Raw genomic sequence first — 140,013 nt, forward strand, 5'->3', positions numbered from 1 at the left:
TGGATCAAAGGATCTATGGTTTTCCCTCGAGTCTTTCCCACGAGGCTTTCCCACGAGGCTTTCCCACAGGGCTGTCCCACGTGCACACGTGGTGGGAGTCGATCCTCGGCTTGAACGTCAAGGCAGTGCAGGAAAAACAGGTTCCTCTGGAATGGACTGAAACATCTGGGGGTCTCTTGGAATGGTGCCACGACCCTGGAGTTCCTCTCGCCTTTCCTGTGGAGAGCGCCTCCTCTTGAGATGCGACGGGAACGCCGGGAATTCTTTCCCTACGAAACAGGGAAAGGATCCCTCATCTCGAGCTAGGAGGCGGAAACGGGGCTCCCCTGGATGTGTGCGGGACCCCACGTGCTTCCTCTCGAGTGGAGACGGGTATGTCGGGGAACTTCTTGATTTGCAGCAAGGGTGTGAAGCACCCTTTGGAAGTTCCAGTGGTTAGACGTGATTAGCCTCGAGAAGCCTCAGCGGAAATGGGCCTCATCTCGCCTGGAGGGCAAAACCTCCTGGATTTTCTCGAGTTGCGGCAGGTGCTCTCGACTTACGACGGGGACCTCAGGGACCCGCTCTGGTGGCCTCAAGAAAGGCCAGTCCCCATGCGAGTTCCTCGGGGGCCTCTCGGGATTCCTCTCCCGTCGATGCCGGGGCCTAAGACCTTGTGTGGAGTCGGGGCCGGAACCTGAGGATTCCTCTCCAGTGCTGACATGGATCTTGGGGTACTTCTGGAGTCTCCCCAGGGGAGTCAGTCCTCGTCTCGAATGCGGGCATGCATTTGCGCTTTCCTCCATAGCGGTAGCAGCAGTGTCACGCAGTCTGCCGCGTGGATCAAAGGATCTATGGTTTTCCCTCGAGTCTTTCCCACGAGGCTTTCCCACGAGGCTTTCCCACAGGGCTGTCCCACGTGCACACGTGGTGGGAGTCGATCCTCGGCTTGAACGTCAAGGCAGTGCAGGGAAAACAGGTTCCTCTGGAATGGACTGACACATCTGGGGGACTCTTGGAATGGTGGCACGACCCTGGAGTTCCTCTCGCCTTTCCTGTGGAGAGCGCCTCCTCTTGAGTTGCGACGGGAACGCCGGGAATTCTTTCCCTACGAAACAGGGAAAGGATCCCTAATCTCGAGCTAGGAGGCGGAAACGGGGCTCCCCTGGATGTGTGCGGGACCCCACGTGCTTCCTCTCGAGTGGAGACTGGTATGTCGGGGAACTTCTTGATTTGCAGCAAGGGTGTGAAGCACCCTTTGGAAGTTCCAGTGGTTAGACGTGATTAGCCTCGAGAAGCCTCAGCGGAAATGGGCCTCATCTCGCCTGGAGGGCAAAACCTCCTGGATTTTCTCGAGTTGCGGCAGGTGCTCTCGACTTACGACGGGGACCACAGGGACCCGCTCTGGTGGCCTCAAGAAAGGCCAGTCCCCATGCGAGTTCCTCGGGGGCCTCTCGGGATTCCTCTCCCGTCGATGCCGGGGCCTAAGACCTTGTGTGGATTCGGGGCCGGAACCTGAGGATTCCTCTCCAGTGCTGACATGGATCTTGGGGTACTTCTGGAGTCTCCCCAGGGGAGTCAGTCCTCGTCTCGAATGCGGGCATGCACTTGCGCTTTCCTCCAGAGCGGTAGCAGCAGTGTCACGCAGTCCGCCGCGTGGATCAAAGGATCTATGGTTGTCCCTCGAGTCTTTCCCACGAGGCTTTCCCACGAGGCTTTCCCACAGGGCTGTCCCACGTGCACAGGTGGTGGGAGTCGATCCTCGGCTTGAACGTCAAGGCAGTGCAGGGAAAACAGGTTCCTCTGTAATGGACTGACATATCTGGGTGTCTCTTGGAATGGTGGCACGACCCTGGAGTTCCTCTCGCCTCTCCTGTGGAGAGCCCCTCCTCTTGAGATGCGACGGGAACGCCGGGAATTCTTTCCCTAAGAAACAGGGAAAGGATCCCTCATCTCGAGCTAGGAGGCGGAAAAGGGGCTCCCCTGGATATGTGCGGGACCCCACGTGATTCCTCTCGAGTGGAGACGGGTATGTCGGGGAACTTCTTGAGTTGCAGCAAGGGTGTGAAAGACTCTTTGGAAGTTGCAGTGGTTAGATGTGATTAGCCTCGAGAAGCCTCAGCGGAAATGGGCCTCATCTCGCCTGGAGGGCAAAACCTCCTGGATTTTCTCGAGTTGCGGCCTGTGCTCTCGACTTACGACGGGGACCTCGGGGACCCGCTCTGGTGACCTCAGGAAATGCCAGTCCCCATGCGAGTTCCTCGGGGGCCTCTCGGCATTCCTCTCCCATCGATGCCGGGGCCTAAGACCTTGTGTGGAGTCGGGGCCGGAACCTGAGGATTCCTCTCCAGTGCTGACATGGATCTTGGGGTACTTCTGGAGTCTCCCCAGGGGAGTCAGTCCTCGTCTCGAATGCGGGCATGCATTTGCGCTTTCCTCCATAGCGGTAGCAGCAGTGTCACGCAGTCTGCCGCGTGGATCAAAGGATCTATGATTTTCCCTCGAGTCTTTCCCACGAGGCTTTCCCACGAGGCTTTCCCACAGGGCTGTCCCACGTGCACACGTGGTGGGAGTGGATCCTCGGCTTGAACGTCAAGGCAGTTCAGGGAAAACAGGTTCCTCTGGAATGGACTGACACATCTGGGGGACTCTTGTCATGGTGGCACGACCCTGGAGTTCCTCTCGCCTTTCTTGTGGAGAGCGCCTCCTCTTGAGATGCGACGGGAACGCCGGGAATTATTTCCCTACGAAACAGGGAAAGGATCCCTCATCTCGAGCTAGGAGGCGGAAACGGGGCTCCCCTGGATGTGTGCGGGACACCACGTGCTTCCTCTCGAGTGGAGACGGGTATGTCGGGGAACTTCTTGAGTTGCAGCAAGGGTGTGAAGGACCCTTTGGAAGTTCCAGTGGTTAGACGTGATTCGCCTCGAGAAGCCTCAGCGGAAATGGGCCTCATCTCGCCTGGAGGGCAAAACCTCCTGGATTTTCTCGAGTTGCGGCAGGTGCTCTCGACTTACGACGGGGACCTCAGGGACCCGCTCTGGTGGCCTCAGGAAAGGCCAGTCCCCATGCGAATTCCTCGGGGGCCTCTCGGGATTCCTCTCCCGTCGATGCCGGGGCCTAAGTCCTTGTGTGGATTCGGGGCCGGAACCTGAGGATTCCTCTCCAGTGCTGACATGGATCTTGGGGTACTTCTAGAGTCTCCCCAGGGGAGTCAGTCCTCGTCTCGAATGCGGGCATGCACTTGCGCTTTCCTCCAGAGCGGTAGCAGCAGTGTCACGCAGTCCGCCGCGTGGATCAAAGGATCTATGGTTTTCCCTCGAGTCTTTCCCACGAGGCTTTCCCACGAGGCTTTCCCACAGGGCTGTCCCACGTGCACAGGTGGTGGGAGTCGATCCTCGGCTTGAACGTCAAGGCAGTGCAGGGAAAACAGGTTCCTCTGTAATGGACTGACACATCTGGGTGTCTCTTGGAATGGTGGCACGACCCTGGAGTTCCTCTCGCCTCTCCTGTGGAGAGCCCCTCATCTTGAGATGCGACGGGAACGCCGGGAATTCTTTCCCTACGAAACAGGGAAAGGATCCCTCATCTCGAGCTAGCAGGCGGAAACGGGGCTCCCCTGGATGTATGCGGGACACCACGTGCTTCCTATCAAGTGGAGACGGGTATGTCGGGGAACTTCTTGAGTAGCAGCAAGGGTGTGAAGGACCCTTTGGAAGTTCCAGTGTTTAGATGTGATTGGACTCGAGAAGCCTCAGCGGAAATGGGCCTCATCTCGCCTGGAGGGCAAAACCTCCTGGATTTTCTCGAGTTACGGCAGGTGTTCTCGACTTACGACGGGGACCTCAGGGACCCGCTCTGGTGGCCTCAGGAAAGGCCAGTCCCCATGCGAGTTCCTCGGGGGCCTCTCGGGATTCCTCTCCCGTCGATGCCGGGGCCTAAGACCTTGTGTGGAGTCGGGGCCGGAACCTGAGGATTCCTCTCCAGTGCTGACATGGATCTTGGGGTACTTCTGGAGTCTCCCCAGGGGAGTCAGTGCTCGTCTCGAATGCGGGCATGCACTTGCGCTTTCCTCCAGAGCGGTAGCAGCAGTGTCACGCGGTCCGCCGCGTGGATCAAAGGATCTATGGTTTTCCCTCGAGTCTTTCCCACGAGGCTTTCCCACGAGGCTTTCCCACAGGGCTGTCCCACGTGCACACGTGGTGGGAGTCGATCCTCGGCTTGAACGTCAGGCAGTGCAGGGAAAACAGGTTCCTCTGGAATGGACTGACACATCTGGGGGTCTCTTGGAATGGTGCCACGACCCTGGAGTTCCTCTCGCCTTTCCTGTGGAGAGCGCCACCTCTTGAGATGCGACGGGAACGCCGGGAATTCTTTCCCTACGAAACAGGGAAAGGATCCCTCATCTCGAGCTAGGAGGCGGAAACGGGGCTCCCCTGGATGGGTGCGGGACCCCACGTGCTTCCTCTCGAGTGGAGACGGGTATGTCGGGGAACTTCTTGAGTTGCAGCAATGGTGTGAACGACCCTTTGGAAGTTCCAGCGGTTACATGTGATTAGCCTCGAGAAGCCTCAGCGGAAATGGGCCTCATCTCGCCTGGAGGGCAAAACCTCCTGGATTTTCTCGAGTTGCGGCAGGTGCTCTCGACTTACGATGGGGACCTCAGGGACCCGCTCTGGTGGCCTCAGGAAAGGCCAGTCCCCATGCGAGTTCCTCGGGGGCCTCTCGGCATTCCTCTCCCGTCGATGCAGGGGCCTAAGACCTTGTGTGGAGTCGGGGCCGGAACCTGAGGATTCCTCTCCAGTGCTGACATGGATCTTGGGGTACTTCTGGAGTCTCCCCAGGGGAGTCAGTCCTCGTCTCGAATGCGGGCATGCACTTGCGCTTTCCTCCAGAGCGGTAGCAGCAGTGTCACTCAGTCCGCCGCGTGGATCAAAGGATCTATGGTTTTCCCTCGAGTCTTTCCCACGAGGCTTTCTCACGAGGCTTTCCCACAGGGCTGTCCCACGTGCACACGTGGTGGTAGTGGATCCTCGGCTTGAACGTCAAGGCAGTGCAGGGAAAACAGGTTCCTCTGGAATGGACTGACACATCTGGGGGACTCTTGGAATGGTGTCACGACCCTGGAGTTCCTCTCGCCTTTCCTGTGGAGAGCGCCTCCTCTTGAGATGCGACGGGAACGCCGGGAATTCTTTCCCTACGAAACAGGGAAAGGATCCCTCATCTCGAGCTAGGAGGCGGAAACGGGGCTCCCCTGGATGTGTGCGGGACCCCAGGTGCTTCCTCTCGAGTGGAGACGGGTATGTCGGGGAATTCTTGAGTTGCAGCAAGGGTGTGAAGGACCCTTCGGAAGTTCCAGTGGTTAGACGTGATTCGCCTCGAGAAGCCTCAGCGGAAATGGGCCTCATCTCGCCTGGAGGGCAAAACCTGCTGGATTTTCTCGATTTGCGGCAGGTGCTCTCGACTTACGACGGGGACCTCAGGGACCCGCTCTGGTGGCCTCAGGAAAGGCCAGTCCCCATGCGAATTCCTCGGGGGCCTCTCGGGATTACTCTCCCGTCGATGCCGGGGCCTAAGACCTTGTGTGGAGTCGGGTCCGGAACCTGAGGATTCCTCTCCGGTGCTGACATGGATCTTGGGGTACTTCTGGAGTCTCCCCAGGGGAGTCAGTCCTCGTCTCGAATGCGGGCATGCACTTGCGCTTTCCTCCAGAGCGGTAACAGCAGTGTCACGCGGTCCGCCGCGTGGATCAAAGGATCTATGGTTTTCCCTCGAGTCTTTCCCACGAGGCTTTCCCACGAGGCTTTCCCACAGGGCTGTCCCACGTGCACACGTGGTGGGAGTCGATCCTCGGCTTGAACGTCAAGGCAGTGCAGGGAAAACAGGTTCCTCTGGAATGGACTGAAACATCTGGGGGTCTCTTGGAATGGTGCCACGACCCTGGAGTTCCTCTCGCCTTTCCTGTGGAGAGCGCCTCCTCTTGAGATGCGACGGGAACGCCGGGAATTCTTTCCCTACGAAACAGGGAAAGGATCCCTCATCTCGAGCTAGGAGGCGGAAACGGGGCTCCCCTGGATGTGTGCGGGACCCCACGTGCTTCCTCTCGAGTGGAGACGGGTATGTCGGGGAACTTCTTGATTTGCAGCAAGGGTGTGAAGCACCCTTTGGAAGTTCCAGTGGTTAGACGTGATTAGCCTCGAGAAGCCTCAGCGGAAATGGGCCTCATCTCGCCTGGAGGGCAAAACCTCCTGGATTTTCTCGAGTTGCGGCAGGTGCTCTCGACTTACGACGGGGACCTCAGGGACCCGCTCTGGTGGCCTCAAGAAAGGCCAGTCCCCATGCGAGTTCCTCGGGGGCCTCTCGGGATTCCTCTCCCGTCGATGCCGGGGCCTAAGACCTTGTGTGGAGTCGGGGCCGGAACCTGAGGATTCCTCTCCAGTGCTGACATGGATCTTGGGGTACTTCTGGAGTCTCCCCAGGGGAGTCAGTCCTCGTCTCGAATGCGGGCATGCATTTGCGCTTTCCTCCATAGCGGTAGCAGCAGTGTCACGCAGTCTGCCGCGTGGATCAAAGGATCTATGGTTTTCCCTCGAGTCTTTCCCACGAGGCTTTCCCACGAGGCTTTCCCACAGGGCTGTCCCACGTGCACACGTGGTGGGAGTCGATCCTCGGCTTGAACGTCAAGGCAGTGCAGGGAAAACAGGTTCCTCTGGAATGGACTGACACATCTGGGGGACTCTTGGAATGGTGGCACGACCCTGGAGTTCCTCTCGCCTTTCCTGTGGAGAGCGCCTCCTCTTGAGTTGCGACGGGAACGCCGGGAATTCTTTCCCTACGAAACAGGGAAAGGATCCCTAATCTCGAGCTAGGAGGCGGAAACGGGGCTCCCCTGGATGTGTGCGGGACCCCACGTGCTTCCTCTCGAGTGGAGACTGGTATGTCGGGGAACTTCTTGATTTGCAGCAAGGGTGTGAAGCACCCTTTGGAAGTTCCAGTGGTTAGACGTGATTAGCCTCGAGAAGCCTCAGAGAAATGGGCCTCATCTCGCCTGGAGGGCAAAACCTCCTGGATTTTCTCGAGTTGCGGCAGGTGCTCTCGACTTACGACGGGGACCACAGGGACCCGCTCTGGTGGCCTCAAGAAAGGCCAGTCCCCATGCGAGTTCCTCGGGGGCCTCTCGGGATTCCTCTCCCGTCGATGCCGGGGCCTAAGACCTTGTGTGGATTCGGGGCCGGAACCTGAGGATTCCTCTCCAGTGCTGACATGGATCTTGGGGTACTTCTGGAGTCTCCCCAGGGGAGTCAGTCCTCGTCTCGAATGCGGGCATGCACTTGCGCTTTCCTCCAGAGCGGTAGCAGCAGTGTCACGCAGTCCGCCGCGTGGATCAAAGGATCTATGGTTGTCCCTCGAGTCTTTCCCACGAGGCTTTCCCACGAGGCTTTCCCACAGGGCTGTCCCACGTGCACAGGTGGTGGGAGTCGATCCTCGGCTTGAACGTCAAGGCAGTGCAGGGAAAACAGGTTCCTCTGTAATGGACTGACACATCTGGGTGTCTCTTGGAATGGTGGCACGACCCTGGAGTTCCTCTCGCCTCTCCTGTGGAGAGTCCCTCCTCTTGAGATGCGACGGGAACGCCGGGAATTCTTTCCCTAAGAAACAGGGAAAGGATCCCTCATCTCGAGCTAGGAGGCGGAAAAGGGGCTCCCCTGGATATGTGCGGGACCCCACGTGATTCCTCTCGAGTGGAGACGGGTATGTCGGGGAACTTCTTGAGTTGCAGCAAGGGTGTGAAAGACTCTTTGGAAGTTGCAGTGGTTAGATGTGATTAGCCTCGAGAAGCCTCAGCGGAAATGGGCCTCATCTCGCCTGGAGGGCAAAACCTCCTGGATTTTCTCGAGTTGCGGCCTGTGCTCTCGACTTACGACGGGGACCTCGGGGACCCGCTCTGGTGACCTCAGGAAATGCCAGTCCCCATGCGAGTTCCTCGGGGGCCTCTCGGCATTCCTCTCCCATCGATGCCGGGGCCTAAGACCTTGTGTGGAGTCGGGGCCGGAACCTGAGGATTCCTCTCCAGTGCTGACATGGATCTTGGGGTACTTCTGGAGTCTCCCCAGGGGAGTCAGTCCTTGTCTCGAATGCGGGCATGCACTTGCGCTTTCCTCCAGAGCGGTAGCAGCAGTGTCACGCATTCCGCCGCGTGGATCAAAGGATCTATGGTTTTCCCTCGAGTCTTTCCCACGAGGCTTTCCCACGAGGCTTTCCCACAGGGCTGTCCCACGTGCACACGTGGTGGGAGTGGATCCTCGGCTTGAACGTCAAGGCAGTGCAGGGAAAACAGGTTCCTCTGGAATGGACTGACACATCTGGGGGACTCTTGGAATGGTGGCACGACCCTGGAGTTCCTCTCCCCTTTCCTGTGGAGAGCGCCTCCTCTTGAGATGCGGCGGGAACGCCGGGAATTCTTTCCCTACGAAACAGGGAAAGGATCCCTCATCTCGAGCTAGGAGGCGGAAACGGGGCTCCCCTGGATGTGTGCGGGACCCCACGTGCTTCCTCTCGAGTGGAGACGGGTATGTCGGGGAACTTCTTGAGTTGCAGCAAGGGTGTGAAGGACCCTTTGGAAGTTCCAGTGGTTAGACGTGATTAGCCTCGAGAAGCCTCAGCGGAAATGGGCCTCATCTCGCCTGGAGGGCAAAACCTCCTGGATTTTCTCGAGTTGCGGCAGGTGCTCTCGACTTACGATGGGGACCTCAGGGACCCGCTCTGGTGGCCTCAGGAAAGGCCAGTCCCCATGCGAGTTCCTCGGGGGCCTCTCGGGATTCCTCTCCCGTCGATGCCGGGGCCTAAGACCTTGTGTGGAGTCGGGGCCGGAACCTGAGGATTCCTCTCCAGTGCTGACATGGATCTTGGGGTACTTCTGGAGTCTCCCCAGGGGAGTCAGTCCTCGTCTCGAATGCGGGCATGCACTTGCGCTTTCTTCCAGAGCGGTAGCAGCAGTGTCACGCAGTCCGCCGCGTGGATCAAAGGATCTATGGTTTTCCCTCGAGTCTTTCCCACGAGGCTTTCCCACGAGGCTTTCCCACAGGGCTGTCCCACGTGCACACGTGGTGGGAGTGGATCCTCGGCTTGAACGTCAAGGCAGTGCAGGGAGAACAGGTTCCTCTGGAATGGACTGACACATCTGGGGGACTCTTGGAATGGTGGCACGACCCTGGAGTTCCTCTCGCCTTTCCTGTGGAGAGCGCCTCCTCTTGAGATGCGACGGGAACGCCGGGAATTCTTTCCCTACGAAACAGGGAAAGGATCCCTCATCTCGAGTTAGGAGGCGGAAACGGGGCTCCCCTGGATGTGTGCAGGACCCCACGTGCTTCCTCTCGAGTGGAGACGGGTATGTCGGGGAACTTCTTGAGTTGCAGCAAGGGTATGAAGGACCCTTTGGAAGTTCCAGTGGTTAGACGTGATTAGCCTCGAGAAGCCTAAGCGGAAATGGGCCTCATCTCGCCTGGAGGGCAAAACCTCCTGGATTTTCTCGAGTTGCGGCAGGCGCTCTCGACTTACGACGGGGACGTCAGGGACCCGCTCTGGTGGCCTCAGGAAAGGCCAGTCCCCATGCGAGTTCCTCGGGGGCCTCTCGGGATTCCTCTCCCGTCGATGCCGGGGCCTAAGACCTTGTGTGGAGTCGGGGCCGGAACCTGAGGATTCCTCTCCAGTGCTGACATGGATCTTGGGGTACTTCTGGAGTCTCCCCAGGGGAGTCAGTCCTCGTCTCGAATGCGGGCATGCACTTGCGCTTTCCTCCAGAGCGGTAGCAGCAGTGTCACGCAGTCCGCCGCGTGGATCAAAGGATCTATGGTTTTCCCTCGAGTCTTTCCCACGAGGCTTTCCCACGAGGCTTTCCACAGGGCTGTCCCACGTGCACACGTGGTGGGACTCGATTCTCGGCTTGAACGTCAAGGCAGTGCAGGGAAAACAGGTTCCTCTGGAATGGACTGACACATCTGGGGGACTCTTGGAATGCTGTCACGACCCTGGAGTTCCTCTCGCCTTTCCTGTGGAGAGCGCCTCCTCTTGAGATGCGACGGGAATGCCGGGAATTCTTTCCCTACGAAACAGGGAAAGGATCCCTCATCTCGAGCTAGGAGGCGGAAATGGGGCTCCCCTGGATGTTTGCGGGACCCCACGTGCTTCCTATCGAGTGGAGACGGGTATGTCGGGGAACTTCTTGAGTTGCAGCAAGGGTGTGAAGGACCCTTTGGAAGTTCCAGTGGTTAGATGTGATTGGCCTCGAGAAGCCTCAGCGGAAATGGGCCTCATCTCGCCTGGAGGGCAAAACCTCCTGGATTTTCTCGAGTTGCGTCATGTGCTCTCGACTTACGACGGGGACCTCGGGGACCCGCTCTGGTGACCTCAGGAAAGGCCAGTCCCCATGCGAGTTCCACGGGGGCCTCTCGGGATTCCTCTCTAGTCGATGCTGGGGCCTAAGACCTTGTGTGGAGTCGGGGCCGGAACCTGAGGATTCCTCTGCAGTGCTGACATGGATCTGGGGTACTTCTGGAGTCTCCCCAGGGGAGTCAGTCCTCGTCTCGAATGCGGGCATGCACTTGCGCTTTCCTCCAGAGCGGTAGCAGCAGTGTCACGCATTCCGCCGCGTGGATCAAAGGATCTATGGTTTTCCCTCGAGTCTTTCCCACGAGGCTTTCCCACGAGGCTTTCCCACAGGGCTGTCCCACGTGCACACGTGGTGGGAGTCGATCCTCGGCTTGAACGTCAAGGCAGTGCAGGGAAAACAGGTTCCTCTGGAATGGACTGACACATCTGGGGGACTCTTGGAATGGTGGCACGACCCTGGAGTTCCTCTCGCCTTTCCTGTGGAGAGCGCCTCCTCTTGAGATGCGACGGGAACGCCGGGAATTCTTTCCCTACGAAACAGGGAAAGGATCCCTCATCTCGAGCTAGGAGGCGGAAACGGGGCTCCCCTGGATGTGTGCGGGACCCCACGTGCTTCCTCTCGAGTGGAGACGGGTATGTCGGGGAACTTCTTGAGTTGCAGCAAGGGTGTGAAGGACCCTTTGGAAGTTCCAGTGGTTAGACGTGATTAGCCTCGAGAAGCCTCAGCGGAAATGGGCCTCATCTCGCCTGGAGGGCAAAACCTCCTGGATTTTCTCGAGTTGCGGCAGGTGCTCTCGACTTACGTCGTGGACCTCAGGGACCCGCTCTGGTGGCCTCAGGAAAGGCCAGTCCCCATGCGAGTTCCTCGGGGGCCTCTCGGGATTCCTCTCCCGTCGATGCCGGGGCCTAAGACCTTGTGTGGAGTCTGGGCCGGAACCTGAGGATTCCTCTCCAGTGCTGACATGGATCTTGGGGTACTTCTGGAGTCTCCCCAGGGGAGTCAGTCCTCGTCTCGAATGCGGGCATGCACTTGCGCTTTCCTCCAGAGCGGTAGCAGCAGTGTCACGCAGTCCGCCGCGTGGATCAAAGGATCTATGGTTTTCCCTCGAGTCTTTCCCACGAGGCTTTCCCACGAGGCTTTCCACAGGGCTGTCCCACCTGCACACGTGGTGGGAGTCGATCCTCGGCTTGAACGTCAAGGCAGTGCAGGGAATACAGGTTCCTCTGAAATGGACTGACACATCTGGGGGACTCTTGGAATGGTGGCACGACCCTGGAGTTCCTCTCGCCTTTCCTGTGGAGAGCGCCTCCTCTTGAGATGCGACGGGAACGCCGGGAATTCTTTCCCTACGAAACAGGGAAAGGATCCCTCATCTCGAGCTAGGAGGCGGAAACGGGGTTCCCCTGGATGTGTGCGGGACCCCATGTGCTTCCTCTCGAGTGGAGACGGGTATGTCTGGGAACTTCTTGAGTTGCAGCAAGGGTGTGAAGGACCCTTTGGAAGTTCCTGTGGTTAGACGTGATTAGCCTCGAGAAGCCTCAGCGGAAATGGGCCTCATCTCGCCTGGAGGGCAAAACCTCCTGGATTTTCTCGAGTTGCGGCAGGTGCTCTCGACTTACGACGGGGACCTCAGGGACCCGCTCTGGTGGCCTCAGGAAAGGGCAGTCCCCATGCGACTTCCTCGGGGGCCTCTCGGGACTCCTCTCCCGTAGATGCCGGGGCCGAAGACCTTGTGTGGAGTCGGGGCCGGAACCAGAAGATTCCTCTCCAGTGCTGACATGGATCTTGGGGTACTTCTGGAGTCTCCCCAGGGGAGTCAGTCCTCGTTTCGAATGCGGGCATGCACTTGCGCTTTCCTCCAGAGCGGTAGCAGCAGTGTCACGCAGTCCGCCCAATGGATCAAAGGATCTATGGTTTTCCCTCGAGTCTTTCCCACGAGGCTTTCCCACGAGGCTTTCCCACAGGGCTGTCCCACGTGCACACGTGGTGGGAGTCGATCCTCGGCTTGAACGTCAAGGCAGTGCAGGGAAAACAGGTTCCTCTGGAATGGACTGACACATATGGGGTCTCTTGGAATGGTGGCACGACCCTGGAGTTCCTCTCGCCTTTCCTGTGGGAGTGCCTCCTCTTGAGATGCGACGGGAACGCCGGGAATTCTTTCCCTACGAAACAGGGAAAGGATCCCTCATCTCGAGCTAGGAGGTGGAAACGGGGCTACCCTGGATGTGTGCGGGACCCCACGTGCTTCCTCTCGAGTGGAGACGGGTATGTCGGGGAACTTCTAGAGTTGCAGCAAGGGTGTGAAGGACCCTTTGGAAGTTCCAGTTGTTAGATGTGATTAGCCTCGAGAAGCCTCAACGGAAATGGGCTTCATCTCGCCTGGAGGGCAAAACCTCCTGGATTTTCTCGAGTTGCGGCAGGTGCTCTCGACTTACGACGGGGACCTCAGGGCCCCGCTCTGGTGACCTCAGGAAAGGCCAGTCCCCATGCGAGTTCCTCGGGGGCCTCTCGGGATTTCTCTCCCGTCGATGCCGGGACCTAAGACCTTGTGTGGAGTCGGGGCCGGAACCTGAGGATTCCTCTCCAGTGCTGACATGGATCTTGGGGTACTTCTGGAGACTCCGCAGGGGAGTCAGTCCTCGTCTCGAATGCGGGCATGCACTTGCGCTTTCCTCCAGAGCGGTAGCAGCAGTGTCACGCAGTCCGCCGCGTGGATCAAAGGATCTATGGTTTTCCCTCGAGTCTTTCCCACGAGGCTTTCCCACGAGGCTTTCCACAGGGCTGTCCCACGTGCACACGTGGTGGGACTCGATTCTCGGCATGAACGTCAAGGCAGTGCAGGGAAAACAGGTTCCTCTGGAATGGACTGACACATCTGGGGGACTCTTGGAATGGTGGCACGACCCTGGAGTTCCTCTTGCCTTTCCTGTGGAGAGCGCCTCCTCTTGAGATGCGACGGGAATGCCGGGAATTCTTTCCCTACGAAACAGGGAAAGGATCCCTCATCTCGAGCTAGGAGGCGGAAATGGGGCTCCCCTGGATGTTTGCGGGACCCCACGTGCTTCCTCTCGAGTGGAGACGGGTATGTCGGGGAACTTCTTGAGTTGCAGCAAGGGTGTGAAGGACCCTTTGGAAGTTCCAGTGGTTAGATATGATTGGCCTCGAGAAGCCTCATCGGAAATGGGCCTCATCTCGCCTGGAGGGCAAAACCTCCTGGATTTTCTCGAGTTGCGTCATGTGCTCTCGACTTACGACGGGGACCTCGGGGACCCGCTCTGGTGACCTCAGGAAAGGCCAGTCCCCATGCGAGTTCCACGGGGGCCTCTCGGGATTCCTCTCTCGTCGATGCTGGGGCCTAAGACCTTGTGTGGAGTCGGGGCCGGAACCTGAGGATTCCTCTCCAGTGCTGACATGGATCTTGGGGTACTTCTGGAGTCTCCCCAGGGGAGTCAGTCCTCGTCTCGAATGCGGGCATGCACTTGCGCTTTCCTCCAGAGCGGTAGCAGCAGTGTCACGCAGTCCGCCGCGTGGATCAAAGGATCTATGGTTTTCCCTCGAGTCTTTCCCACGAGGCTTTCCCACGAGGCTTTCCCACAGGGCTGTCCCACGTGCACACGTGGTGGGATTCGATCCTCGGCTTGAACGTCAAGGCAGTGCAGGGAAAACAGGTTCCTCTGGAATGGACTGACACATCTGGGGGAGTCTTGGAATGGTGGCACGACCCTGGAGTTCCTCTCGCCTTTCCTGTGGAGAGCGCCTCCTCTTGAGATGCGACGGGAACGCCGGGAATTCTTTCCCTACGAAACAGGGAAAGGATCCCTCATCTCGAGCTAGGAGGCGGAAACGGTGCTCCCCTGGATGTGTGCGGGACCCCACGTGCTTCCTCTCGAGTGGAGACGGGTATGTCGGGGAACTTCTTGAGTTGCAGCAAGGGTGTGAAGGACCCTTTGGAAGTTCCAGTGGTTAGACGAGATTAGCCTCGAGAAGCCTCAGCGGAAATGGGCCTCATCTCGCCTGGAGGGCAAAACCTCCTGGATTTTCTCGAGTTGCGGCAGGTGCTCTCGACTTACGACGGGGACCTCAGGGACCGCTCTGGTGGCCTCAGGAAAGGCCAGTCCCCATGCGAGTTCCTCGGGGGCCTCTCGGGATTCCTCTCCCGTCGATGCCGGGGCCTAAGACCTTGTGTGGAGTCTGGGCCGGAACCTGAGGATTCCTCTCCAGTGCTGACATGGATCTTGGGGTACTTCTGGAGTCTCCCCAGGGGAGTCAGTCCTCGTCTCGAATGCGGGCATGCACTTGCACTTTCCTCCAGAGCGGTAGCAGCAGTGTCACGCAGTCCGCCGCGTGGATCAAAGGATCTATGGTTTTCCCTCGAGTCTTTCCCACGAGGCTTTCCCACGAGGCTTTCCCGCAGGGCTGTCCCACGTGCACACGTGGTGGGAGTGGATCCTCGGCTTGAACGTCAAGGCAGTGCAGGGAAAACAGGTTCCTCTGGAATGGACTGACACATCTGGGGGACTCTTGGAATGGTGGCACGACCCTGGAGTTCCTCTCGCCTTTCCTGTGGATAGCGCCTCCTCTTGAGATGCGACGGGAACACCGGGAATTCTTTCCCTACGAAACAGGGAAAGGATCCCTCATCTCGAGCTAGGAGGCGGAAACGGGGCTCCCCTGGATGTGTGCGGGACCCCACGTGCTTCCTCTCGAGTGGAGACGGGTATGTCGGGGAACTTCTTGAGTTGCAGCAAGGGTGTGAAGGACCCTTTGGAAGTTCCAGTGGTTAGACGTGATTAGCCTCGAGAAGCCTCAACGGAAATGGGCCTCATCTCGCCTGGAGGGCAAAACCTCCTGGATTTTCTCGAGTTGCGGCAGGTGCTCTCGACTTACGACGGGGACCTCAGGGACCCGCTCTGGTGGCCTCAGGAAAGGCCAGTCCCCATGCGAGTTCCTCGGGGGCCTCTCGGGATTCCTCTCCCGTCGTTGCCGGGGCCTAAGACCTTGTGTGGAGTCGGGGCCGGAACCTGAGGATTCCTCTCCAGTGCTGACATGGATCTTGGGGTACTTCTGGAGTCTCCCCAGGGGAGTCAGTCCTCGTCTCGAATGCGGGCATGCACTTGCGCTTTCCTCCAGAGCGGTAGCAGCAGTGTCACGCAGTCCGCCGCGTGGATCAAAGGATCTATGGTTTTCCCTCGAGTCTTTCCCACGAGGCTTTCCCACGAGGCTTTCCCACAGGGCTGTCCCACGTGCACACGTGGTGGGAGTGGATCCTCGGCTTGAACGTCAAGGCAGTGCAGGGAAAACAGGTTCCTCTGGAATGGACTGACACATCTGGGGGACTCTTGGAATGGTGGCACGACCCTGGAGTTCCTCTCGCCTTTCCTGTGGAGAGCGCCTCCTCTTGAGATGCGACAGGAACGCCGGGAATTCTTTCCCTACGAAACAGGGAAAGGATCCCTCATCTCGAGCTAGGAGGCGGAAACGGGGCTCCCCTGGATGTGTGCAGGACCCCACGTGCTTCCTCTCGAGTGGAGACGGGTATGTCGGGGAACTTCTTGAGTTGCAACAAGGGTGTGAAGGACCCTTTGGAAGTTCCAGTGTTTAGACGTGATTAGCCTCGAGAAGCCTCAGCGGAAATGGGCCTCATCTCGCCTGGAGGGCAAAACCTCCTGGATTTTCTCGAGTTGTGGCAGGTGCTCTCGACTTACGACGGGGACCTCAGGGACCCGCTCTGGTGGCCTCAGGAAAGGCCAGTCCCCATGCGAGTTCCTCGGGGGCCTCTCGGGATTCCTCTCCCGTCGATGCCGGGGCCTAAGACCTTGTGTGGAGTCGGGGCCGCAACCTGAGGATTCCTCTCCAGTGCTGACATGGATCTTGGGGTACTTCTGGAGTCTCCCCAGGGGAGTCAGTCCTCGTCTCGAATGCGGGCATGCACTTGCGCTTTCCTCCAGAGCGGTAGCAGCAGTGTCACGCAGTCCGCCGCGTGGATCAAAGGATCTATGGTTTTCCCTCGAGTCTTTCCCACGATGCTTTCCCACGAGGCTTTCCCACAGGGCTGTCCCACGTGCACACGTGGTGGGAGTCGATCCTCGGCTTGAACGTCAAGGCAGTGCAGGGAAAACAGGTTCCTCTGGAATGGACTGACACATCTGGGGGACTCTTGGAATGGTGGCACGACCCTGGAGTTCCTCTCGCCTCTCCTGTGGAGAGCGCCTCCTCTTGAGATGCGACGGGAACGCCGGGAATTCTTTCCCTAAGAAACAGGGAAAGGATCCCTCATCTCGAGCTAGGAGGCGGAAACGGGGCTCCCCTGGATGTGTGCGGGACCCCACGTGCTTCCTCTCGAGTGGAGACGGGTATGTCGGGGAACTTCTTGAGTTGCAACAAGGGTGTGAAGGACCCTTTGGAAGTTCCAGTGGTTAGACGTGATTAGCCTCGAGAAGCCTCAGCGGAAAAGGGCCTCATCTCGCCTGGAGGGCAAAACCTCCTGAATTTTCTCGAGTTGCGGCAGGTGCTCTCGACTTACGACGGGGACCTCAGGGACCCGCTCTGGTGGCTTCAGGAAGGGCCAGTCCCCATGCGAGTTCCTCGGGGGCCTCTCGGGATTCCTCTCCCGTCGATGCCGGGGCCTAAGACCTTGTGTGGAGTCGGGGCCGGAACCTGAGGATTCCTCTCCAGTGCTGACATGGATCTTGGGGTACTTCTGGAGTCTCCCCAGGGGAGTCAGTCCTCGTCTCGAATGCGGGCATGCACTTGCGCTTTCCTCCAGAGCGGTAGCAGCAGTGTCACGCAGTCCGCCGCGTGGATCAAAGGATCTATGGTTTTCCCTCGAGTCTTTCCCACGAGGCTTTCCCACGAGGCTTTCCCACTGGACTGTCCCACGTGCACACGTGGTGGGAGTCGATCCTCGGCTTGAACGTCAAGGCAGTGCAGGGAAAACAGGTTCCTCTGGAATGGACTGACACATCTGGGGGACTCTTGGAATGGTGGCACGACCCTGGAGTTCCTCTCGCCTTTCCTGTGGAGAGCGCCTCCTCTTGAGATGGGACGGGAACACCGGGAATTTTTTACCTACGAAACAGGGAAAGGATCCCTCATCTCGAGCTAGGAGGCGGAAACGGGGCTCCCCTGGATGTGTGCGGGACCCCACGTGCTTCCTCTCGAGTGGAGACGGGTATGTCGGGGAACTTCTTGAGTTGCAGCAAGGGTGTGAAGGACCCTTTGGAAGTTCCAGTGGTTAGACGTGATTAGCCTCGAGAAGCCTCAGCGGAAATGGGCCTCATCTCGCCAGGAGGGCAAAACCTCCTGGATTTTCTCGAGTTGCGGCAGGTGCTCTCGACTTACGACGGGGACCTCAGGGACCCGCTCTGGTGGCCTCAGGAAAGGCCAGTCCCCATGCGAGTTCCTCTGGGGATTCCTCTCCCGTCGATGCCGGGGCCTAAGACCTTGTGTGGAGTCGGGGCCGGAACCTGAGGATTCCTCTCCAGTGCTGACATGGATCTCGGGGTACTTCTGGAGTCTCCCCAGGGGAGTCAGTCCTCGTCTCGAATGCGGGCATGCACTTGCGCTTTCCTCCAGAGCGGTAGCAGCAGTGTCACGCAGTCCGCCGCGTGGATCAAAGGATCTTTGGTTTTCCCTCGAGTCTTTCCCACGAGGCTTTCCCACGAGGCTTTCCCACAGGGCTGTCCCACGTGCACAGGTGGTGGGAGTCGATCCTCGGCTTGAACGTCAAGGCAGTGCAGGGAAAACAGGTTCCTCTGGAATGGACTGACACATCTGGGCGTCTCTTGGAATGGTGGCACGACCCTGGAGTTCCTCTCGCCTCTCCTGTGGAGAGCGCCTCCTCTTGAGATGCGACGGGAACCCCGGGAATTCTTTCCCTAAGAAACAGGGAAAGGATCCCTCATCTCGAGCTAGGAGGCGGAAACGGGGCTCCCCTGGATGTGTGCGGGACCCCACGTGCTTCCTCTCGAGTGGAGACGGGTATGTCGGGGAACTTCTTGAGTTGCAGCAAGGGTGTGAAGGACCCTTTGGAAGTTCCAGTGGTTAGATGTGATTAGCCTCGAGAAGCCTCAGCGGAAATGGGCCTCATCTCTCCTGGAGGGCAAAACCTCCTGGATTTTCTGGAGTTGCGGCATGTGCTCTCGACTTACGACGGGGACCTCAGGGACCCGCTCTGGTGACCTCAGGAAAGGCCAGTCCCCATGCGAGTTCCTCGGGGGCCTCTCGGGATTCCTCTCCCGTCGTTGCCGGGGCCTAAGACCTTGTGTGGAGTCGGGGCCGGAACCTGAGGATTCCTCTCCAGTGCTGACATGGATCTTGGGGTACTTCTGGAGTCTCCCCAGGGGAGTCAATCCTCGTCTCGAATGCGGGCATGCACTTGCGCTTTCCTCCAGAGCGGTAGCAGCAGTGTCACGCAGTCCGCCGCGTGGATCAAAGGATCTATGGTTTTCCCTCGAGTCTTTCCCACGAGGCTTTCCCACGAGGCTTTCCCACAGGGCTGTCCCACGTGCACACGTGGTGGGAGTCGATCCTCGGCTTGAACGTCAAGGCAGTGCAGGGAAAACAGGTTCCTCTGGAATGGACTGACACATCTGGGGGTCTCTTGGAATGGTGGCACGACCCTGGAGTTCCTCTCGCCTTTCCTGTGGAGAGCGCCTCCTCTTGAGATGCGACGGGAACGCCGGGAATTCTTTCCCTACGAAACAGGGAAAGGATCCCTCATCTCGAGCTAGGAGGCGGAAACTGGGCTCCCCTGGATGTGTGCGGGACCCCACGTGCTTCCTCTCGAGTGGAGACGGGTATGTCGGGGAACTTCTTGAGTTGCAACAAGGGTGTGAAGGACCCTTTGGAAGTTCCAGTGGTTAGACGTGATTAGCCTCGAGAAGCCTCAGCGGAAATGGGCCTCATCTCGCCTGGAGGGCAAAACCTCCTGAATTTTCTCGAGTTGCGGCAGGTGCTCTCGACTTACGACGGGGACCTCAGGGACCCGCTCTGGTGGCTTCAGGAAAGGCCAGTCCCCATGCGAGTTCCTCGGGGGCCTCTCGGGATTCCTCTCCCGTCGATGCCGGGGCCTAAGACCTTGTGTGGAGTCGTGGCCGGAACCTGAGGATTCCTCTCCAGTGCTGACATGGATCTTGGGGTACTTCTGGAGTCTCCCCAGGGGAGTCAGTCCTCGTCTCGAATGCGGGCATGCACTTGCGCTTTCCTCCAGAGCGGTAGCAGCAGTGTCACGCAGTCCGCCGCGTGGATCAAAGGATCTATGGTTTTCCCTCGAGTCTTTCCCACGAGGCTTTCCCACGAGGCTTTCCCACAGGGCTGTCCCACGTGCACACGTGGTGGGAGTCGATCCTCGGCTTGAACGTCAAGGCAGTGCAGGGAAAACAGGTTCCTCTGGAATGGACTGACACATCTGGGGGACTCTTGGAATGGTGGCACGACCCTGGAGTTCCTCTCGCCTTTCCTGTGGAGAGCGCGTCCTCTTGAGATGCGACGGGAACACCGGGAATTTTTTACCTACGAAACAGGGAAAGGATCCCTCATCTCGAGCTAGGAGGCGGAAACGGGGCTCCCCTGGATGTGTGCGGGACCCCACGTGCTTCCTCTCGAGTGGAGACGGGTATGTCGGGGAACTTCTTGAGTTGCAGCAAGGGTGTGAAGGACCCTTTGGAAGTTCCAGTGGTTAGACGTGATTAGCCTCGAGAAGCCTCAGCGGAAATGGGCCTCATCTCGCCTGGAGGGCAAAACCTAATGGATTTTCTCGAGTTGCGGCAGGTGCTCTCGACTTACGATGGGGACCTCAGGGACCCGCTCTGGTGGCCTCAGGAAAGGCCAGTCCCCATGCGAGTTCCTCTGGGGATTCCTCTCCCGTCGATGCCGGGGCCTAAGACCTTGTGTGGAGTCGGGGCCGGAACCTGAGGATTCCTCTCCAGTGCTGACATGGATCTTGGGGTACTTCTGGAGTCTCCCCAGGGGAGTCAGTCCTCGTCTCGAATGCGGGCATGCACTGGCGCTTTCCTCCAGAGCGGTAGCAGCAGTGTCACGCAGTCCGCCGCGTGGATCAAAGGATCTATGGTTTTCCCTCGAGTCTTTCCCACGAGGCTTTCCCACGAGGCTTTCCCACAGGGCTGTCCCACCTGCACACGTGGTGGGAGTCGATCCTCGGCTTGAACGTCAAGGCAGTGCAGGGAAAACAGCTTCCTCTGGAATGGACTGACCCATCTGGGCGTCTCTTGGAATGGTGGCACGACCCTGGAGTTCCTCTCGCCTCTCCTGTGGAGAGCGCCTCCTCTTGAGATGCGACGGGAACGCCGGGAATTCTTTCCCTAAGAAACAGGGAAAGGATCCCTCATCTCGAGCTAGGAGGCGGAAACGGGGCTCCCCTGGATGTGTGCGGGACCCCACGTGCTTCCTCTCGAGTGGAGACGGGTATGTCGGGGAACTTCTTGAGTTGCAACAAGGGTGTGAAGGACCCTTTGGAAGTTCCAGTGGTTAGACGTGATTAGCCTCGAGAAGCCTCAGCGGAAATGGGCCTCATCTCGCATGGAGGGCAAAACCTCCTGAATTTTATCGAGTTGCGGCAGGTGCTCTCGACTTACGACGGGGACCTCAGGGACCCGCTCTGGTGGCATCAGGAAAGGCCAGTCCCCATGCGAGTTCCTCTGGGGATTCCTCTCCCGTCGATGCCGGGGCCTAAGACCTTGTGTGGAGTCGGGGCCGGAACCTGAGGATTCCTCTCCAGTGCTGCCATGGATCTTGGGGTACTTCTGGAGTCTCCCCAGGGGAGTCAGTCCTCGTCTCGAATGCGGGCATGCACTTGCGCTTTCCTCCAGAGCGGTAGCAGCAGTGTCACGCAGTCCGCCGCGTGGATCAAAGGATCTATGGTTTTCCCTCGAGTCTTTCCCACGAGGCTTTCCCACGAGGCTTTCCCACAGGGCTGTCCCACCTGCACACGTGGTGGGAGTCGATCCTCGGCGTGAACGTCAAGGCAGTGCAGGGAAAACAGGTTCCTCTGGAATGGACTGACCCATCTGGGCGTCTCTTGGAATGGTGGCAGGACCCTGGAGTTCCTCTCGCCTCTCCTGTGGAGAGCGCCTCCTCTTGAGATGCGACGGGAACGCCGGGAATTCTTTCCCTAAGAAACAGGGAAAGGATCCCTCATCTCGAGCTAGGAGGCGGAAACGGGGCTCCCCTGGATGTGTGCGGGACCCCACGTGCTTCCTCTCGAGTGGAGACGGGTATGTCGGGGAACTTCTTGAGTAGCAGCAAGGGTGTGAAGGACCCTTTGGAAGTTCCAGTGGTTAGATGTGATTGGCCTCGAGAAGCCTCAGCGGAAATGGGCCTCATCTCGCCTGGAGGGCAAAACCTCCTGGATTTTCTCGAGTTATGGCAGGTGCTCTCGACTTACGACGGGGACCTCAGGGACCCGCTCTGGTGGCCTCAGGAAAGGCCAGTCCCCATGCGAGTTCCTCGGGGGCCTCTCGGGATTCCTCTCCCGTCGATGCCGGGGCCTAAGACCTTGTGTGGAGTCGGGGCCGGAACCTGAGGATTCCTCTCCAGTGCTGACATGGATCTTGGGGTACTTCTGGAGTCTCCCCAGGGGAGTCAGTCCTCGTCTCGAATGCGGGCATGCACTTGCGCTTTCCTCCAGAGCGGTAGCAGCAGTGTCACGCAGTCCGCCGCGTGGATCAAAGGATCTATGGTTTTCCCTCGAGTCTTTCCCACGAGGCTTTCCCACGAGGCTTTCCCACAGGGCTGTCCCACCTGCACACGTGGTGGGAGTCGATCCTCGGCTTGAACGTCAAGGCAGTGCAGGGAAAACAGGTTCCTCTGGAATGGACTGACACATCTGGGGGACTCTTGGAACGGTGGCACGACCCTGGAGTTCCTCTTGCCTTTCCTGTGGAGAGCGCCTCCTCTTGAGATGCGACGGGAACGCCGGGAATTCTTTCCCTACGAAACAGGGAAAGGATCCCTCATCTCGAGCTAGGAGGCGGAAACGGGGCTCCCCTGGATGTGTGCGGGACCCCACGTGCTTCCTCTCGAGTGGAGACTGGTATGTCGGGGAACTTCTTGAGTTGCAGCAAGGGTGTGAAGGACCCTTTGGAAGTTCCAGTGGTTAGACGTGATTAGCCTCGAGAAACCTCAGCGGAAATGGGCCTCATCTCGCCTGGAGGGCAAAACCTCCTGGATTTTCTCGAGTTGCGGCAGGTGCTCTCGACTTACGACGGGGACCTCAGGGACCCGCTCTGGTGGCCTCAGGAAAGGCCAGTCCCCATGCGAGTTCCTCTGGGGATTCCTCTCCCGTCGATGCCGGGGCCTAAGACCTTGTGTGGAGTCGGGGCCGGAACCTGAGGATTCCTCTCCAGTGCTGACATGGATCTTGGGGTACTTCTGGAGTCTCCCCAGGGGAGTCAGTCCTCGTCTCGAATGCGGGCATGCACTTGCGCTTTCCTCCAGAGCGGTAGCAGCAGTGTCACGCATTCCGCCGCGTGGATCAAAGGATCTATGGTTTTCCCTCGAGTCTTTCCCACGAGGCTTTCCCACGAGGCTTTCCCACAGGGCTGTCCCACGTGCACACGTGGTGGGAGTGGATCCTCGGCTTGAACGTCAAGGCAGTGCAGGGAAAACAGGTTCCTCTGGAATGGACTGACACATCTGGGGGACTCTTGGAATGGTGGCACGACCCTGGACTTCCTCTCGCCTTTCCTGTGGAGAGCGCCTCCTCTTGAGATGCGATGGGAACGCCGGGAATTCTTTCCCTACGAAACAGGGAAAGGATCCCTCATCTCGAGCTAGGAGGCGGAAACGGGGCTCCCCTGGATGTGTGCGGGACCCCACGTGCTTCCTCTCGAGTGGAGACGGGTATGTCGGGGAACTTCTTGAGTTGCAGCAAGGGTGTGAAGGACCCTTTGGAAGTTCCAGTGGTTAGACGTGATTAGCCTCGAGAAGCCTCAGCGGAAATGGGCCTCATCTCGCCTGGAGGGCAAAACCTCCTGGATTTTCTCGAGTTGTGGCAGGTGCTCTCGACTTACGACGGGGACCTCAGGGACCCGCTCTGGTGGCCTCAGGAAAGGCCAGTCCCCATGCGAATTCCTCGGGGGCCTCTCGGGATTCCTCTCCCGTCGATGCCGGGGCCTAAGTCCTTGTGCGGATTCGGGGCCGGAACCTGAGGATTCCTCTCCAGTGCTGACATGGATCTTGGGGTACTTCTGGAGTCTCCCCAGGGGAGTCAGTCCTCGTCTCGAATGCGGGCATGCACTTGCGCTTCCCTCCAGAGCGGTAGCAGCAGTGTCACGCAGTCCGCCGCGTGGATCAAAGGATCTATGGTTTTCCCTCGAGTCTTTCCCACGAGGCTTTCCCACGAGGCTTTCCCACAGTGCTCTCCCACGTGCACAGGTGGTGGGAGTCGATCCTCGGCTTGAACGTCAAGGCAGTGCAGGGAAAACAGGTTCCTCTGTAATGGACTGACACATCTGGGTGTCTCTTGGAATGGTGGCACGACCCTGGAGTTCCTCTCGCCTCTCCTGTGGAGAGCCCCTCATCTTGAGATGCGACGGGAACGCCGGGAATTCTTTCCCTACGAAACAGGGAAAGGATCCCTCATCTCGAGCTAGGAGGCGGAAACGGGGCTCCCCTGGATGTGTGCGGGACACCACGTGCTTCCTATCGAGTGGAGACGGGTATGTCTGGGAACTTCTTGAGTAGCAGCAAGGGTGTGAAGGACCCTTTGGAAGTTCCAGTGTTTAGATGTGATTGGCCTCGAGAAGCCTCAGCGGAAATGGGCCTCATCTCGCCTGGAGGGCAAAACCTCCTGGATTTTCTCGAGTTACGGCAGGTGTTCTCGACTTACAACGGGGACCTCAGGGACCCGCTCTGGTGGCCTCAGGAAAGGCCAGTCCCCATGCGAGTTCCTCGGGGGCCTCTGGGGATTCCTCTCCCGTCGATGCCGGGGCCTAAGACCTTGTGTGGAGTCGGGGCCGGAACCTGAGGATTCCTCTCCAGTGCTGACATGGATCTTTTTGGTACTTCTGGAGTCTCCCCAGGGGAGTCAGTGCACGTCTCGAATGCGGGCATGCACTTGCACTTTCCTCCAGAGCGGTAGCAGCAGTGTCACGCGGTCCGCCGCGTGGATCAAAGGATCTATGGTTTTCCCTAGAGTCTTTCCCACGAGGCTTTCCCACGAGGCTTTCCCACAGGGCTGTCCCACGTGCACACGTGGTGGGAGTCGATCCTCGGCTTGAACGTCAGGCAGTGCAGGGAAAACAGGTTCCTCTGGAATAGACTGACACATCTGGGGGTCTCTTGGAATGGTGCCACGACCCTGGAGTTCCTCTCGCCTTTCCTGTGGAGAGCGCCACCTCTTGAGATGCGACGGGAAAGCCGGGAATTCTTTCCCTACGAAACAGGGAAAGGATCCCTCATCTCGAGCTAGGAGGCGGAAACGGGGCTCCCGTGGATGGGTGCGGGACCCCACGTGCTTCCTCTCGAGTGGAGACGGGTATGTCGGGGAACTTCATGAGTTGCAGCAATGGTGTGAACGACCCTTTGGAAGTTCCAGCGGTTACATGTGATTAGCCTCGAGAAGCCTCAGCGGAAATGGGCCTCATCTCGCCTGGAGGGCAAAACCTCCTGGATTTTCTCGAGTTGCGGCAGGTGCTCTCGACTTACGATGTGGACCTCAGGGACCCGCTCTGGTGGCCTCAGGAAAGGCCAGGCCCCATGCGAGTTCCTCGGGGGCCTATCGGCATTCCTCTCCCGTCGATGCAGGGGCCTAAGACCTTGTGTGGAGTCGGGGCCGGAACCTGAGGATTCCTCTCCAGTGCTGACATGGATCATGGGGTACTTCTGGAGTCTCCCCAGGGGAGTCAGTCCTCGTCTCGAATGCGGACATGCACTTGCGCTTTCCTCCAGAGCGGTAGCAGCAGTGTCACGCAGTCCGCCGCGTGGATCAAAGGATCTATGGTTTTCCCTCGAGTCTTTCCCACGAGGCTTTCCCACGAGGCTTTCCCACAGGGCTGTCCCACGTGCACACGTGGTGGGAGTCGATCCTCGGCTTGAACGTCAAGGCAGTGCAGGGAGAACAGGTTCCTCTGGAATGGACTGACACATCTGGGGGACTCTTGGAATGGTGGCACGACCCTGGAGTTCCTCTCGCCTTTCCTGTGGAGAGCGCCTCCTCTTGAGATGCGACGGGAACGCCGGGAATTCTTTCCCTACGAAACAGGGAAAGGATCCCTCATCTCGAGTTAGGAGGCGGAAACGGGGCTCCCCTGGATGTGTGCAGGACCCCACGTGCTTCCTCTCGAGTGGAGACGGGTATGTCGGGGAACTTCTTGAGTTGCAGCAAGGGTGTGAAGGACCCTTTGGAAGTTCCAGTGGTTAGACGTGATTAGCCTCGAGAAGCCTCAGCGGAAATGGGCCTCATCTCGCCTGGAGGGCAAAACCTCCTGGATTTTCTCGAGTTGCGGCAGGTGCTCTCGACTTACGACGGGGACCTCAGGGACCCGCTCTGGTGGCCTCAGGAAAGGCCAGTCCCCATGCGAGTTCCTCGGGGGCCTCTCGGGATTCCTCTCCCTTCGATGCCGGGGCCTAAGACCTTGTGTGGAGTCAGGGCCGGAACCTGAGGATTCCTCTCCAGTGCTGACATGGATCTTGGGGTACTTCTGGAGTCTTTCCAGGGGAGTCAGTCCTCGTCTCGAATGCGGGCATGCACTTGCGCTTTCCTCCAGAGCGGTAGCAGCAGTGTCACGCAGTCCGCCGCGTGGATCAAAGGATCTATGGTTTTCCCTCGAGTCTTTCCCACGAGTCTTTCCCACGAAGCTTTCCCACAGGGCTGTCCCACGTGCACACGTGGTGGGAGTCGATCCTCGGCTTGAACGTCAAGGCAGTGCAGGGAAAACAGGTTCCTCTGGAATGGACTGACACATCTGGGGGACTATTGGAATGGTGGCACGACCCTGGAGTTCCTCTCGCCTCTCCTGTGGAGAGCCCCTCCTCTTGAGATGCGACGGGAACGCCGGGAATTCTTTCCCTAAAAAACAGGGAAAGGATCCCTCATCTCGAGCTAGGAGGCGGAAACGGGGCTCCCCTGGATGTGTGCGGGACCCCACGTGCTTCCTCTCGAGTGGAGACGGGTATGTCGGGGACCTTCTTGAGTTGCAGCAAGGGTGTGAAGGACCCTTTGGAAGTTCCAGTGGTCAGACGTGATTAGCCTCGAGAAGCCTCAGCGGAAATGGGCCTCATCTCGCCTGGAGGGCAAAACCTCCTGGATTTTCTCGAGTTGCGGCAGGTGCTCTCGACTTACGATGGGGACCTCAGGGACCCGCTCTGGTGGCCTCAGGAAAGGCCAGTCCCGATGCGAGTTCCTCGGGGGCCTCTCGGCATTCCTCCCCCGTCGATGCCGGAGCCTAAGACCTTGTGTGGATTCGGGGCCGGAACCTGAGGATTCCTCTCCAGTGCTGACATGGATCTTGGGGTACTTCTGGAGTCTCCCCAGGGGAGTCAGTCCTCGTCTCGAATGCGGGCATGCACTTGCGCTTTCTTCCAGAGCGGTAGCAGCAGTGTCACGCAGTCCGCCGCGTGGATCAAAGGATCTATGGTTTTCCCTCGAGTCTTTCCCACGAGGCTTTCCCACGAGGCTTTCCCACAGGGCTGTCCCACGTGCACACGTGGTGGGAGTCGATCCTCGGCTTGAACGTCAAGGCAGTGCAGGGAGAACAGGTTCCTCTGGAATGGACTGACACATCTGGGGGACTCTTGGAATGGTGGCACGACCCTGGAGTTCCTCTCGCCTTTCCTGTGGAGAGCGCCTCCTCTTGAGATGCGACGGGAACGCCGGGAATTCTTTCCCTACGAAACAGGGAAAGGATCCCTCATCTCGAGCTAGGAGGCGGAAACGGGGCTCCCCTGGATGTGTGCAGGACCCCACGTGCTTCCTCTTGAGTGGAGACGGGTATGTCGGGGACCTTCTTGAGTTGCAGCAAGGGTGTGAAGGACCCTTTGGAAGTTCCAGTGGTTAGACGTGATTAGCCTCGAGAAGCCTCACCGGAAATGGGCCTCATCTCGCCTGGAGGGCAAAACCTCCTGGATTTTCTCCAGTTGCGGCAGGCGCTCTCGACTTACGACGGGGACGTCAGGGACCCGCTCTGGTGGCCTCAGGAAAGGCCAGTCCCCATACGAGTTCCTCGGGGGCCTGTCGGGATTCCTCTCCCGTCGATGCCGGGGCCTAAGACCTTGTGTGGAGTCGGGGCCGGAACCTGAGGATTCTTCTCCAGTGCTGACATGGATCTTGGGGTACTTCTGGAGTCTCCCCAGGGGAGTCAGTCCTCGTCTCGAATGCGGGCATGCGCTTGCGCTTTCCTCCAGAGCGGTAGCAGCAGTGTCACGCAGTCCGCCGCGTGGATCAAAGGATCTATGGTTTTCCCTCGAGTCTTTCCCACGAGGCTTTCCCACGAGGCTTTCCCACAGGGCTGTCCCACGTGCACACGTGGTGGGAGTCGATCCTCGGCTTGAACGTCAAGGCAGTGCAGGGAAAACAGGTTCCTCTGGAATGGACTGACACATCTGGGGGACTCTTGGAATGGTGGCACGACCCTTCAGTTCCTCTCGCCTTTCCTGTGGAGAGCGCCTCCTCTTGAGATGCGACGGGAACGCCGGGAATTCTTTCCCTACGAAACAGGGAAAGGATCCCTCATCTCGAGCTAGGAGGCGGAAACGGGGCACCCCTGGATGTGTGCGGGACCCCACGTGCTTCCTCTCGAGTGGAGACGGGTATGTCGGGGAACTTCTTGAGTTGCAGCAAGGGTGTGAAGGACCCTTTGGAAGTTCCAGTGGTTAGACGTGATTCGCCTCGAGAAGCCTCAGCGGAAATGGGCCTCATCTCGCCTGGAGGTCAAAACCTCCTGGATTTTCTCGAGTTACGGCAGGTGCTCTCGACTTACGACGGGGACCTCAGGGACCCGCTCTGGTGGCCTCAGGAAAGGCCAGTCCCCATGCGAGTTCCTCGGGGGCCTCTCGGGATTCCTCTCCCGTCGATGCCGGGGCCTAAGACCTTGTGTGGAGTCGGGGCCGGAACCTGAGGATTCCTCTCCAGTGCTGACATGGATCATGGGGTACTTCTGGAGTCTCCCCAGGGGAGTCAGTCCTCGTCTCGAATGCGGACATGCACTTGCGCTTTCCTCCAGAGCGGTAGCAGCAGTGTCACGCAGTCCGCCGCGTGGATCAAAGGATCTATGGTTTTCCCTCGAGTCTTTCCAACGAGGCTTTCCCAAGAGGCTTTCCCACAGGGCTGTCCCACGTGCACACGTGGTGGGAGTCGATCCTCGGCTTGAACGTCAAGGCAGTGCAGGGAGAACAGGTTCCTCTGGAATGGACTGACACATCTGGGGGACTCTTGGAATGGTGGCACGACCCTGGAGTTCCTCTCGCCTTTCCTGTGGAGAGCGCCTCCTCTTGAGATGCGACGGGAACGCCGGGAATTCTTTCCCTATGAAACAGGGAAAGGATCCCTCATCTCGAGTTAGGAGGCGGAAACGGGGCTCCCCTGGATGTGTGCAGGACCCCACGTGCTTCCTCTCGAGTGGAGACGGGTATGTCGGGGAACTTCTTGAGTTGCAGCAAGGGTGTGAAGGACCCTTTGGAAGTTCCAGTGGTTAGACGTGATTAGCCTCGAGAAGCCTCAGCGGAAATGGGCCTCATCTCGCCTGGAGGGCAAAACCTCCTGGATTTTCTCGAGTTGCGGCAGGTGCTCTCGACTTACGACGGGGACCTCAGGGACCCGCTCTGGTGGCCTCAGGAAAGGCCAGTCCCCATGCGAGTTCCTCGGGGGCCTCTCGGGATTCCTCTCCCTTCGATGCCGGGGCCTAAGACCTTGTGTGGAGTCGGGGCCGGAACCTGAGGATTCCTCTCCAGTGCTGACATGGATCTTGGGGTACTTCTGGAGTCTTTCCAGGGGAGTCAGTCCTCGTCTCGAACGCGGGCATGCACTTGCGCTTTCCTCCAGAGCGGTAGCAGCAGTGTCACGCAGTCCGCCGCGTGGATCAAAGGATCTATGGTTTTCCCTCGAGTCTTTCCCACGAGTCTTTCCCACGAAGCTTTCCCACAGGGCTGTCCCACGTGCACACGTGGTGGGAGTCGATCCTCGGCTTGAACGTCAAGGCAGTGCAGGGAAAACAGGTTCCTCTGGAATGGACTGACACATCTGGGGGACTCTTGGAATGGTGGCACGACCCTGGAGTTCCTCTCGCCTCTCCTGTGGAGAGCCCCTCCTCTTGAGATGCGACGGGAACGCCGGGAATTCTTTCCCTAAGAAACAGGGAAAGGATCCCTCATCTCGAGCTAGGAGGCGGAAACGGGGCTCCCCTGGATGTGTGCGGGACCCCACGTGCTTCCTCTCGAGTGGAGACGGGTATGTCGGGGAACTTCTTGAGTTGCAGCAAGGGTGTGAAGGACCCTTTGGAAGTTCCAGTGGTTAGACGTGATTAGCCTCGAGAAGCCTCAGCGGAAATGGGCCTCATCTCGCCTGGAGGGCAAAACCTCCTGGATTTTCTCGAGTTGCGGCAGGTGCTCTCGACTTACGATGGGGACCTCAGGGACCCGCTCTGGTGGCCTCAGGAAAGGCCAGTCCCCATGCGAGTTCCTCGGGGGCCTCTCGGCATTCCTCCCCCGTCGATGCCGGAGCCTAAGACCTTGTGTGGAGTCGGGGCCGGAACCTGAGGATTCCTCTCCAGTGCTGACATGGATCTTGGGGTACTTCTGGAGTCTCCCCAGGGGAGTCAGTCCTCGTCTCGAATGCGGGCATTCACTTGCGCTTTCTTCCAGAGCGGTAGCAGCAGTGTCACGCAGTCCGCCGCGTGGATCAAAGGATCTATGGTTTTCCCTCGAGTCTTTCCCACGAGGCTTTCCCACGAGGCTTTCCCACAGGGCTGTCCCACGTGCACACGTGGTGGGAGTCGATCCTCGGCTTGAACGTCAAGGCAGTGCAGGGAGAACAGGTTCCTCTGGAATGGACTGACACATCTGGGGGACTCTTGGAATGGTGGCACGACCCTGGAGTTCCTCTCGCCTTTCCTGTGGAGAGCGCCTCCTCTTGAGATGCGACGGGAACGCCGGGAAATCTTTCCCTACGAAACAGGGAAAGGATCCCTCATCTCGAGCTAGGAGGCGGAAACGGGGCTCCCCTGGATGTGTGCAGGACCCCACGTGCTTCCTCTCGAGTGGAGACGGGTATGTCGGGGACCTTCTTGAGTTGCAGCAAGGGTGTGAAGGACCCTTTGGAAGTTCCAGTGGTTAGACGTGATTAGCCTCGAGAAGCCTCACCGGAAATGGGCCTCATCTCGCCTGGAGGGTAAAACCTCCTGGATTTTCTCGAGTTGCGGCAGGCGCTCTCGACTTACGACGGGGACCTCAGGGACCCGCTCTGGTGGCCTCAGGAAAGGCCAGTCCCCATGCGAGTTCCTCGGGGGCCTCTCGGGATTCCTCTCCCGTCGATGCCGGGGCCTAAGACCTTGTGTGGTGTCGGGGCCGGAACCAGAAGATTCCTCTCCAGTGCTGACATGGATCTTGGGGTACTTCTGGAGTCTCCCCAGGGGAGTCAGTCCTCGTCTCGAATGCGGGCAGGCACTTGCCCTTTCCTCCAGAGCGGTAGCAGCAGTGTCACGCAGTCCGCCGCGTGGATCAAAGGATCTATGGTTTTCCCTCGAGTCTTTCCCACGAGGCTTTCCCACGAGTCTTTCCCACAGGGCTGTCCCACGTGCACACGTGGTGGGTGTCGATCCTCCGCTTGAACGTCAAGGCAGTGCAGGGAAAACAGGTTCCTCTGGAATGGACTGACACATCTGGGGGACTCTTGGAATGGTGGCACGACCCTTCAGTTCCTCTCGCCTTTCCTGTGGAGAGCGCCACCTCTTGAGATGCGACGGGAATGCCGGGAATTCTTTCCCTATGAAACAGGGAAAAGATCCCTCATCTCGAGCTAGGAGGCGGAAACGGGGCTCCCCTGGATGTGTGCGGGACCCCACGTGCTTCCTCTCGAGTGGAGAAGGGTATGTCCCGGAACTGCTTGAGTTGCAGCAATGGTTGAAGGACCCTTTGGAAGTTCCAGCGGTTAGACGTGATTAGCCTTGAGAAGCCACAGCGGAAATGGGCCTCATCTCGCCTGGAGGGCAAAACCTCCTGGATTTTCTCGAGTTGCGGCAGGTGCTCTCGACTTACGCTGGGGACCTCAGGGACCCGCTCTGGTGGCCTCAGGAAAGGCCAGTCCCCATGCGAGTTCCTCGGGGGCCTCTCGGCATTCCTCTCCCGTCGATGCCGGTGCCTAAGACCTTGTGTGGAGACGGGGCCGGAACCTGAGGATTCCTCTCCAGTGCTGACATGGATCTTGGGGTACATCTGGAGTCTCCCCAGGGGAGTCAGTCCTCGTCTCGAATGCGGGCATGCACTTGCGCTTTCCTCCAGAGCGGTAGCAGCAGTGTCACGCAGTCCGCCGCGTGGATCAAAGGATCTATGGTTTTCCCTCGAGTCTTTCCCACGAGGCTTTCCCACGAGGCTTTCCCACAGGGCTGTCCCACGTGCACACGTGGTGGGAGTCGATCCTCGGCTTGAACGTCAAGGCAGTGCAGGGAAAACATGTTCCTCTGAAATGGACTGACACATCTGGGGGACTCTTGGAATGCTGGCACCACCAAGGAGTTCCTCTCGCCTTTCCTGTGGAGAGCGCCTCCTCTTGAGATGCGACGGGAACGCCGGGAATTCTTTCCCTACGAAACAGGGAAAGGATCCCTCATCTCGAGCTAGGAGGCGGAAACGGGGCTCCCCTGGATGTGTGCGGGACACCACGTGCTTCCTCTCGAGTGGAGACGGGTATGTCGGGGAACTTCTTGAGTTGCAGCAAGGGTGTGAAGCACCCTTTGGAAGTTCCAGTGGTTAGACGTGATTAGCCTCGAGAAGCCTCAGCGGAAATGGGCCTCATCTCGCCTGGAGGGCAAAACCTCCTGGATTTTCTCGAGTTGCGGCAGGTGCTCTCGACTTACGACGGGGACCTCAGGGACCCGCTCTGGTGGCCTCAGGAAAGGCCAGTCACCATGCGAGTTCCTCGGGGGCCTCTCGGGATTCCTCTCCCTTCGATGCCGGGGCCTAAGACCTTGTGTGGAGTCGGGGCCGGAACCTGAGGATTCCTCTCCAGTGCTGACATGGATCTTGGGGTACTTCTGGAGTCTTTCCAGGGGAGTCAGTCCTCGTCTCGAATGCCGGCATGCACTTGCGCTTTCCTCCAGAGCGGTAGCAGCAGTGTCACGCAGTCCGCCGCGTGGATCAAAGGATCTATGGTTTTCCCTCGAGTCTTTCCCACGAGTCTTTCCCACGAAGCTTTCCCACAGGGCTGTCCCACGTGCACACGTGGTGGGAGTCTATCCTCGGCTTGAACGTCAAGGCAGTGCAGGAAAAACAGGTTCCTCTGGAATGGACTGACACATCTGGGGGACTCTTGGAATGGTGGCACGACCCTGGAGTTCCTCTCGCCTCTCCTGTGGAGAGCCCCTCCTCTTGAGATGCGACGGGAACGCCGGGAATTCTTTCCCTAAGAAACAGGGAAAGGATCCCTCATCTCGAGCTAGGAGGCGGAAACGGCTCTCCCCTGGATGTGTGCGGGACCCCACGTGCTTCCTCTCGAGTGGAGACGGGTATGTCGGGGAACTTCTTGAGTTGCAGCAAGGGTGTGAAGGACCCTTTGGAAGCTCCAGTGGTTAGACGTGATTAGCCTCGAGAAGCCTCAGCGGAAATGGGCCTCATCTCGCCTGGAGGGCAAAACCTCCTGGATTTTCTCGAGTTGCGGCAGGTGCTCTCGACTTACGATGGGGACCTCAGGGACCCGCTCTGGTGGCCTCAGGAAAGGCCAGTCCCCATGCGAGTTCCTCGGGGGCCTCTCGGCATTCCTCTCCCGTCGATGCCGGGGCCGAAGACCTTGTGTGGAGTCGGGGCCGGAACCAGAAGATTCCTCTCCAGTGCTGACATGGATCTTGGGGTACTTCTGGAGTCTCCCCAGGGGAGTCAGTCCTCGTCTCGAATGCGGGCATGCACTTGCGCTTTCTTCCAGAGCGGTAGCAGCAGTGTCACGCAGTCCGCCGCGTGGATCAAAGGATCTATGGTTTTCCCTCGAGTCTTTCCCACGAGGCTTTCCCACGAGGCTTTCCCACAGGGCTGTCCCACGTGCACACGTGGTGGGAGTGGATCCTCGGCTTGAACGTCAAGGCAGTGCAGGGAGAACAGGTTCCTCTGGAATGGACTGACACATCTGGGGGACTCTTGGAATGGTGGCACGACCCTGGAGTTCCTCTCGCCTTTCCTGTGGAGAGCGCCTCCTCTTGAGATGCGACGGGAACGCCGGGAATTCTTTCCCTACGAAACAGGGAAAGGATCCCTCATCTCGAGTTAGGAGGCGGAAACGGGGCTCCCCTGGATGTGTGCAGGACCCCACGTGCTTCCTCTCGAGTGGAGACGGGTATGTCGGGGAACTTCTTGAGTTGCAGCAAGGGTGTGAAGGACCCTTTGGAAGTTCCAGTGGTTAGACGTGATTAGCCTCGAGAAGCCTCAGCGGAAATGGGCCTCATCTCGCCTGGAGGGCAAAACCTCCTGGATTTTCTCGAGTTGCGGCAGGCGCTCTCGACTTACGACGGGGACGTCAGGGACCCGCTCTGGTGGCCTCAGGAAAGGCCAGTCCCCATGCGAGTTCCTCGGGGGCCTCTCGGGATTCCTCTCCCGTCGATGCCGGGGCCTAAGACCTTGTGTGGAGTCGGGGCCGGAACCTGAGGATTCCTCTCCAGTGCTGACATGGATCTTGGGGTACTTCTGGAGTCTCCCCAGGGGAGTCAGTCCTCGTCTCGAATGCGGGCATGCGCTTGCGCTTTCCTCCAGAGCGGTAGCAGCAGTGTCACCCAGTCCGCCACGTGGATCAAAGGATCTATGGTTTTCCCTCGAGTCTTTCCCACGAGGCTTTCCCACGAGGCTTTCCCACAGGGCTGTCCCACGTGCACACGTGGTGGGAGTCGATCCTCGGCTTGAACGTCAAGGCAGTGCAGGGAAAACAGGTTCCTCTGGAATGGACTGACACATCTGGGGGACTCTTGGAATGGTGGCACGACCCTTCAGTTCCTCTCGCCTTTCCTGTGGAGAGTGCCTCCTCTTGAGATGCGACGGGAACGCCGGGAATTCTTTCCCTACGAAACAGGGAAAGGATCCCTCATCTCGAGCTAGGAGGCGGAAACGGGGCACCCCTGGATGTGTGCGGGACCCCACGTGCTTCCTCTCGAGTGGAGACGGGTATGTCGGGGAACTTCTTGAGTTGCAGCTAGGGTGTGAAGGACCCTTTGGAAGTTCCAGTGGTTAGACGTGATTCGCCTCGAGAAGCCTCAGCGGAAATGGGCCTCATCTCGCCTGGAGGGCAAAACCTCCTGGATTTTCTCGAGTTACGGCAGGTGCTCTCGACTTACGACGGGGACCTCAGGGACCCGCTCTGGTGGCCTCAGGAAAGGCCAGTCCCCATGCGAGTTCCTCGGGGGCCTCTCGGGATTCCTCTCCCGTCGATGCCGGGGCCTAAGACCTTGTGTGGAGTCGGGGCCGGAACCTGAGGATTCCTCTCCAGTGCTGACATGGATCTTGGGGTACTTCTGGAGTCTCCCCAGGGGAGTCAGTCCTCGTCTCGAATGCGGACATGCACTTGCGCTTTCCTCCAGAGCGGTAGCAGCAGTGTCACGCAGTCCGCCGCGTGGATCAAAGGATCTATGGTTTTCCTTCGAGTCTTTCCCACGAGGCTTTCCCACGAGGCTTTCCCACAGGGCTGTCCCACGTGCACACGTGGTGGGAGTCGATCCTCGGCTTGAACGTCAAGGCAGTGCAGGGAAAACAGGTTCCTCTGGAATGGACTGACACATATGGGGTCTCTTGGAATGGTGGCACGACCCTGGAGTTCCTCTCGCCTTTCCTGTGGGAGTGCCTCCTCTTGAGATGCGACGGGAACGCCGGGAATTCTTTCCCTACGAAACAGGGAAAGGATCCCTCATCTCGAGCTAGGAGGTGGAAACGGGGCTACCCTGGATGTGTGCGGGACCCCACGTGCTTCCTCTCGAGTGGAGACGGGTATGTCGGGGAACTTCTAGAGTTGCAGCAAGGGTGTGAAGGACCCTTTGGAAGTTCCAGTTGTTAGATGTGATTAGCCTCGAGAAGCCTCAGCGGAAATGGGCTTCATCTCGCCTGGAGGGCAAAGTCTCCTGGATTTTCTCGATTTGTGGCAGGTGCTCTCGACTTACGACGGGGAACTCAGGGACCCGCTCTGGTGACCTCAGGAAAGGCCAGTCCCCATGCGAGTTCCTCGGGGGCCTCTCGGGATTTCTCTGCCGTCGATGCCGGGGCCTAAGACCTTGTGTGGAGTCGAGGCCGGAACCTGAGGATTCCTCTCCAGTGCTGACATGGATCTTGGGGTACTTCTGGAGTCTCCCCAGGGGAGTCAGTCCTCGTCTCGAATGCGGGCATGCACTTGCGCTTTCCTCCAGAGCGGTAGCAGCAGTGTCACGCAGTCCGCCGCGTGGATCAAAGGATCTATGGTTTTCCCTCGAGTCTTTCCCACGAGGCTTTCCCACGAGGCTTTCCACAGGGCTGTCAAACGTGCACACGTGGTGGGACTCGATTCTCGGCTTGAACGTCAAGGCAGTGCAGGGAAAACAGGTTCCTCTGGAATGGACTGACACATCTGGGGGACTCTTGGAATGGTGGCACGACCCTGGAGTTCCTCTCGCCTTTCCTGTGGAGAGCGCCTCCTCTTGAGATGCGACGGGAACGCCGGGAATTCTTTCCCTACGAAACAGGGAAAGGATCCCTCATCTCGAGCTAGGAGGCGGAAATGGGGCTCCCCTGGATGTTTGCGGGACCCCACGTGCTTCCTCTCGAGTGGAGACGGGTATGTCGGGGAACTTCTTGAGTTGCAGCAAGGGTGTGAAGGACCCTTTGGATTTTCCAGTGGTTAGACGTGATTAGCCTTGAGAAGCCTCAGCGGAAATGGGCCTCATCTCTCCTGGAGGGCAAAACCTCCTGGATTTTCTCGAGTTGCGGCAGGTGCTCTCGACTTACGTCGTGGACCTCAGGGACCCGCTCTGGTGGCCCCAGGAAAGGCCAGTCCCCATGCGAGTTCATCGGGGGCCTCTCGGGATTCCTCTCCCGTCGATGCCGGGGCCTAAGACCTTGTGTGGAGTCGGGGCCGGAACCTGAGGATTCCTCTCCAGTGCTGACATGGATCTTGGGGTACTTCTGGAGTCTCCCCAGGGGAGTCAGTCCTCGTCTCGAATGCGGGCATGCACTTGCGCTTTCCTCCAGAGCGGTAGCAGCAGTGTCACGCAGTCCGCCGCGTGGATCAAAGGATCTATGTTTTTCCCTCGAGTCTTTCCCACGAGGCTTTCCCACGAGGCTTTCCCACAGGGCTGTCCCACGTGCACAGGTGGTGGGAGTCGATCCTCGGCTTGAACGTCAAGGCAGTGCAGGGAAAACAGGTTCCTCTGTAATGGACTGACACATCTGGGTGTCTCTTGGAATGGTGGCACGACCCTGGAGTTCCTCTCGCCTCTCCTGTTGAGAGCCCCTCATCTTGAGATGCGACGGGAACGCCGGGAATTCTTTCCCTACGAAACAGGGAAAGGATCCCTCATCTCGAGCTAGGAGGCGGAAACGGGGCTCCCCTGGATGTGTGCGGGACACCACGTGCTTCCTCTCGAGTGGAGACGGGTATGTCGGGGAACTTCTTGAGTAGCAGCAAGGGTGTGAAGGACCCTTTGGAAGTTCCAGTGTTTAGATGTGATTGGCCTCGAGAAGCCTCAGCGGAAATGGGCCTCATCTCGCCTGGAGGGCAAAACCTCCTGGATTTTCTCGAGTTACGGCAGGTGTTCTCGACTTACGACGGGGACCTCAGGGACCCGCTCTGGTGGCCTCAGGAATTCCAGTCCCCATGCGAGTTCCTCGGGGGCCTCTCGGGATTCCTCTCCCGTCGATGCCGGGGCCTAAGACCTTGTGTGGAGTCGGGGCCGGAACCTGAGGATTCCTCTCCAGTGCTGACATGGATCTTGGGGTACTTCTGGAGTCTCCCCAGGGGAGTCAGTGCTCGTCTCGAATGCGGGCATGCACTTGCGCTTTCCTCCAGAGCGGTAGCAGCAGTGTCACGCGGTCCGCCGCGTGGATCAAAGGATCTATGGTTTTCCCTCGAGTCTTTCCCACGAGGCTTTCCCACGAGGCTTTCCCACAGGGCTGTCCCACGTGCACACGTGGTGGGAGTCGATCCTCGGCTTGAACGTCAGGCAGTGCAGGGAAAACAGGTTCCTCTGGAATGGACTGACACATCTGGGGGTCTCTTGGAATGGTGCCACGACCCTGGAGTTCCTCTCGCCTTTCCTGTGGAGAGCGCCTCCTCTTGAGATGCGACGGGAACGCCGGGAATTCTTTCCCTACGAAACAGGGAAAGGATCCCTCATCTCGAGCTAGGAGGCGGAAACGGGGCTCCCCTGGATGGGTGCGGGACCCCACGTGCTTCCTCTCGAGTGGAGACGGGTATGTCGGGGAACTTCTTGAGTTGCAGCAATGGTGTGAACGACCCTTTGGAAGTTCCAGCGGTTACATGTGATTAGCCTCGAGAAGCCTCAGCGGAAATGGGCCTCATCTCGCCTGGAGGGCAAAACCTCCTGGATTTTCTCGAGTTGCGGCAGGTGCTCTCGACTTACGATGGGGACCTCAGGGAGCCGCTCTGGTGGCCTCAGGAAAGGCCAGTCCCCATGCGAGTTCCTCGGGGGCCTCTCGGCATTCCTCCCCCGTCGATGCCGGAGCCTAAGACCTTGTGTGGAGTCGGGGCCGGAACCTGAGGATTCCTCTCCAGTGCTGACATGGATCTTGGGGTACTTCTGGAGTCTCCCCAGGGGAGTCAGTCCTCGTCTCGAATGCTGGCATGCACTTGCGCTTTCTTCCAGAGCGGTAGCAGCAGTGTCACTCAGTCCGCCGCGTGGATCAAAGGATCTATGGTTTTCCCTCGAGTCTTTCCCACGAGGCTTTCCCACGAGGCTTTACCACAGGGCTGTCCCACGTGCACACGTGGTGGGAGTCGATCCTCGGCTTGAACGTCAAGGCAGTGCAGGGAGAACAGGTTCCTCTGGAATGGACTGACACATCTGGGGGACTCTTGGAATGGTGGCACGATCCTGGAGTTCCTCTCGCCTTTCCTGTGGAGAGCGCCTCCTCTTGAGATGCGACGGGAACGCCGGGAATTCTTTCCCTACGAAACAGGGAAAGGATCCCTCATCTCGAGCTAGGAGGCGGAAACGGGGCTCCCCTGAATGTGTGCAGGACCCCACGTGCTTCCTCTCGAGTGGAGACGGGTATGTCGGGGACCTTCTTGAGTTGCAGCAAGGGTGTGAAGGACCCTTTGCAAGTTCCAGTGGTTAGACGTGATTAGCCTCGAGAAGCCTCCCCGGAAATGGGCCTCATCTCGCCTGGAGGGCAAAACCTCCTGGATTTTCTCGAGTTGCGGCAGGCGCTCTCGACTTACGACGGGGACCTCAGGGACCCGCTCTGGTGGCCTCAGGAAAGGCCAGTCCCCATGCGAGTTCCTCGGGGGCCTCTCGGCATTCCTCTCCCGTCGATGCCGGTGCCTAAGACCTTGTGTGGAGTCGGGGCCGGAACCTGAGGATTCCTCTCCAGTGCTGACATGGATCTTGGGGTACATCTGGAGTCTCCCCAGGGGAGTCAGTCCTCGTCTCGAATGCGGGCATGCACTTGCGCTTTCCTCCAGAGCGGTAGCAGCAGTGTCACGCAGTCCGCCGCGTGGATCAAAGGATCTATGGTTTTCCCTCGAGTCTTTCCCACGAGGCTTTCCCACGAGGCTTTCCCACAGGGCTGTCCCACGTGCACACGTGGTGGGTGTCGATCCTCGGCTTGAACGTCAAGGCAGTGCAGGGAAAACAGGTTCCTCTGGAATGGACTGACACATCTGGGGGACTCTTGGAATGGTGGCACGACCCTTCAGTTCCTCTCGCCTTTCCTGTGGAGAGCGCCACCTCTTGAGATGCGACGGGAATGCCGGGAATTCTTTCCCTACGAAACAGGGAAAGGATCCCTCATCTCGAGCTAGGAGGCGGAAACGGGGCTCCCCTGGATGTGTGCGGGACCCCACGTGCTTCCTCTCGAGTGGAGAAGGGTATGTCGCGGAACTGCTTGAGTTGCAGCAATGGTTGAAGGACCCTTTGGAAGTTCCAGCGGTTAGACGTGATTAGCCTTGAGAAGCCACAGTGGAAATGGGCCTCATCTCGCCTGGAGGGCAAAACCTCCTGGATTTTCTCGAGTTCCGGCAGGTGCTCTCGACTTACGCTGGGGACCTCAGGGACCCGCTCTGGTGGCCTCAGGAAAGGCCAGTCCCCATGCGAGTTACTCGGGGGCCTTTCGGCATTCCTCTCCCGTCGATGCCGGTGCCTAAGACCTTGTGTGGAGTCGGGGCCGGAACCTGAGGATTCCTCTCCAGTGCTGACATGGATCTTGGGGTACATCTGGAGTCTCCCCAGGGGAGTCAGTCCTCGTCTCGAATGCGGGCATGCACTTGCGCTTTCCTCCAGAGCGGTAGCAGCAGTGTCACGCAGTCCGCCGCGTGGATCAAAGGATCTATGGTTTTCCCTCGAGTCTTTCCCACGAGGCTTTCCCACGAGGCTTTCCCACGAGGCTTTCCCACAGGGCTGTCCCACGTGCACACGTGGTGGGAGTCGATCCTCGGCATGAACGTCAAGGCAGTGCAGGGAAAACAGGTTCCTCTGTAATGGACTGACACATCTGGGGGACTCTTGGAATGGTGGCACGACCCTGGAGTTCCTCTCGCCTTTCCTGTGGAGAGCGCCTCCTCTTGAGATGCGACGGGAACGCCGGGAATTCTTTCCCTACGAAACAGGGAAAGGATCCCTCATCTCGAGCTAGGAGGCGGAAACGGGGCTCCCCTGGATGTGTGCGGGACACCACGTGCTTCCTCTCGAGTGGAGACGGGTATGTCGGGGAACTTCTTGAGTTGCAGGAAGGGTGTGAAGCACCCTTTGGAAGTTCCAGTGGTTAGACGTGATTAGCCTCGAGAAGCCTCAGCGGAAATGGGCCTCATCTCGCCTGGAGGGCAAAACCTCCTGGATTTTCTCGAGTTGCGGCAGGTGCTCTCGACTTACGACGGGGACCTCAGGGACCCGCTCTGGTGGCCTCAGGAAAGGCCAGTCCCCATGCCAGTTCCTCGGGGGCCTCTCGGGATTCCTCTCCCTTCGATGCCGGGGCCTAAGACCTTGTGTGGAGTCGGGGCCGGAACCTGAGGATTCCTCTCCAGTGCTGACATGGATCTTGGGGTACTTCTGGAGTCTTTCCAGGGGAGTCAGTCCTCGTCTCGAATGCGGGCATGCACTTGCGCTTTCCTCCAGAGCGGTAGCAGCAGTGTCACGCAGTCCGCCGCGTGGATCAAAGGATCTATGGTTTTCCCTCGAGTCTTTCCCACGAGGCTTTCCCACGAAGCTTTCCCACAGGGCTGTCCCACGTGCACACGTGGTGGGAGTCGATCCTCGGCTTGAACGTCAAGGCAGTGCAGGGAAAACAGGTTCCTCTGGAATGGACTGACACATCTGGGGGACTCTTGGAATGGTGGCACGACCCTGGAGTTCCTCTCGCCTCTCCTGTGGAGAGCCCCTCCTCTTGAGATGCGACGGGAACGCCGGGAATTCTTTCCCTACGAAACAGGGAAAGGATCCCTCATCTCGAGCTAGGAGGCGGAAACGGGGCTCCCCTGGATGTGTGCGGGACCCCACGTGCTTCCTCTCGAGTGGAGACGGGTATGTCGGGGAACTTCTTGAGTTGCAGCAAGGGTGTGAAGGACCCTTTGGAAGTTCCAGTGGTTAGACGTGATTAGCCTCGAGAAGCCTCAGCGGAAATGGGCCTCATCTCGCCTGGAGGGCAAAACCTCCTGGATTTTCTCGAGTTGCGGCAGGTGCTCTCGACTTACGATGGGGAACTCAGGGACCCGCTCTGGTGGCCTCAGGAAAGGCCAGTCCCCATGCGAGTTCCTCGGGGGCCTCTCGGCATTCCTCTCCCGTCGATGCCGGGGCCTAAGACCTTGTGTGGAGTCGGGGCCGGAACCTGAGGATTCCTCTCCAGTGCTGACATGGATCTTGGGGTACTTCTGGAGTCTCCCCAGGGGAGTCAGTCCTCGTCTCGAATGCGGGCATGCACTTGCGCTTTCTTCCAGAGCGGTAGCAGCAGTGTCACGCAGTCCGCCGCGTGGATCAAAGGATCTATGGTTTTCCCTCGAGTCTTTCCCACGAGGCTTTCCCACGAGGCTTTCCCACAGGGCTGTCCCCCGTGCACACGTGGTGGGAGTGGATCCTCGGCTTGAACGTTAAGGCAGTGCAGGGAGAACAGGTTCCTCTGGAATGGACTGACACATCTGGGGGACTCTTGGAATGGTGGCACGACCCTGGAGTTCCTCTCGCCTTTCCTGTGGAGAGCGCCTCCTCTTGAGATGCGACGGGAACGCCGGGAATTCTTTCCCTACGAAACAGGGAAAGGATCCCTCATCTCGAGTTAGGAGGCGGAAACGGGGCTCCCCTGGATGTGTGCAGGACCCCACGTGCTTCCTCTCGAGTGGAGACGGGTATGTCGGGGAACTTCTTGAGTTGCAGCAAGGGTGTGAAGGACCCTTTGGAATTTCCAGTGGTTAGACGTGATTAGCCTCGAGAAGCCTCACCGGAAATGGGCCTCATCTCGCCTGGAGGGCAAAACCTCCTGGATTTTCTCGAGTTGCGGCAGGCGCTCTCGACTTACGACGGGGACGTCAGGGACCCGCTCTGGTGGCCTCAGGAAAGGCCAGTCCCCATGCGAATTCCTCGGGGGCCTCTCGGGATTCCTCTCCCGTCGATGCCGGGGCCTAAGACCTTGTGTGGAGTCGGGGCCGGAACCTGAGGATTCCTCTCCAGTGCTGACATGGATCTTGGGGTAATTCTGGAGTCTCCCCAGGGGAGTCAGTCCTCGTCTCGAATGCGGGCATGCGCTTGCGCTTTCCTCCAGAGCGGTAGCAGCAGTGTCACGCAGTCCGCCGCGTGGATCAAAGTATCTATGGTTTTCCCTCGAGTCTTTCCCACGAGGCTTTCCCACGAGGCTTTCCCACAGGGCTGTCCCACGTGCACACGTGGTGGGAGTCGATCCTCGGCTTGAACGTCAAGGCAGTGCAGGGAAAACAGGTTCCTCTGGAATGGACTGACACATCTGGGGGACTCTTGGAATGGTGGCACGACCCTTCAGTTCCTCTCGCCTTTCCTGTGGAGAGCGCCTCCTCTTGAGATGCGACGGGAACGCCGGGAATTCTTTCCCTACGAAACAGGGAAAGGATCCCTCATCTCGAGCTAGGAGGCGGAAACGGGGCACCCCTGGATGTGTGCGGGACCCCACGTGCTTCCTCTCGAGTGGAGACGGGTATGTCGGGGAACTTCTTGAGTTGCAGCTAGGGTGTGAAGGACCCTTTGGAAGTTCCAGTGGTTACACGTGATTCGCCTCGAGAAGCCTCAGCGGAAATGGGCCTCATCTCGCCTGGAGGTCAAAACCTCCTGGATTTTCTCGAGTTACGGCAGGTGCTTTCGACTTACGACGGGGACCTCAGGGACCCGCTCTGGTGGCCTCAGGAAAGGCCAGTCCCCATGCGAGTTCCTCGGGGGCCTCTCGGGATTCCTCTCCCGTCGATGCCGGGGCCTAAGACCTTGTGTGGAGTCGGGGCCGGAACCTGAGGATTCCTCTCCAGTGCTGACATGGATCATGGGGTACTTCTGGAGTCTCCCCAGGGGAGGCAGTCCTCGTCTCGAATGCGGACATGCACTTGCGCTTTCCTCCAGAGCGGTAGCAGCAGTGTCACTCAGTCCGCCGCGTGGATCAAAGGATCTATGGTTTTCCCTCGAGTCTTTCCCACGAGGCTTTCCCACGAGGCTTTCCCACAGGGCTGTCCCACGTGCACACGTGGTGGGAGTCGATCCTCGGCTTGAACGTCAGGCAGTGCAGGGAAAACAGGTTCCTCTGGAATGGACTGACACATCTGGGGGTCTCTTGGAATGGTGCCACGACCCTGGAGTTCCTCTCGCCTTTCCTGTGGAGAGCGCCGACTCTTGAGATGCGACGGGAACGCCGGGAATTCTTTCCCTACGAAACAGGGAAAGGATCCCTCATCTCGAGCTAGGAGGCGGAAACGGGGATCCCCTGGATGGGTGCGGGACCCCACGTGCTTCCTCTCGAGTGGAGAAGGGTATGTCGCGGAACTGCTTGAGTTTCAGCAATGGTTGAAGGACCCTTTGGCAGTTCCAGCGGTTAGATGTGATTAGCCTTGAGAAGCCTCAGCGGAAATGGGCCTCATCTCGCCTGGAGGGCAAAACCTCCTGGATTTTCTCGAGTTGCGGCAGGTGCTCTCGACTTACGACGGGGACCTCAGGGACCCGCTCTGGTGGCCTCAGGAAAGGCCAGTCCCCATGCGACTTCCTCGGGGGCCTCTCGGGATTCCTCTCCCGTAGATGCCGGGGCCGAAGACCTTGTGTGGAGTCGGGGCCGGAACCTGTTGATTCCTCTCCAGTGCTGACATGGATCTTGGGGTACTTCTGGAGTCTCCCCAGGGGAGTCAGTCCTCGTTTCGAATGCGGGCATGCACTTGCGCTTTCCTCCAGAGCGGTAGCAGCAGTGTCACGCAGTCCGCCGCGTGGATCAAAGGATCTATGGTTTTCCCTCGAGTCTTTCCCACGAGGCTTTCCCACGAGGCTTTCCCACAGGGCTGTCCCACGTGCACAGGTGGTGGGAGTCGATCCTCGGCTTGAACGTCAAGGCAGTGCAGGGAAAACAGGTTCCTCTGGAATGGACTGACACATATGGGGTCTCTTGGAATGGTGGCACGACCCTGGAGTTCCTCTCGCCTTTCCTGTGGGAGTGCCTCCTCTTGAGATGCGACGTGAACGCCGGGAATTCTTTCCCTACGAAACAGGGAAAGGATCCCTCATCTCGAGCTAGGAGGTGGAAACGGGGCTACCCTGGATGTGTGCGGGACCCCACGTACTTCCTCTCGAGTGGAGACGGGTATGTCGGGGAACTTCTAGAGTTGCAGCAAGGGTGTGAAGGACCCTTTGGAAGTTCCAGTTGTTAGATATGATTAGCCTCGAGAAGCCTCAGCGGAAATGGGCTTCATCTCGCCTGGAGGGCAAAGTCTCCTGGATTTTCTCGATTTGCGGCAGGTGCTCTCGACTTACGACGGGGACCTCAGGGACCCGCTCTGGTGACCTCAGGAAAGGCCAGTCCCCATGCGAGTTCCTCGGGGGCCTCTCGGGATTTCTCTGCCGTCGATGCCGGGGCCTAAGACCTTGTGTGGAGTCGAGGCCCGAACCTGAGGATTCCTCTCCAGTGCTGACATGGATCTTGGGGTATTTCTGGAGTCTCCCCAGGGGAGTCAGTCCTCGTCTCGAATGCGGGCATGCACTTGCGCTTTCCTCCAGTGCGGTAGCAGCAGTGTCACGCAGTCCGCCGCGTGGATCAAAGGATCTATGGTTTTCCCTCGAGTCTTTCCCACGAGGCTTTCCCACGAGGCTTTCCACAGGGCTGTCCCACGTGCACACGTGGTGGGACTCGATTCTCGGCTTGAACCTCAAGGCAGTGCACGGAAAACAGGTTCCTCTGGAATGGACTGACACATCTGGGGGACTCTTGGAATGGTGGCACGACCCTGGAGTTCCTCTCGCCTTTCCTGTGGAGAGCGCCTCCTCTTGAGATGCGACGGGAACGCCGGGAATTCTTTCCCTACGAAACAGGGAAAGGATCCCTCATCTCGAGCTAGGAGGCGGAAATGGGGCTCCCCTGGATGTTTGCGGGACCCGCGTGCTTCCTCTCGAGTGGAGACGGGTATGTCGGGGAACTTCTTGAGTTGCAGCAAGGGTGTGAAGGACCCTTTGGATTTTCAAGTGGTTAGACGTGATTAGCCTCGAGAAGCCTCAGCGGAAATGGGCCTCATCTCGCCTGGAGGGCAAAACCTCCTGGATTTTCTCGAGTTGCGGCAGGTGCTCTCGACTTACGTCGTGGACCTCAGGGACCCGCTCTGGTGGCCTCAGGAAAGGCCAGTCCCCATGCGAGTTCCTCGGGGGCCTCTCGGGATTCCTCTCCCGTCGATGCCGGGGCCTAAGACCTTGTGTGGAGTCGGGGCCGGAACCTGAGGATTCCTCTCCAGTGCTGACATGGATCTTGGGGTACTTCTGGAGTCCCCCCAGGGGAGTCAGTCCTCGTCTCGAATGCGGGCATGCACTTGCGCTTTCCTCCAGAGCGGTAGCAGCAGTGTCACGCAGTCCGCCGCGTGGATCAAAGGATCTATGGTTTTCCCTCGAGTCTTTCCCACGAGGCTTTCCCACGAGGCTTTCCACAGGGCTGTCCCACCTGCAGACGTGGTGGGAGTCGATCCTCGGCTTGAACGTCAAGGCAGTGCAGGGAAAACAGGTTCCTCTGGAATGGACTGACACATCTGGGGGACTCTTGGAATGGTGGCACGACCCTGGAGTTCCTCTCGCCTTTCCTGTGGAGAGCGCCTCCTCTTGAGATGCGACGGGAACGCCGGGAATTCTTTCCCTACGAAACAGGGAAAGGATCCCTCATCTCGAGCTAGGAGGCGGAAACGGGGCTCCCCTGGATGTGTGCGGGACCCCACGTGCTTACTCTCGAGTGGAGACGGGTATGTCGGGGAACTTCTTGAGTTGCAGCAAGGGTGTGAAGGACCCTTTGGAAGTTCCAGTGGTTAGACGAGATTAGCCTCGAGAAGCCTCAGCGGAAATGGGCCTCATCTCGCCTGGAGGGCAAAACCTCCTGGATTTTCTCGAGTTGCGGCAGGTGCTCTCGACTTACGACGGGGACTTCAGGGACCCGCTCTGGTGGCCTCAGGAAAGGCCAGTCCCCATGCGAGTTCCTCGGGGGCCTCTCGGCATTCCTCTCCCGTCGATGCCGGGGCCTAAGACCTTGTGTGGAGTCGGGGCCGGAACCTGAGGATTCCTCTCCACTGCTGACATGGATCTTGGGGTACTTCTGGAGTCTCCCCAGGGGAGTCAGTCCTCGTCTCGAATGCGGGCATGCACTTGCGCTTTCCTCCAGAGCGGTAGCAGCAGTGTCACGCAGTCCGCCGCGTGGATCAAAGGATCTATGGTTTTCCCTCGAGTCTTTCCCACGAGGCTTTCCCACGAGGCTTTCCCACAGGGCTGTCCCACGTGCACACGTGGTGGGAGTCGATCCTCGGCTTGAACGTCAAGGCAGTGCAGGGAAAACAGGTTCCTCTGGAATGGACTGACATATCTGGGGGACTCTTGGAATGGTGGCAGGACCCTGGAGTTCCTCTCGCCTTTCCTGTGGAGAGCGCCTCCTCTTGAGATGCGACGGGAACGCCGGGAATTCTTTACCTACGAAACAGGGAAAGGATCCCTCATCTCGAGCTAGGAGGCGGAAACGGGGCTCCCCTGGATGTGTGCGGGACCCCACGTGCTTCCTCTCGAGTGGAGACGGGTATGTAGGGGAACTTCTTGAGTTGCAGCAAGGGTGTGAAGGACCCTTTGGAAGTTCCAGTGGTTAGACGTGATTCGCCTCGAGAAGCCTCAGCGGAAATGGGCCTCATCTCGCCTGGAGGGCAAAACCTCCTGGATTTTCTCGAGTTGCGGCAGGTGCTCTCGACTTACGACGGGGACCTCAGGGACCCGCTCTGGTGGCCTCAGGAAAGGCCAGTCCCCATGCGAGTTCCTCGGGGGCCTCTCGGGATTCCTCTCCCGTCGTTGCCGGGGCCTAAGACCTTGAGTGGAGTCGGGGCCGAAACCTGAGGATTCCTCTCCAGTGCTGACATGGATCTTGGGGTACTTCTGGAGTCTCCCCAGGGGAGTCAGTCCTCGTCTCGAATGCGGGCATGCACTTGCGCTTTCCTCCAGAGCGGTAGCAGCAGTGTCACGCAGTCCGCCGCGTGGATCAAAGGATCTATGGTTTTCCTTCGAGTCTTTCCCACGAGGCTTTCCCACGAGGCTTTCCCACAGGGCTGTCCCACGTGCACACGTGGTGGGAGTCGATCCTCGGCTTGAACGTCAAGGCAGTGCAGGGAAAACAGGTTCCTCTGGAATGGACTGACACATCTTGGGGACTCTTGGAATGGTGGCACGACCCTGGAGTTCCTCTCGCCTTTCCTGTGGAGAGCGCCTCCTCTTGAGATGCGACGGGAACGTCGGGAATTCTTTCCCTACGGAACAGGGAAAGGATCCCTCATCTCGAGCTAGGAGGCGGAAACGGGGCTCCCCTGGATGTGTGCGGGACCCCACGTGCTTCCTCTCGAGTGGAGACGGGTATGTCGGGGAACTTCTTGAGTTGCAACAAGGGTGTGAAGGACCCTTTGGAAGTTCTAGTGGTTAGACGTGATTAGCCTCGAGAAGCCTCAGCGGAAATGGGCCTCATCTCGCCTGGAGGGCAAAACCTCCTGAATTTTCTCGAGTTGCGGCAGGTGCTCTCGACTTACGACGGGGACGTCAGGGACCCGCTCTGGTGGCCTCAGGAAAGGCCAGTCCCCATGCGAGTTCCTCGGGGGCCTCTCGGGATTCCTCTCCCGTCGATGCCGGGGCCTAAGACCTTGTGTGGAGTCGGGGCCGGAACCTGAGGATTCCTCTCCAGTGCTGACATGGATCTTGGGGTACTTCTGGAGTCTCCCCAGGGGAGTCAGTCCTCGTCTCGAATGCGGGCATGCACTTGCACTTTCCTCCAGAGCGGTAGCAGCAGTGTCACGCAGTCCGCCGCGTGGATCAAAGGATCTATGGTTTTCCCTCGAGTCTTTCCCACGAGGCTTTCCCACGAGACTTTCCCACAGGGCTGTCCCACGTGCACACGTGGTGGGAGTCGATCCTCGGCTTGAACGTCAAGGCAGTGCAGGGAAAACAGGTTCCTCTGGAATGGACTGACACATCTGGGGGACTCTTGGAATGGTGGCACGACCCTGGAGTTCCTCTCGCCTTTCCTGTGGAGAGCGCCTCCTCTTGAGATGCGTCGGGAACGCGGGAATTTTTTACCTACGAAACAGGGAAAGGATCCCTCATCTCGAGCTAGGAGGCGGAAACGGGGCTCCCCTGGATGTGAGCGGGACCCCACGTGCTTCCTCTCGAGTGGAGACGGGTATGTCGGGGAACTTCTTGAGTTGCAGCAAGGGTGTGAAGGACCCTTTGGAAGTTCCAGTGGTTAGACGTGATTAGCCTCGAGAAGCTTCAGCGGAAATGGGCCTCATCTCGCCTGGAGGGCAAAACCTCCTGGATTTTCTCGAGTTGCGGCAGGTGCTCTCGACTTACGACGGGGACCTCAGGGACCCGCTCTGGTGGCCTCAGGAAAGGCCAGACCCCATGCGAGTTCCTCTGGGGATTCCTCTCCCGTCGATGCCGGGGCCTAAGACCTTGTGTGGAGTCGGGGCCGGAACCTGAGGATTCCTCTCCAGTGCTGACATGGATCTTGGGGTACTTCTGGAGTCTCCCCAGGGGAGTCAGTCCTCGTCTCGAATGCGGGCATGCCCTTGCGCTTTCCTCCAGAGCGGTAGCAGCAGTGTCACGCAGTCCGCCGCGTGGATCAAAGGATCTATGGTTTTCCCTCGAGTCTTTCCCACGAGGCTTTCCCACGAGGCTTTCCCACAGGGCTGTCTCACGTGCACACGTGGTGGGAGTCGATCCTCAGCTTGAACGTCAAGGCAGTGCAGGGAAAGCAGGTTCCTCTGGAATGGACTGACACATTTGGGGGACTCTTGGAATGGTGGCACGACCCTGGAGTTCCTCTCGCCTTTCCTGTGGAGAGCCCCTCCTCTTGAGATGCGACGGGAACGCCGGGAATTCTTTCCCTACGAAACAGGGAAAGGATCCCTCATCTCGAGCTAGGAGGCGGAAACGGGGCTCCCCTGGATGTGTGCGGGACCCCACGTTCTTCCTCTCGAGTGGAGACGGGTATGTCGGGGAACTTCTTGAGTTGCAGCAAGGGTGTGAAGGACCCTTTGGAAGTTCCAGTGGTTAGACGTGATTAGCCTCGAGAAGCCTCAGCGGAAATGGGCCTCATCTCGCCTGGAGGGCAAAACCTCCTGGATTTTCTCGAGTTGCGGCAGGTGCTCTCGACTTACGACGGGGACCTCAGGGACCCGCTCTGGTGGCCTCAGGAAAGGCCAGTCCCCATGCGAGTTCCTCTGGGGATTCCTCTCCCGTCGATGCCGGGGCCTAAGACCTTGTGTGGAGTCGGGCCCGGAACCTGAGGATTCCTCTCCAGTGCTGACATGGATCTTGGGGTACTTCTGGAGTCTCCCCAGGGGAGTCAGTCCTCGTCTCGAATGCGGGCATGCACTTGCGCTTTCCTCCAGAGCGGTAGCAGCAGTGTCACGCAGTCCGCCGCGTGGATCAAAGGATCTATGGTTTTCCCTCGAGTCTTTCCCACGAGGCTTTCCCACGAGGCTTTCCCACAGGGCTGTCCCACCTGCACACGTGGTGGGAGTCGATCCTCGGCTTGAACGTCAAGGCAGTGCAGGGAAAACAGGTTCCTCTGGAATGGACTGACCCATCTGGGCGTCTGTTGGAATGGTGGCACGACCCTGGAGTTCCTCTCGCCTCTCCTGTGGAGAGCGCCTCCTCTTGAGATGCGACGGGAACGCCGGGAATTCTTTCCCTAAGAAACAGGGAAAGGATCCCTCATCTCGAGCTAGGAGGCGGAAATGGGGCTCCACTGGATGTGTGCGGGACCCCACGTGCTTCCTCTCGAGTGGAGACGGGTATGTCGGGGAACTTCTTGAGTTGCAGCAAGGGTGTGAAGGACCCTTTGGAAGTTCCAGTGGTTAGATGTGATTAGCCTCGAGAAGCCTCAGCGGAAATAGGCCTCATCTCGCCTGGAGGGCAAAACCTCCTGGATTTTCTCGAGTTGCGGCATGTGCTCTCGTCTTACGACGGGGACCTCAGGGACCCGCTCAGGTGACCTCAGGAAAGGCCATTCCCCATGCGAGTTCCTCGGGGGCCTCTCGGGATTCCTCTCCCATTGATGCCGGGGCCTAAGACCTTGTGTGGAGTCGGGGCCGGAACCTGAGGATTCCTCTCCAGTGCTGACATGGATCATGGGGTACTTCTGGAGTCTCCCCAGGGGAGTCAGTCCTCGTCTCGAATGCGGGCATGTACTTGCGCTTTCCTCCAGAGCGGTAGAAGCAGTGTCACGCAGTCCGCCGCGTGGATCAAAGGATCTATGGTTTTCCCTCGAGTCTTTCCCACGAGGCTTTCCCACGAGGCTTTGCCACAGGGCTGTCCCACGTGCACACGTGGTGGGAGTGGATCCTCGGCTTGAACGTCAAGGCAGTGCAGGGAAAACAGGTTCCTCTGGAATGGACTGACACATCTGGGGGACTCTTGGAATGGTGGCACGACCCTGGAGTTTCTCTCGCCTTTCCTGTGGAGAGCGCCTCCTCTTGAGATGCGACGGGAACGCCGGGAATTCTTTCCCTACGAAACAGTGAAATGATCCCTCATCTCGAGCTAGGAGGCGGAAACGGGGCTCCCCTGGATGTGTGCGGGATACCACGTGCTTCCTATCCAGTGGAGACGGGTATGTCGAGGAACTTCTTGAGTAGCAGCAAGGGTGTGAAGGACCCTTTGGAAGTTCCAGTGGTTAGATGTGATTGGCCTCGAGAAGCCTCAGCGGAAATGGGCCTCATCTCGCCTGGAGGGCAAAACCTCCTGGATTTTCTCGAGTTGCGGCAGGTGCTCTCGACTTACGACGGGGACCTCAGGGACCCGCTCTGGTGGCCTCAGGAAAGGCCAGTCCCCATGCGAGTTCCTCGGGGGCCTCTCGGGATTCCTCTCCCGTCGATGCCGGGGCCTAAGACCTTGTGTGGAGTCGGGGCCGGAACCTGAGGATTCCTCTCCAGTGCTGACATGGATCTTGGGGTACTTCTGGAGTCTCCCCAGGGGAGTCAGTCCTCGTCTCGAATGCGGGCATGCACTTGCGCTTTCCTCCAGAGCGGTAGCAGCAGTGTCACGCAGTCCGCCGCGTGGATCAAAGGATCTATGGTTTTCCCTCGAGTCTTTCCCACGAGGCTTTCCCACGAGGCTTTCCCACAGGGCTGTCCCACGTGCACACGTGGTGGGAGTGGATCCTCGGCTTGAACGTCAAGGCAGTGAAGGGAAAACAGGTTCCTCTGGAATGGACTGACCCATCTGGGTGTCTCGTGGAATGGTGGCACGACCCTGGAGTTCCTCTCGCCTCTCCTGTGGAGAGCGCCTCCTCTTGAGATGCGACGGGAACGCCGGGAATTCTTTCCCTACGAAACAGGGAAAGGATCCCTCATCTCGAGCTAGGAGGCGGAAACGGGGCTCCCCTGGATGTGTGCGGGACCTCACGTGCTTCCTCTCGAGTGGAGACGGGTATGTCGGGGAACTTCTTGAGTTGCAGCAAGGGTGTGAAGGACCCTTTGGAAGTTCCAGTGGTTAGATGTGATTAGCCTCGAGAAGCCTCAGCGGAAATGGGCCTCATCTCGCCTGGAGGGCAAAACCTCCTGGATTTTCTCCAGTTGCGGCATGTGCTCTCGACTTACGACGGGAACCTCAGGGACCCGCTCTTGTGACCTCAGGAAAGGCCAGTCCCCATGCGAGTTCCTCGGGGGCCTCTCGGGATTCCTCTCCCATTGATGCCGGGGCCTAAGACCTTGTGTGGAGTCGGGGCCGGAACCTGAGAATTCCTCTCCAGTGCTGACATGGATCATGGGGTACTTCTGGAGTCTCCCCAGGGGAGTCAGTCCTCGTCTCGAATGCGGGCATGTACTTGCGCTTTCCTCCAGAGCGGTAGCAGCAGTGTCACGCAGTCCGGCGCGTGGATCAAAGGATCTACGGTTTTCCCTCGAGTCTTTCCCTCGAGGCTTTCCCACGAGGCTTTCCCACAGGGCTGTCCCACGTGCACACGTGGTGGGAGTCGATCCTCGGCTTGAACGTCAAGGCAGTGCAGGGAAAACAGGTTCCTCTGTAATGGACTGACACATCTGGGCGTCTCTTGGAATGGTGGCACGACCCTGGAGTTCCTCTCTCCTCTCCTGTGGAGAGCCCCTCCTCTTGAGATGCGACGGGAACGCCGGGAATTCTTTCCCTACGAAACAGGGAAAGGATCCCTCATCTCGAGCTAGGAGGCGGAAACGGGGCTCCCCTGGATGTGTGCGGGACCCCACGTGCTTCCTCTCGAGTGGAGACGGGTATGTCGGGGAACTTCTTGAGTTGCAGCAAGGGTGTGAAGGACCCTTTGGAAGTTCCAGTGGTTAGACGTGATTCGCCTCGAGAAGCCTCAGCGGAAATGGGCCTCATCTCGCCTGGAGGGCAAAACCTCCTGGATTTTCTCGAGTTGCGGCAGGTGCTCTCGACTTACGACGGGGACGTCAGGGACCCGCTCTGGTGGCCTCAGGAAAGGCCAGTCCCCATGCGAGTTCCTCGGGGGCCTCTCGGGATTCCTCTCCCGTCGATGCCGGGGCCTAAGACCTTGTGTGGAGTCGGGGCCGGAACCTGAGGATTCCTCTCCAGTGCTGACATGGATCTTGGGGTACTTCTGGAGTCTCCCCAGGGGAATCAGTCCTCGTCTCGAATGCGGGCATGCACTTGCGCTTTCCTCCAGAGCGGTAGCAGCAGTGTCACGCAGTCCGCCGCGTGGATTAAAGGATCTATGGTTTTCCCTCGAGTCTTTCCCACGAGGCTTTCCCACGAGGCTTTCCCACAGGGCTGTTCCACGTGCACACGTGGTGGGAGTGGATCCTCGGCTTGAACGTCAAGGCAGTGCAGGGAAAACAGGTTCCTCTGGAATGGACTGACACATCTGGGGGACTCTTGGAATGGTGTCACGACCCTGGAGTTCCTCTCGCCTTTCCTGTGGAGAGCGCCTCCTCTTGAGATGCGACGGGAACGCCGGGAATTCTTTCCCTACGAAACAGGGAAAGGATCCATCATCTCGAGCTAGGAGGCGGAAACGGGGCTCCCCTGGATGTGTGCGGGACCCCACGTGCTTCCTCTCGAGTGGAGACGGGTATGTCGGGGAATTCTTGAGTTGCAGCAAGGGTGTGAAGGACCCTTTGGAAGTTCCAGTGGTTAGACGTGATTCGCCTCGAGAAGCCTCAGCGGAAATGGGCCTCATCTCGCCTGGAGGGCAACACCTGCTGGATTTTCTCGAGTTGCGGCAGGTGCTCTCGACTTACGACGGGGACCTCAGGGACCCGCTCTGGTGGCCTCAGGAAAGGCCAGTCCCCATGCGAATTCCTCGGGGGCCTCTCGGGATTACTCTCCCGTCGATGCCGGGGCCTAAGACCTTGTGTGGAGTCGGGGCCGGAACCTGAGGATTCCTCTCCGGTGCTGACATGGATCTTGGGGTACTTCTGTAGTCTCCCCAGGGGAGTCAGTCTTCGTCTCGAATGCGGACATGCACTTGCGCTTTCCTCCAGAGCGGTAGCAGCAGTGTCACGCAGTCCGCCGCGTGGATCAAAGGATCTATGGTTTTCCCTCGAGTCTTTCCCACGAGGCTTTCCCACGAGGCTTTCCCACAGGGCTGTCCCACGTGCACACGTGGTGGGAGTGGATCCTCGGCTTGAACATCAAGGCAGTGCAGGGAAAACAGGTTCCTCTGTAATGGACTGACACATCTGGGGGACTCTTGTCATGGTGGCACGACCCTGGAGTTCCTCTCGCCTTTCTTGTGGAGAGCGCCTCCTCTTGAGATGCGACGGGAACGCCGGGAATTCTTTCCCTACGAAACAGGGAAAGGATCCCTCATCTCGAGCTAGGAGGCGGAAACGGGGCTCCCCTGGATGTGTGCGGGACACCACGTGCTTCCTCTCGAGTGGAGACGGGTATGTCGGGGAACTTCTTGAGTAGCAGCAAGGGTGTGAAGCACCCTTTGGAAGTTCCAGTGGTTAGATATGATTGGCCTCGAGAAGCCTCAGCGGAAATGGGCCTCATCTCGCCTGGAGGGCAAAACCTCCTGGATTTTCTCGAGTTACGGCAGGTGTTCTCGACTTACGACGGGGACCTCAGGGACCCGCTCTGGTGGCCTCAGGAAAGGCCAGTCCCCATGCGAGTTCCTCGGGGGCCTCTCGGGATTCCTCTCCCGTCGATGCCGGGGCCTAAGACCTTGTGTGGAGTCGGGGCCGGAACCTGAGGATTCCTCTCCAGTGCTGACATGGATCTTGGGGTACTTCTGGAGTCTCCCCAGGGGAGTCAGTGCTCGTCTCGAATGCGGGCATGCACTTGCGCTTTCCTCCAGAGCGGTAGCAGCAGTGTCACGAGGTCCGCCGCGTGGATCAAAGGATCTATGGTTTTCCCTCGAGTCTTTCCCACGAGGCTTTCCCCCGAGGCTTTCCCTCAGGACTGTCCCACGTGCACACGTGGTGGGAGTCGATCCTCGGCTTGAACGTCAGGCAGTGCAGGGAAAACAGATTCCTCTGGAATGGACTGACACATCTGGGGGTCTCTTGGAATGGTGCCACGACCCTGGAGTTCCTCTCGCCTTTCCTGTGGAGAGCGCCACCTCTTGAGATGCGACGGGAACGCCGGGAATTCTTTCCCTACGAAACAGGGAAAGGATCCCTCATCTCGAGCTAGGAGGCGGAAACGGGTCTCCCCTGAATGGGTGCGGGACCCCACGTGCTTCCTCTCGAGTGGAGACGGGTATGTCGGGGAACTTCTTGAGTTGCAGCAATGGTGTGAACGACCCTTTGGAAGTTCCAGCGGTTACATGTGATTAGCCTCGAGAAGCCTCAGCGGAAATGGGCCTCATCTCGCCTGGAGGGCAAAACCTCCTGGATTTTCTCGAGTTGCGGCAGGTGCTCTCGACTTACCATGGGGACCTCAGGGACCCGCTCTGGTGGCCTCAGGAAAGGCCAGGCCCCATGCGAGTTCCTCGGGGGCCTCTCGGCATTCCTCTCCCGTCGATGCAGGGGCCTAAGACCTTGTGTGGAGTCGGGGCCGGAACCTGAGGATTCCTCTCCAGTGCTGACATGGATCTTGGGGTACTTCTGGAGTCTCCCCAGGGGAGTCAGTCCTCGTCTCGAATGCGGGCATGCACTTGCGCTTTCCTCCAGAGCGGTAGCAGCAGTGTCACGCAGTCCGCCGCGTGGATCAAAGGATCTATGGTTTTCCCTCGAGTCTTTCCCACGAGGCTTTCCCACGAGGCTTTCCCACAGGGCTGTCCCACGTGCACACGTGGTGAGAGTGGATCCTCGGCTTGAACGTCAAGGCAGTGCAGGGAAAACAGGTTCCTCTTGAATGGACTGACGCATCTGGGGGACTCTTGGAATGGTGGCACGACCCTGGAGTTCCTCTCGCCTTTCCTGTGGAGAGCGCCTCCTCTTGAGATGCGACGGGAACGCCGGGAATTCTTTCCCTACGAAACAGGGAAAGGATCCCTCATCTCGAGCTAGGAGGCGGAAACGGGGCTCCCCTGGATGTGTGCGGGACCCCACGTGCTTCCTCTCGAGTGGAGACGGGTATGTCGGGGAACTTCTTGATTTGCAGCAAGGGTGTGAAGCACCCTTTGGAAGTTCCAGTGGTTAGACGTGATTAGCCTCGAGAAGCCTCAGCGGAAATGGGCCTCATCTCGCCTGGAGGGCAAAACCTCCTGGATTTTCTCGAGTTGCGGCAGGTGCTCTCGACTTACGACGGGGACCTCAGGGACCCGCTCTGGTGGCCTCAAGAAAGGCCAGTCCCCATGCGAGTTCCTCGGGGGCTTCTCGGGATTCCTCTCCCGTCGATGTCGGGGCCTAAGACCTTGTGTGGATTCGGGGCCGGAACCTGAGGATTCCTCTCCAGTGCTGACATGGATCTTGGGGTACTTCTGGAGTCTCCCCAGGGGAGTCAGTCCTCGTCTCGAATGCGGGCATGCACTTGCGCTTTCCTCCAGAGCGGTAGCAGCAGTGTCACGCAGTCCGCCGCGTGGATCAAAGGATGTATGGTTGTCCCTCGAGTCTTTCCCACGAGGCTTTCCCACGAGGCTTTCCCACAGGGCTGTCCCACGTGCACAGGTGGTGGGAGTCGATCCTCGGCTTGAACGTCAAGGCAGTGCAGGGAAAACAGGTTCCTCTGTAATGGACTGACACATCTGGGTGTCTCTTGGAATGGTGGCACGACCCTGGAGTTCCTCTCGCCTCTCCTGTGGAGAGCCCCTCCTCTTGAGATGCGACGGGAACGCCGGGAATTCTTTCCCTAAGAAACAGGGAAAGGATCCCTCATCTCGAGCTAGGAGGCGGAAACGGGGCTCCCCTGGATGTGTGCGGGACACCACGTGATTCCTCTCGAGTGGAGACGGGTATGTCGTTGAACTTCTTGAGTTGCAGCAAGGGTGTGAAGGACTCTTTGGAAGTTCCAGTGGTTAGATGTGATTAGCCTCGAGAAGTCTCAGCGGAAATGGGCCTCATCTCGCCTGGAGGGCAAAACCTAATGGATTTTCTCGAGTTGCGGCCTGTGCTCTCGACTTACGACGGGGACCTCGGGGACCCGCTCTGGTGACCTCAGGAAATGCCAGTCCCCATGCGAGTTCCTCGGGGGCCTCTCGGCATTCCTCTCCCATCGATGCCGGGGCCTAAGACCTTGTGTGGAGTCGGGACCGGAACCTGAGGATTCCTCTCCAGTGCTGACATGGATCTTGGGGTACTTCTGGAGTCTCCCCAGGGGAGTCAGTCCTCGTCTCGAATGCGGGCATGCACTTGCGCTTTCCTCCAGAGCGGTAGCAGCAGTGTCACGCATTCCGCCGCGTGGATCAAAGGATCTATGGTTTTCCCTCGAGTCTTTCCCACGAGGCTTTCCCACGAGGCTTTCCCACAGGGCTGTCCCACGTGCACACGTGGTGGGAGTCGATCCTCGGCTTGAACGTCAAGGCAGTGCAGGGAAAACAGGTTCCTCTGGAATGGACTGACACATCTGGGGGACTCTTGGAATGCTGGCACGACCCTGGAGTTCCTCTCGCCTTTCCTGTGGAGAGCGCCTCCTCTTGAGATGCGACGGGAACGCCGGGAATTCTTTCCCTACGAAACAGGGAAAGGATCCCTCATCTCGAGCTAGGAGGCGGAAACGGGGCTCAGCTGGATGTGTGCGGGACCCCACGTGCTTCCTCTCGAGTGGAGACGGGTATGTCGGGGAACTTCTTGAGTTGCAGCAAGGGTGTGAAGGACCCTTTGGAAGTTCCAGTGGTTAGACGTGATTAGCCTCGAGAAGCCTCAGCGGAAATGGGCCTCATCTCGCCTGGAGGGCAAAACCTCCTGGATTTTCTCGAGTTGCGGCAGGTGCTCTCGACTTACGACGGGGACGTCAGGGACCCGCTCTGGTGGCCTCAGGAAAGGCCAGTCCCCATGCGAGTTCCTCGGGGGCCTCTCGGGATTCCTCTCCCGTCGATGCCGGGGCCTAAGACCTTGTGTGGAGTCGGGGCCGGAACCTGAGGATTCCTCTCCAGTGCTGACATGTATCTTGGGGTACTTCTGGAGTCTCCCCAGGGGAGTCAGTCCTCGTCTCGAATGCGGGCATGCACTTGCGCTTTCCTCCAGAGCGGTAGCAGCAGTGTCACGCAGTCCGCCGCGTGGATCTAAGGATCTATGGTTTTCCCTCGAGTCTTTCCCACGAGGCTTTCCCACAAGGCTTTCCCACAGGGCTGTCCCACGTGCACACGTGGTGGGAGTCGATCCTCGGCTTGAACGTCAGGCAGTGCAGGGAAAACAGGTTCCTCTGGAATGGACTGACACATCTGGGGGTCTCTTGGAATGGTGCCACGACCCTGGAGTTCCTCTCGCCTTTCCTGTGGAGAGCGCCACCTCTTGAGATGCGACGGGAACGCCGGGAATTCTTTCCCTACGAAACAGGGAAAGGATCCCTCATCTCGAGCTAGGAAGCGGAAACGGGGCTCCCCTGGATGGGTGCGGGACCCCACGTGCTTCCTCTCGAGTGGAGAAGGGTATGTCGCGGAACTGCTTGAGTTGCAGCAATGGTTGAAGGACCCTTTGGAAGTTCCAGCGGTTAGATGTGATTAGCCTCGAGAAGCCTCAGCGGAAATGGGCCTCATCTCGCCTGGAGGGCAAAACCTCCTGGATTTTCTCGAGTTGCGGCAGGTGCTCTCGACTTACGATGGGGACCTCAGGGACCCGCTCTGGTGGCCTCAGGAAAGGCCAGTCCCCATGCGAATTCCTCGGGGGCCTCTCGGGATTCCTCTCCCGTCGATGCCGGGGCCTAAGACCTTGTGTGGAGTCGGGGCCGGAACCTGAGGATTCCTCTCCAGTGCTGACATGGATCTTGGGGTACTTCTGGAGTCTCCCCAGGGGAGTCAGTCCTCGTCTCGAATGCGGGCATGCACTTGAGCTTTCCTCCAGAGCGGTAGCAGCAGTGTCACGCAGTCCGCCGCGTGGATCAAAGGATCTATGGTTTTCCCTCGAGTCTTTCCCACGAGGCTTTCCCACGAGGCTTTCCCACAGGGCTGTCCCACGTGCACACGTGGTGGGAGTGGATCCTCGGCTTGAACGTCAAGGCAGTGCAGGGAAAGCAGTTTCCTCTGGAATGGACTGACACATCTGGGGGACTCCTGGAATGGTGGCATGACCCTGGAGTTCCTCTCGCCTTTCCTGTGGAGAGCGCCTCCTCTTAAGATGCGACGGGAACGCCGGGAATTCTTTCCCTACGAAACAGGGAAAGGATCCCTCATCTCGAGCTAGGAGGCGGAAACGGGGCTCCCCTGGATGAGTGCGGGACCCCACGTGCTTCCTCTCGAGTGGAGACGGGTATGTCGGGGAATTTCTTGAGTTGCAGCAAGGGTGTGAAGGACCCTTTGGAAGTTCCAGTGGTTAGACGTGATTAGCCTCGAGAAGCCTCAGCGGAAATGGGCCTCATCTCGCCTGGAGGGCAAAACCTCCTGGATTTTCTCGAGTTGCGGCAGGTGCTCTCGACTTACGACGGGGACCTCAGGGACCCGCTCTGGTGGCCTCAGGAAAGGCCAGTCCCCATGCGAGTTCCTCGGGGGCCTCTCGGGATTCCTCTCCCGTCGATGCCGGGGCCTAAGACCTTGTGTGGAGTCGGGGCCGGAACCTGAGGATTCCTCTCCAGTGCTGACATGGATCTTGGGGTACTTCTGGAGTCTCTCCAGGGGAGTCAGTCCTCGTCTCGAATGCGGGCATGCACTTGCGCTTACCTCCAGAGCGGTAGCAGCAGTGTCACGCAGTCCGCCGCGTGGATCAAAAGATCTATGGTTTTCCCTCGAGTCTTTCCCACGAGGCTTTCCCACGAGGCTTTCCCACAGGGCTGTCCCACGTGCACAGGTGGTGGGAGTCGATCCTCGGCTTGAACGTCAAGGCAGTGCAGGGAAAACAGGTTCCTCTGGAATGGACTGACACATCTGGGGGACTCCTGGAATGGTGGCACGACCCTGGAGTTCCTCTCGCCTTTCCTGTGGAGAGCGCCTCCTCTTGAGATGCGACGGGAACGCCGGGAATTCTTTCCCTACGAAACAGGGAAAGGATCCCTCATCTCGAGCTAGGAGGCGGAAACGGGGCTCTCCTGGATGTGTGCGGGACACCACGTGTTTCCTCTCGAGTGGAGACGGGTATGTCGCGGAACTGCTTGAGTTGCAGCAAGGGTGTGAAGGACCCTTTGGAAGTTCCAGTGGTTAGACGTGATTCGCCTCGAGAAGCCTCAGCGGAAATGGGCCTCATCTCGCCTGGAGGGCAAAACCTCCTGGATTTTCTCGAGTTGCGGCATGTGCTCTCGACTTACGACGGGGACCTCAGGGACCCGCTCTGGTGGCCTCAGGAAAGGCCAGTCCCCATGCGAATTCCTCGGGGGCCTCTCGGGATTCCTCTCCCGTCGATGCCGGGGCCTAATACCTTGTGTGGAGACGGGGCCGGAACCTGAGGATTCCTCTCCAGTGCTGACATGGATCTTGGGGTACTTCTGGAGTCTCCCCAGGGGAGTCAGTCCTCATCTCGAATGCGGGCATGCACTTGAGCTTTCCTCCAGAGCGGTAGCAGCAGTGTCACGCAGTCCGCCGCGTGGATCAAAGGATCTATGGTTTTCCCTCGAGTCTTTCCCACGAGGCTTTCCCACGAGGCTTTCCCACAGGGCTGTCCCACGTGCACACGTGGTGGGAGTGGATCCTCGGCTTGAACGTCAAGGCAGTGCAGGGAAAGCAGTTTCCTCTGGAATGGACTGACACATCTGGGGGACTCCTGGAATGGTGGCATGACCCTGGAGTTCCTCTCGCCTTTCCTGTGGAGAGCGCCTCCTCTTAAGATGCGACGGGAACGCCGGGAATTCTTTCCCTACGAAACAGGGAAAGGATCCCTCATCTCGAGCTAGGAGGCGGAAACGGGGCTCCCCTGGATGAGTGCGGGACCCCACGTGCTTCCTCTCGAGTGGAGACGGGTATGTCGGGGAACTTCTTGAGTTGCAGCAAGGGTGTGAAGCACCCTTTGGAAGTTCCAGTGGTTAGACGTGATTAGCCTCGAGAAGCCTCAGCGGAAATGGGCCTCATCTCGCCTGGAGGGCAAAACCTCCTGGATTTTCTCGAGTTGCGGCAGGTGCTCTCGACTTACGACGGGGACCTCAGGGACCCGCTCTGGTGGCCTCAGGAAAGGCCAGTCCCCATGCGAGTTCCTCGTGGGCCTCTCGGGATTCCTCTCCCGTCGATGCCGGGGCCTAAGACCTTGTGTGGAGTCGGGGCCGGAACCTGAGGATTCCTCTCCAGTGCTGACATGGATCTTGGGGTACTTCTGGAGTCTTTCCAGGGGAGTCAGTCCTCGTCTCGAATGCGGGCATGAACTTGCGCTTTCCTTCAGAGCGGTAGCAGCAGTGTCACGCAGTCCGCCGCGTGGATCAAAGGATCTATGGTTTTCCCTCGAGTCTTTCCCACGAGGCTTTCCCATGAGGCTTTCCCACAGGGCTGTCCCACGTGCACACGTGGTGGGAGTCGATCCTCGGCTTGAACGTCAAGGCAGTGCAGGGAAAACAGGTTCCTCTGGAATGGACTGACACATCTGGGGGACTCTTGGAATGGTGGCACGACCCTGGAGTTCCTCTCGCCTCTCCTGTGGAGAGCCCCTCCTCTTGAGATGCGACGGGAACGCCGGGAATTCTTTCCCTAAGAAACAGGGAAAGGATCCCTCATCTCGAGCTAGGAGGCGGAAACGGGGCTCCCCTGGATGTGTGCGGGACCCCACGTGCTTCCTCTCGAGTGGAGACGGGTATGTCGGGGAATTTCTTGAGTTGCAGCAAGGGTGTGAAGGACCCTTTGGAAGTTCCAGTGGTTAGACGTGATTAGCCTCGAGAAGCCTCAGCGGAAATGGGCCTCATCTCGCCTGGAGGGCAAAACCTCCTGGATTTTCTCGAGTTGCGGCAGGTGCTCTCGACTTACGACGGGGACCTCAGGGACCCGCTCTGGTGGCCTCAGGAAAGGCCAGTCCCCATGCGAGTTCCTCGGGGGCCTCTCGGGATTCCTCTCCCGTCGATGCCGGGGCCTAAGACCTTGTGTGGAGTCGGGGCCGGAACCTGAGGATTCCTCTCCAGTGCTGACATGGATCTTGGGGTACTTCTGGAGTCTCTCCAGGGGAGTCAGTCCTCGTCTCGAATGCGGGCATGCACTTGCGCTTACCTCCAGAGCGGTAGCAGCAGTGTCACGCAGTCCGCCGCGTGGATCAAAGGATCTATGGTTTTCCCTCGAGTCTTTCCCACGAGGCTTTCCCACGAGGCTTTCCCACAGGGCTGTCCCACGTGCACAGGTGGTGGGAGTCGATACTCGGCTTGAACGTCAAGGCAGTGCAGGGAAAACAGGTTCCTCTGGAATGGACTGACACATCTGGGGGACTCCTGGAATGGTGGCACGACCCTGGAGTTCCTCTCGCCTTTCCTGTGGAGAGCGCCTCCTCTTGAGATGCGACGGGAACTCCGGGAATTCTTTCCCTACGAAACAGGGAAAGGATCCCTCATCTCGAGCTAGGAGGCGGAAACGGGGCTCTCCTGGATGTGTGCGGGACACCACGTGTTTCCTCTCGAGTGGAGACGGGTATGTCGCGGAACTGCTTGAGTTGCAGCAAGGGTGTGAAGGACCCTTTGGAAGTTCCAGTGGTTAGACGTGATTCGCCTCGAGAAGCCTCAGCGGAAATGGGCCTCATCTCGTCTGGAGGGCAAAACCTCCTGGATTTTCTCGAGTTGCGGCATGTGCTCTCGACTTACGACGGGGACCTCAGGGACCCGCTCTGGTGGCCTCAGGAAAGGCCAGTCCCCATGCGAATTCCTCGGGGGCCTCTCGGGATTCCTCTCTCGTCGATGCCGGGGCCTAAGACCTTGTGTGGAGACGGGGCCGGAACCTGAGGATTCCTCTCCAGTGCTGACATGGATCTTGGGGTACTTCTGGAGTCTCCCCAGGGGAGTCAGTCCTCGTCTCGAATGCGGGCATGCACTTGAGCTTTCCTCCAGAGCGGTAGCAGCAGTGTCACGCAGTCCGCCGCGTGGATCAAAGGATCTATGGTTTTCCCTCGAGTCTTTCCCACGAGGCTTTCCCACGAGGCTTTCCCACAGGGCTGTCCCACGTGCACACGTGGTGGGAGTCGATCCTCGGCTTGAACGTCAAGGCAGTGCAGGGATAACAGGTTCCTCTGTAATGGACTGACACATCTGGGTGTCTCTTGGAATGGTGGCACGACCCTGGAGTTCCTCTCGCCTCTCGTGTGGAGAGCCCCTCCTCTTGAGATGCGACGGGAACGCCGGGAATTCTTTCCCTACGAAACAGGGAAAGGATCCCTCATCTCGAGCTACGAGGCGGAAACGGGGCTCCCCTGGATGTGTGCGGGACCCCACGTGCTTCCTCTCGAGTGGAGACGGGTATGTCTGGGAACTTCTTGAGTTGCAGCAAGGGTGTGAAGGACCCTTTGGAAGTTCCAGTGGTTAGACGTGATTCGCCTCGAGAAGCCTCAGCGGAAATGGGCCTCATCTCGTCTGGAGGGCAAAACCTCCTGGATTTTCTCGAGTTGCGGCAGGTGCTCTCGACTTACGATGGGGACCTCAGGGACCCGCTCTGGTGGCCTCAGGAAAGGCCAGTCCCCATGCGAATTCCTCGGGGGCCTCTCGGGATTCCTCTCCCGTCGATGCCGGGGCCTAAGACCTTGTGTGGAGTCGGGGCCGGAACCTGAGGATTCCTCTCCAGTGCTGACATGGATCTTGGGGTACTTCTGGAGTCTCCCCAGGGAAGTCAGTCCTCGTCTCGAATGCGGGCATGCACTTGAGCTTTCCTCCAGAGCGGTAGCAGCAGTGTCACGCAGTCCGCCGCGTGGATCAAAGGATCTATGGTTTTCCCTCGAGTCTTTCCCACGAGGCTTTCCCACGAGGCTTTCCCACAGGGCTGTCCCACGTGCACACGTGGTGGGAGTCGATCCTCGGCTTGAACGTCAAGGCAGTGCAGGGAAAACAGGTTCCTCTGGAATGGACTGACACATCTGGGGGACTCTTGGAATGGTGGCACGACCCTGGAGTTCCTCTCGCCTCTCCTGTGGAGAGCCCCTCCTCTTGAGATGCGACGGGAACGCCGGGAATTCTTTCCCTACGAAACAGGGAAAGGATCCCTCATCTCGAGCTAGGAGGCGGAAACGGGGCTCCCCTGGATGTGTGCGGGACCCCACGTGCTTCCTCTCGAGTGGAGACGGGTATGTCGGGGAACTTCTTGAGTTGCAGCAAGGGTGTGAAGGACCCTTTGGAAGTTCCAGTGGTTAGACGTGATTAGCCTCGAGAAGCCTCAGCGGAAATGGGCCTCATCTCGCCTGGAGGGCAAAACCTCCTGGATTTTCTCGAGTTGCGGCAGGTGCTCTCGACTTACGCTGGGGACCTCAGGGACCCGCTCTGGTGGCCTCAGGAAAGGCCAGTCCCCATGCGAGTTCCTCGGGGGCCTCACGGGATTCCTCTCCCGTCGATGCCGGGGCCTAAGACCTTGTGTGGAGTCGGGGCCGGAACCTGAGGATTCCTCTCCAGTGCTGACATGGATCTTGGGGTACTTCTGGAGTCTCTCCAGGGGAGTCAGTCCTCGTCTCGAATGCGGGCATCCACTTGCGCTTACCTCCAGAGCGGTAGCAGCAGTGTCACGCAGTCCGCCGCGTGGATCAAAGGATCTATGGTTTTCCCTCGAGTCTTTCCCACGAGGCTTTCCCACGAGGCTTTCCCACAGGGCTGTCCCACGTGCACACGTGGTGGGAGTCGATCCTCGGCTTGAACGTCAAGGCAGTGCAGGGAAAACAGGTTCCTCTGGAATGGACTGACACATCTGGGGGACTCCTGGAATGGTGGCACGACCCTGGAGTTCCTCTCGCCTTTCCTGTGGAGAGCGCCTCCTCTTGAGATGCGACGGGAACGCCGGGAATTCTTTCCCTACGAAACAGGGAAAGGATCCCTCATCTCGAGCTAGGAGGCGGAAACGGGGCTCTCCTGGATGTGTGCGGGACACCACGTGTTTCCTCTCGAGTGGAGACGGGTATGTCGCGGAACTGCTTGAGTTGCAGCAAGGGTGTGAAGGACCCTTTGGAAGTTCCAGTGGTTAGACGTGATTCGCCTCGAGAAGCCTCAGCGGAAATGGGCCTCATCTCGTCTGGAGGGCAAAACCTCCTGGATTTTCTCGAGTTGCTGCAGGTGCTCTCGACTTACGACGGGGACCTCAGGGACCCGATCTGGTGGCCTCAGGAAAGGCCAGTCCCCATGCGAATTCCTCGGGGGCCTCTCGGGATTCCTCTCCCGTCGATGCCGGGGCCTAAGACCTTGTGTGGAGTCGGGGCCGGAACCTGAGGATTCCTCTCCAGTGCTGACATGGATCTTGGGGTACTTCTGGAGTCTCCCCAGGGGAGTCAGTCCTCGTCTCGAATGCGGGCATGCACTTGCGCTTTCCTCCAGAGCGGTAGCAGCAGTGTCACGCAGTCCGCCGCGTGGATCAAAGGATCTATGGTTTTCCCTCGAGTCTTTCCCACGAGGCTTTCCCACGAGGCTTTCCCACAGGGCTGTCCCACGTGCACACGTGGTGGGAGTCGATCCTCGGCTTGAACGTCAAGGCAGTGCAGGGATAACAGGTTCCTCTGTAATGGACTGAAACATCTGGGTGTCTCTTGGAATGGTGGCACGACCCTGGAGTTCCTCTCGCCTTTCCTGTGGAGAGCCCCTCCTCTTGAGATGCGACGGGAACGCCGGGAATTCTTTCCCTTCGAAACAGGGAAAGGATCCCTCATCTCGAGCTAGGAGGCGGAAACGGGGCTCCCCTGGATGTGTGCAGGACCCCACGTGCTTCCTCTCGAGTGGAGACGGGTATGTCGGGGAACTTCTTGAGTTGCAGCAAGGGTGTGAATGACCCTTTGGAAGTTCCAGTGGTTAGACGTGATTCGCCTCGAGAAGCCTCAGCGGAAATGGGCCTCATCTCGTCTGGAGGGCAAAACCTCCTGGATTTTCTCGAGTTGCGGCAGGTGCTCTCGACTTACGATGGGGACCTCAGGGACCCGCTCTGGTGGCCTCAGGAAAGGCCAGTCCCCATGCGAATTCCTCGGGGGCCTCTCGGGATTACTCTCCCGTCGATGCCGGGGCCTAAGACCTTGTGGGAGTCGGGGCCGGAACCTGAGGATTCCTCTCCAGTGCTGACATGGATCTTGGGGTACTTCTGGAGTCTCCCCAGGGGAGTCAGTCCTCGTCTCGAATGCGGGCATGCACTTGAGCTTTCCTCCAGAGCGGTAGCAGCAGTGTCACGCAGTCCGCCGCGTGGATCAAAGGATCTATGGTTTTCCCTCGAGTCTTTCCCACGAGGCTTTCCCACGAGGCTTTCCCACAGGGCTGTCCCACGTGCACACGTGGTGGGAGTCGATCCTCGGCTTGAACGTCAAGGCAGTGCAGGGATAACAGGTTCCTCTGTAATGGACTGACACATCTGGGTGTCTCTTGGAATGGTGGCACGACCCTGGAGTTCCTCTCGCCTCTCGTGTGGAGAGCCCCTCCTCTTGAGATGCGACGGGAAAGCCGGGAATTCTTTCCCTACGAAACAGGGAAAGGATCCCTCATCTCGAGCTACGAGGCGGAAACGGGGCTCCCCTGGATGTGTGCGGGACCCCACGTGCTTCCTCTCGAGTGGAGACGGGTATGTCGGGGAACTTCTTGAGTTGCAGCAAGGGTGTGAAGGATCCTTTGGAAGTTCCAGTGGTTAGACGTGATTCGCCTCGAGAAGCCTCAGCGGAAATGGGCCTCATCTCGTCTGGAGGGCAAAACCTCCTGGATTTTCTCGAGTTGCGGCAGGTGCTCTCGACTTACGATGGGGACCTCAGGGACCCGCTCTGGTGGCCTCAGGAAAGGCCAGTCCCCATGCGAATTCCTCGGGGGCCTCTCGGGATTCCTCTCCCGTCGATGCCGGGGCCTAAGACCTTGTGTGGAGTCGGGGCCGGAACCTGAGGATTCCTCTCCAGTGCTGACATGGATCTTGGGGTACTTCTGGAGTCTCCCCAGGGAAGTCAGTCCTCGTCTCGAATGCGGGCATGCACTTGAGCTTTCCTCCAGAGCGGTAGCAGCAGTGTCACGCAGTCCGCCGCGTGGATCAAAGGATCTATGGTTTTCCCTCGAGTCTTTCCCACGAGGCTTTCCCACGAGGCTTTCCCACAGGGCTGTCCCACGTGCACACGTGGTGGGAGTCGATCCTCGGCTTGAACGTCAAGGCAGTGCAGGGAAAACAGGTTCCTCTGGAATGGACTGACACATCTGGGGGACTCTTGGAATGGTGGCACGACCCTGGAGTTCCTCTCGCCTCTCCTGTGGAGAGCCCCTCCTCTTGAGATGCGACGGGAACGCCGGGAATTCTTTCCCTAAGAAACAGGGAAAGGATCCCTCATCTCGAGCTAGGAGGCGGAAACGGGGCTCCCCTGGATGTGTGCGGGACCCCACGTGCTTCCTCTCGAGTGGAGACGGGTATGTCGGGGAACTTCTTGAGTTGCAGCAAGGGTGTGAAGGACCCTTTGGAAGTTCCAGTGGTTAGACGTGATTAGCCTCGAGAAGCCTCAGCGGAAATGGGCCTCATCTCGCCTGGAGGGCAAAACCTCCTGGATTTTCTCGAGTTGCGGCAGGTGCTCTCGACTTACGCTGGGGACCTCAGGGACCCGCTCTGGTGGCCTCAGGAAAGGCCAGTCCCCATGCGAGTTCCTCGGGGGCCTCACGGGATTCCTCTCCCGTCGATGCCGGGGCCTAAGACCTTGTGTGGAGTCGGGGCCGGAACCTGAGGATTCCTCTCCAGTGCTGACATGGATCTTGGGGTATTTCTGGAGTCTCTCCAGGGGAGTCAGTCCTCGTCTCGAATGCGGGCATCCACTTGCGCTTACCTCCAGAGCGGTAGCAGCAGTGTCACGCAGTCCGCCGCGTGGATCAAAGGATCTATGGTTTTCCCTCGAGTCTTTCCCACGAGGCTTTCCCACGAGGCTTTCCCACAGGGCTGTCCCACGTGCACACGTGGTGGGAGTCGATCCTCGGCTTGAACGTCAAGGCAGTGCAGGGAAAACAGGTTCCTCTGGAATGGACTGACACATCTGGGGGACTCCTGGAATGGTGGCACGACCCTGGAGTTCCTCTCGCCTTTCCTGTGGAGAGCGCCTCCTCTTGAGATGCGACGGGAACGCCGGGAATTCTTTCCCTACGAAACAGGGAAAGGATCCCTCATCTCGAGCTAGGAGGCGGAAACGGGGCTCTCCTGGATGTGTGCGGGACACCACGTGTTTCCTCTCGAGTGGAGACGGGTATGTCGCGGAACTGCTTGAGTTGCAGCAAGGGTGTGAAGGACCCTTTGGAAGTTCCAGTGGTTAGACGTGATTCGCCTCGAGAAGCCTCAGCGGAAATGGGCCTCATCTCGCCTGGAGGGCAAAACCTCCTGGATTTTCTCGAGTTGCGGCATGTGCTCTCGACTTACGACGGGGACCTCAGGGACCCGCTCTGGTGGCCTCAGGAAAGGCCAGTCCCCATGCGAATTCCTCGGGGGCCTCTCGGGATTCCTCTCCCGTCGATGCCGGGGCCTAATACCTTGTGTGGAGACGGGGCCGGAACCTGAGGATTCCTCTCCAGTGCTGACATGGATCTTGGGGTACTTCTGGAGTCTCCCCAGGGGAGTCAGTCCTCGTCTCGAATGCGGGCATGCACTTGAGCTTTCCTCCAGAGCGGTAGCAGCAGTGTCACGCAGTCCGCCGCGTGGATCAAAGGATCTATGGTTTTCCCTCGAGTCTTTCCCACGAGGCTTTCCCACGAGGCTTTCCCACAGGGCTGTCCCACGTGCACACGTGGTGGGAGTGGATCCTCGGCTTGAACGTCAAGGCAGTGCAGGGAAAGCAGTTTCCTCTGGAATGGACTGACACATCTGGGGGACTCCTGGAATGGTGGCATGACCCTGGAGTTCCTCTCGCCTTTCCTGTGGAGAGCGCCTCCTCTTAAGATGCGACGGGAACGCCGGGAATTCTTTCCCTACGAAACAGGGAAAGGATCCCTCATCTCGAGCTAGGAGGCGGAAACGGGGCTCCCCTGGATGAGTGCGGGACCCCACGTGCTTCCTCTCGAGTGGAGACGGGTATGTCGGGGAACTTCTTGAGTTGCAGCAAGGGTGTGAAGCACCCTTTGGAAGTTCCAGTGGTTAGACGTGATTAGCCTCGAGAAGCCTCAGCGGAAATGGGCCTCATCTCGCCTGGAGGGCAAAACCTCCTGGATTTTCTCGAGTTGCGGCAGGTGCTCTCGACTTACGACGGGGACCTCAGGGACCCGCTCTGGTGGCCTCAGGAAAGGCCAGTCCCCATGCGAGTTCCTCGTGGGCCTCTCGGGATTCCTCTCCCGTCGATGCCGGGGCCTAAGACCTTGTGTGGAGTCGGGGCCGGAACCTGAGGATTCCTCTCCAGTGCTGACATGGATCTTGGGGTACTTCTGGAGTCTTTCCAGGGGAGTCAGTCCTCGTCTCGAATGCGGGCATGAACTTGCGCTTTCCTTCAGAGCGGTAGCAGCAGTGTCACGCAGTCCGCCGCGTGGATCAAAGGATCTATGGTTTTCCCTCGAGTCTTTCCCACGAGGCTTTCCCATGAGGCTTTCCCACAGGGCTGTCCCACGTGCACACGTGGTGGGAGTCGATCCTCGGCTTGAACGTCAAGGCAGTGCAGGGAAAACAGGTTCCTCTGGAATGGACTGACACATCTGGGGGACTCTTGGAATGGTGGCACGACCCTGGAGTTCCTCTCGCCTCTCCTGTGGAGAGCCCCTCCTCTTGAGATGCGACGGGAACGCCGGGAATTCTTTCCCTAAGAAACAGGGAAAGGATCCCTCATCTCGAGCTAGGAGGCGGAAACGGGGCTCCCCTGGATGTGTGCAGGACCCCACGTGCTTCCTCTCGAGTGGAGACGGGTATGTCGGGGAATTTCTTGAGTTGCAGCAAGGGTGTGAAGGACCCTTTGGAAGTTCCAGTGGTTAGACGTGATTAGCCTCGAGAAGCCTCAGCGGAAATGGGCCTCATCTCGCCTGGAGGGCAAAACCTCCTGGATTTTCTCGAGTTGCGGCAGGTGCTCTCGACTTACGACGGGGACCTCAGGGACCCGCTCTGGTGGCCTCAGGAAAGGCCAGTCCCCATGCGAGTTCCTCGGGGGCCTCTCGGGATTCCTCTCCCGTCGATGCCGGGGCCTAAGACCTTGTGTGGAGTCGGGGCCGGAACCTGAGGATTCCTCTCCAGTGCTGACATGGATCTTGGGGTACTTCTGGAGTCTCTCCAGGGGAGTCAGTCCTCGTCTCGAATGCGGGCATGCACTTGCGCTTACCTCCAGAGCGGTAGCAGCAGTGTCACGCAGTCCGCCGCGTGGATCAAAGGATCTATGGTTTTCCCTCGAGTCTTTCCCACGAGGCTTTCCCACGAGGCTTTCCCACAGGGCTGTCCCACGTGCACAGGTGGTGGGAGTCGATACTCGGCTTGAACGTCAAGGCAGTGCAGGGAAAACAGGTTCCTCTGGAATGGACTGACACATCTGGGGGACTCCTGGAATGGTGGCACGACCCTGGAGTTCCTCTCGCCTTTCCTGTGGAGAGCGCCTCCTCTTGAGATGCGACGGGAACTCCGGGAATTCTTTCCCTACGAAACAGGGAAAGGATCCCTCATCTCGAGCTAGGAGGCGGAAACGGGGCTCTCCTGGATGTGTGCGGGACACCACGTGTTTCCTCTCGAGTGGAGACGGGTATGTCGCGGAACTGCTTGAGTTGCAGCAAGGGTGTGAAGGACCCTTTGGAAGTTCCAGTGGTTAGACGTGATTCGCCTCGAGAAGCCTCAGCGGAAATGGGCCTCATCTCGTCTGGAGGGCAAAACCTCCTGGATTTTCTCGAGTTGCGGCATGTGCTCTCGACTTACGACGGGGACCTCAGGGACCCGCTCTGGTGGCCTCAGGAAAGGCCAGTCCCCATGCGAATTCCTCGGGGGCCTCTCGGGATTCCTCTCTCGTCGATGCCGGGGCCTAAGACCTTGTGTGGAGACGGGGCCGGAACCTGAGGATTCCTCTCCAGTGGTGACATGGATCTTGGGGTACTTCTGGAGTCTCCCCAGGGGAGTCAGTCCTCGTCTCGAATGCGGGCATGCACTTGAGCTTTCCTCCAGAGCGGTAGCAGCAGTGTCACGCAGTCCGCCGCGTGGATCAAAGGATCTATGGTTTTCCCTCGAGTCTTTCCCACGAGGCTTTCCCACGAGGCTTTCCCACAGGGCTGTCCCACGTGCACACGTGGTGGGAGTCGATCCTCGGCTTGAACGTCAAGGCAGTGCAGGGATAACAGGTTCCTCTGTAATGGACTGACACATCTGGGTGTCTCTTGGAATGGTGGCACGACCCTGGAGTTCCTCTCGCCTCTCGTGTGGAGAGCCCCTCCTCTTGAGATGCGACGGGAACGCCGGGAATTCTTTCCCTACGAAACAGGGAAAGGATCCCTCATCTCGAGCTACGAGGCGGAAACGGGGCTCCCCTGGATGTGTGCGGGACCCCACGTGCTTCCTCTCGAGTGGAGACGGGTATGTCGGGGAACTTCTTGAGTTGCAGCAAGGGTGTGAAGGACCCTTTGGAAGTTCCAGTGGTTAGACGTGATTCGCCTCGAGAAGCCTCAGCGGAAATGGGCCTCATCTCGTCTGGAGGGCAAAACCTCCTGGATTTTCTCGAGTTGCGGCAGGTGCTCTCGACTTACGATGGGGACCTCAGGGACCCGCTCTGGTGGCCTCAGGAAAGGCCAGTCCCCATGCGAATTCCTCGGGGGCCTCTCGGGATTCCTCTCCCGTCGATGCCGGGGCCTAAGACCTTGTGTGGAGTCGGGGCCGGAACCTGAGGATTCCTCTCCAGTGCTGACATGGATCTTGGGGTACTTCTGGAGTCTCCCCAGGGAAGTCAGTCCTCGTCTCGAATGCGGGCATGCACTTGAGCTTTCCTCCAGAGCGGTAGCAGCAGTGTCACGCAGTCCGCCGCGTGGATCAAAGGATCTATGGTTTTCCCTCGAGTCTTTCCCACGAGGCTTTCCCACGAGGCTTTCCCACAGGGCTGTCCCACGTGCACACGTGGTGGGAGTCGATCCTCGGCTTGAACGTCAAGGCAGTGCAGGGAAAACAGGTTCCTCTGGAATGGACTGACACATCTGGGGGACTCTTGGAATGGTGGCACGACCCTGGAGTTCCTCTCGCCTCTCCTGTGGAGAGCCCCTCCTCTTGAGATGCGACGGGAACGCCGGGAATTCTTTCCCTACGAAACAGGGAAAGGATCCCTCATCTCGAGCTAGGAGGCGGAAACGGGGCTCCCCTGGATGTGTGCGTGACCCCACGTGCTTCCTCTCGAGTGGAGACGGGTATGTCGGGGAACTTCTTGAGTTGCAGCAAGGGTGTGAAGGACCCTTTGGAAGTTCCAGTGGTTAGACGTGATTAGCCTCGAGAAGCCTCAGCGGAAATGGGCCTCATCTCGCCTGGAGGGCAAAACCTCCTGGATTTTCTCGAGTTGCGGCAGGTGCTCTCGACTTACGCTGGGGACCTCAGGGACCCGCTCTGGTGGCCTCAGGAAAGGCCAGTCCCCATGCGAGTTCCTCGGGGGCCTCACGGGATTCCTCTCCCGTCGATGCCGGGGCCTAAGACCTTGTGTGGAGTCGGGGCCGGAACCTGAGGATTCCTCTCCAGTGCTGACATGGATCTTGGGGTACTTCTGGAGTCTCTCCAGGGGAGTCAGTCCTCGTCTCGAATGCGGGCATCCACTTGCGCTTACCTCCAGAGCGGTAGCAGCAGTGTCACGCAGTCCGCCGCGTGGATCAAAGGATCTATGGTTTTCCCTCGAGTCTTTCCCACGAGGCTTTCCCACGAGGCTTTCCCACAGGGCTGTCCCACGTGCACACGTGGTGGGAGTCGATCCTCGGCTTGAACGTCAAGGCAGTGCAGGGAAAACAGGTTCCTCTGGAATGGACTGACACATCTGGGGGACTCCTGGAATGGTGGCACGACCCTGGAGTTCCTCTCGCCTTTCCTGTGGAGAGCGCCTCCTCTTGAGATGCGACGGGAACGCCGGGAATTCTTTCCCTACGAAACAGGGAAAGGATCCCTCATCTCGAGCTAGGAGGCGGAAACGGGGCTCTCCTGGATGTGTGCGGGACACCACGTGTTTCCTCTCGAGTGGAGACGGGTATGTCGCGGAACTGCTTGAGTTGCAGCAAGGGTGTGAAGGACCCTTTGGAAGTTCCAGTGGTTAGACGTGATTCGCCTCGAGAAGCCTCAGCGGAAATGGGCCTCATCTTGTCTGGAGGGCAAAACCTCCTGGATTTTCTCGAGTTGCGGCAGGTGCTCTCGACTTACGACGGGGACCTCAGGGACCCGATCTGGTGGCCTCAGGAAAGGCCAGTCCCCATGCGAATTCCTCGGGGGCCTCTCGGGATTCCTCTCCCGTCGATGCCGGGGCCTAAGACCTTGTGTGGAGTCGGGGCCGGAACCTGAGGATTCCTCTCCAGTGCTGACATGGATCTTGGGGTACTTCTGGAGTCTCCCCAGGGGAGTCAGTCCTCGTCTCGAATGCGGGCATGCACTTGCGCTTTCCTCCAGAGCGGTAGCAGCAGTGTCACGCAGTCCGCCGCGTGGATCAAAGGATCTATGGTTTTCCCTCGAGTCTTTCCCACGAGGCTTTCCCACGAGGCTTTCCCACAGGGCTGTCCCACGTGCACACGTGGTGGGAGTCGATCCTCGGCTTGAACGTCAAGGCAGTGCAGGGATAACAGGTTCCTCTGTAATGGACTGAAACATCTGGGTGTCTCTTGGAATGGTGGCACGACCCTGGAGTTCCTCTCGCCTTTCCTGTGGAGAGCCCCTCCTCTTGAGATGCGACGGGAACGCCGGGAATTCTTTCCCTAAGAAACAGGGAAAGGATCCCTCATCTCGAGCTAGGAGGCGGAAACGGGGCTCCCCTGGATGTGTGCAGGACCCCACGTGCTTCCTCTCGAGTGGAGACGGGTATGTCGGGGAACTTCTTGAGTTGCAGCAAGGGTGTGAATGACCCTTTGGAAGTTCCAGTGGTTAGACGTGATTCGCCTCGAGAAGCCTCAGCGGAAATGGGCCTCATCTCGTCTGGAGGGCAAAACCTCCTGGATTTTCTCGAGTTGCGGCAGGTGCTCTCGACTTACGATGGGGACCTCAGGGACCCGCTCTGGTGGCCTCAGGAAAGGCCAGTCCCCATGCGAATTCCTCGGGGGCCTCTCGGGATTACTCTCCCGTCGATGCCGGGGCCTAAGACCTTGTGGGAGTCGGGGCCGGAACCTGAGGATTCCTCTCCAGTGCTGACATGGATCTTGGGGTACTTCTGGAGTCTCCCCAGGGGAGTCAGTCCTCGTCTCGAATGCGGGCATGCACTTGAGCTTTCCTCCAGAGCGGTAGCAGCAGTGTCACGCAGTCCGCCGCGTGGATCAAAGGATCTATGGTTTTCCCTCGAGTCTTTCCCACGAGGCTTTCCCACGAGGCTTTCCCACAGGGCTGTCCCACGTGCACACGTGGTGGGAGTCGATCCTCGGCTTGAACGTCAAGGCAGTGCAGGGATAACAGGTTCCTCTGTAATGGACTGACACATCTGGGTGTCTCTTGGAATGGTGGCACGACCCTGGAGTTCCTCTCGCCTCTCGTGTGGAGAGCCCCTCCTCTTGAGATGCGACGGGAAAGCCGGGAATTCTTTCCCTACGAAACAGGGAAAGGATCCCTCATCTCGAGCTACGAGGCGGAAACGGGGCTCCCCTGGATGTGTGCGGGACCCCACGTGCTTCCTCTCGAGTGGAGACGGGTATGTCGGGGAACTTCTTGAGTTGCAGCAAGGGTGTGAAGGATCCTTTGGAAGTTCCAGTGGTTAGACGTGATTCGCCTCGAGAAGCCTCAGCGGAAATGGGCCTCATCTCGTCTGGAGGGCAAAACCTCCTGGATTTTCTCGAGTTGCGGCAGGTGCTCTCGACTTACGATGGGGACCTCAGGGACCCGCTCTGGTGGCCTCAGGAAAGGCCAGTCCCCATGCGAATTCCTCGGGGGCCTCTCGGGATTCCTCTCCCGTCGATGCCGGGGCCTAAGACCTTGTGTGGAGTCGGGGCCGGAACCTGAGGATTCCTCTCCAGTGCTGACATGGATCTTGGGGTACTTCTGGAGTCTCCCCAGGGAAGTCAGTCCTCGTCTCGAATGCGGGCATGCACTTGAGCTTTCCTCCAGAGCGGTAGCAGCAGTGTCACGCAGTCCGCCGCGTGGATCAAAGGATCTATGGTTTTCCCTCGAGTCTTTCCCACGAGGCTTTCCCACGAGGCTTTCCCACAGGGCTGTCCCACGTGCACACGTGGTGGGAGTCGATCCTCGGCTTGAACGTCAAGGCAGTGCAGGGAAAACAGGTTCCTCTGGAATGGACTGACACATCTGGGGGACTCTTGGAATGGTGGCACGACCCTGGAGTTCCTCTCGCCTCTCCTGTGGAGAGCCCCTCCTCTTGAGATGCGACGGGAACGCCGGGAATTCTTTCCCTACGAAACAGGGAAAGGATCCCTCATCTCGAGCTAGGAGGCGGAAACGGGGCTCCCCTGGATGTGTGCGGGACCCCACGTGCTTCCTCTCGAGTGGAGACGGGTATGTCGGGGAACTTCTTGAGTTGCAGCAAGGGTGTGAAGGACCCTTTGGAAGTTCCAGTGGTTAGACGTGATTAGCCTCGAGAAGCCTCAGCGGAAATGGGCCTCATCTCGCCTGGAGGGCAAAACCTCCTGGATTTTCTCGAGTTGCGGCAGGTGCTCTCGACTTACGCTGGGGACCTCAGGGACCCGCTCTGGTGGCCTCAGGAAAGGCCAGTCCCCATGCGAGTTCCTCGGGGGCCTCACGGGATTCCTCTCCCGTCGATGCCGGGGCCTAAGACCTTGTGTGGAGTCGGGGCCGGAACCTGAGGATTCCTCTCCAGTGCTGACATGGATCTTGGGGTATTTCTGGAGTCTCTCCAGGGGAGTCAGTCCTCGTCTCGAATGCGGGCATCCACTTGCGCTTACCTCCAGAGCGGTAGCAGCAGTGTCACGCAGTCCGCCGCGTGGATCAAAGGATCTATGGTTTTCCCTCGAGTCTTTCCCACGAGGCTTTCCCACGAGGCTTTCCCACAGGGCTGTCCCACGTGCACACGTGGTGGGAGTCGATCCTCGGCTTGAACGTCAAGGCAGTGCAGGGAAAACAGGTTCCTCTGGAATGGACTGACACATCTGGGGGACTCCTGGAATGGTGGCACGACCCTGGAGTTCCTCTCGCCTTTCCTGTGGAGAGCGCCTCCTCTTGAGATGCGACGGGAACGCCGGGAATTCTTTCCCTACGAAACAGGGAAAGGATCCCTCATCTCGAGCTAGGAGGCGGAAACGGGGCTCTCCTGGATGTGTGCGGGACACCACGTGTTTCCTCTCGAGTGGAGACGGGTATGTCGCGGAACTGCTTGAGTTGCAGCAAGGGTGTGAAGGACCCTTTGGAAGTTCCAGTGGTTAGACGTGATTCGCCTCGAGAAGCCTCAGCGGAAATGGGCCTCATCTCGTCTGGAGGGCAAAACCTCCTGGATTTTCTCGAGTTGCGGCAGGTGCTCTCGACTTACGACGGGGACCTCAGGGACCCGATCTGGTGGCCTCAGGAAAGGCCAGTCCCCATGCGAATTCCTCGGGGGCCTCTCGGGATTCCTCTCCCGTCGATGCCGGGGCCTAAGACCTTGTGTGGAGTCGGGGCCGGAACCTGAGGATTCCTCTCCAGTGCTGACATGGATCTTGGGGTACTTCTGGAGTCTCCCCAGGGGAGTCAGTCCTCGTCTCGAATGCGGGCATGCACTTGAGCTTTCCTCCAGAGCGGTAGCAGCAGTGTCACGCAGTCCGCCGCGTGGATCAAAGGATCTATGGTTTTCCCTCGAGTCTTTCCCACGAGGCTTTCCCACGAGGCTTTCCCACAGGGCTGTCCCACGTGCACACGTGGTGGGAGTCGATCCTCGGCTTGAACGTCAAGGCAGTGCAGGGATAACAGGTTCCTCTGTAATGGACTGAAACATCTGGGTGTCTCTTGGAATGGTGGCACGACCCTGGAGTTCCTCTCGCCTCTCGTGTGGAGAGCCCCTCCTCTTGAGATGCGACGGGAAAGCCGGGAATTCTTTCCCTAAGAAACAGGGAAAGGATCCCTCATCTCGAGCTAGGAGGCGGAAACGGGGCTCCCCTGGATGTGTGCAGGACCCCACGTGCTTCCTCTCGAGTGGAGACGGGTATGTCGGGGAACTTCTTGAGTTGCAGCAAGGGTGTGAATGACCCTTTGGAAGTTCCAGTGGTTAGACGTGATTCGCCTCGAGAAGCCTCAGCGGAAATGGGCCTCATCTCGTCTGGAGGGCAAAACCTCCTGGATTTTCTCGAGTTGCGGCAGGTGCTCTCGACTTACGATGGGGACCTCAGGGACCCGCTCTGGTGGCCTCAGGAAAGGCCAGTCCCCATGCGAATTCCTCGGGGGCCTCTCGGGATTCCTCTCCCGTCGATGCCGGGGCCTAAGACCTTGTGGGAGTCGGGGCCGGAACCTGAGGATTCCTCTCCAGTGCTGACATGGATCTTGGGGTACTTCTGGAGTCTCCCCAGGGGAGTCAGTCCTCGTCTCGAATGCGGGCATGCGCTTGCGCTTTCCTCCAGAGCGGTAGCAGCAGTGTCACGCAGTCCGCCGCGTGGATCAAAGGATCTATGGTTTTCCCTCGAGTCTTTCCCACGAGGCTTTCCCACGAGGCTTTCCCACAGGGCTGTCCCACGTGCACACCTGGTGGGAGTCGATCCTCGGCTTGAACGTCAAGGCAGTGCAGGGAAAACAGGTTCCTCTGGAATGGACTGACACATCTGGGGGACTCTTGGAATGGTGGCACGACCCTTCAGTTCCTCTCACCTTTCCTGTGGAGAGCGCCTCCTCTTGAGATGCGACGGGAACGCCGGGAATTCTTTCCCTACGAAACAGGGAAAGGATCCCTCATCTCGAGCTAGGAGGCGGAAACGGGGCACCCCTGGATGTGTGCGGGACCCCACGTGCTTCCTCTCGAGTGGAGACGGGTATGTCGGGGAACTTCTTGAGTTGCAGCAAGGGTGTGAAGGACCCTTTGGAAGTTCCAGTGGTTAGACGTGATTCGCCTCGAGAAGCCTCAGCGGAAATGGGCCTCATCTCGCCTGGAGGTCAAAACCTCCTGGATTTTCTCGAGTTACGGCAGGTGCTCTCGACTTACGACGGGGACCTCAGGGACCCGCTCTGGTGGCCTCAGGAAAGGCCAGTCCCCATGCGAGTTCCTCGGGGGCCTCTCGGGATTCCTCTCCCGTCGATGCCGGGGCCTAAGACCTTGTGTGGAGTCGGGGCCGGAACCTGAGGATTCCTCTCCAGTGCTGACATGGATCTTGGGGTACTTCTGGAGTCTCCCCAGGGGAGTCAGTCCTCGTCTCGAATGCGGACATGCACTTGCGCTTTCCTCCAGAGCGGTAGCAGCAGTGTCACGCAGTCCGCCGCGTGGATCAAAGGATCTATGGTTTTCCCTCGAGTCTTTCCCACGAGGCTTTCCCACGAGGCTTTCCCACAGGGCTGTCCCACGTGCACACGTGGTGGGAGTCGATCCTCGGCATGAACGTCAAGGCAGTGCAGGGAAAACAGGTTCCTCTGGAATGGACTGACACATCTGGGGGTCTCTTGGAATGGTGCCACGACCCTGGAGTTCCTCTCGCCTTTCCTGTGGAGAGCGCCACCTCTTGAGATGCGACGGGAACGCCGGGAATTCTTTCCCTACGAAACAGGGAAAGGATCCCTCATCTCGAGCTAGGAGGCGGAAACGGGGCTCCCCTGGATGTGTGCGGGACCCCACGTGCTTCCTCTCGAGTGGAGAAGGGTATGTCGTGGAACTGCTTGAGTTGCAGCAATGGTTGAAGGACCCTTTGGAAGTTCCAGCGGTTAGATGTGATTAGCCTTGAGAAGCCTTAGCGGAAATGGGCCTCATCTCGCCTGGAGGGCAAAACCTCCTGGATTTTCTCGAGTTGCGGCAGGTGCTCTCGACTTACGCTGGGGACCTCAGGGACCCGCTCTGGTGGCCTCAGGAAAGGCCAGTCCCCATGCGAGTTCCTCGGGGGCCTCTCGGCATTCCTCTCCCGTCGATGCCGGTGCCTAAGACCTTGTGTGGAGTCGGGGCCGGAACCTGAGGATTCCTCTCCAGTGCTGACATGGATCTTGGGGTACTTCTGGAGTCTCCCCAGGGGAGTCAGTTCTCGTCTCGAATGCGGGCATGCACTTGCGCTTTCCTCCAGAGCGGTAGCAGCAGTGTCACGCAGTCCGCCGCGTGGATCAAAGGATCTATGGTTTTCCCTCGAGTCTTTCCCACGAGGCTTTCCCACGAGGCTTTCCCACAGGGCTGTCCCACGTGCACACGTGGTGGGACTCGATCCTCGGCTTGAACGTCAAGGCAGTGCAGGGAAAACAGGTTCCTCTGGAATGGACTGACACATCTGGGGGACTCCTGGAATGGTGGCACGACCCTGGAGTTCCTCTCGCCTTTCCTGTGGAGAGCGCCTCCTCTTGAGATGCGACGGGAACGCCGGGAATTCTTTCCCTACGAAACAGGGAAAGGATCCCTCATCTCGAGCTAGGAGGCGGAAACGGGGCTCTCCTGGATGTGTGCGGGACACCACGTGTTTCCTCTCGAGTGGAGACGGGTATGTCGCGGAACTGCTTGAGTTGCAGCAAGGGTGTGAAGGACCCTTTGGAAGTTCCAGTGGTTAGACGTGATTCGCCTCGAGAAGCCTCAGCGGAAATGGGCCTCATCTCGTCTGGAGGGCAAAACCTCCTGGATTTTCTCGAGTTGCGGCAGGTGCTCTCGACTTACGACGGGGACCTCAGGGACCCGATCTGGTGGCCTCAGGAAAGGCCAGTCCCCATGCGAATTCCTCGGGGGCCTCTCGGGATTCCTCTCCCGTCGATGCCGGGGCCTAAGACCTTGTGTGGAGTCGGGGCCGGAACCTGAGGATTCCTCTCCAGTGCTGACATGGATCTTGGGGTAATTCTGGAGTCTCCCCAGGGGAGTCAGTCCTCGTCTCGAATGCGGGCATGCACTTGAGCTTTCCTCCAGAGCGGTAGCAGCAGTGTCACGCAGTCCGCCGCGTGGATCAAAGGATCTATGGTTTTCCCTCGAGTCTTTCCCACGAGGCTTTCCCACGAGGCTTTCCCACAGGGCTGTCCCACGTGCACACGTGGTGGGAGTCGATCCTCGGCTTGAACGTCAAGGCAGTGCAGGGATAACAGGTTCCTCTGTAATGGACTGAAACATCTGGGTGTCTCTTGGAATGGTGGCACGACCCTGGAGTTCCTCTCGCCTCTCGTGTGGAGAGCCCCTCCTCTTGAGATGCGACGGGAACGCCGGGAATTCTTTCCCTAAGAAACAGGGAAAGGATCCCTCATCTCGAGCTAGGAGGCGGAAACGGGGCTCCCCTGGATGTGTGCAGGACCCCACGTGCTTCCTCTCGAGTGGAGACGGGTATGTCGGGGAACTTCTTGAGTTGCAGCAAGGGTGTGAATGACCCTTTGGAAGTTCCAGTGGTTAGACGTGATTCGCCTCGAGAAGCCTCAGCGGAAATGGGCCTCATCTCGTCTGGAGGGCAAAACCTCCTGGATTTTCTCGAGTTGCGGCAGGTGCTCTCGACTTACGATGGGGACCTCAGGGACCCGCTCTGGTGGCCTCAGGAAAGGCCAGTCCCCATGCGAATTCCTCGGGGGCCTCTCGGGATTCCTCTCCCGTCGATGCCGGGGCCTAAGACCTTGTGGGAGTCGGGGCCGGAACCTGAGGATTCCTCTCCAGTGCTGACATGGATCTTGGGGTACTTCTGGAGTCTCCCCAGGGGAGTCAGTCCTCGTCTCGAATGCGGGCATGCGCTTGCGCTTTCCTCCAGAGCGGTAGCAGCAGTGTCACGCAGTCCGCCGCGTGGATCAAAGGATCTATGGTTTTCCCTCGAGTCTTTCCCACGAGGCTTTCCCACGAGGCTTTCCCACAGGGCTGTCCCACGTGCACACCTGGTGGGAGTCGATCCTCGGCTTGAACGTCAAGGCAGTGCAGGGAAAACAGGTTCCTCTGGAATGGACTGACACATCTGGGGGACTCTTGGAATGGTGGCACGACCCTTCAGTTCCTCTCACCTTTCCTGTGGAGAGCGCCTCCTCTTGAGATGCGACGGGAACGCCGGGAATTCTTTCCCTACGAAACAGGGAAAGGATCCCTCATCTCGAGCTAGGAGGCGGAAACGGGGCACCCCTGGATGTGTGCGGGACCCCACGTGCTTCCTCTCGAGTGGAGACGGGTATGTCGGGGAACTTCTTGAGTTGCAGCAAGGGTGTGAAGGACCCTTTGGAAGTTCCAGTGGTTAGACGTGATTCGCCTCGAGAAGCCTCAGCGGAAATGGGCCTCATCTCGCCTGGAGGTCAAAACCTCCTGGATTTTCTCGAGTTACGGCAGGTGCTCTCGACTTACGACGGGGACCTCAGGGACCCGCTATGGTGGCCTCAGGAAAGGCCAGTCCCCATGCGAGTTCCTCGGGGGCCTCTCGGGATTCCTCTCCCGTCGATGCCGGGGCCTAAGACCTTGTGTGGAGTCGGGGCCGGAACCTGAGGATTCCTCTCCAGTGCTGACATGGATCATGGGGTACTTCTGGAGTCTCCCCAGGGGAGTCAGTCCTCGTCTCGAATGCGGACATGCACTTGCGCTTTCCTCCAGAGCGGTAGCAGCAGTGTCACGCAGTCCGCCGCGTGGATCAAAGGATCTATGGTTTTCCCTCGAGTCTTTCCCACGAGGCTTTCCCACGATGCTTTCCCACAGGGCTGTCCCACGTGCACACGTGGTGGGAGTCGATCCTCGGCATGAACGTCAAGGCAGTGCAGGGAAAACAGGTTCCTCTGGAATGGACTGACACATCTGGGGGTCTCTTGGAATGGTGCCACGACCCTGGAGTTCCTCTCGCCTTTCCTGTGGAGAGCGCCACCTCTTGAGATGCGACGGGAACGCCGGGAATTCTTTCCCTACGAAACAGGGAAAGGATCCCTCATCTCGAGCTAGGAGGCGGAAACGGGGCTCCCCTGGATGTGTGCGGGACCCCACGTGCTTCCTCTCGAGTGGAGAAGGGTATGTCGTGGAACTGCTTGAGTTGCAGCAATGGTTGAAGGACCCTTTGGAAGTTCCAGCGGTTAGATGTGATTAGCCTTGAGAAGCCTTAGCGGAAATGGGCCTCATCTCGCCTGGAGGGCAAAACCTCCTGGATTTTCTCGAGTTGCGGCAGGTGCTCTCGACTTACGCTGGGGACCTCAGGGACCCGCTCTGGTGGCCTCAGGAAAGGCCAGTCCCCATGCGAGTTCCTCGGGGGCCTCTCGGCATTCCTCTCCCGTCGATGCCGGGGCCTAAGACCTTGTGTGGAGTCGGGGCCGGAACCTGAGGATTCCTCTCCAGTGCTGACATGGATCTTGGGGTACTTCTGGAGTCTCCCCAGGGGAGTCAGTCCTCGTCTCGAATGCGGGCATGCACTTGCGCTTTCCTCCAGAGCGGTAGCAGCAGTGTCACGCAGTCCGCCGCGTGGATCAAAGGATCTATGGTTTTCCCTCGAGTCTTTCCCACGAGGCTTTCCCACGAGGCTTTCCCACAGGGCTGTCCCACGTGCACACGTGGTGGGACTCGATCCTCGGCTTGAACGTCAAGGCAGTGCAGGGAAAACAGGTTCCTCTGAAATGGACTGACACATCTGGGGGACTCTTGGAATGCTGGCACGACCCTGGAGTTTCTCTCGCCTTTCCTGTGGAGAGCGCCTCCTCTTGAGATGCGACGGGAACGCCGGGAATTCTTTCCCTACGAAACAGGGAAAGGATCCCTCATCTCGAGCTAGGAGGCGGAAACGGGGCTCCCCTGGATGTGTGCGGGACCCCACGTGCTTCCTCTCGAGTGGAGACGGGTATGTCGGGGAACTCCTTGAGTTGCAGCAAGGGTGTGAAGCACCCTTTGGAAGTTCCAGTGGTTAGACGTGATTAGCCTCGAGAAGCCTCAGCGGAAATGGGCCTCATCTCGCCTGGAGGGCAAAACCTCCTGGATTTTCTCGAGTTGCGGCAGGTGCTCTCGACTTACGACGGGGACCTCAGGGACCCGCTCTGGTGGCCTCAGGAAAGGCCAGTCCCCATGCGAGTTCCTCGGGGGCCTCTCGGGATTCCTCTCCCGTCGATGCCGGGGCCTAAGACCTTGTGTGGAGTCGGGGCCGGAACCTGAGGATTCCTCTCCAGTGCTGACATGGATCTTGGGGTACTTCTGGAGTCTTTCCAGGGGAGTCAGTCCTCGTCTCGAATGCGGGCATGCACTTGCGCTTTCCTCCAGAGCGGTAGCAGCAGTGTCACGCAGTCCGCCGCGTGGATCAAAGGATCTATGGTTTTCCCTCGAGTCTTTCCCACGAGGCTTTCCCACGAGGCTTTCCCACAGGGCTGTCCCACGTGCACACGTGGTGGGAGTCGATCCTCGGCTTGAACGTCAAGGCAGTGCAGGGAGAACAGGTTCCTCTGGAATGGACTGACACATCTGGGGGACTCTTGGAATGGTGGCACGACCCTGGAGTTCCTCTTGCCTTTCCTGTGGAGAGCGCCTCCTCTTGAGATGCGACGGGAACGCCGGGAATTCTTTCCCTACGAAACAGGGAAAGGATCCCTCATCTCGAGTTAGGAGGCGGAAACGGGGCTCCCCTGGATGTGTGCAGGACCCCACGTGCTTCCTCTCGAGTGGAGACGGGTATGTCGGGGAACTTCTTGAGTTGCAGCAAGGGTGTGAATGACCCTTTGGAAGTTCCAGTGGTTAGACGTGATTAGCCTCGAGAAGCCTCACCGGAAATGGGCCTCATCTCGCCTGGAGGGCAAAACCTCCTGGATTTTCTCGAGTTGCGGCAGGCGCTCTCGACTTACGACGGGGACCTCAGGGACCCGCTCTGGTGGCCTCAGGAAAGGCCAGTCCCCATGCGAGTTCCTCGGGGGCCTCTCGGGATTCCTCTCCCGTCGATGCCGGGGCCTAAGACCTTGTGTGGAGTCGGGGCCGGAACCTGAGGATTCCTCTCCAGTGCTGACATGGATCTTGGGGTACTTCTGGAGTCTCCCCAGGGGAGTCAGTCCTCGTCTCGAATGCGGGCATGCGCTTGCTCTTTCCTCCAGAGCGGTAGCAGCAGTGTCACGCAGTCCGCCGCGTGGATCAAAGGATCTATGGTTTTCCCTCGAGTCTTTCCCACGAGGCTTTCCCACGAGGCTTTCCCACAGGGCTGTCCCACGTGCACACGTGGTGGGAGTCGATCCTCGGCTTGAACGTCAAGGCAGTGCAGGGAAAACAGGTTCCTCTGGAATGGACTGACACATCTGGGGGACTCTTGGAATGGTGGCACGACCCTTCAGTTCCTCTCACCTTTCCTGTGGAGAGCGCCTCCTCTTGAGATGCGACGGGAACGCCGGGAATTCTTTCCCTACGAAACAGGGAAAGGATCCCTCATCTCGAGCTAGGAGGCGGAAACGGGGCACCCCTGGATGTGTGCGGGACCCCACGTGCTTCCTCTCGAGTGGAGACGGGTATGTCGGGGAACTTCTTGAGTTGCAGCAAGGGTGTGAAGGACCCTTTGGAAGTTCCAGTGGTTAGACGTGATTCGCCTCGAGAAGCCTCAGCGGAAATGGGCCTCATCTCGCCTGGAGGTCAAAACCTCCTGGATTTTCTCGAGTTACGGCAGGTGCTCTCGACTTACGACGGGGACCTCAGGGACCCGCTATGGTGGCCTCAGGAAAGGCCAGTCCCCATGCGAGTTCCTCGGGGGCCTCTCGGGATTCCTCTCCCGTCGATGCCGGGGCCTAAGACCTTGTGTGGAGTCGGGGCCGGAACCTGAGGATTCCTCTCCAGTGCTGACATGGATCTTGGGGTACTTCTGGAGTCTCCCCAGGGGAGTCAGTCCTCGTCTCGAATGCGGACATGCACTTGCGCTTTCCTCCAGAGCGGTAGCAGCAGTGTCACGCAGTCCGCCGCGTGGATCAAAGGATCTATGGTTTTCCCTCGAGTCTTTCCCACGAGGCTTTCCCACGAGGCTTTCCCACAGGGCTGTCCCACGTGCACACGTGGTGGGAGTCGATCCTCGGCTTGAACGTCAAGGCAGTGCAGGGAAAACAGGTTCCTCTGGAATGGACTGACACATCTGGGGGTCTCTTGGAATGGTGCCACGACCCTGGAGTTCCTCTCGCCTTTCCTGTGGAGAGCGCCACCTCTTGAGATGCGACGGGAACGCCGGGAATTCTTTCCCTACGAAACAGGGAAAGGATCCCTCATCTCGAGCTAGGAGGCGTAAACGGGGCTCCCCTGGATGGGTGCGGGACCCCACGTGCTTCCTCTCGAGTGGAGAAGGGTATGTCGCGGAACTGCTTGAGTTGCAGCAATGGTTGAAGGACCCTTTGGAAGTTCCAGCGGTTAGATGTGATTAGCCTTGAGAAGCCTTAGCGGAAATGGGCCTCATCTCGCCTGGAGGGCAAAACCTCCTGGATTTTCTCGAGTTGCGGCAAGTGCTCTCGACTTACGCTGGGGACCTTAGGGACCCGCTCTGGTGGCCTCAGGAAAGGCCAGTCCCCATGCGAGTTCCTCGGGGGCCTCTCGGCATTCCTCTCCCGTCGATGCCGGTGCCTAAGACCTTGTGTGGAGTCGGGGCCGGAACCTGAGGCTTCCTCTCCAGTGCTGACATGGATCTTGGGGTACTTCTGGAGTCTCCCCAGGGGAGTCAGTCCTCGTCTCGAATGCGGGCCTGCACTTGCGCTTTCCTCCAGAGAGGTAGCAGCAGTGTCACGCAGTCCGCCGCGTGGATCAAAGGATCTATGGTTTTCCCTCGAGTCTTTCCCACGAGGCTTTCCCACGAGGCTTTCCCACAGGGCTGTCCCACGTGCACACGTGGTGGGAGTCGATCCTCGGCTTGAACGTCAAGGCAGTGCAGGGAAAACAGGTTCCTCTGAAATGGACTGACACATCTGGGGGACTCTTGGAATGCTGGCATGACCCTGGAGTTTCTCTCGCCTTTCCTGTGGAGAGCGCCTCCTCTTGAGATGCGACGGGAATGCCGGGAATTCTTTCCCTAAGAAACAGGGAAAGGATCCCTCATCTCGAGCTAGGAGGCGGAAACGGGGCTCCCCTGGATGTGTGCGGGACCCCACGTGCTTCCTCTCGAGTGGAGACGGGTATGTCGGGGAACTTCTTGAGTTGCAGCAAGGGTGTGAAGCACCCTTTGGAAGTTCCAGTGGTTAGACGTGATTAGCCTCGAGAAGCCTCAGCGGAAATGGGCCTCATCTCGCCTGGAGGGCAAAACCTCCTGGATTTTCTCGAGTTGCGGCAGGTGCTCTCGACTTACGACGGGGACCTCAGGGACCCGCTCTGGTGGCCTCAGGAAAGGCCAGTCCCCATGCGAGTTCCTCGGGGGCCTCTCGGGATTCCTCTCCCGTCGATGCCGGGGCCTAAGACCTTGTGTGGAGTCGGGGCCGGAACCTGAGGATTCCTCTCCAGTGCTGACATGGATCTTGGGGTACTTCTGGAGTCTTTCCAGGGGAGTCAGTCCTCGTCTCGAATGCGGGCATGCACTTGCGCTTTCCTTCAGAGCGGTAGCAGCAGTGTCACGCAGTCCGCCGCGTGGATCAAAGGATCTATGGTTTTCCCTCGAGTCTTTCCCACGAGGCTTTCCCACGAGGCTTTCCCACAGGGCTGTCCCACGTGCACACGTGTTGGGAGTCGATCCTCGGCTTGAACGTCAAGGCAGTGCAGGGAGAACAGGTTCCTCTGGAATGGACTGACACATCTGGGGGACTCTTGGAAAGGTGGCACGACCCTGGAGTTCCTCTTGCCTTTCCTGTGGAGAGCGCCTCCTCTTGAGATGCGACGGGAACGCCGGGAATTCTTTCCCTACGAAACAGGGAAAGGATCCCTCATCTCGAGTTAGGAGGCGGAAACGGGGCTCCCCTGGATGTGTGCAGGACCCCACGTGCTTCCTCTCGAGTGGAGACGGGTATGTCGGGGAACTTCTTGAGTTGCAGCAAGGGTGTGAAGGACCCTTTGGAAGTTCCAGTGGTTAGACGTGATTAGCCTCGAGAAGCCTCACCGGAAATGGGCCTCATCTCGCCTGGAGGGCAAAACCTCCTGGATTTTCTCGAGTTGCGGCAGGCGCTCTCGACTTACGACGGGGACGTCAGGGACCCGCTCTGGTGGCCTCAGGAAAGGCCAGTCCCCATGCGAGTTCCTCGGGGGCCTCTCGGGATTCCTCTCCCGTCGATGCCAGGGCCTAAGACCTTGTGTGGAGTCGGGGCCGGAACCTGAGGATTCCTCTCCAGTGCTGACATGGATCTTGGGGTATTTCTGGAGTCTCCCCAGGGGAGTCAGTCCTCGTCTCGAATGCGGGCATGCGCTTGCTCTTTCCTCCAGAGCGGTAGCAGCAGTGTCACGCAGTCCGCCGCGTGGATCAAAGGATCTATGGTTTTCCCTCGAGTCTTTCCCACGAGGCTTTCCCACGAGGCTTTCCCACAGGGCTGTCCCACGTGCACACGTGGTGGGAGTCGATCCTCGGCTTGAACGTCAAGGCAGTGCAGGGAAAACAGGTTCCTCTGGAATGGACTGACACATCTGGAGGACTCTTGGAATGGTGGCACGACCCTTCAGTTCCTCTCACCTTTCCTGTGGAGAGCGCCTCCTCTTGAGATGCGACGGGAACGCCGGGAATTCTTTCCCTACGAAACAGGGAAAGGATCCCTCATCTCGAGCTAGGAGGCGGAAACGGGGCACCCCTGGATGTGTGCGGGACCCCACGTGCTTCCTCTCGAGTGGAGACGGGTATGTCGGGGAACTTCTTGAGTTGCAGCAAGGGTGTGAAGGACCCTTTGGAAGTTCCAGTGGTTAGACGTGATTCGCCTCGAGAAGCCTCAGCGGAAATGGGCCTCATCTCGCCTGGAGGTCAAAACCTCCTGGATTTTCTCGAGTTACGGCAGGTGCTCTCGACTTACGACGGGGACCTCAGGGACCCGCTCTGGTGGCCTCAGGAAAGGCCAGTCCCCATGCGAGTTCCTCGGGGGCCTCTCGGGATTCCTCTCCCGTCGATGCCGGGGCCTAAGACCTTGTGTGGAGTCGGGGCCGGAACCTGAGGATTCCTCTCCAGTGCTGACATGAATCTTGGGGTACTTCTGGAGTCTCCCCAGGGGAGTCAGTCCTCGTCTCGAATGCGGACATGCACTTGCGCTTTCCTCCAGAGCGGTAGCAGCAGTGTCACGCAGTCAGCCGCGTGGATCAAAGGATCTATGGTTTTCCCTCGAGTCTTTCCCACGAGGCTTTCCCACGAGGCTTTCCCACAGGGCTGTCCCACGTGCACACGTGGTGGGAGTCGATCCTCGGCTTGAACGTCAAGGCAGTGCAGGGAAAACAGGTTCCTCTGGAATGGACTGACACATCTGGGGGTCTCTTGGAATGGTGCCACGACCCTGGAGTTCCTCTCGCCTTTCCTGTGGAGAGCGCCACCTCTTGAGATGCGACGGGAACGCCGGGAATTCTTTCCCTACGAAACAGGGAAAGGATCCCTCATCTCGAGCTAGGAGGCGGAAACGGGGCTCCCCTGGATGGGTGCGGGACCCCACGTGCTTCCTCTCGAGTGGAGAAGTGTATGTCGCGGAACTGCTTGAGTTGCAGCAATGGTTGAAGGACCCTTTGGAAGTTCCAGCGGTTAGATGTGATTAGCCTTGAGAAGCCTTAGCGGAAATGGGCCTCATCTCGCCTGGAGGGCAAAACCTCCTGGATTTTCTCGAGTTGCGGAAGGTGCTCTCGACTTACGCTGGGGACCTTAGGGACCCGCTCTGGTGGCCTCAGGAAAGGCCAGTCCCCATGCGAGTTCCTCGGGGGCCTCTCGGCATTCCTCTCCCGTCGATGCCGGTGCCTAAGACCTTGTGTGGAGTCGGGGCCGGAACCTGAGGCTTCCTCTCCAGTGCTGACATGGATCTTGGGGTACTTCTGGAGTCTCCCCAGGGGAGTCAGTCCTCGTCTCGAATGCGGGCATGCACTTGCGCTTTCCTCCAGAGCGGTAGCAGCAGTGTCACGCAGTCCGCCGCGTGGATCAAAGGATCTATGGTTTTCCCTCGAGTCTTTCCCACGAGGCTTTCCCACGAGGCTTTCCCACAGGGCTGTCCCACGTGCACACGTGGTGGGAGTCGATCCTCGGCTTGAACGTCAAGGCAGTGCAGGGAAAACAGGTTCCTCTGAAATGGACTGACACATCTGGGGGACTCTTGGAATGCTGGCATGACCCTGGAGTTTCTCTCGCCTTTCCTGTGGAGAGCGCCTCCTCTTGAGATGCGACGGGAATGCCGGGAATTCTTTCCCTAAGAAACAGGGAAAGGATCCCTCATCTCGAGCTAGGAGGCGGAAACGGGGCTCCCCTGGATGTGTGCGGGACCCCACGTGCTTCCTCTCGAGTGGAGACGGGTATGTCGGGGAACTTCTTGAGTTGCAGCAAGGGTGTGAAGCACCCTTTGGAAGTTCCAGTGGTTAGACGTGATTAGCCTCGAGAAGCCTCAGCGGAAATGGGCCTCATCTCGCCTGGAGGGCAAAACCTCCTGGATTTTCTCGAGTTGCGGCAGGTGCTCTCGACTTACGCTGGGGACCTCAGGGACCCGCTCTGGTGGCCTCAGGAAAGGCCAGTCCCCATGCGAGTTCCTCGGGGGCCTCACGGGATTCCTCTCCCGTCGATGCCGGGGCCTAAGACCTTGTGTGGAGTCGGGGCCGGAACCTGAGGATTCCTCTCCAGTGCTGACATGGATCTTGGGGTACTTCTGGAGTCTCTCCAGGGGAGTCAGTCCTCGTCTCGAATGCGGGCATCCACTTGCGCTTACCTCCAGAGCGGTAGCAGCAGTGTCACGCAGTCCGCCGCGTGGATCAAAGGATCTATGGTTTTCCCTCGAGTCTTTCCCACGAGGCTTTCCCACGAGGCTTTCCCACAGGGCTGTCCCACGTGCACACGTGGTGGGAGTCGATCCTCGGCTTGAACGTCAAGGCAGTGCAGGGAAAACAGGTTCCTCTGGAATGGACTGACACATCTGGGGGACTCCTGGAATGGTGGCACGACCCTGGAGTTCCTCTCGCCTTTCCTGTGGAGAGCGCCTCCTCTTGAGATGCGACGGGAACGCCGGGAATTCTTTCCCTACGAAACAGGGAAAGGATCCCTCATCTCGAGCTAGGAGGCGGAAACGGGGCTCTCCTGGATGTGTGCGGGACACCACGTGTTTCCTCTCGAGTGGAGACGGGTATGTCGCGGAACTGCTTGAGTTGCAGCAAGGGTGTGAAGGACCCTTTGGAAGTTCCAGTGGTTAGACGTGATTCGCCTCGAGAAGCCTCAGCGGAAATGGGCCTCATCTCGTCTGGAGGGCAAAACCTCCTGGATTTTCTCGAGTTGCGGCAGGTGCTCTCGACTTACGACGGGGACCTCAGGGACCCGATCTGGTGGCCTCAGGAAAGGCCAGTCCCCATGCGAATTCCTCGGGGGCCTCTCGGGATTCCTCTCCCGTCGATGCCGGGGCCTAAGACCTTGTGTGGAGTCGGGGCCGGAACCTGAGGATTCCTCTCCAGTGCTGACATGGATCTTGGGGTACTTCTGGAGTCTCCCCAGGGGAGTCAGTCCTCGTCTCGAATGCGGGCATGCACTTGCGCTTTCCTCCAGAGCGGTAGCAGCAGTGTCACGCAGTCCGCCGCGTGGATCAAAGGATCTATGGTTTTCCCTCGAGTCTTTCCCACGAGGCTTTCCCACGAGGCTTTCCCACAGGGCTGTCCCACGTGCACACGTGGTGGGAGTCGATCCTCGGCTTGAACGTCAAGGCAGTGCAGGGATAACAGGTTCCTCTGTAATGGACTGAAACATCTGGGTGTCTCTTGGAATGGTGGCACGACCCTGGAGTTCCTCTCGCCTTTCCTGTGGAGAGCCCCTCCTCTTGAGATGCGACGGGAACGCCGGGAATTCTTTCCCTAAGAAACAGGGAAAGGATCCCTCATCTCGAGCTAGGAGGCGGAAACGGGGCTCCCCTGGATGTGTGCAGGACCCCACGTGCTTCCTCTCGAGTGGAGACGGGTATGTCGGGGAACTTCTTGAGTTGCAGCAAGGGTGTGAATGACCCTTTGGAAGTTCCAGTGGTTAGACGTGATTCGCCTCGAGAAGCCTCAGCGGAAATGGGCCTCATCTCGTCTGGAGGGCAAAACCTCCTGGATTTTCTCGAGTTGCGGCAGGTGCTCTCGACTTACGATGGGGACCTCAGGGACCCGCTCTGGTGGCCTCAGGAAAGGCCAGTCCCCATGCGAATTCCTCGGGGGCCTCTCGGGATTACTCTCCCGTCGATGCCGGGGCCTAAGACCTTGTGGGAGTCGGGGCCGGAACCTGAGGATTCCTCTCCAGTGCTGACATGGATCTTGGGGTACTTCTGGAGTCTCCCCAGGGGAGTCAGTCCTCGTCTCGAATGCGGGCATGCACTTGAGCTTTCCTCCAGAGCGGTAGCAGCAGTGTCACGCAGTCCGCCGCGTGGATCAAAGGATCTATGGTTTTCCCTCGAGTCTTTCCCACGAGGCTTTCCCACGAGGCTTTCCCACAGGGCTGTCCCACGTGCACACGTGGTGGGAGTCGATCCTCGGCTTGAACGTCAAGGCAGTGCAGGGATAACAGGTTCCTCTGTAATGGACTGACACATCTGGGTGTCTCTTGGAATGGTGGCACGACCCTGGAGTTCCTCTCGCCTCTCGTGTGGAGAGCCCCTCCTCTTGAGATGCGACGGGAAAGCCGGGAATTCTTTCCCTACGAAACAGGGAAAGGATCCCTCATCTCGAGCTACGAGGCGGAAACGGGGCTCCCCTGGATGTGTGCGGGACCCCACGTGCTTCCTCTCGAGTGGAGACGGGTATGTCGGGGAACTTCTTGAGTTGCAGCAAGGGTGTGAAGGATCCTTTGGAAGTTCCAGTGGTTAGACGTGATTCGCCTCGAGAAGCCTCAGCGGAAATGGGCCTCATCTCGTCTGGAGGGCAAAACCTCCTGGATTTTCTCGAGTTGCGGCAGGTGCTCTCGACTAACGATGGGGACCTCAGGGACCCGCTCTGGTGGCCTCAGGAAAGGCCAGTCCCCATGCGAATTCCTCGGGGGCCTCTCGGGATTCCTCTCCCGTCGATGCCGGGGCCTAAGACCTTGTGTGGAGTCGGGGCCGGAACCTGAGGATTCCTCTCCAGTGCTGACATGGATCTTGGGGTACTTCTGGAGTCTCCCCAGGGAAGTCAGTCCTCGTCTCGAATGCGGGCATGCACTTGAGCTTTCCTCCAGAGCGGTAGCAGCAGTGTCACGCAGTCCGCCGCGTGGATCAAAGGATCTATGGTTTTCCCTCGAGTCTTTCCCACGAGGCTTTCCCACGAGGCTTTCCCACAGGGCTGTCCCACGTGCACACGTGGTGGGAGTCGATCCTCGGCTTGAACGTCAAGGCAGTGCAGGGAAAACAGGTTCCTCTGGAATGGACTGACACATCTGGGGGACTCTTGGAATGGTGGCACGACCCTGGAGTTCCTCTCGCCTCTCCTGTGGAGAGCCCCTCCTCTTGAGATGCGACGGGAACGCCGGGAATTCTTTCCCTACGAAACAGGGAAAGGATCCCTCATCTCGAGCTAGGAGGCGGAAACGGGGCTCCCCTGGATGTGTGCGGGACCCCACGTGCTTCCTCTCGAGTGGAGACGGGTATGTCGGGGAACTTCTTGAGTTGCAGCAAGGGTGTGAAGGACCCTTTGGAAGTTCCAGTGGTTAGACGTGATTAGCCTCGAGAAGCCTCAGCGGAAATGGGCCTCATCTCGCCTGGAGGGCAAAACCTCCTGGATTTTCTCGAGTTGCGGCAGGTGCTCTCGACTTACGCTGGGGACCTCAGGGACCCGCTCTGGTGGCCTCAGGAAAGGCCAGTCCCCATGCGAGTTCCTCGGGGGCCTCACGGGATTCCTCTCCCGTCGATGCCGGGGCCTAAGACCTTGTGTGGAGTCGGGGCCGGAACCTGAGGATTCCTCTCCAGTGCTGACATGGATCTTGGGGTATTTCTGGAGTCTCTCCAGGGGAGTCAGTCCTCGTCTCGAATGCGGGCATCCACTTGCGCTTACCTCCAGAGCGGTAGCAGCAGTGTCACGCAGTCCGCCGCGTGGATCAAAGGATCTATGGTTTTCCCTCGAGTCTTTCCCACGAGGCTTTCCCACGAGGCTTTCCCACAGGGCTGTCCCACGTGCACACGTGGTGGGAGTCGATCCTCGGCTTGAACGTCAAGGCAGTGCAGGGAAAACAGGTTCCTCTGGAATGGACTGACACATCTGGGGGACTCCTGGAATGGTGGCACGACCCTGGAGTTCCTCTCGCCTTTCCTGTGGAGAGCGCCTCCTCTTGAGATGCGACGGGAACGCCGGGAATTCTTTCCCTACGAAACAGGGAAAGGATCCCTCATCTCGAGCTAGGAGGCGGAAACGGGGCTCTCCTGGATGTGTGCGGGACACCACGTGTTTCCTCTCGAGTGGAGACGGGTATGTCGCGGAACTGCTTGAGTTGCAGCAAGGGTGTGAAGGACCCTTTGGAAGTTCCAGTGGTTAGACGTGATTCGCCTCGAGAAGCCTCAGCGGAAATGGGCCTCATCTCGTCTGGAGGGCAAAACCTCCTGGATTTTCTCGAGTTGCGGCAGGTGCTCTCGACTTACGACGGGGACCTCAGGGACCCGATCTGGTGGCCTCAGGAAAGGCCAGTCCCCATGCGAATTCCTCGGGGGCCTCTCGGGATTCCTCTCCCGTCGATGCCGGGGCCTAAGACCTTGTGTGGAGTCGGGGCCGGAACCTGAGGATTCCTCTCCAGTGCTGACATGGATCTTGGGGTACTTCTGGAGTCTCCCCAGGGGAGTCAGTCCTCGTCTCGAATGCGGGCATGCACTTGCGCTTTCCTCCAGAGCGGTAGCAGCAGTGTCACGCAGTCCGCCGCGTGGATCAAAGGATCTATGGTTTTCCCTCGAGTCTTTCCCACGAGGCTTTCCCACGAGGCTTTCCCACAGGGCTGTCCCACGTGCACACGTGGTGGGAGTCGATCCTCGGCTTGAACGTCAAGGCAGTGCAGGGATAACAGGTTCCTCTGTAATGGACTGAAACATCTGGGTGTCTCTTGGAATGGTGGCACGACCCTGGAGTTCCTCTCGCCTCTCGTGTGGAGAGCCCCTCCTCTTGAGATGCGACGGGAACGCCGGGAATTCTTTCCCTAAGAAACAGGGAAAGGATCCCTCATCTCGAGCTAGGAGGCGGAAACGGGGCTCCCCTGGATGTGTGCAGGACCCCACGTGCTTCCTCTCGAGTGGAGACGGGTATGTCGGGGAACTTCTTGAGTTGCAGCAAGGGTGTGAATGACCCTTTGGAAGTTCCAGTGGTTAGACGTGATTCGCCTCGAGAAGCCTCAGCGGAAATGGGCCTCATCTCGTCTGGAGGGCAAAACCTCCTGGATTTTCTCGAGTTGCGGCAGGTGCTCTCGACTTACGATGGGGACCTCAGGGACCCGCTCTGGTGGCCTCAGGAAAGGCCAGTCCCCATGCGAATTCCTCGGGGGCCTCTCGGGATTCCTCTCCCGTCGATGCCGGGGCCTAAGACCTTGTGGGAGTCGGGGCCGGAACCTGAGGATTCCTCTCCAGTGCTGACATGGATCTTGGGGTACTTCTGGAGTCTCCCCAGGGGAGTCAGTCCTCGTCTCGAATGCGGGCATGCGCTTGCGCTTTCCTCCAGAGCGGTAGCAGCAGTGTCACGCAGTCCGCCGCGTGGATCAAAGGATCTATGGTTTTCCCTCGAGTCTTTCCCACGAGGCTTTCCCACGAGGCTTTCCCACAGGGCTGTCCCACGTGCACACGTGGTGGGAGTCGATCCTCGGCTTGAACGTCAAGGCAGTGCAGGGAAAACAGGTTCCTCTGGAATGGACTGACACATCTGGGGGACTCTTGGAATGGTGGCACGACCCTTCAGTTCCTCTCACCTTTCCTGTGGAGAGCGCCTCCTCTTGAGATGCGACGGGAACGCCGGGAATTCTTTCCCTACGAAACAGGGAAAGGATCCCTCATCTCGAGCTAGGAGGCGGAAACGGGGCACCCCTGGATGTGTGCGGGACCCCACGTGCTTCCTCTCGAGTGGAGACGGGTATGTCGGGGAACTTCTTGAGTTGCAGCAAGGGTGTGAAGGACCCTTTGGAAGTTCCAGTGGTTAGACGTGATTCGCCTCGAGAAGCCTCAGCGGAAATGGGCCTCATCTCGCCTGGAGGTCAAAACCTCCTGGATTTTCTCGAGTTACGGCAGGTGCTCTCGACTTACGACGGGGACCTCAGGGACCCGCTCTGGTGGCCTCAGGAAAGGCCAGTCCCCATGCGAGTTCCTCGGGGGCCTCTCGGGATTCCTCTCCCGTCGATGCCGGGGCCTAAGACCTTGTGTGGAGTCGGGGCCGGAACCTGAGGATTCCTCTCCAGTGCTGACATGGATCTTGGGGTACTTCTGGAGTCTCCCCAGGGGAGTCAGTCCTCGTCTCGAATGCGGACATGCACTTGCGCTTTCCTCCAGAGCGGTAGCAGCAGTGTCACGCAGTCCGCCGCGTGGATCAAAGGATCTATGGTTTTCCCTCGAGTCTTTCCCACGAGGCTTTCCCACGAGGCTTTCCCACAGGGCTGTCCCACGTGCACACGTGGTGGGAGTCGATCCTCGGCATGAACGTCAAGGCAGTGCAGGGAAAACAGGTTCCTCTGGAATGGACTGACACATCTGGGGGTCTCTTGGAATGGTGCCACGACCCTGGAGTTCCTCTCGCCTTTCCTGTGGAGAGCGCCACCTCTTGAGATGCGACGGGAACGCCGGGAATTCTTTCCCTACGAAACAGGGAAAGGATCCCTCATCTCGAGCTAGGAGGCGGAAACGGGGCTCCCCTGGATGTGTGCGGGACCCCACGTGCTTCCTCTCGAGTGGAGAAGGGTATGTCGTGGAACTGCTTGAGTTGCAGCAATGGTTGAAGGACCCTTTGGAAGTTCCAGCGGTTAGATGTGATTAGCCTTGAGAAGCCTTAGCGGAAATGGGCCTCATCTCGCCTGGAGGGCAAAACCTCCTGGATTTTCTCGAGTTGCGGCAGGTGCTCTCGACTTACGCTGGGGACCTCAGGGACCCGCTCTGGTGGCCTCAGGAAAGGCCAGTCCCCATGCGAGTTCCTCGGGGGCCTCTCGGCATTCCTCTCCCGTCGATGCCGGTGCCTAAGACCTTGTGTGGAGTCGGGGCCGGAACCTGAGGATTCCTCTCCAGTGCTGACATGGATCTTGGGGTACTTCTGGAGTCTCCCCAGGGGAGTCAGTTCTCGTCTCGAATGCGGGCATGCACTTGCGCTTTCCTCCAGAGCGGTAGCAGCAGTGTCACGCAGTCCGCCGCGTGGATCAAAGGATCTATGGTTTTCCCTCGAGTCTTTCCCACGAGGCTTTCCCACGAGGCTTTCCCACAGGGCTGTCCCACGTGCACACGTGGTGGGACTCGATCCTCGGCTTGAACGTCAAGGCAGTGCAGGGAAAACAGGTTCCTCTGGAATGGACTGACACATCTGGGGGACTCCTGGAATGGTGGCACGACCCTGGAGTTCCTCTCGCCTTTCCTGTGGAGAGCGCCTCCTCTTGAGATGCGACGGGAACGCCGGGAATTCTTTCCCTACGAAACAGGGAAAGGATCCCTCATCTCGAGCTAGGAGGCGGAAACGGGGCTCTCCTGGATGTGTGCGGGACACCACGTGTTTCCTCTCGAGTGGAGACGGGTATGTCGCGGAACTGCTTGAGTTGCAGCAAGGGTGTGAAGGACCCTTTGGAAGTTCCAGTGGTTAGACGTGATTCGCCTCGAGAAGCCTCAGCGGAAATGGGCCTCATCTCGTCTGGAGGGCAAAACCTCCTGGATTTTCTCGAGTTGCGGCAGGTGCTCTCGACTTACGACGGGGACCTCAGGGACCCGATCTGGTGGCCTCAGGAAAGGCCAGTCCCCATGCGAATTCCTCGGGGGCCTCTCGGGATTCCTCTCCCGTCGATGCCGGGGCCTAAGACCTTGTGTGGAGTCGGGGCCGGAACCTGAGGATTCCTCTCCAGTGCTGACATGGATCTTGGGGTAATTCTGGAGTCTCCCCAGGGGAGTCAGTCCTCGTCTCGAATGCGGGCATGCACTTGAGCTTTCCTCCAGAGCGGTAGCAGCAGTGTCACGCAGTCCGCCGCGTGGATCAAAGGATCTATGGTTTTCCCTCGAGTCTTTCCCACGAGGCTTTCCCACGAGGCTTTCCCACAGGGCTGTCCCACGTGCACACGTGGTGGGAGTCGATCCTCGGCTTGAACGTCAAGGCAGTGCAGGGATAACAGGTTCCTCTGTAATGGACTGAAACATCTGGGTGTCTCTTGGAATGGTGGCACGACCCTGGAGTTCCTCTCGCCTCTCGTGTGGAGAGCCCCTCCTCTTGAGATGCGACGGGAACGCCGGGAATTCTTTCCCTAAGAAACAGGGAAAGGATCCCTCATCTCGAGCTAGGAGGCGGAAACGGGGCTCCCCTGGATGTGTGCAGGACCCCACGTGCTTCCTCTCGAGTGGAGACGGGTATGTCGGGGAACTTCTTGAGTTGCAGCAAGGGTGTGAATGACCCTTTGGAAGTTCCAGTGGTTAGACGTGATTCGCCTCGAGAAGCCTCAGCGGAAATGGGCCTCATCTCGTCTGGAGGGCAAAACCTCCTGGATTTTCTCGAGTTGCGGCAGGTGCTCTCGACTTACGATGGGGACCTCAGGGACCCGCTCTGGTGGCCTCAGGAAAGGCCAGTCCCCATGCGAATTCCTCGGGGGCCTCTCGGGATTCCTCTCCCGTCGATGCCGGGGCCTAAGACCTTGTGGGAGTCGGGGCCGGAACCTGAGGATTCCTCTCCAGTGCTGACATGGATCTTGGGGTACTTCTGGAGTCTCCCCAGGGGAGTCAGTCCTCGTCTCGAATGCGGGCATGCGCTTGCGCTTTCCTCCAGAGCGGTAGCAGCAGTGTCACGCAGTCCGCCGCGTGGATCAAAGGATCTATGGTTTTCCCTCGAGTCTTTCCCACGAGGCTTTCCCACGAGGCTTTCCCACAGGGCTGTCCCACGTGCACACCTGGTGGGAGTCGATCCTCGGCTTGAACGTCAAGGCAGTGCAGGGAAAACAGGTTCCTCTGGAATGGACTGACACATCTGGGGGACTCTTGGAATGGTGGCACGACCCTTCAGTTCCTCTCACCTTTCCTGTGGAGAGCGCCTCCTCTTGAGATGCGACGGGAACGCCGGGAATTCTTTCCCTACGAAACAGGGAAAGGATCCCTCATCTCGAGCTAGGAGGCGGAAACGGGGCACCCCTGGATGTGTGCGGGACCCCACGTGCTTCCTCTCGAGTGGAGACGGGTATGTCGGGGAACTTCTTGAGTTGCAGCAAGGGTGTGAAGGACCCTTTGGAAGTTCCAGTGGTTAGACGTGATTCGCCTCGAGAAGCCTCAGCGGAAATGGGCCTCATCTCGCCTGGAGGTCAAAACCTCCTGGATTTTCTCGAGTTACGGCAGGTGCTCTCGACTTACGACGGGGACCTCAGGGACCCGCTCTGGTGGCCTCAGGAAAGGCCAGTCCCCATGCGAGTTCCTCGGGGGCCTCTCGGGATTCCTCTCCCGTCGATGCCGGGGCCTAAGACCTTGTGTGGAGTCGGGGCCGGAACCTGAGGATTCCTCTCCAGTGCTGACATGGATCATGGGGTACTTCTGGAGTCTCCCAAGGGGAGTCAGTCCTCGTCTCGAATGCGGACATGCACTTGCGCTTTCCTCCAGAGCGGTAGCAGCAGTGTCACGCAGTCCGCCGCGTGGATCAAAGGATCTATGGTTTTCCCTCGAGTCTTTCCCACGAGGCTTTCCCACGAGGCTTTCCCACAGGGCTGTCCCACGTGCACACGTGGTGGGAGTCGATCCTCGGCATGAACGTCAAGGCAGTGCAGGGAAAACAGGTTCCTCTGGAATGGACTGACACATCTGGGGGTCTCTTGGAATGGTGCCACGACCCTGGAGTTCCTCTCGCCTTTCCTGTGGAGAGCGCCACCTCTTGAGATGCGACGGGAACGCCGGGAATTCTTTCCCTACGAAACAGGGAAAGGATCCCTCATCTCGAGCTAGGAGGCGGAAACGGGGCTCCCCTGGATGTGTGCGGGACCCCACGTGCTTCCTCTCGAGTGGAGAAGGGTATGTCGTGGAACTGCTTGAGTTGCAGCAATGGTTGAAGGACCCTTTGGAAGTTCCAGCGGTTAGATGTGATTAGCCTTGAGAAGCCTTAGCGGAAATGGGACTCATCTCGCCTGGAGGGCAAAACCTCCTGGATTTTCTCGAGTTGCGGCAGGTGCTCTCGACTTACGCTGGGGACCTCAGGGACCCGCTCTGGTGGCCTCAGGAAAGGCCAGTCCCCATGCGAGTTCCTCGGGGGCCTCTCGGCATTCCTCTCCCGTCGATGCCGGGGCCTAAGACCTTGTGTGGAGTCGGGGCCGGAACCTGAGGATTCCTCTCCAGTGCTGACATGGATCTTGGGGTACTTCTGGAGTCTCCCCAGGGGAGTCAGTCCTCGTCTCGAATGCGGGCATGCACTTGCGCTTTCCTCCAGAGCGGTAGCAGCAGTGTCACGCAGTCCGCCGCGTGGATCAAAGGATCTATGGTTTTCCCTCGAGTCTTTCCCACGAGGCTTTCCCACGAGGCTTTCCCACAGGGCTGTCCCACGTGCACACGTGGTGGGACTCGATCCTCGGCTTGAACGTCAAGGCAGTGCAGGGAAAACAGGTTCCTCTGAAATGGACTGACACATCTGGGGGACTCTTGGAATGCTGGCACGACCCTGGAGTTTCTCTCGCCTTTCCTGTGGAGAGCGCCTCCTCTTGAGATGCGACGGGAACGCCGGGAATTCTTTCCCTACGAAACAGGGAAAGGATCCCTCATCTCGAGCTAGGAGGCGGAAACGGGGCTCCCCTGGATGTGTGCGGGACCCCACGTGCTTCCTCTCGAGTGGAGACGGGTATGTCGGGGAACTTCTTGAGTTGCAGCAAGGGTGTGAAGCACCCTTTGGAAGTTCCAGTGGTTAGACGTGATTAGCCTCGAGAAGCCTCAGCGGAAATGGGCCTCATCTCGCCTGGAGGGCAAAACCTCCTGGATTTTCTCGAGTTGCGGCAGGTGCTCTCGACTTACGACGGGGACCTCAGGGACCCGCTCTGGTGGCCTCAGGAAAGGCCAGTCCCCATGCGAGTTCCTCGGGGGCCTCTCGGGATTCCTCTCCCGTCGATGCCGGGGCCTAAGACCTTGTGTGGAGTCGGGGCCGGAACCTGAGGATTCCTCTCCAGTGCTGACATGGATCTTGGGGTACTTCTGGAGTCTTTCCAGGGGAGTCAGTCCTCGTCTCGAATGCGGGCATGCACTTGCGCTTTCCTCCAGAGCGGTAGCAGCAGTGTCACGCAGTCCGCCGCGTGGATCAAAGGATCTATGGTTTTCCCTCGAGTCTTTCCCACGAGGCTTTCCCACGAGGCTTTCCCACAGGGCTGTCCCACGTGCACACGTGGTGGGAGTCGATCCTCGGCTTGAACGTCAAGGCAGTGCAGGGAAAACAGGTTCCTCTGGAATGGACTGACACATCTGGGGGACTCTTGGAATGGTGGCACGACCCTGGAGTTCCTCTTGCCTTTCCTGTGGAGAGCGCCTCCTCTTGAGATGCGACGGGAACGCCGGGAATTCTTTCCCTACGAAACAGGGAAAGGATCCCTCATCTCGAGTTAGGAGGCGGAAACGGGGCTCCCCTGGATGTGTGCAGGACCCCACGTGCTTCCTCTCGAGTGGAGACGGGTATGTCGGGGAACTTCTTGAGTTGCAGCAAGGGTGTGAAGGACCCTTTGGAAGTTCCAGTGGTTAGACGTGATTAGCCTCGAGAAGCCTCACCGGAAATGGGCCTCATCTCGCCTGGAGGGCAAAACCTCCTGGATTTTCTCGAGTTGCGGCAGGCGCTCTCGACTTACGACGGGGACCTCAGGGACCCGCTCTGGTGGCCTCAGGAAAGGCCAGTCCCCATGCGAGTTCCTCGGGGGCCTCTCGGGATTCCTCTCCCGTCGATGCCGGGGCCTAAGACCTTGTGTGGAGTCGGGGCCGGAACCTGAGGATTCCTCTCCAGTGCTGACATGGATCTTGGGGTACTTCTGGAGTCTCCCCAGGGGAGTCAGTCCTCGTCTCGAATGCGGGCATGCGCTTGCTCTTTCCTCCAGAGCGGTAGCAGCAGTGTCACGCTGTCCGCCGCGTGGATCAAAGGATCTATGGTTTTCCCTCGAGTCTTTCCCACGAGGCTTTCCCACGAGGCTTTCCCACAGGGCTGTCCCACGTGCACACGTGGTGGGAGTCGATCCTCGGCTTGAACGTCAAGGCAGTGCAGGGAAAACAGGTTCCTCTGGAATGGACTGACACATCTGGGGGACTCTTGGAATGGTGGCACGACCCTTCAGTTCCTCTCACCTTTCCTGTGGAGAGCGCCTCCTCTTGAGATGCGACGGGAACGCCAGGAATTCTTTCCCTACGAAACAGGGAAAGGATCCCTCATCTCGAGCTAGGAGGCGGAAACGGGGCACCCCTGGATGTGTGCGGGACCCCACGTGCTTCCTCTCGAGTGGAGACGGGTATGTCGGGGAACTTCTTGAGTTGCAGCAAGGGTGTGAAGGACCCTTTGGAAGTTCCAGTGGTTAGACGTGATTCGCCTCGAGAAGCCTCAGCGGAAATGGGCCTCATCTCGCCTGGAGGTCAAAACCTCCTGGATTTACTCGAGTTACGGCAGGTGCTCTCGACTTACGACGGGGACCTCAGGGACCCGCTCTGGTGGCCTCAGGAAAGGCCAGTCCCCATGCGAGTTCCTCGGGGGCCTCTCGGGATTCCTCTCCCGTCGATGCCGGGGCCTAAGACCTTGTGTGGAGTCGGGGCCGGAACCTGAGGATTCCTCTCCAGTGCTGACATGGATCTTGGGGTACTTCTGGAGTCTCCCCAGGGGAGTCAGTCCTCGTCTCGAATGCGGACATGCACTTGCGCTTTCCTCCAGAGCGGTAGCAGCAGTGTCACGCAGTCCGCCGCGTGGATCAAAGGATCTATGGTTTTCCCTCGAGTCTTTCCCACGAGGCTTTCCCACGAGGCTTTCCCACAGGGCTGTCCCACGTGCACACGTGGTGGGAGTCGATCCTCGGCTTGAACGTCAAGGCAGTGCAGGGAAAACAGGTTCCTCTGGAATGGACTGACACATCTGGGGGTCTCTTGGAATGGTGCCACGACCCTGGAGTTCCTCTCGCCTTTCCTGTGGAGAGCGCCACCTCTTGAGATGCGACGGGAACGCCGGGAATTCTTTCCCTACGAAACAGGGAAAGGATCCCTCATCTCGAGCTAGGAGGCGTAAACGGGGCTCCCCTGGATGGGTGCGGGACCCCACGTGCTTCCTCTCGAGTGGAGAAGGGTATGTCGCGGAACTGCTTGAGTTGCAGCAATGGTTGAAGGACCCTTTGGAAGTTCCAGCGGTTAGATGTGATTAGCCTTGAGAAGCCTTAGCGGAAATGGGCCTCATCTCGCCTGGAGGGCAAAACCTCCTGGATTTTCTCGAGTTGCGGCAAGTGCTCTCGACTTACGCTGGGGACCTTAGGGACCCGCTCTGGTGGCCTCAGGAAAGGCCAGTCCCCATGCGAGTTCCTCGGGGGCCTCTCGGCATTCCTCTCCCGTCGATGCCGGTGCCTAAGACCTTGTGTGGAGTCGGGGCCGGAACCTGAGGCTTCCTCTCCAGTGCTGACATGGATCTTGGGGTACTTCTGGAGTCTCCCCAGGGGAGTCAGTCCTCGTCTCGAATGCGGGCATGCACTTGCGCTTTCCTCCAGAGCGGTAGCAGCAGTGTCACGCAGTCCGCCGCGTGGATCAAAGGATCTATGGTTTTCCCTCGAGTCTTTCCCACGAGGCTTTCCCACGAGGCTTTCCCACAGGGCTGTCCCACGTGCACACGTGGTGGGAGTCGATCCTCGGCTTGAACGTCAAGGCAGTGCAGGGAAAACAGGTTCCTCTGAAATGGACTGACACATCTGGGGGACTCTTGGAATGCTGGCATGACCCTGGAGTTTCTCTCGCCTTTCCTGTGGAGAGCGCCTCCTCTTGAGATGCGACGGGAATGCCGGGAATTCTTTCCCTAAGAAACAGGGAAAGGATCCCTCATCTCGAGCTAGGAGGCGGAAACGGGGCTCCCCTGGATGTGTGCGGGACCCCACGTGCTTCCTCTCGAGTGGAGACGGGTATGTCGGGGAACTTCTTGAGTTGCAGCAAGGGTGTGAAGCACCCTTTGGAAGTTCCAGTGGTTAGACGTGATTAGCCTCGAGAAGCCTCAGCGGAAATGGGCCTCATCTCGCCTGGAGGGCAAAACCTCCTGGATTTTCTCGAGTTGCGGCAGGTGCTCTCGACTTACGACGGGGACCTCAGGGACCCGCTCTGGTGGCCTCAGGAAAGGCCAGTCCCCATGCGAGTTCCTCGGGGGCCTCTCGGGATTCCTCTCCCGTCGATGCCGGGGCCTAAGACCTTGTGTGGAGTCGGGGCCGGAACCTGAGGATTCCTCTCCAGTGCTGATATGGATCTTGGGGTACTTCTGGAGTCTTTCCAGGGGAGTCAGTCCTCGTCTCGAATGCGGGCATGCACTTGCGCTTTCCTTCAGAGCGGTAGCAGCAGTGTCACGCAGTCCGCCGCGTGGATCAAAGGATCTATGGTTTTCCCTCGAGTCTTTCCCACGAGGCTTTCCCACGAGGCTTTCCCACAGGGCTGTCCCACGTGCACACGTGTTGGGAGTCGATCCTCGGCTTGAACGTCAAGGCAGTGCAGGGAGAACAGGTTCCTCTGGAATGGACTGACACATCTGGGGGACTCTTGGAAAGGTGGCACGACCCTGGAGTTCCTCTTGCCTTTCCTGTGGAGAGCGCCTCCTCTTGAGATGCGACGGGAACGCCGGGAATTCTTTCCCTACGAAACAGGGAAAGGATCCCTCATCTCGAGTTAGGAGGCGGAAACGGGGCTCCCCTGGATGTGTGCAGGACCCCACGTGCTTCCTCTCGAGTGGAGACGGGTATGTCGGGGAACTTCTTGAGTTGCAGCAAGGGTGTGAAGGACCCTTTGGAAGTTCCAGTGGTTAGACGTGATTAGCCTCGAGAAGCCTCACCGGAAATGGGCCTCATCTCGCCTGGAGGGCAAAACCTCCTGGATTTTCTCGAGTTGCGGCAGGCGCTCTCGACTTACGACGGGGACGTCAGGGACCCGCTCTGGTGGCCTCAGGAAAGGCCAGTCCCCATGCGAGTTCCTCGGGGGCCTCTCGGGATTCCTCTCCCGTCGATGCCAGGGCCTAAGACCTTGTGTGGAGTCGGGGCCGGAACCTGAGGATTCCTCTCCAGTGCTGACATGGATCTTGGGGTACTTCTGGAGTCTCCCCAGGGGAGTCAGTCCTCGTCTCGAATGCGGGCATGCGCTTGCTCTTTCCTCCAGAGCGGTAGCAGCAGTGTCACGCAGTCCGCCGCGTGGATCAAAGGATCTATGGTTTTCCCTCGAGTCTTTCCCACGAGGCTTTCCCACGAGGCTTTCCCACAGGGCTGTCCCACGTGCACACGTGGTGGGAGTCGATCCTCGGCTTGAACGTCAAGGCAGTGCAGGGAAAACAGGTTCCTCTGGAATGGACTGACACATCTGGAGGACTCTTGGAATGGTGGCACGACCCTTCAGTTCCTCTCACCTTTCCTGTGGAGAGCGCCTCCTCTTGAGATGCGACGGGAACGCCGGGAATTCTTTCCCTACGAAACAGGGAAAGGATCCCTCATCTCGAGCTAGGAGGCGGAAACGGGGCACCCCTGGATGTGTGCGGGACCCCACGTGCTTCCTCTCGAGTGGAGACGGGTATGTCGGGGAACTTCTTGAGTTGCAGCAAGGGTGTGAAGGACCCTTTGGAAGTTCCAGTGGTTAGACGTGATTCGCCTCGAGAAGCCTCAGCGGAAATGGGCCTCATCTCGCCTGGAGGTCAAAACCTCCTGGATTTTCTCGATTTACGGCAGGTGCTCTCGACTTACGACGGGGACCTCAGGGACCCGCTCTGGTGGCCTCAGGAAAGGCCAGTCCCCATGCGAGTTCCTCGGGGGCCTCTCGGGATTCCTCTCCCGTCGATGCCGGGGCCTAAGACCTTGTGTGGAGTCGGGGCCGGAACCTGAGGATTCCTCTCCAGTGCTGACATGAATCTTGGGGTACTTCTGGAGTCTCCCCAGGGGAGTCAGTCCTCGTCTCGAATGCGGACATGCACTTGCGCTTTCCTCCAGAGCGGTAGCAGCAGTGTCACGCAGTCAGCCGCGTGGATCAAAGGATCTATGGTTTTCCCTCGAGTCTTTCCCACGAGGCTTTCCCACGAGGCTTTCCCACAGGGCTGTCCCACGTGCACACGTGGTGGGAGTCGATCCTCGGCTTGAACGTCAAGGCAGTGCAGGGAAAACAGGTTCCTCTGGAATGGACTGACACATCTGGGTGTCTCTTGGAATGGTGCCACGACCCTGGAGTTCCTCTCGCCTTTCCTGTGGAGAGCGCCACCTCTTGAGATGCGACGGGAACGCCGGGAATTCTTTCCCTACGAAACAGGGAAAGGATCCCTCATCTCGAGCTAGGAGGCGGAAACGGGGCTCCCCTGGATGGGTGCGGGACCCCACGTGCTTCCTCTCGAGTGGAGAAGTGTATGTCGCGGAACTGCTTGAGTTGCAGCAATGGTTGAAGGACCCTTTGGAAGTTCCAGCGGTTAGATGTGATTAGCCTTGAGAAGCCTTAGCGGAAATGGGCCTCATCTCGCCTGGAGGGCAAAACCTCCTGGATTTTCTCGAGTTGCGGCAGGTGCTCTCGACTTACGCTGGGGACCTCAGGGACCCGCTCTGGTGGCCTCAGGAAAGGCCAGTCCCCATGCGAGTTCCTCGGGGGCCTCTCGGCATTCCTCTCCCGTCGATGCCGGTGCCTAAGACCTTGTGTGGAGTCGGGGCCGGAACCTGAGGATTCCTCTCCAGTGCTGACATGGATCTTGGGGTACTTCTGGAGTCTCCCCAGGGGAGTCAGTCCTCCTCTCGAATGCGGGCATGCACTTGCGCTTTCCTCCAGAGCGGTAGCAGCAGTGTCACGCAGTCCGCCGCGTGGATTAAAGGATCTATGGTTTTCCCTCGAGTCTTTCCCACGAGGCTTTCCCACGAGGCTTTCCCACAGGGCTGTCCCACGTGCACACGTGGTGGGAGTCGATCCTCGGCTTGAACGTCAAGGCAGTGCAGGGAAAACAGGTTCCTCTGAAATGGACTGACACATCTGGGGGACTCTTGGAATGCTGGCACGACCCTGGAGTTTCTCTCGCCTTTCCTGTGGAGAGCGCCTCCTCTTGAGATGCGACGGGAACGCCGGGAATTCTTTCCCTACGAAACAGGGAAAGGATCCCTCATCTCGAGCTAGGAGGCGTAAACGGGACTCCCCTGGATGGGTGCGGGACCCCACGTGCTTCCTCTCGAGTGGAGAAGGGTATGTCGCGGAACTGCTTGAGTTGCAGCAATGGTTGAAGGACCCTTTGGAAGTTCCAGCGGTTAGATGTGATTAGCCTTGAGAAGCCTTAGCGGAAATGGGCCTCATCTCGCCTGGAGGGCAAAACCTCCTGGATTTTCTCGAGTTGCGGCAGGTGCTCTCGACTTACGCTGGGGACCTTAGGGACCCGCTCTGGTGGCCTCAGGAAAGGCCAGTCCCCATGCGAGTTCCTCGGGGGCCTCTCGGCATTCCTCTCCCGTCGATGCCGGTGCCTAAGACCTTGTGTGGAGTCGGGGCCGGAACCTGAGGCTTCCTCTCCAGTGCTGACATGGATCTTGGGGTACTTCTGGAGTCTCCCCAGGGGAGTCAGTCCTCGTCTCGAATGCGGGCATGCACTTGCGCTTTCCTCCAGAGCGGTAGCAGCAGTGTCACGCAGTCCGCCGCGTGGATCAAAGGATCTATGGTTTTCCCTCGAGTCTTTCCCACGAGGCTTTCCCACGAGGCTTTCCCACAGGGCTGTCCCACGTGCACACGTGGTGGGAGTCGATCCTCGGCTTGAACGTCAAGGCAGTGCAGGGAAAACAGGTTCCTCTGAAATGGACTGACACATCTGGGGGACTCTTGGAATGCTGGCATGACCCTGGAGTTTCTCTCGCCTTTCCTGTGGAGAGCGCCTCCTCTTGAGATGCGACGGGAATGCCGGGAATTCTTTCCCTAAGAAACAGGGAAAGGATCCCTCATCTCGAGCTAGGAGGCGGAAACGGGGCTCCCCTGGATGTGTGCGGGACCCCACGTGCTTCCTCTCGAGTGGAGACGGGTATGTCGGGGAACTTCTTGAGTTGCAGCAAGGGTGTGAAGCACCCTTTGGAAGTTCCAGTGGTTAGACGTGATTAGCCTCGAGAAGCCTCAGCGGAAATGGGCCTCATCTCGCCTGGAGGGCAAAACCTCCTGGATTTTCTCGAGTTGCGGCAGGTGCTCTCGACTTACGACGGGGACCTCAGGGACCCGCTCTGGTGGCCTCAGGAAAGGCCAGTCCCCATGCGAGTTCCTCGGGGGCCTCTCGGGATTCCTCTCCCGTCGATGCCGGGGCCTAAGACCTTGTGTGGAGTCGGGGCCGGAACCTGAGGATTCCTCTCCAGTGCTGACATGGATCTTGGGGTACTTCTGGAGTCTTTCCAGGGGAGTCAGTCCTCGTCTCGAATGCGGGCATGCACTTGCGCTTTCCTTCAGAGCGGTAGCAGCAGTGTCACGCAGTCCGCCGCGTGGATCAAAGGATCTATGGTTTTCCCTCGAGTCTTTCCCACGAGGCTTTCCCACGAGGCTTTCCCACAGGGCTGTCCCACGTGCACACGTGTTGGGAGTCGATCCTCGGCTTGAACGTCAAGGCAGTGCAGGGAGAATAGGTTCCTCTGGAATGGACGGACACATCTGGGGGACTCTTGGAAAGGTGGCACGACCCTGGAGTTCCTCTTGCCTTTCCTGTGGAGAGCGCCTCCTCTTGAGATGCGACGGGAACGCCGGGAATTCTTTCCCTACGAAACAGGGAAAGGATCCCTCATCTCGAGTTAGGAGGCGGAAACGGGGCTCCCCTGGATGTGTGCAGGACCCCACGTGCTTCCTCTCGAGTGGAGACGGGTATGTCGGGGAACTTCTTGAGTTGCAGCAAGGGTGTGAAGGACCCTTTGGAAGTTCCAGTGGTTAGACGTGATTAGCCTCGAGAAGCCTCACCGGAAATGGGCCTCATCTCGCCTGGAGGGCAAAACCTCCTGGATTTTCTCGAGTTGCGGCAGGCGCTCTCGACTTACGACGGGGACGTCAGGGACCCGCTCTGGTGGCCTCAGGAAAGGCCAGTCCCCATGCGAATTCCTCGGGGGCCTCTCGGGATTCCTCTCCCGTCGGTGCCAGGGCCTAAGACCTTGTGTGGAGTCGGGGCCGGAACCTGAGGATTCCTCTCCAGTGCTGACATGGATCTTGGGGTACTTCTGGAGTCTCCCCAGGGGAGTCAGTCCTCGTCTCGAATGCGGGCATGCGCTTGCTCTTTCCTCCAGAGCGGTAGCAGCAGTGTCACGCAGTCCGCCGCGTGGATCAAAGGATCTATGGTTTTCCCTCGAGTCTTTCCCACGAGGCTTTCCCACGAGGCTTTCCCACAGGGCTGTCCCACGTGCACACGTGGTGGGAGTCGATCCTCGGCTTGAACGTCAAGGCAGTGCAGGGAAAACAGGTTCCTCTGGAATGGACTGACACATCTGGAGGACTCTTGGAATGGTGGCACGACCCTTCAGTTCCTCTCACCTTTCCTGTGGAGAGCGCCTCCTCTTGAGATGCGACGGGAACGCCGGGAATTCTTTCCCTACGAAACAGGGAAAGGATCCCTCATCTCGAGCTAGGAGGCGGAAACGGGGCACCCCTGGATGTGTGCGGGACCCCACGTGCTTCCTCTCGAGTGGAGACGGGTATGTCGGGGAACTTCTTGAGTTGCAGCAAGGGTGTGAAGGACCCTTTGGAAGTTCCAGTGGTTAGACGTGATTCGCCTCGAGAAGCCTCAGCGGAAATGGGCCTCATCTCGCCTGGAGGTCAAAACCTCCTGGATTTTCTCGAGTTACGGCAGGTGCTCTCGACTTACGACGGGGACCTCAGGGACCCGCTCTGGTGGCCTCAGGAAAGGCCAGTCCCCATGCGAGTTCCTCGGGGGCCTCTCGGGATTCCTCTCCCGTCGATGCCGGGGCCTAAGACCTTGTGTGGAGTCGGGGCCGGAACCTGAGGATTCCTCTCCAGTGCTGACATGGATCTTGGGGTACTTCTGGAGTCTCCCCAGGGGAGTCAGTCCTCGTCTCGAATGCGGACATGCACTTGCGCTTTCCTCCAGAGCGGTAGCAGCAGTGTCACGCAGTCCGCCGCGTGGATCAAAGGATCTATGGTTTTCCCTCGAGTCTTTCCCACGAGGCTTTCCCACGAGGCTTTCCCACAGGGCTGTCCCACGTGCACACGTGGTGGGAGTCGATCCTCGGCTTGAACGTCAAGGCAGTGCAGGGAAAACAGGTTCCTCTGGAATGGACTGACACATCTGGGGGTCTCTTGGAATGGTGCCACGACCCTGGAGTTCCTCTCGCCTTTCCTGTGGAGAGCGCCACCTCTTGAGATGCGACGGGAACGCCGGGAATTCTTTCCCTACGAAACAGGGAAAGGATCCCTCATCTCGAGCTAGGAGGCGGAAACGGGGCTCCCCTGGATGGGTGCGGGACCCCACGTGCTTCCTCTCGAGTGGAGAAGTGTATGTCGCGGAACTGCTTGAGTTGCAGCAATGGTTGAAGGACCCTTTGGAAGTTCCAGCGGTTAGATGTGATTAGCCTTGAGAAGCCTTAGCGGAAATGGGCCTCATCTCGCCTGGAGGGCAAAACCTCCTGGATTTTCTCGAGTTGCGGCAGGTGCTCTCGACTTACGCTGGGGACCTCAGGGACCCGCTCTGGTGGCCTCAGGAAAGGCCAGTCCCCATGCGAGTTCCTCGGGGGCCTCTCGGCATTCCTCTCCCGTCGATGCCGGTGCCTAAGACCTTGTGTGGAGTCGGGGCCGGAACCTGAGGATTCCTCTCCAGTGCTGACATGGATCTTGGGGTACTTCTGGAGTCTCCCCAGGGGAGTCAGTCCTCGTCTCGAATGCGGGCATGCACTTGCGCTTTCCTCCAGAGCGGTAGCAGCAGTGTCACGCAGTCCGCCGCGTGGATCAAAGGATCTATGGTTTTCCCTCGAGTCTTTCCCACGAGGCTTTCCCACGAGGCTTTCCCACAGGGCTGTCCCACGTGCACACGTGGTGGGAGTCGATCCTCGGCTTGAACGTCAAGGCAGTGCAGGGAAAACAGGTTCCTCTGAAATGGATTGACACATCTGGGGGACTCTTGGAATGCTGGCACGACCCTGGAGTTTCTCTCGCCTTTCCTGTGGAGAGCGCCTCCTCTTGAGATGCGACGGGAACGCCGGGAATTCTTTCCCTACGAAACAGGGAAAGGATCCCTCATCTCGAGCTAGGAGGCGGAAACGGGGCTCCCCTGGATGTGTGCAGGACCCCACGTGCTTCCTCTCGAGTGGAGACGGGTATGTCGGGGAACTTCTTGAGTTGCAGCAAGGGTGTGAAGGACCCTTTGGAAGTTCCAGTGGTTAGACGTGATTAGCCTCGAGAAGCCTCACCGGAAATGGGCCTCATCTCGCCTGGAGGGCAAAACCTCCTGGATTTTCTCGAGTTGCGGCAGGCGCTCTCGACTTACGACGGGGACGTCAGGGACCCGCTCTGGTGGCCTCAGGAAAGGCCAGTCCCCATGCGAGTTCCTCGGGGGCCTCTCGGGATTCCTCTCCCGTCGATGCCGGGGCCTAAGACCTTGTGTGGAGTCGGGGCCGGAACCTGAGGATTCCTCTCCAGTGCTGACATGGATCTTGGGGTACTTCTGGAGTCTCCCCAGGGGAGTCAGTCCTCGTCTCGAATGCGGGCATGCGCTTGCGCTTTCCTCCAGAGCGGTAGCAGCAGTGTCACGCAGTCCGCCGCGTGGATCAAAGGATCTATGGTTTTCCCTCGAGTCTTTCCCACGAGGCTTTCCCACGAGGCTTTCCCACAGGGCTGTCCCACGTGCACACGTGTTGGGAGTCGATCCTCGGCTTGAACGTCAAGGCAGTGCAGGGAGAACAGGTTCCTCTGGAATGGACTGACACATCTGGGGGACTCTTGGAAAGGTGGCACGACCCTGGAGTTCCTCTTGCCTTTCCTGTGGAGAGCGCCTCCTCTTGAGATGCGACGGGAACGCCGGGAATTCTTTCCCTAAGAAACAGGGAAAGGATCCCTCATCTCGAGTTAGGAGGCGGAAACGGGGCTCCCCTGGATGTGTGCAGGACCCCACGTGCTTCCTCTCGAGTGGAGACGGGTATGTCGGGGAACTTCTTGAGTTGCAGCAAGGGTGTGAAGGACCCTTTGGAAGTTCCAGTGGTTAGACGTGATTAGCCTCGAGAAGCCTCACCGGAAATGGGCCTCATCTCGCCTGGAGGGCAAAACCTCCTGGATTTTCTCGAGTTGCGGCAGGCGCTCTCGACTTACGACGGGGACGTCAGGGACCCGCTCTGGTGGCCTCAGGAAAGGCCAGTCCCCATGCGAGTTCCTCGGGGGCCTCTCGGGATTCCTCTCCCGTCGATGCCAGGGCCTAAGACCTTGTGTGGAGTCGGGGCCGAACCTGAGGATTCCTCTCCAGTGCTGACATGGATCTTGGGGTACTTCTGGAGTCTCCCCAGGGGAGTCAGTCCTCGTCTCGAATGCGGGCATGCGCTTGCTCTTTCCTCCAGAGCGGTAGCAGCAGTGTCACGCAGTCCGCCGCGTGGATCAAAGGATCTATGGTTTTCCCTCGAGTCTTTCCCACGAGGCTTTCCCACGAGGCTTTCCCACAGGGCTGTCCCACGTGCACACGTGGTGGGAGTCGATCCTCGGCTTGAACGTCAAGGCAGTGCAGGGAAAACAGGTTCCTCTGGAATGGACTGACACATCTGGAGGACTCTTGGAATGGTGGCACGACCCTTCAGTTCCTCTCACCTTTCCTGTGGAGAGCGCCTCCTCTTGAGATGCGACGGGAACGCCGGGAATTCTTTCCCTACGAAACAGGGAAAGGATCCCTCATCTCGAGCTAGGAGGCGGAAACGGGGCACCCCTGGATGTGTGCGGGACCCCACGTGCTTCCTCTCGAGTGGAGACGGGTATGTCGGGGAACTTCTTGAGTTGCAGCAAGGGTGTGAAGGACCCTTTGGAAGTTCCAGTGGTTAGACGTGATTCGCCTCGAGAAGCCTCAGCGGAAATGGGCCTCATCTCGCCTGGAGGTCAAAACCTCCTGGATTTTCTAGAGTTACGGCAGGTGCTCTCGACTTACGACGTGGACCTCAGGGACCCGCTCTGGTGGCCTCAGGAAAGGCCAGTCCCCATGCGAGTTCCTCGGGGGCCTCTCGGGATTCCTCTCCCGTCGATGCCGGGGCCTAAGACCTTGTGTGGAGTCGGGGCCGGAACCTGAGGATTCCTCTCCAGTGCTGACATGGATCTTGGGGTACTTCTGGAGTCTCCCCAGGGGAGTCAGTCCTCGTCTCGAATGCGGACATGCACTTGCGCTTTCCTCCAGAGCGGTAGCAGCAGTGTCACGCAGTCCGCCGCGTGGATCAAAGGATCTATGGTTTTCCCTCGAGTCTTTCCCACGAGGCTTTCCCACGAGGCTTTCCCACAGGGCTGTCCCACGTGCACACGTGGTGGGAGTCGATCCTCGGCTTGAACGTCAAGGCAGTGCAGGGAAAACAGGTTCCTCTGGAATGGACTGACACATCTGGGGGTCTCTTGGAATGGTGCCACGACCCTGGAGTTCCTCTCGCCTTTCCTGTGGAGAGCGCCACCTCTTGAGATGCGACGGGAACGCCGGGAATTCTTTCCCTACGAAACAGGGAAAGGATCCCTCATCTCGAGCTAGGAGGCGGAAACGGGGCTCCCCTGGATGGGTGCGGGACCCCACGTGCTTCCTCTCGAGTGGAGAAGTGTATGTCGCGGAACTGCTTGAGTTGCAGCAATGGTTGAAGGACCCTTTGGAAGTTCCAGCGGTTAGATGTGATTAGCCTTGAGAAGCCTTAGCGGAAATGGGCCTCATCTCGCCTGGAGGGCAAAACCTCCTGGATTTTCTCGAGTTGCGGCAGGTGCTCTCGACTTACGCTGGGGACCTCAGGGACCCGCTCTGGTGGCCTCAGGAAAGGCCAGTCCCCATGCGAGTTCCTCGGGGGCCTCTCGGCATTCCTCTCCCGTCGATGCCGGTGCCTAAGACCTTGTGTGGAGTCGGGGCCGGAACCTGAGGATTCCTCTCCAGTGCTGACATGGATCTTGGGGTACTTCTGGAGTCTCCCCAGGGGAGTCAGTCCTCGTCTCGAATGCGGGCATGCACTTGCGCTTTCCTCCAGAGCGGTAGCAGCAGTGTCACGCAGTCCGCCGCGTGGATCAAAGGATCTATGGTTTTCCCTCGAGTCTTTCCCACGAGGCTTTCCCACGAGGCTTTCCCACAGGGCTGTCCCACGTGCACACGTGGTGGGAGTCGATCCTCGGCTTGAACGTCAAGGCAGTGCAGGGAAAACAGGTTCCTCTGAAATGGATTGACACATCTGGGGGACTCTTGGAATGCTGGCACGACCCTGGAGTTTCTCTCGCCTTTCCTGTGGAGAGCGCCTCCTCTTGAGATGCGACGGGAACGCCGGGAATTCTTTCCCTACGAAACAGGGAAAGGATCCCTCATCTCGAGCTAGGAGGCGGAAACGGGGCTCCCCTGGATGTGTGCGGGACCCCACGTGCTTCCTCTCGAGTGGAGACGGGTATGTCGGGGAACTTCTTGAGTTGCAGCAAGGGTGTGAAGCACCCATTGGAAGTTCCAGTGGTTAGACGTGATTAGCCTCGAGAAGCCTCAGCGGAAATGGGCCTCATCTCGCCTGGAGGGCAAAACCTCCTGGATTTTCTCGAGTTGCGGCAGGTGCTCTCGACTTACGACGGGGACCTCAGGGACCCGCTCTGGTGGCTTCAGGAAAGGCCAGTCCCCATGCGAGTTCCTCGGGGGCCTCTCGGGATTCCTCTCCCGTCGATGCCGGGGCCTAAGACCTTGTGTGGAGTCGGGGCCGGAACCTGAGGATTCCTCTCCAGTGCTGACATGGATCTTGGGGTACTTCTGGAGTCTCCCCAGGGGAGTCAGTCCTCGTCTCGATTGCGGGCATGCACTTTCGCTTTCTTCCAGAGCGGTAGCAGCAGTGTCACGCAGTCCGCCGCGTGGATCAAAGGATCTATGGTTTTCCCTCGAGTCTTTCCCACGAGGCTTTCCCACGAGGCTTTCCCACAGGGCTGTCCCACGTGCACACGTGGTGGGAGTGGATCCTCGGCTTGAACGTCAAGGCAGTGCAGGGAGAACAGGTTCCTCTGGAATGGACTGACACATCTGGGGGACTCTTGGAATGGTGGCACGACCCTGGAGTTCCTCTCGCCTTTCCTGTGGAGAGCGCCTCCTCTTGAGATGCGACGGGAACGCCGGGAATTCTTTCCCTACGAAACAGGGAAAGGATCCCTCATCTCGAGTTAGGAGGCGGAAACGGGGCTCCCCTGGATGTGTGCAGGACCCCACGTGCTTCCTCTCGAGTGGAGACGGGTATGTCGGGGAACTTCTTGAGTTGCAGCAAGGGTGTGAAGGACCCTTTGGAAGTTCCAGTTGTTAGACGTGATTAGCCTCGAGAAGCCTCACCGGAAATGGGCCTCATCTCGCCTGGAGGGCAAAACCTCCTGGATTTTCTCGAGTTGCGGCAGGCGCTCTCGACTTACGACGGGGACGTCAGGGACCCGCTCTGGTGGCCTCAGGAAAGGCCAGTCCCCATGCGAGTTCCTCGGGGGCCTCTCGGGATTCCTCTCCCGTCGATGCCGGGGCCTAAGACCTTGTGTGGAGTCGGGGCCGGAACCTGAGGATTCCTCTCCAGTGCTGACATGGATCTTGGGGTACTTCTGGAGTCTCCCCAGGGGAGTCAGTCCTCGTCTCGAATGCGGGCATGCGCTTGCGCTTTCCTCCAGAGCGGTAGCAGCAGTGTCACGCAGTCCGCCGCGTGGATCAAAGGATCTATGGTTTTCCCTCGAGTCTTTCCCACGAGGCTTTCCCACGAGGCTTTCCCACAGGGCTGTCCCACGTGCACACGTGGTGGGAGTCGATCCTCGGCTTGAACGTCAAGGCAATGCAGGGAAAACAGGTTCCTCTGGAATGGACTGACACATCTGGGGGACTCTTGGAATGGTGGCACGACCCTTCAGTTCCTCTCGCCTTTCCTGTGGAGAGCGCCTCCTCTTGAGATGCGACGGGAACGCCGGGAATTCTTTCCCTACGAAACAGGGAAAGGATCCCTCATCTCGAGCTAGGAGGCGGAAACGGGGCACCCCTGGATGTGTGCGGGACCCCACGTGCTTCCTCTCGAGTGGAGACGGGTATGTCGGGGAACTTCTTGAGTTGCAGCAAGGGTGTGAAGGACCCTTTGGAAGTTCCAGTGGTTAGACGTGATTCGCCTCGAGAAGCCTCAGCGGAAATGGGCCTCATCTCGCCTGGAGGTCAAAACCTCCTGGCTTTTCTCGAGTTACGGCAGGTGCTCTCGACTTACGACGGGGACCTCAGGGACCCGCTCTGGTGGCCTCAGGAAAGGCCAGTCCCCATGCGAGTTCCTCGGGGGCCTCTCGGGATTCCTCTCCCGTCGATGCCGGGGCCTAAGACCTTGTGTGGAGTCGGGGCCGGAACCTGAGGATTCCTCTCCAGTGCTGACATGGATCTTGGGGTACTTCTGGAGTCTCCCCAGTGGAGTCAGTCCTCGTCTCAAATGCGGACATGCACTTGCGCTTTCCTCCAGAGCGGTAGCAGCAGTGTCACGCAGTCCGCCGCGTGGATCAAAGGATCTATGGTTTTCCCTCGAGTCTTTCCCACGAGGCTTTCCCACGAGGCTTTCCCACAGGGCTGTCCCACGTGCACACGTGGTGGGAGTCGATCCTCGGCTTGAACGTCAAGGCAGTGCAGGGAAAACAGGTTCCTCTGAAATGGACTGACACATCTGGGGGACTCTTGGAATGCTGGCACGACCCTGGAGTTCCTCTCGCCTTTCCTGTGGAGAGCGCCTCCTCTTGAGATGCGACGGGAATGCCGGGAATTCTTTCCCTACGAAACAGGGAAAGGATCCCTCATCTCGAGCTAGGAGGCGGAAACGGGGCTCCCCTGGATGTGTGCGGGACACCACGTGCTTCCTCTCGAGTGGAGACGGGTATGTCGGGGAACTTCTTGAGTTGCAGCAAGGGTGTGAAGCACCCTTTGGAAGTTCCAGTGGTTAGACGTGATTAGCCTCGAGAAGCCTCAGCGGAAATGGGCCTCATCTCGCCTGGAGGGCAAAACCTCCTGGATTTTCTCGAGTTGCGGCAGGTGCTCTCGACTTAAGACGGGGACCTCAGGGACCCGCTCTGGTGGCCTCAGGAAAGGCCAGTCCCCATGCGAGTTCCTCGGGGGCCTCTCGGCATTCCTCTCCCGTCGATGCCGGGGCCTAAGACCTTGTGTGGAGTCGGGGCCGGAACCTGAGGATTCCTCTCCAGTGCTGACATGGATCTTGGGGTACTTCTGGAGTCTTTCCAGGGGAGTCAGTCCTCGTCTCGAATGCGGGCATGCACTTGCGCTTTCCTCCAGAGCGGTAGCAGCAGTGTCACGCAGTCCGCCGCGTGGATCAAAGGATCTATGGTTTTCCCTCGAGTCTTTCCCACGAGGCTTTCCCACGAGGCTTTCCCACAGGGCTGTCCCACGTGCACACGTGGTGGGAGTCGATCCTCGGCTTGAACGTCAAGGCAGTGCAGGGAAAACAGGTTCCTCTGTAATGGACTGACACATCTGGGGGACTCTTGGAATGGTGGCACGACCCTGGAGTTCCTCTCGCCTCTCCTGTGGAGAGCCCCTCCTCTTGAGATGCGACGGGAACGCCGGGAATTCTTTCCCTAAGAAACAGGGAAAGGATCCCTCATCTCGAGCTAGGAGGCGGAAACGGGGCTCCCCTGGATGTGTGCGGGACACCACGTGCTTCCTCTCGAGTGGAGACGGGTATGTCGGGGAACTTCTTGAGTTGCAGCAAGGGTGTGAAGGACCCTTTGGAAGTTCCAGTGGTTAGACGTGATTAGCCTCGAGAAGCCTCAGCGGAAATGGGCCTCATCTCGCCTGGAGGGCAAAACCTCCTGGATTTTCTCGAGTTGCGGCAGGTGCTCTCGACTTACGATGGGGACCTCAGGGACCCGCTCTGGTGGCCTCAGGAAAGGCCAGTCCCCATGCGAGTTCCTCGGGGGCCTCTCGGGATTCCTCTCCCGTCGATGCCGGGGCCTAAGACCTTGTGTGGAGTCGGGGCCGGAACCTGAGGATTCCTCTCCAGTGCTGACATGGATCTTGGGGTACTTCTGGAGTCTCCCCAGTGGAGTCAGTCCTCGTCTCAAATGCGGACATGCACTTGCGCTTTCCTCCAGAGCGGTAGCAGCAGTGTCACGCAGTCCGCCGCGTGGATCAAAGGATCTATGGTTTTCCCTCGAGTCTTTCCCACGAGGCTTTCCCACGAGGCTTTCCCACAGGGCTGTCCCACGTGCACACGTGGTGGGAGTCGATCCTCGGCTTGAACGTCAAGGCAGTGCAGGGAAAACAGGTTCCTCTGAAATGGACTGACACATCTGGGGGACTCTTGGAATGCTGGCACGACCCTGGAGTTCCTCTCGCCTTTCCTGTGGAGAGCGCCTCCTCTTGAGATGCGACGGGAATGCCGGGAATTCTTTCCCTACGAAACAGGGAAAGGATCCCTCATCTCGAGCTAGGAGGCGGAAACGGGGCTCCCCTGGATGTGTGCGGGACACCACGTGCTTCCTCTCGAGTGGAGACGGGTATGTCGGGGAACTTCTTGAGTTGCAGCAAGGGTGTGAAGCACCCTTTGGAAGTTCCAGTGGTTAGACGTGATTAGCCTCGAGAAGCCTCAGCGGAAATGGGCCTCATCTCGCCTGGAGGGCAAAACCTCCTGGATTTTCTCGAGTTGCGGCAGGTGCTCTCGACTTAAGACGGGGACCTCAGGGACCCGCTCTGGTGGCCTCAGGAAAGGCCAGTCCCCATGCGAGTTCCTCGGGGGCCTCTCGGCATTCCTCTCCCGTCGATGCCGGGGCCTAAGACCTTGTGTGGAGTCGGGTCCGGAACCTGAGGATTCCTCTCCAGTGCTGACATGGATCTTGGGGTACTTCTGGAGTCTTTCCAGGGGAGTCAGTCCTCGTCTCGAATGCGGGCATGCACTTGCGCTTTCCTCCAGAGCGGTAGCAGCAGTGTCACGCAGTCCGCCGCGTGGATCAAAGGATCTATGGTTTTCCCTCGAGTCTTTCCCACGAGGCTTTCCCACGAGGCTTTCCCACAGGGCTGTCCCACGTGCACACGTGGTGGGAGTCGATCCTCGGCTTGAACGTCAAGGCAGTGCAGGGAAAACAGGTTCCTCTGGAATGGACTGACACATCTGGGGGACTCTTGGAATGGTGGCACGACCCTGGAGTTCCTCTCGCCTCTCCTGTGGAGAGCCCCTCCTCTTGAGATGCGACGGGAACGCCGGGAATTCTTTCCCTACGAAACAGGGAAAGGATCCCTCATCTCGAGCTAGGAGGCGGAAACGGGGCTCCCCTGGATGTGTGCGGGACCCCACGTGCTTCCTCTCGAGTGGAGACGGGTATGTCGGGGAACTTCTTGAGTTGCAGCAAGGGTGTGAAGGACCCTTTGGAAGTTCCAGTGGTTAGACGTGATTAGCCTCGAGAAGCCTCAGCGGAAATGGGCCTCATCTCGCCTGGAGGGCAAAACCTCCTGGATTTTCTCGAGTTGCGGCAGGTGCTCTCGACTTACGATGGGGACCTCAGGGACCCGCTCTGGTGGCCTCAGGAAAGGCCAGTCCCCATGCGAGTTCCTCGGGGGCCTCTCGGCATTCCTCTCCGTTCGATGCCGGGGCCTAAGACCTTGTGTGGAGTCGGGGCCGGAACCTGAGGATTCCTCTCCAGTGCTGACATGGATCTTGGGGTACTTCTGGAGTCTCCCCAGGGGAGTCAGTCCTCGTCTCGAATGCGGGCATGCACTTGCGCTTTCTTCCAGAGCGGTAGCAGCAGTGTCACGCAGTCCGCCGCGTGGATCAAAGGATCTATGGTTTTCCCTCGAGTCTTTCCCACGAGGCTTTCCCACGAGGCTTTCCCACAGGGCTGTCCCACGTGCACACGTGGTGGGAGTCGATCCTCGGCTTGAACGTCAAGGCAGTGCAGGGAGAACAGGTTCCTCTGAATGGACTGACACATCTGGGGGACTCTTGGAATGGTGGCACGACCCTGGAGTTCCTCTCGCCTTTCCTGTGGAGAGCGCCTCCTCTTGAGATGCGACGGGAACGCCGGGAATTCTTTCCCTACGAAACAGGGAAAGGATCCCTCATCTCGAGTTAGGAGGCGGAAACGGGGCTCCCCTGGATGTGTGCAGGACCCCACGTGCTTCCTCTCGAGTGGAGACGGGTATGTCGGGGAACTTCTTGAGTTGCAGCAAGGGTGTGAAGGACCCTTTGGAAGTTCCAGTGGTTAGACGTGATTAGCCTCGAGAAGCCTCACCGGAAATGGGCCTCATCTCGCCTGGAGGGCAAAACCTCCTGGATTTTCTCGACTTGCGGCAGGCGCTCTCGACTTACGACGGGGACGTCAGGGACCCGCTCTGGTGGCCTCAGGAAAGGCCAGTCCCCATGCGAGTTCCACGGGGGCCTCTCGGGATTCCTCTCCCGTCGATGCCGGGGCCTAAGACCTTGTGTGGAGTCGGGGCCGGAACCTGAGGATTCCTCTCCAGGGCTGACATGGATCTTGGGGTACTTCTGGAGTCTCCCCAGGGGAGTCAGTCCTCGTCTCGAATGCGGGCATGCGCTTGCGCTTTCCTCCAGAGCGGTAGCAGCAGTGTCACGCAGTCCGCCGCGTGGATCAAAGGATCTATGGTTTTCCCTCGAGTCTTTCCCACGAGGCTTTCCCACGAGGCTTTCCCACAGGGCTGTCCCACGTGCACACGTGGTGGGAGTCGATCCTCGGCTTGAACGTCAAGGCAGTGCAGGGAAAACAGGTTCCTCTGGAATGGACTGACACATCTGGGGGACTCTTGGAATGGTGGCACGACCCTTCAGTTCCTCTCGCCTTTCCTGTGGAGAGCGCCTCCTCTTGAGATGCGACGGGAACGCCGGGAATTCTTTCCCTACGAAACAGGGAAAGGATCCCTCATCTCGAGCTAGGAGGCGGAAACGGGGCACCCCTGGATGTGTGCGGGACCCCACGTGCTTCCTCTCGAGTGGAGACGGGTATGTCGGGGAACTTCTTGAGTTGCAGCAAGGGTGTGAAGGACCCTTTGGAAGTTCCAGTGGTTAGACGTGATTCACCTCGAGAAGCCTCAGCGGAAATGGGCCTCATCTCGCCTGGAGGTCAAAACCTCCTGGCTTTTCTCGAGTTACGGCAGGTGCTCTCGACTTACGACGGGGACCTCAGGGACCCGCTCTGGTGGCCTCAGGAAAGGCCAGTCCCCATGCGAGTTCCTCGGGGGCCTCTCGGGATTCCTCTCCCGTCGATGCCGGGGCCTAAGACCTTGTGTGGAGTCGGGGCCGGAACCTGAGGATTCCTCTCCAGTGCTGACATGGATCTTGGGGTACTTCTGGAGTCTCCCCAGTGGAGTCAGTCCTCGTCTCGAATGCGGACATGCACTTGCGCTTTCCTCCAGAGCGGTAGCAGCAGTGTCACGCAGTCCGCCGCGTGGATCAAAGGATCTATGGTTTTCCCTCGAGTCTTTCCCACGAGGCTTTCCCACGAGGGTTTCCCACAGGGCTGTCCCACGTGCACACGTGGTGGGAGTCGATCCTCGGCTTGAACGTCACGGCAGTGCAGGGAAAACAGGTTCCTCTGAAATGGACTGACACATCTGGGGGACTCTTGGAATGCTGGCACGACCCTGGAGTTCCTCTCGCCTTTCCTGTGGAGAGCGCCTCCTCTTGAGATGCGACGGGAACGCCGGGAATTCTTTCCCTACGAAACAGGGAAAGGATCCCTCATCTCGAGCTAGGAGGCGGAAACGGGGCTCCCCTGGATGTGTGCGGGACACCACGTGCCTCCTCTCGAGTGGAGACGGGTATGTCGGGGAACTTCTTGAGTTGCAGCAAGGGTGTGAAGCACCCTTTGGAAGTTCCAGTGGTTAGACGTGATTAGCCTCGAGAAGCCTCAGCGGAAATGGGCCTCATCTCGCCTGGAGGGCAAAACCTCCTGGATTTTCTCGAGTTGCGGCAGGTGCTCTCGACTTAGGACGGGGACCTCAGGGACCCGCTCTGGTGGCCTCAGGAAAGGCCAGTCCCCATGCGAGTTCCTCGGGGGCCTCTCGGCATTCCTCTCCCGTCGATGCCGGGGCCTAAGACCTTGTGTGGAGTCGGGGCCGGAACCTGAGGATTCCTCTCCAGTGCTGACATGGATCTTGGGGTACTTCTGGAGTCTTTCCAGGGGAGTCAGTCCTCGTCTCGAATGCGGGCATGCACTTGCGCTTTCCTCCAGAGCGGTAGCAGCAGTGTCACGCAGTCCGCCGCGTGGATCAAAGGATCTATGGTTTTCCCTCGAGGCTTTCCCACGAGGCTTTCCCACGAGGCTTTCCCACAGGGCTGTCCCACGTGCACACGTGGTGGGAGTCGATCCTCGGCTTGAACGTCAAGGCAGTGCAGGGAAAACAGGTTCCTCTGGAATGGACTGACACATCTGGGGGACTCTTGGAATGCTGGCACGACCCTGGAGTTCCTCTCGCCTTTCCTGTGGAGAGCGCCTCCTCTTGAGATGCGACGGGAACGCCGGGAATTCTTTCCCTACGAAACAGGGAAAGGATCCCTCATCTCGAGCTAGGAGGCGGAAACGGGGCTCCCCTGGATGTGTGCGGGACACCACGTGCTTCCTCTCGAGTGGAGACGGGTATGTCGGGGAACTTCTTGAGTTGCAGCAAGGGTGTGAAGCACCCTTTGGAAGTTCCAGTGGTTAGACGTGATTAGCCTCGAGAAGCCTCAGCGGAAATGGGCCTCATCTCGCCTGGAGGGCAAAACCTCCTGGATTTTCTCGAGTTGCGGCAGGTGCTCTCGACTTACGACGGGGACCTCAGGGACCCGCTCTGGTGGCCTCAGGAAAGGCCAGTCCCCATGCGAGTTCCTCGGGGGCCTCTCGGCATTCCTCTCCCGTCGATGCCGGGGCCTAAGACCTTGTGTGGAGTCGGGGCCGGAACCTGAGGATTCCTCTCCAGTGCTGACATGGATCTTGGGGTACTTCTGGAGTCTTTCCAGGGGAGTCAGTCCTCGTCTCGAATGCGGGCATGCACTTGCGCTTTCCTCCAGAGCGGTAGCAGCAGTGTCACGCAGTCCGCCGCGTGGATCAAAGGATCTATGGTTTTCCCTCGAGTCTTTCCCACGAGGCTTTCCCACGAGGCTTTCCCACAGGGCTGTCCCACGTGCACACGTGGTGGGAGTCGATCCTCGGCTTGAACATCAAGGCAGTGCAGGGAAAACAGGTTCCTCTGGAATGGACTGACACATCTGGTGGACTCTTGGAATGGTGGCACGACCCTGGAGTTCCTCTCGCCTCTCCTGTGGAGAGCCCCTCCTCTTGAGATGCGACGGGAACGCCGGGAATTCTTTCCCTAAGAAACAGGGAAAGGATCCCTCATCTCGAGCTAGGAGGCGGAAACGGGGCTCCCCTGGATGTGTGCGGGACCCCACATGCTTCCTCTCGAGTGGAGACGGGTATGTCGGGGAACTTCTTGAGTTGCAGCAAGGGTGTGAAGGACCCTTTGGAAGTTCCAGTGGTTAGACGTGATTAGCCTCGAGAAGCCTCAGCGGAAATGGGCCTCATCTCGCCTGGAGGGCAAAACCTCCTGGATTTTCTCGAGTTGCGGCAGGTGCTCTCGACTTACGATGGGGACCTCAGGGACCCGCTCTGGTGGCCTCAGGAAAGGCCAGTCCCCATGCGAGTTCCTCGGGGGCCTCTCGGCATTCCTCTCCCGTCGATGCCGGGGCCTAAGACCTTGTGTGGAGTCGGGGCCGGAACCTGAGGATTCCTCTCCAGTGCTGACATGGATCTTGGGGTACTTCTGGAGTCTCCCCAGGGGAGTCAGTCCTCGTCTCGAATGCGGGCATGCACTTGCGCTTTCCTCCAGAGCGGTAGCAGCAGTGTCACGCAGTCCGCCGCGTGGATCAAAGGATCTATGGTTTTCCCTCGAGTCTTTCCCACGAGGCTTTCCCACGAGGCTTTCCCACATGGCTGTCCCACGTGCACACGTGGTGGGAGTCGATCCTCGGCTTGAACGTCAGGCAGTGCAGGGAAAACAGGTTCCTCTGGAATGGACTGACACATCTGGGGGTCTCTTGGAATTGTGCCACGACCCTGGAGTTCCTCTCGCCTTTCCTGTGGAGAGCGCCACCTCTTGAGATGCGACGGGAAAGCCGGGAATTCTTTCCCTACGAAACAGGGAAAGGATCCCTCATCTCGAGCTAGGAGGCGGAAACGGGGCTCCCCTGGATGGGTGCGGGACCCCACGTGCTTCCTCTCGAGTGGAGAAGGGTATGTCGCAGAACTGCTTGAGTTGCAGCAATGGTTGAAGGACCCTTTGGAAGTTCCAGCGGTTAGATGTGATTCGCCTTGAGAAGCCTCAGCGGAAATGGGCCTCATCTCGCCTGGAGGGCAAAACCTCCTGGATTTTCTCGAGTTGCGGCAGGTGCTCTCGACTTACGCTGGGGACCTCAGGGACCCGCTCTGGTGGCCTCAGGAAAGGCCAGTCCCCATGCGAGTTCCTCGGGGGCCTCTCGGCATTCCTCTCCCGTCGATGCCGGTGCCTAAGACCTTGTGTGGAGTCGGGGCCGGAACCTGAGGATTCCTATCCACTGCTGACATGGATCTTGGGGTACTTCTGGAGTCTCCCCAGGGGAGTCAGTCCTCGTCTCCAATGCGGTCATGCACTTGCGCTTTCCTCCAGAGCGGTAGCAGCAGTGTCACGCAGTCCGCCGGTGGATCAAAGGATCTATGGTTTTCCCTCGAGTCTTTCCCACGAGGCTTTCTCACGAGGCTTTCCCACAGGGCTGTCCCACGTGCACACGTGGTGGGAGTCGATCCTCGGCTTGAACGTCAAGGCAGTGCAGGGAAAACAGGTTCCTCTGAAATGGACTGACACATCTGGGGGACTCTTGGAATGCTGGCACGACCCTGGAGTTCCTCTCGCCTTTCCTGTGGAGAGCGCCTCCTCTTGAGATGCGACGGGAACGCCGGGAATTCTTTCCCTACGAAACAGGGAAAGGATCCCTCATCTCGAGCTAGGAGGCGGAAACGGGGCTCCCCTGGATGTGTGCGGGACACCACGTGCTTCCTCTCGAGTGGAGACGGGTATGTCGGGGAACTTCTTGAGTTGCAGCAAGGGTGTGAAGGACCCTTTGGAAGTTCCAGTGGTTAGACGTGATTAGCCTCGAGAAGCCTCAGCGGAAATGGGCCTCATCTCGCCTGGAGGGCAAAACCTCCTGGATTTTCTCGAGTTGCGGCAGGTGCTCTCGACTTACGACGGGGACCTCAGAGACCCGCTCTGGTGGCCTCAGGAAAGGCCAGTCCCCATGCGAGTTCCTCGGGGGCCTCTCGGCATTCCTCTCCCGTCGATGCCGGGGCCTAAGACCTTGTGTGGAGTCGGGGCCGGAACCTGAGGATTCCTCTCCAGTGCTGACATGGATCTTGGGGTACTTCTGGAGTCTCCCCAGGGGAGTCAGTCCTCGTCTCGAATGCGGGCATGCACTTGCGCTTTCCTCCAGAGCGGTAGCAGCAGTGTCACGCAGTCCGCCGCGTGGATCAAAGGATCTATGGTTTTCTCTCGAGTCTTTCCCACGAGGCTTTCCCACGAGGCTTTCCCACAGGGCTGTCCCACGTGCACACGTGGTGGGAGTGGATCCTCGGCTTGAACGTCAAGGCAGTGCAGGGAAAACAGGTTCCTCTGGAATGGACTGACACATCTGGGGGACTCTTGGAATGGTGGCACGACCCTGGAGTTCCTCTCGCCTTTCCTGTGGAGAGCGCCTCCTCTTGAGATGCGACGGGAACGCCGGGAATTCTTTCCCTATGAAACAGGGAAAGGATCCCTCATCTCGAGCTAGGAGGCGGAAACGGGGCACCCCTGGATGTGTGCCGGACCCCACGTGCTTCCTCTCGAGTGGAGACGGGTATGTCGGGGAACTTCTTGAGTTGCAGCAAGGGTGTGAAGGACCCTTTGGAAGTTCCAGTGGTTAGACGTGATTCGCCTCGAGAAGCCTCAGCGGAAATGGGCCTCATCTCGCCTGGAGGTCAAAACCTCCTGGATTTTCTCGAGTTACGGCAGGTGCTCTCGACTTACGACGGGGACCACAGGGACCCGCTCTGGTGGCCTCAGGAAAGGCCAGTCCCCATGCGAGTTCCTCGGGGGCCTCTCGGGATTCCTCTCCCGTCGATGCCGGGGCCTAAGACCTTGTGTGGAGTCGGGGCCGGAACCTGAGGATTCCTCTCCAGTGCTGACATGGATCTTGGGGTACTTCTGGAGTCTCCCCAGGGGAGTCAGTCCTCGTCTCGAATGCGGGCATGCACTTGCGCTTTCCTCCAGAGCGGTAGCAGCAGTGTCACGCAGTCCGCCGCGTGGATCAAAGGATCTATGGTTTTCCCTCGAGTCTTTCCCACGAGGCTTTCCCACGAGGCTTTCCCACAGGGCTGTCCCACGTGCACACGTGGTGGGAGTCGATCCTCGGCTTGAACGTCAGGCAGTGCAGGGAAAACAGGTTCCTCTGGAATGGACTGACACATCTGGGGGTCTCTTGGAATGGTGGCACGACCCTGGAGTTCCTCTTGCCTTTCCTGTGGAGAGCGCCTCCTCTTGAGATGCGACGGGAACGCCGGGAATTCTTTCCCTACGAAACAGCGAAAGGATCCCTCATCTCGAGTTAGGAGGCGGAAACGGGGCTCCCCTGGATGTGTGCAGGAACCCACGTGCTTCCTCTCGAGTGGAGACGGGTATGTCGGGGAACTTCTTGAGTTGCAGCAAGGGTGTGAAGGACCCTTTGGAAGTTCCAGTGGTTAGACGTGATTAGCCTCGAGAAGCCTCACCGGAAATGGGCCTCATCTCGCCTGGAGGGCAAAACCTCCTGGATTTTCTCGAGTTGCGGCAGGCGCTCTCGACTTACGACGGGGACGTCAGGGACCCGCTCTGGTGGCCTCAGGAAAGGCCAGTCCCCATGCGAGTTCCTCGGGGGCCTCTCGGGATTCCTCTCCCGTCGATGCCGGGGCCTAAGACCTTGTGTGGAGTCGGGGCCGGAACCTGAGGATTCCTCTCCAGTGCTGACATGGATCTTGGGGTACTTCTGGAGTCTCCCCAGGGGAGTCAGTCCTCGTCTCGAATGCGGGCATGCGCTTGCTCTTTCCTCCAGAGCGGTAGCAGCAGTGTCACGCAGTCCGCCGCGTGGATCAAAGGATCTATGGTTTTCCCTCGAGTCTTTCCCACGAGGCTTTCCCACGAGGCTTTCCCACAGGGCTGTCCCACGTGCACACGTGGTGGGAGTCGATCCTCGGCTTGAACGTCAAGGCAGTGCAGGGAAAACAGGTTCCTCTGGAATGGACTGACACATCTGGGGGACTATTGGAATGGTGGCACGACACTTCAGTTCCTCTCGCCTTTCCTGTGGAGAGCGCCTCCTCTTGAGATGCGACGGGAACGCCGGGAATTCTTTCCCTACGAAACAGGGAAAGGATCCCTCATCTCGAGCTAGGAGGCGGAAACGGGGCACCCCTGGATGTGTGCGGGACCCCACGTGCTTCCTCTCGAGTGGAGACGGGTATGTCGGGGAACTTCTTGATTTGCAGCAAGGGTGTGAAGGACCCTTTGGAAGTTCCAGTGGTTAGACGTGATTCGCCTCGAGAAGCCTCAGCGGAAATGGGCCTCATCTCGCCTGGAGGTCAAAACCTCCTGGATTTTCTCGAGTCACGGCAGGTGCTCTCGACTTACGACGGGGACCTCAGGGACCCGCTCTGGTGGCCTCAGGAAAGGCCAGTCCCCATGCGAGTTCCTCGGGGGCCTCTCGGGATTCCTCTCCCGTCGATGCCGGGGCCTAAGACCTTGTGTGGAGTCGGGGCCGGAACCTGAGGATTCCTCTCCAGTGCTGACATGGATCTTGGGGTACTTCTGGAGTCTCCCCAGGGGAGTCAGTCCTCGTCTCGAATGCGGGCATGCACTTGCGCTTTCCTCCAGAGCGGTAGCAGCAGTGTCACGCAGTCCGCCGCGTGGATCAAAGGATCTATGGTTTTCCCTCGAGTCTTTCCCACGAGGCTTTCCCACGAGGCTTTCCCACAGGGCTGTCCCACGTGCACACGTGGTGGGAGTCGATCCTCGGCTTGAACGTCAGGCAGTGCAGGGAAAACAGGTTCCTCTGGAATGGACTGACACATCTGGGGGTCTCTTGGAATGGTGCCACGACCCTGGAGTTCCTCTCGCCTTTCCTGTGGAGAGCGCCACCTCTTGAGATGCGACGGGAACGCCGGGAATTCTTTCCCTACGAAACAGGGAAAGGATCCCTCATCTCGAGCTAGGAGGCGGAAACGGGGCTCCCCTGGATGGGTGCGGGACCCCACGTGCTTCCTCTCGAGTGGAGAAGGGTATGTCGCAGAACTGCTTGAGTTGCAGCAATGGTTGAAGGACCCTTTGGAAGTTCCAGCGGTTAGATGTGATTCGCCTTGAGAAGCCTCAGCGGAAATGGGCCTCATCTCGCCTGGAGGGCAAAACCTCCTGGATTTTCTCGAGTTGCGGCAGGTGCTCTCGACTTACGCTGGGGACCTCAGGGACCCGCTCTGGTGGCCTCAGGAAAGACCAGTCCCCATGCGAGTTCCTCGGGGGCCTCTCGGCATTCCTCTCCCGTCGATGCCGGTGCCTAAGACCTTGTGTGGAGTCGGGGCCGGAACCTGAGGATTCCTATCCACTGCTGACATGGATCTTGGGGTACTTCTGGAGTCTCCCCAGGGGAGTCAGTCCTCGTCTCCAATGCGGTCATGCACTTGCGCTTTCCTCCAGAGCGGTAGCAGCAGTGTCACGCAGTCCGCCGGTGGATCAAAGGATCTATGGTTTTCCCTCGAGTCTTTCCCACGAGGCTTTCTCACGAGGCTTTCCCACAGGGCTGTCCCACGTGCACACGTGGTGGGAGTCGATCCTCGGCTTGAACGTCAAGGCAGTGCAGGGAAAACAGGTTCCTCTGAAATGGACTGACACATCTGGGGGACTCTTGGAATGCTGGCACGACCCTGGAGTTCCTCTCGCCTTTCCTGTGGAGAGCGCCTCCTCTTGAGATGCGACGGGAACGCCGGGAATTCTTTCCCTACGAAACAGGGAAAGGATCCCTCATCTCGAGCTAGGAGGCGGAAACGGGGCTCCCCTGGATGTGTGCGGGACACCACGTGCTTCCTCTCGAGTGGAGACGGGTATGTCGGGGAACTTCTTGAGTTGCAGCAAGGGTGTGAAGGACCCTTTGGAAGTTCCAGTGGTTAGACGTGATTAGCCTCGAGAAGCCTCAGCGGAAATGGGCCTCATCTCGCCTGGAGGGCAAAACCTCCTGGATTTTCTCGAGTTGCGGCTGGTGCTCTCGACTTACGACGGGGACCTCAGAGACCCGCTCTGGTGGCCTCAGGAAAGGCCAGTCCCCATGCGAGTTCCTCGGGGGCCTCTCGGCATTCCTCTCCCGTCGATGCCGGGGCCTAAGACCTTGTGTGGAGTCGGGGCCGGAACCTGAGGATTCCTCTCCAGTGCTGACATGGATCTTGGGGTACTTCTGGAGTCTCCCCAGGGGAGTCAGTCCTCGTCTCGAATGCGGGCATGCACTTGCGCTTTCCTCCAGAGCGGTAGCAGCAGTGTCACGCAGTCCGCCGCGTGGATCAAAGGATCTATGGTTTTCTCTCGAGTCTTTCCCACGAGGCTTTCCCACGAGGCTTTCCCACAGGGCTGTCCCACGTGCACACGTGGTGGGAGTGGATCCTCGGCTTGAACGTCAAGGCAGTGCAGGGAAAACAGGTTCCTCTGGAATGGACTGACACATCTGGGGGACTCTTGGAATGGTGGCACGACCCTGGAGTTCCTCTCGCCTTTCCTGTGGAGAGCGCCTCCTCTTGAGATGCGACGGGAACGCCGGGAATTCTTTCCCTATGAAACAGGGAAAGGATCCCTCATCTCGAGCTAGGAGGCGGAAACGGGGCACCCCTGGATGTGTGCCGGACCCCACGTGCTTCCTCTCGAGTGGAGACGGGTATGTCGGGGAACTTCTTGAGTTGCAGCAAGGGTGTGAAGGACCCTTTGGAAGTTCCAGTGGTTAGACGTGATTCGCCTCGAGAAGCCTCAGCGGAAATGGGCCTCATCTCGCCTGGAGGTCAAAACCTCCTGGATTTTCTCGAGTTACGGCAGGTGCTCTCGACTTACGACGGGGACCACAGGGACCCGCTCTGGTGGCCTCAGGAAAGGCCAGTCCCCATGCGAGTTCCTCGGGGGCCTCTCGGGATTCCTCTCCCGTCGATGCCGGGGCCTAAGACCTTGTGTGGAGTCGGGGCCGGAACCTGAGGATTCCTCTCCAGTGCTGACATGGATCTTGGGGTACTTCTGGAGTCTCCCCAGGGGAGTCAGTCCTCGTCTCGAATGCGGGCATGCACTTGCGCTTTCCTCCAGAGCGGTAGCAGCAGTGTCACGCAGTCCGCCGCGTGGATCAAATTATCTATGGTTTTCCCTCGAGTCTTTCCCACGAGGCTTTCCCACGAGGCTTTCCCACAGGGCTGTCCCACGTGCACACGTGGTGGGAGTCGATCCTCGGCTTGAACGTCAGGCAGTGCAGGGAAAACAGGTTCCTCTGGAATGGACTGACACATCTGGGGGTCTCTTGGAATGGTGCCACGACCCTGGAGTTCCTCTCGCCTTTCCTGTGGAGAGCGCCACCTCTTGAGATTCGACGGGAACGCCGGGAATTCTTTCCCTACGAAACAGGGAAAGGATCCCTCATCTCCAGCTAGGAGGCGGAAACGGGGCTCCCCTGGATGGGTGCGGGACCCCACGTGCTTCCTCTCGAGTGGAGAAGGGTATGTCGCAGAACTGCTTGAGTTGCAGCAATGGTTGAAGGACCCTTTGGAAGTTCCAGCGGTTAGATGTGATTCGCCTTGAGAAGCCTCAGCGGAAATGGGCCTCATCTCGCCTGGAGGGCAAAACCTCCTGGATTTTCTCGAGTTGCGGCAGGTGCTCTCGACTTACGCTGGGGACCTCAGGGACCCGCTCTGGTGGCCTCAGGAAAGGCCAGTCCCCATGCGAGTTCCTCGGGGGCCTCTCGGCATTCCTCTCCCTTCGATGCCGGTGCCTAAGACCTTGTGTGGAGTCGGGGCCGGAACCTGAGGATTCCTATCCACTGCTGACATGGATCTTGGGGTACTTCTGGAGTCTCCCCAGGGGAGTCAGTCCTCGTCTCGAATGCGGTCATGCACTTGCGCTTTCCTCCAGAGCGGTAGCAGCAGTGTCACGCAGTCCGCCGGTGGATCAAAGGATCTATGGTTTTCCCTCGAGTCTTTCCCACGAGGCTTTCCCACGAGGCTTTCCCACAGGGCTGTCCCACGTGCACACGTGGTGGGAGTCGATCCTCGGCTTGAACGTCAAGGCAGTGCAGGGAAAACAGGTTCCTCTGAAATGGACTGACACATCTGGGGGACTCTTGGAATGCTGGCACGACCCTGGAGTTCCTCTCGCCTTTCCTGTGGAGAGCGCCTCCTCTTGAGATGCGACGGGAACGCCGGGAATTCTTTCCCTACGAAACAGGGAAAGGATCCCTCATCTCGAGCTAGGAGGCGGAAACGGGGCTCCCCTGGATGTGTGCGGGACACCACGTGCTTCCTCTCGAGTGGAGACGGGTATGTCGGGGAACTTCTTGAGTTGCAGCAAGGGTGTGAAGGACCCTTTGGAAGTTCCAGTGGTTAGACGTGATTAGCCTCGAGAAGCCTCAGCGGAAATGGGCCTCATCTCGCCTGGAGGGCAAAACCTCCTGGATTTTCTCGAGTTGCGGCAGGTGCTCTCGACTTACGACGGGGACCTCAGAGACCCGCTCTGGTGGCCTCAGGAAAGGCCAGTCCCCATGCGAGTTCCTCGGGGGCCTCTCGGCATTCCTCTCCCGTCGATGCCGGGGCCTAAGACCTTGTGTGGAGTCGGGGCCGGAACCTGAGGATTCCTCTCCAGTGCTGACATGGATCTTGGGGTACTTCTGGAGTCTCCCCAGGGGAGTCAGTCCTCGTCTCGAATGCGGGCATGCACTTGCGCTTTCCTCCAGAGCGGTAGCAGCAGTGTCACGCAGTCCGCCGCGTGGATCAAAGGATCTATGGTTTTCTCTCGAGTCTTTCCCACGAGGCTTTCCCACGAGGCTTTCCCACAGGGCTGTCCCACGTGCACACGTGGTGGGAGTGGATCCTCGGCTTGAACGTCAAGGCAGTGCAGGGAAAACAGGTTCCTCTGGAATGGACTGACACATCTGGGGGACTCTTGGAATGGTGGCACGACCCTGGAGTTCCTCTCGCCTTTCCTGTGGAGAGCGCCTCCTCTTGAGATGCGACGGGAACGCCGGGAATTCTTTCCCTACGAAACAGGGAAAGGATCCCTCATCTCGAGCTAGGAGGCGGAAACGGGGCTCCCCTGGATGTGTGCGGGACCCCACGTGCTTCCTCTCGAGTGGAGACGGGTATGTCGAGGAACTTCTTGAGTTGCAGCAAGGGTGTGAAAGACCCTTTGGAAGTTCCAGTGGTTAGACGTGATTAGCCTCGAGAAGCCTCAGCGGAAATGGGCCTCATCTCGCCTGGAGGGCAAAACCTCCTGGATTTTCTCGAGTTGCGGCAGGTGATCTCGACTTACGACGGGGACCTCAGGGACCCGCTCTGGTGGCCTCAGGAAAGGCCAGTCCCCATGCGAGTTCCTCGGGGGCCTCTCGGGATTCCTCTCCCGTCGATGCCGGGGCCTAAGACCTTGTGTGGAGTCGGGGCCGGAACCTGAGCATTCCTCTCCAGTGCTGACATGGATCTTGGGGTACTTCTGGAGTCTCCCCAGGGGAGTCAGTCCTCGTCTCGAATGCGGGCATGCACTTGCGCTTTCCTCCAGAGCGGTAGCAGAAGTGTCACGCAGTCAGCCCAATGGATCAAAGGATCTATGGTTTTCCCTCGAGTCTTTCCCACGAGGCTTTCCCACGAGGCTTTCCCACAGGGTTGTCCCACGTGCACACGTGGTGGGAGTCGATCCTCGGCTTGAACGTCAAGGCAGTGCAGGGAAAACAGGTTCCTCTGGAATGAACTGACACATCTGGGGGACTCTTGGAATGGTGGCACGACACTGGAGTTCCTCTCGCCTTTCCTGTGGAGAGGGCCTCCTCTTGAGATGCGACGGGAACGCCTGGAATTCTTTCCCTACGAAACAGGGAAAGGATCCCTCATCTCGAGCTAGGAGGCGGAAACGGGGCTCCCCTGGATGTGTGCGGGACCCCATGTGCTTCCTCTCGAGTGGAGACGGGTATGTCGGGGAACTTCTTGAGTTGCAGCAAGGGTGTGAAGGACCCTTTGGAAGTTCCAGTGGTTAGACGTGATTAGCCTCGAGAAGCCTCAGCGGAAATGGGCCTCATCTCGCCTGGAGGGCAAAACCTCCTGGATTTTCTCGAGTTGCGGCAGGTGCTCTCGACTTACGACGGGGACCTCAGGGACCCGCTCTGGTGGCCTCAGGAAAGGCCAGTCCCCATGCGAGTTCCTCGGGGGCCTCTCGGCATTCCTCTCCCGTCTATGCCGGGGCCTAAGACCTTGTGTGGAGTCGGGGCCGGAACCTGAGGATTCCTCTCCAGTGCTGACATGGATCTTGGGGTACTTCTGGAGTCTCCCCAGGGGAGTCAGTCCTTGTCTCGAATGCGGGCATGCACTTGCGCTTTCCTCCAGAGCGGTAGCAGCAGTGTCACGCAGTCCGCCGCGTGGATCAAAGGATCTATGGTTTTCCCTCGAGTCTTTCCCACGAGGCTTTCCCACGAGGCTTTCCCGTAGGGCTGTCCCACGTGCACACGTGGTGGGAGTCGATCCTCGGCTTGAACGTCAAGGCAGTGCAGGGATAACAGGTTCCTCTGGAATGGACTGACACATCTGGGGGACTTGTGGAATGGTGGCACGACCCTGGAGTTCCTCTCGCCTTTCCTGTGGAGAGCGCCTCCTCTTGAGATGCGACGGGAACGCCGGGAATTCTTTCCCTACGAAACAGGGAAAGGATCCCTCATCTCGAGCTAGGAGGCGGAAACGGGGCTCCCCTGGATGTGTGCGGGACCCCACGTGCTTCCTCTCGAGTGGAGACGGGTATGTCGGGGAACTTCTTGAGTTGCAGCAAGGGTGTGAAGGACCCTTTGGAATTTCCAGTGGTTAGATGTGATTGGCCTCGAGAAGCCTCAGCGGAAATGGACCTCATCTCGCCTGGAGGGCAAAACCTCCTGGATTTTCTCGAGTTGCGGCAGGTGCTCTCGACTTACGACGGGGACCTCAGGGACCCGCTCTGGTGGCCTCAGGAAAGGCCAGTCCCCATGCGAGTTCCTCGGGGGCCTCTCGGCATTCCTCTCCCGTCGATGCCGGGGCCTAAGACCTTGTGTGGAGTCGGGGCCGGAACCTGAGGATTCCTCTCCAGTGCTGACATGGATCTTGGGGTACTTCTGGAGTCTCCCCAGGGGAGTCAGTCCTCGTCTCGAATGCGGGCATGCACTTGCGCTTTCCTCCAGAGCGGTAGCAGCAGTGTCACGCAGTCCGCCGCGTGGATCAAAGGATCTATGGTTTTCTCTCGAGTCTTTCCCACGAGGCTTTCCCACGAGGCTTTCCCACAGGGCTGTCCCACGTGCACACGTGGTGGGAGTGGATCCTCGGCTTGAACGTCAAGGCAGTGCAGGGAAAACAGGTTCCTCTGGAATGGACTGACACATCTGGGGGACTCTTGGAATGGTGGCACGACCCTGGAGTTCCTCTCGCCTTTCCTGTGGAGAGCGCCTCCTCTTGAGATGCGACTGGAACGCCGGGAATTCTTTCCCTACGGAACAGGGAAAGGATCCCTCATCTCGAGCTAGGAGGCGGAAACGGGGCTCCCCTGGATGTGTGCGGGACCCCACGTGCTTCCTCTCGAGTGGAGACGGGTATGTCGGGGAACTTCTTGAGTTGCAGCAAGGATGTGAAGGACCCTTTGGAAGTTCCAGTGGTTAGACTTGATTAGCCTCGAGAAGCCTCAGCGGAAATGGGCCTCATCTCGCCTGGAGGGCAAAACCTCCTGGATTTTCTCGAGTTGCGGCAGGTTCTCTCGACTTACGATGGGGACCTCAGGGAACCGCTCTGGTGGCCTCAGGAAAGGCCAGTCCCCATGCGAGTTCCTCTGGGGCCTCTCGGGATTCCTCTCCCGTCGATGCCGGGGCCTAAGACCTTGTGTGGAGTCGGGGCCGGAACCTGAGGATTCCTCTCCAGTGCTGACATGGATCTTGGGGTACTTCTGGAGTCTCCCCAGGGGAGTCAGTCCTCGTCTCCAATGCGGGCATGCACTTGCGCTTTCCTCCAGAGCGGTAGCAGCAGTGTCACGCAGTCCCCCGCCTGGATCAAAGGATCTATGGTTTTCCCTCGAGTCTTTCCCACGAGGCTTTCCCACGAGGCTTTCCCACAGGGCTGTCCCACGTGCACACGTGGTGGGAGTCGATCCTCGGCTTGAACGTCAAGGCAGTGCAGGGAAAACAGGTTCCTCTGGAATGGACTGACACATCTGGGGGACTCTTGGAATGGTGTCACGACCCTGGAGTTCCTCTCCCTTTCCTGTGGAGAGCGCCTCCTCTTGAGATGCGACGGGAACGCCGGGAATTCTTTCCCTACGAAACAGGGAAAGGATCCCTCATCTCGAGCTAGGAGGCGGAAACGGGGCTCCCCTGGATGTGTGCGGGACCCCACGTGCTTCCTCTCGAGTGGAGACGGGTATGTCGGGGAACTTCTTGAGTTGCAGCAAGGGTGTGAAGGACCCTTTGGAATTTCCAGTGGTTAGATGTGATTGGCCTCGAGAAGCCTCAGCGGAAATGGACCTCATCTCGCCTGGAGGGCAAAACCTCCTGGATTTTCTCGAGTTGCGGCAGGTGCTCTCGACTTACGACGGGGACCTCAGGGACCCGCTCTGGTGGCCTCAGGAAAGGCCAGTCCCCATGCGAGTTCCTCGGGGGCCTCTCGGCATTCCTCTCCCGTCGATGCCGGGGCCTAAGACCTTGTGTGGAGTCGGGGCCGGAACCTGAGGATTCCTCTCCAGTGCTGACATGGATCTTGGGGTACTTCTGGAGTCTCCCCAGGGGAGTCAGTCCTCGTCTCGAATGCGGGCATGCACTTGCGCTTTCCTCCAGAGCGGTAGCAGCAGTGTCACGCAGTCCGCCGCGTGGATCAAAGGATCTATGGTTTTCTCTCGAGTCTTTCCCACGAGGCTTTCCCACGAGGCTTTCCCACAGGGCTGTCCCACGTTCACACGTGGTGGGAGTGGATCCTCGGCTTGAACGTCAAGGCAGTGCAGGGAAAACAGGTTCCTCTGGAATGGACTGACACATCTGGGGGACTCTTGGAATGGTGGCACGACCCTGGAGTTCCTCTCGCCTTTCCTGTGGAGAGCGCCTCCTCTTGAGATGTGACGGGAACGCCGGGAATTCTTTCCCTACGGAACAGGGAAAGGATCCCCCATCTCGAGCTAGGAGGCGGAAACGGGGCTCCCCTGGATGTGTGCGGGACCCCACGTGCTTCCTCTCGAGTGGAGACGGGTATGTCGGGGAACTTCTTGAGTTGCAGCAAGGATGTGAAGGACCCTTTGGAAGTTCCAGTGGTTAGACGTGATTAGCCTCGAGAAGCCTCAGCGGAAATGGGCCTCATCTCGCCTGGAGGGCAAAACCTCCTGGATTTTCTCGAGTTGCGGCAGGTTCTCTCGACTTACGATGGGGACCTCAGGGACCCGCTCTGGTGGCCTCAGGAAAGGCCAGTCCCCATGCGAGTTCCTCGGGGGCCTCTCGGCATTCCTCTCCCGTCGATGCCGGGGCCTAAGACCTTGTGTGGAGTCGGGGCCGGAACCTGAGGATTCCTCTCCAGTGCTGACATGGATCTTGGGGTACTTCTGGAGCCTCCCCAGGGGAGTCAGTCCTCGTCTCGAATGCGGGCATGCACTTGCGCTTTCCTCCAGAGCGGTAGCAGCAGTGTCACGCAGTCCGCCGCGTGGATCAAAGGATCTATGGTTTTCCCTCGAGTCTTTCCCACGAGGCTTTCCCACGAGGCTTTCCCACAGGGCTGTCTCACGTGCACACGTGGTGGGAGTGGATCCTCGGCTTGAACGTCAAGGCAGTGAAGGGAAAACAGGTTCCTCTGGAATGGACTGACACATCTGGGGGACTCTTGGAATGGTGGCACGACCCTGGAGTTCCTCTCGCCTTTCCTGTGGAGAGCGCCTCCTCTTGAGATGCGACGGGAACGCCGGGAATTCTTTCCCTACGAAACAGGGAAAGGATCCCTCATCTCGAGCTAGGAGGCGGAAACGGGGCTCCCCTGGATGTGTGCGGGACCCCACGTGCTTCCTCTCGAGTGGAGACGGGTATGTCGGGGAACTTCTTGAGTTGCAGCAAGGGTGTGAAGGACCCTTTGGAAGTTCCAGTGGTTAGACGTGATTAGACTCGAGAAGCCTCAGCGGAAATGGGCCTCATCTCGCCTGGAGGGCAAAACCTCCTGGATTTTCTCGAGTTGCGGCAGGTGCTCTCGACTTACGACGGGGACCTCAGGGACCCGCTCTGGTGGCCTCAGGAAAGGCCAGTCCCCATGCGAGTTCCTCGGGGGCCTCTCGGCATTCATCTCCCGTCGATGCCGGGGCCTAAGACCTTGTGTGGAGTCGGGGCCGGAACCTGAGGATTCCTTTTCAGTGCTGACATGGATCTTGGGGTACTTCTGGAGTCTCCCCAGGGGAGTCAGTCCTCGTCTCGTATGCGGGCATGCACTTGCGCTTTCCTCCAGAGCGGTAGCAGCAGTGTCACGCAGTCCTCCGCGTGGATCAAAGGATCTATGGTTTTCCCTCGAGTCTTTCCCACGAGGCTTTCCCACGAGGCTTTCCCACAGGGCTGTCCCACGTTCACACGTGGTGGGAGTGGATCCTCGGCTTGAACGTCAAGGCAGTGCAGGGAAAACAGGTTCCTCTGGAATGGACTGACACATCTGGGGGACTCTTGGAATGGTGGCACGACCCTGGAGTTCCTCTCGCCTTTCCTGTGGAGAGTGCCTCCTCTTGAGATGCGACGGGAACGCCGGGAATTCTTTCCCTACGAAACAGGGAAAGGATCCCTCATCTCGAGCTAGGAGGCGGAAACGGGGCTCCCCTGGATGTGTGCGGGACCCCACGTGCTTCCTCTCGAGTGGAGACGGGTATGTCGGGGAACTTCTTGAGTTGCAGCAAGGGTGTGAAGGACCCTTTGGAAGTTCCAGTGTTTAGACGTGATTAGCCTCGAGAAGCCTCAGCAGAAATGGGCCTCATCTCGCCTGGAGGGCAAAACCTCCTGGATTTTCTCGAGTTGCGGCAGGTGCTCTCGACTTACGACGGGGACCTCAGGGACCCGCTCTGGTGGCCTCAGGAAAGGCCAGTCCCCATGCGAGTTCCTCGGGGGCCTCTCGGGATTCCTCTCCCGTCGATGCCGGGGCCTAAGACCTTGTGTGGAGTCGGGGCCGGAACCTGAGGATTCCTCTCCAGTGCTGACATGGATCTTGGGGTACTTCTGGAGTCTCCCCAGGGGAGTCAGTCCTCGTCTCGAATGCGGGCATGCACTTGCGCTTTCCTCCAGAGCGGTAGCAGCAGTGTCACGCAGTCCTCCGCGTGGATCAAAGGATCTATGGTTTTCCCTCGAGTCTTTCCCACGAGGCTTTCCCACGAGGCTTTCCCACAGGGCTGTCCCACGTGCACACGTGGTGGGAGTCGATCCTCGGCTTGAACGTCAAGGCAGTGCAGGGAAAACAGGTTCCTCTGGAATGGACTGACACATCTGGGGGACTCTTGGAATGGCGGCACGACCCTGGAGTTCCTCTCGCCTTTCCTGTGGAGAGCGCCTCCTCTTGAGATGCGACGGGAACGCCGGGAATTCTTTCCCTACGAAACAGGGAAAGGATCCCTCATCTCGAGATAGGAGGCGGAAACGGGGCTCCCCTGGATGTGTGCGGGACCCCACGTGCTTCCTCTCGAGTGGAGACGGGTATGTCGGGGAACTTCTTGAGTTGCAGCAAGGGTGTGAAGGACCCTTTGGAAGTTAGAGTGGTTAGACGTGATTAGCCTCGAGAAGCCTCAGCGGAAATGGGCCTCATCTCGCCTGGAGGGCAAAACCTCCTGGATTTTCTCGAGTTGCGGCAGGTGCTCTCGACTTACGACGGGGACCTCAGGGAACCGCTCTGGTGGCCTCAGGAAAGGCCAGTCCCCATGCGAGTTCCTCGGGGGCCTCTCGGGATTCCTCTCCCGTCGATGCCGGGCCCTAAGACCTTGTGTGGAGTCGGGGCCGGAACCTGAGGATTCCTCTCCAGTGCTGACATGGATCTTGGGGTACTTCTGGAGTCTCCCCAGGGGAGTCAGTCCTCGTCTCGAATGCGGGCATGCACTTGCGCTTTCCTCCAGAGCGGTAGCAGCAGTGTCACGCATTCAGCCCAATGGATCAAAGGATCTATGGTTTTCCCTCGAGTCTTTCCCACGAGGCTTTCCCACGAGGCTTTCCCACAGGGCTGTCCCACGTGCACACGTGGTGGGAGTCGATCCTCGGCTTGAACGTCAAGGCAGTGCAGGGATAACAGGTTCCTCTGGAATGGACTGACACATCTGGGGGACTCTTGGAATGGTGGCACGACCCTGGAGTTCCTCTCGCCTTTCCTGTGGAGAGCGCCTCTTCTTGAGATGCGACGGGAACGCCGGGAATTCTTTCCCTACGAAACAGGGAAAGGATCCCTCATCTCGAGCTGGGAAGCGGAAACGGGGCTCCCCTGGATGTGTGCGGGACCCCACGTGCTTCCTCTCGAGTGGAGACGGGTATGTCGGGGAACTTCTTGAGTTGCAGCAAGGGTGTGAAGGACCCTTTGGAAGTTCCAGTGGTTACACGTGATTAGCCTCGAGAAGCCTCAGCAGAAATGGGCCTCATCTCGCCTGGAGGGCAAAACCTCCTGGATTTTCTCGAGTTGCCGCAGGTGCTCTCGACTTACGACGGGGACCTCAGGGACCCGCTCTGGTGGCCTCAGGAAAGGCCAGTCCCCATGCGAGTTCCTCGGGGGCCTCTCGGGATTCCTCTCCCGTCGATGCCGGGGCCTAAGACCTTGTGTGGAGTCGGGGCCGGAACCTGAGGATTCCTCTCCAGTGCTGACATGGATCTTGGGGTACTTCTGGAGTCTCCCCAGGGGAGTCAGTCCTCGTCTCGAATGCGGGCATGCACTTGCGCTTTCCTCCAGAGCGGTAGCAGCAGTGTCACGCAGTCCGCCGCGTGGATCAAAGGATCTATGGTTTTCCCTCGAGTCTTTCCCACGAGGCTTTCCCACGAGGCTTTCCCACAGGGCTGTCCCACGTGCACACGTGGTGGGAGTCGATCCTCGGCTTGAACGTCAAGGCAGTGCAGGGAAAACAGGTTCCTCTGGAATGGACTGACACATCTGGGGGACTCTTGGAATGGTGGCACGACCCTGGAGTTCCTCTCGCCTTTCCTGTGGAGAGCGCCTCCTCT

This window comes from Ovis canadensis, chromosome 10, assembly GCF_042477335.2.
Source record: "Ovis canadensis isolate MfBH-ARS-UI-01 breed Bighorn chromosome 10, ARS-UI_OviCan_v2, whole genome shotgun sequence".
NCBI classification, from domain to species: domain Eukaryota; kingdom Metazoa; phylum Chordata; class Mammalia; order Artiodactyla; family Bovidae; genus Ovis; species Ovis canadensis.